The following is a 138,727-nucleotide window of genomic DNA, read 5'->3' on the forward strand; positions in this document are numbered from 1 at the left end:
TCAATTTTGCATATACCTATGTAATTTCATTTGGACAAGGAGGGTCATAGCCCTCTTTTGCCGGCATGTAGCTCCGCCACTGCCCCTCTGGCTACTTTCTCCGGTACCTCGATCAGCCCATTGGAAACAGGACTCGATTCTAATTTAAATATTTGAACGGGAACTTCGACTCGAAATTGAATACAGAAGGATTCAAAACTCCTTTGCATCCGTGCACGTAGGCCTTCTAGTGGGGTGCACGTTGGCCCTGCTAGTGGGGTTGATGGTTTTTACGGGGTTGTTAGGAGTCAAACGTGTGACTGATAGTCAAAGTATTATACAGTTATATTTTTCAAAACCGTATATCTAAATCAAAATCCGACTGTACTGTTGTGTTCCTTGCGACGAAATCTTCAAAAAATGATCACACTTGGATGATCTTCTTTTGGAATATTTTTTTGAACGCGAGACAATTTTATTTGAAGATGGAACAATTTCTCCCGCAATATAAAAGAATATTACACCTCATGTGATAGTTTGACTGCTAGTCACATGTATGACCCCTATTATTTTCGGATTTCATAGGGTGATTTTTATATGGAGTATATTTGGGATCAAAATAGATTGTATTAGATAATAGTTTGGGGTGAGGTGAGTGGTTCGACGTAAATACGTGCTGGAATGAGTGTTTTGTTGGTGGAGTGCCCACATTAATTAAAAGTCAGACCAAAACATTAAAATCTCGCGTTCACAATTGGTTGTAATTTATTAGAGATGACTCGGTATGAATTTACAGATACTTTGTGCAAAATAATATGGCCTATATATAAATATGGGTCTCGCATTGAGAGTCGAAATAAAAACCTCATGTTCATGCTATAAAATTTTACAAAAAAAATATTTAAAATTTGTTGAAAATGACTCAATATGACTAGCAGATACTCTTTGCAAAGCTCTATGGCCATAACTACGTGGGCATGTCAAGAGCGAACCTTGGAATTAAATCTCGCATTCACACTATAATTTTTTTTATTAAAGATGACTAAAAGTTGTAGGAGATAACTCGGTATGGTTGGCAGCTACTCTGTGTAAAGTAGTGTGGCTAGAACTACATGTGGACCCATGTAAAAAGTAGGACTTTAGATATAAAATCTCGCATTCACAATTTAAAAATATATCCAAGTTGATTAAAATTCGTTGGAGATGACTCAGTATGACTCACATCTACTCTTTGCAAAACTGTGTGGCTATAGCTATATGTGCACCTCAGTAGAACCATTAAATTTTTTATATATATAGTTAATGGGTTGGACTATCTATACCCATAGGTTAATCAAATGGTGCAGGACGGGGTGGGTTATCTAGCTGAATTTTTGGGTTGTAATGGTTTGCAATTTAATTTCCATAAGTATTAAGGTGAAGTGGGACAATATGTAAAGGGTGGATTTAGCCCGTTAGCTAGCAAAGACGAGTTTAGTTTTTTTTTAAAAAAAAGCAAGGCCGACGTGCACGCGAATCATTCCGGCGGCACACGGATGGCACATCTCCGGCAGGGTCCCGAAGAAAAAAAAATGATGGGTGGATGCGTCGGGCCGGCATCCTCATCGCGCGCATCATCCACCCTCTGCAAGCCGGAACGCGACATGATGCGCACTCGAGCGAAACACCCCAACACGTACCGCGCGTTACCGATTCTTTAAGCAATGGCTTCACCCGATGCAGGTCCAGTACTCCAGGCTCCATCAATGATCAGGCCGCAGCTTTCTTTTCCCCCCGGTGCTCCGCCTTCGGGGTGTCCCAGATCAGATCATGTCGAGCTCCGGCCGCGCCGCGGACGTGTGCTCCCCCGCTTGCGAATTGTTAACGTCGACGAGGCCCGGCACGTTGGTGGCACTGTCTGCATGGGGTGGTGTCCACGAAAATGCCCGCTGCGGAAAGGGCTCTGGAGCTCTGCATGCGACGAGAAACAACATTTGTGCCCATTCAGATCGGGGGAAAAGGCGCCTTTCTGATTCCGAAACGACTACTCCCTCTGCCCTAAAATATATGTTATTTTAAGGTTTGAAATTTTTCCTCAAATGTATGTCATTCTAGGTTGAGAGTGAACTCAACCATCTTAATTGTGCATCGTTTACGGATTTTTCCCAATAGAAAGATGTGCATGCAACCAAATAGGGGGAGATACATGTGGGGGAGGTGCATGGAAAAAGTCATGCTAGTTTAATTAGCACATTCCTAATGCTTAATAATTAGGAGTATGAGAGTCTTTTCTAAGCAACCATAATCTCTCCTAAAAATTCTAGAATGACATATATTTCAGGACGGAGGGCGTAGGCCACTTGAGTAGGGGCACTAGAGTATTTACATGCCACGTCAAGCGCTAACCACTACTGATCAACCACGATGCAGTAATAAACAACAGGTACTAAGCACCTTTTTGCACCAACTATCATTCACAGTCAGTACAGATCAGTCACAGAGAGGGAGAGAAAACACAACGCAGCATTTGCATGCTCGGCGGGGCTTATCTAATCTACACCGCCCATATTTGCTTGGGATTCACGTGTATTCTTCTTTTTTTTTACTGGGATGTATTGCATTTTTTGGCGAGGTCCACAATATCATACGCATTTGGTCAGAGGGCGTGCTCCGGGGTCTTCTTTTGGAAGATGCTTTTGGATCGCTATCATTTTGGATCTCGAACTAGTCTTGCTTCTATTGACTTTTGCATTAAATTTGCCCCTCCATGCCCGTGGCCTATAATCTCTCCTTCCGGGGAGCGAGCGCATCCGCCTTCGTCAGTGTCGCCGTGCATCGGCTACCATTTTGGATATTGAACCTGTTGTGTTATTGCCAATCCACTACGATTGAATCTCTGAAAGAGGAGATTCAGGAGTTACTATATATCAAAAATCGGCAGCTTGCCAGCACTCGCCACCTAGGCATAGCATTTTCAAGTTTATTATCTTCTTCCTAGGTGCAGCATTCCTAGTTCTTTACATGTAAAATTTTTGAAGTATACAGATACACATTTGAAGTATTAAACGTAGACTAATAACAAAACAAATTACAGATTCTGGTTGTAAACTGTGAGATGAATCTATTAAGCATAATTAATCCGTCATTAGCAAATATTTAGTGTAGCATCACATTATCAAATCATGGCGCAATTAGGCTCAAAAGATTCGTCTCGCAATTTACACGCGAACTGTGCAATTGGTTTTTTATTTTGTCCACGTTTAATACTCCAAACATTCGATGTGACGTTTTTCGGCAAAAAAAGGGCTTAGTAGTTAGGTAGCTGTTAATATGTCTGAGGGGGAGTGTGATGAATTTTTATTGATCGTCGGACTCTAATCAGTTTCCATGAATTCCTGTTCAGCACATTTAACAGAGGAACAATGTTAACTTCCAAATTAAGTTACGGCCTTCTTTCATTTTTTTTTAAATTTGATGCCTATGATGCGTAAGAGCAGCGGCGGCATACTATGGTCTCAGCGGACCAACCAAAAACCCAACCCCTCCTCACCAGCAACGGCGAGAACGCCCAACCAATACCCACCACGGCGCCGCGGCACCACCTTGCCTCCCCTAGCTCCCCTCCAGCCTGTCCGTTTGACCCGTCTCGCTATGTAACCAACCGGCACCTGCCCAAGGCTAGCTAGCCCCACTACGCACTCGCTCGCCTCACCACCAATGCAAAGAAGCCCGTAGCGAGCGAGCGAGCGAGCAATGGATCACTCCATGAAGCCAGCTGCTGCCCTCTCAGCGTTCTCGTCCCGGAGATGGGTCCTCGCCACCTCCCTCTGCTCCCTCGCCTGCCTCTTCCTCCTCTCCGCCGGCCTCCTTCTCCTCGCCGCCGGCTACCGCCCGTTCCTGCCGCACACGGCAGCACCGTGGGACCGCTTATCCAGGATGCGGCAGCAGGCGGCGCCGTCGACTGCCCGTGCCTCGCACGACGCCGCGGTTGCGCCGGCGCCGGCGCCAGACGCGGGCTCACCAGGCGGCCTTGATTTGGGCCAGGAGGACGAGGAGGAGGATGCCGGGCCGCCGCCTGCACCGGCCCCCGCGCCGGCGGAGGAGGAAGGGGAAGGAGGTGGCGACGGCGATTGCGACGTGTTCGACGGGACCTGGGTGCGCGACGACGCGGCGTGGTACCCGCTGTACGAGGCCGCGGAGTGCCCGTTCCTGAGCAACCAGGTGGCGTGCCACCGGAACGGCCGCCCGGACTCCGGCTACGAGCAGTGGAGGTGGCGGCCCCGGGGCTGCGGCGGCCGCACGAGGTCAGTGCCCCGCAAGCTAACGCCGCATTGACCATTCATCTGTGTTGTGCTCCGCGCGCGCCATGGCTACTCTGACACTTGTTTCCCGATCGACGAGCGAAGGCTGGGCGGCGCGGAGGCCCTGGAGCTGTGCCGGGACAAGCGGCTCGTGTTCGTGGGCGACTCGCTGAACCGCAACATGTGGGAGTCGCTCGCCTGCATCCTCTACGCGGCGGTGCCGGACCGGTCCCGGAAGCGCATCGTCGACGACGCCGGCTCCGAGTACAGGATCTTCCGCGCCATGGTAAGAGTGGCGTCACCAGCTAGCTCCTCGTCTTTGGCATCGTGTGCCCACGATGAATTCATGGCGCCCGTTACTGTTGATCAACCTACTCTAGCCGAAGTCAACCGTAGTCGTAGACAACAGTATCAACAAATTAGTTCACAGTAATTACTGCCTTTTATCTGACCTAAGTAAACAATTGACCATTGTAAACAAATTGTTTTTTATGTTTTGCATTTAGATATGTTTTTTTCTTGAAAGAAATGCATTTAGATATGTGTAAGTGATAGTTTCACATTGTTGCTTCGTAACAAACAAAAAAAGTACACGACTAGGGAATATATATGCTAAGATCGCATATTCTTCATTAAAACGGGGCTTCTACAATGACTGTTCACACTGCACTTACATCACTTGCATTCTACAAAAACAGGACTACAATTGCTCCGTAGAGTTCTTCTGGAGTCCGTTCCTCGTGAAGCTCGAAACAAAGATCAACCAGACCAGGGCGCTCAAGCTGGATCAGCTGCCGGCCATGCTGCAGAGGACCCTGGGCGCAAACATTCTCATCTTCAACACCGGCCACTGGTGGACTCACACTGGCAAGCTCAGAGCGTAAGTCCACGCGATCTCTGTTCTCTAACCATGCTCAATCTATTATACTCCCTGCATCTTACCCCATACATCTGGATGCAGGTGGGACCATCTCGAGACACACGGGAAGATGGTTGAGATGGCAGGGGAGGAAGCCTTCAACAGAGCGCTAAGAACCTGGGCTAGGTGGGTCGACCGCAACATAGACCCCAGCAGAACAAGAGTATTCTTCAGGAGCGTCTCTCCTGAACATAAGAGGTACTACAACATTTCCAGCAACAATAGAAGCAGGAACTACTTCAAAAAACAAGTAGCAGGAAGTAAATGAGGTCACTAACTACACTCCTACGGTGCAGTGTAAACTGGTGCTATAACCAGACGTCCCCAATCTCCACTGGAACAGTGGCTCCTTGGTTTCCAAAAAGCCTGGTCACCATTGTGGAAAGGAACATCAAGAACATGAGAACACCGGTCCAATATCTGAATATCACACACCTCTCGGAGCTCCGGATTGATGCACACCCATCGGTTTACACCATCACCCGGGAAGGGAAACCGCTGAGCACAGAGCAGCGGCAACAACCGCTGACATATGCTGATTGCAGCCATTGGTGCCTACCAGGGCTACCAGATACCTGGAATATGCTTTTGCTTGACTCTTTGATGAGACCTCCCTCCAATGTACATTTGCTAGGGTGAAGCGTAATACTATTTTGGGTGGCAGCTTCAACTTGTCTGGTGTGATAGTAAAGCAGAAGAATAGAGGAGAACAAAGAAAATCACAATATACAGACGTTGCCACATAGGTAGCACTTTACATTGAAGATCTGGTCATATAGCCTAAATCCTACCCGGTCCACAAGCAAAAATTCAGCTCATCAATTGTACACATTGGCTAAGCAATTAAACAACTACTAAAGGAGTGCAAATAACAACTGTGGTGACAATACTGACTACAAAAATCAGCACCAGATTTACAGTCTGACATTGCAATACATACTAATTCAGCACCAAAATCTACACCAGTTCAATAGAATGCATGGGCATAACCAGGGCAGCAAACAGCAGTGTACGCCATAAACAACAAAATGGTGATTGCAACTTACATAAGACTACAGCTTTCATGCCAGAAAATGCCATGTCCGCTAGGTAAAAACAGATCATTGACAGTAGCAATTTGAGCATGATAAAACTTGCTGACTAGGAATATGTAAATTTAAAAGCATAAAAAAGTTGTCTGATAACAAGAAAAACATACTCAAGATTACCCTTGATGTGCTACAAAGCTAAACCTAATTTATAGCCTTCCGGTTTCAAGAGATCGCATAAAAGACGGGAGAAAGAGAACATAAACCCATCAATAATCCCTATCTCATAAGGTAAAAAGGCATGTGACTAAGGCCATCCTTTAGAGATAACTATTAGCTGCTAGCTAAGGCCCTGTTTGAATAGTTGGTTAGTAGTCTTATCTATCACCTAGTTAAGAATTGTAGTTAGCTGATCCCCCAAGCTAAAACAGCTAAATAGTTAACTAAGGGCGTAAGGCAAAAGCAAAACATCTTCTGACTATCATGGAGTACTTGGCCACTATCCAAGCTTCAAGAAACAACGATAAATCTATAGCTTTAGGATTTATTTTGGAGAAGGTATGCAGCATTCGGCAACCAGACTATAAATGTAAAAGGAAAAAAGAAGCCCGTATTACAATCATACATACATACAAACAGCCCACAACTCACCAAGCATGTCTCCACTAATAAAAAGGCAAGATTGAACAGATCACAGGCCAATAATAACAAAGGGATCTCATATGATAATACTACAATAAACAAGACACAGTACAGTTGAGTGCAACTTCACTTATCTATGTAAACTGAAAACTGCAAAGCAGTCATAAAGAAGTACATGTGAAGCATTGTCAAGAAACACTAAACTAGCTTGATTTATCCAACATCGAACACTGGTAGTGCAAACTCATTCCAGAATCCAGATCAGAAGTAGCCACTAGCCAGAATATGCAAGACATCCATGTGAATTCAGCACAACCATTGCAAAGCATATGCTCCCAAGAGTTGTCACACACCTGAGTCATACATTCACTAGAATTCAATCAATAATTCAGCTGAGTACAGATATAAATACAAACACAATAAAAATTAAAAAAGAGATACGATGCTTAATACATTAGGCTTCTAAACATACTTAAGAGAACTTTTTATAAGGTGGGATTTATCAAGTATAGCAAAATGTTCTATGCACTATCAAGTCAAAACCAGTTTTGATGACTGCACATGGATATTGCAGAGCTTTTAAGTGCAAATATATCACATCAATAAGGATCGGTGGGAAACTGAAAAACTTAACATAATAAAATCAAGGCAAAAATTAAGATCAACCGAAATCATACTACTGATGAGACAAAGAACATAAAAAAAAGGTCAAGAGAATTCATAAACTATCAAGAAAGAAAGAAATAAAGCATTCTGGATACCAGCACCCACACCCAAAAAAGAAACTGTAACACATTCACCGTGCACAAAGATAGATTTGTCTTATATTACATAGAAAATGATATATAAATACAATGTTAATGTTAGTAAAAAAAAAGATAAGTTCACAAACAGCTTATAAACTCGTTATCCATAACACTGCAGCTATTGATCAAGCAGCCAGCAAACATCTCTAGCATCTAATACACAACATGGTCTTTAGGTATAGGAATCTAGTAATTTAATGGTAGTATGAAATGAGGGAACGGAAGGCATTATTTGAGTCCAATGTCCCAAGCACTACATGCAAGATTAGATAAGAAACAACCTTTACAAAAGGTTTACGCTAATGCCAAAGTACCAAATAGAAGGGAACTTAGGGAGGGTATCAGTGACATGAATACAGAAAAGGCAACACTGCGGACATTAGCATGCACTAATGCAGCCACCAGTTACAAACATGACTCCACGATACGAATTAATAAACGTGAACTTAAGGACCAACTAGATCTGAACATGAGGAACTTAGTTTAAGACTAAAAGAAAACTAAGATTGCCTCAGCCTTGAAGCGCTACAATCAAGTAGTAACCAGCAATTTAAGATCAGGTTAATAGCCCAAGCAGATCCACACTATCAGTCATCGTTATAAGCAGATAAGGAATAACAAAGCTTGACAATCCCAATACAATCACCAAGACAAAAAAAGAATAGAATCAGCATGCAAACGAAAGTAATGGGTACGGAGGAATCAAATGTCACATAAACAACCAGACAAACAACAAGCAAAGTGAGGGATGCCTCAGGCAGTCAGGCCCACCAAAGCATTATGCCCTCCATGCTACAAAGGCAAACCCAAATAACTCACACACCCAAAGGAAAATTTAAAACAGGAAAACACAGGGAAAAAAATATATGTCAGCTAATAGGGAACTTAAGGACTACTATGCTAACATATTCACAGCTAGCATCCATGAAACTCTAGGATCAATGCCCACCAATCATCACTTATTAGTACCTATTGCCTTCAATGTCTTACAAATCATCAGAACTTAATCAGTAATAGAATATGAATTCTCTGTCACTACCAAATTGAATAACAAAAGCAAAAAAGAACAACCATTCAGACAGTGTAACTTGCAAACAAAATAGTCAAATCAAAAGAATCTGACTCATAAATCACCGCCAGATTCAATAAAAGCCAAAAACACCACCATTCAGCCAGTGCAATTTTCAAACACATAGTCAATTCCATCCATGTGAGAAGCTAAAGCAAACAATCTACAAATCAATGCATGCTTCACTACAATTCCAATTCTGAAAAGCGGCATACCACAACAATAAAAAACTATAAAACTAAAAATATGCTATGGGTGTAAAGTATACCTTAGAAATAAGGCGGCACATTGGGATACATAGGAGGAGCCCTGCCACCTGGCCCAGGTGACATCCCACCTTGAGGGTCCTGGCCACGGAAACCCGACCCTGGAAGGGGGTAGTTCCCTCCTTCAAAGGCACCTGCAGGCAGCCCACCTCCACCCTGTTGCATGCGGTACATGGAACCTCCACCCATTCCAAGGCCACCATAAGCCCCCATCCCACCAGCACCAAACTGAGATGATCCACCAAACGAGCCACCACCCATTCCACCAGGCCCAAATGCGCCAGCCCCAGCACCACCCAAACCGGTAGGCACCTGGCCTCCCATTGAGCCTAAACCACCAGCACCCCCTCCACCCATGGAAGATGGCATGTTTCCATAAGGGTTTGGACCCCCAAACCCGCCGCCAACACCACCAAATGCACCGAATGAAGACAGACCACTCCCAGGGCCACCATACTGCGCTCCCATCTGTGGCCCAGGCCCAAGCCCAAGCCCTCCCTGCATTTCCTGTGGACCACCCTGCATCATCTGCTGCTGCTGCTGGTTGGCAGCCCCAGATTGTTGTGATTGCCCCTGCTTCCCCTTCTTCCCCTCTATTGCGAGCTTGCATACAAGCTGGTGGTTATCAATTACCTTAACCGAGTCCACTAACGAGGCCTGCGCACCCTCAGGCGTCTTGTACACAAAGAGGGCAAAGCCACGGAACTTGCCCGTCTGCTTATCAAAACCCAGCGGCCCCTCCTCGATCTCGCCATAAGAAGCGAAGTGCGCAAGGAGGCGCTCGGACGACATGTCGGCAGGGACGTTGCCGACAAAGATTTTTCGAAGGGAGACATCCGCCACAGGAGCACCACCGCTGCCCGCGGCCCCACCGGAAGGCCCTCCGGCCGCGCCGGCGGCAGCAAGCTGCGTGACGGTCATGCGGCCGTCGATCTTCTTGGAGGGCTCCTTGAGCGCGAGGACGGCGGAGTCGGCGTGGCGGAACGTGACGAAGCCGTAGCCCTTGGACCGCCCAGTATTCTTGTCGGTGATGACCACGGCCTCCTCGAGGTCGCCGTAGGCGGAGAATATGGCGCGGAGCGAGTCGGAGGTGGTCTCCCACCCGAGCCCCCGCACGAATAGCTTGCGGAGGGCCGGGTCCCGGTCGGCGGCGGCGCGCACGGCGTCGAGCGCGTGCGCCGAGACGAGGGCGGCCGCGGCCGCGATGTCGGCGAGCTGGTCCCGGGAGAGCGGCTCGAGGAGGCGGAGGACGTCGTCGCGGGTGAGGCCCAGCGCGGCGGCCCCGCCGGCGGGGGAGGCGGTGGCGGCGCCGTTCTCCTCGGCCTTGCGCTTTTTGGAGAAGGGATCCATGGGGGCGAGGGAGCGAGAAGGGGATGGCTGGGCAAAACCCTAGCTAGGGTTTGGAGATGTGGCGGCGGCCGGGTCGGAACGAGAAGGGAGGTGAGGAGAGAGGAAGGATCGGCGAGTTTTTATCGACCTGACGCTGACAGCATCAGATTTCTCGATTAGGGAATCCAACTGGTACTGGGCTACTGGCGCAACGTGTGCTAAAAATAGACTGGGCGTTGTACTGGGCCACGACGGGCTCAGACCAGACAGATAACCAAAAAACCCCGTCATATTGGGCCCAAAATCGCTATGTTGTTAGGAGCTCTACGTTTCCAGAACTTCCTAGATGCGTGAAGGCTTAAAAATCAAAATCTTGCATTTAGACTCATTGATTAGATTGTGGACGACTAGATGCGTTTCGCTCGTTGAGCCATCTATATGACTATATACTACCTCTATTTATATATATAATACAATTACTATTTTTCATTTCTTCTACTATTCATCTTTTCTATAAATACTCATATAAATAAAAAGATCTAATAGATCGATTGCACTTTTGATGATGGATATAGTGATGTTCGTTCTTACTTTATTTAATTAAACATAAATTGTTGGTAAGTTTGAGAAACAAAATCAACAGCGTTATGTACCTTACCTCATATAAGTGGGACCCACTAAGGATCCTTAACTCTACTTCTCTCTTCTTTCATGCAGCCACCACGTCATCACGATAGTTTAAGCCATCACGTTATGTATGTGCAATTTTCATCACTTGCAATGTCGAACAGGCAAAGTCCTCTAACGTTATTTTGATTCTAGAGAGAACGAGGATATATGCATGGCTCTACAGATATTCTAAAGTACTACATGCTGAATGTACTACGTTTTGAATGTAACGGTGTGCCACATATGATATGATGAACAGATTACGAAGATACTCCCTCCGTTCCAAATTATAAGACATTCCACTAATTTTAGAGAGTCAACGTTTTTTATATTTGTCCAAATTTATATAATAAAATAATTATTATTATTATATAAACTAAGTACCATTAGATTCTTTATTAGTTATAATTTCATAGTCATAAATTTTTATATTTCTCTCTATAATTTTGATCAAACTTGAGATTGCTTTGCCTCTCCAATATTTTTGGAATGTCGTATAATTTGAAACGGAGGGAGTATATAGTAAGTGATAAATGTAGAATAAAATATACGAAACAAGAAGTAGAGAGAGTGAGGATATGGCTCGTTCTTTGAACAATGTGTGGACGCCTTTTCTGGTCAACACACAAACGCGCTAGATCGCGCGACGCGAGGAGGGGCTCCTTGCAGCGCCTCCTGCATGAAGCGGTCAGACCGATCAGATGGACCGGTCAGACCAGTCGCTGTGCAGAACGGCGACGATCCAACGAACGCTCACCCGGGAGGGACCCCGTCGGGGGTAAGCGTGTGTAGGGTTGCCCTAGACTCGGCAGGCCAGCTAGGGCGTCCTCAAACGCCATGGAGACGAGAGAAGAACAGCATATCGAGGTTGGAAAAGTAGGGTAACGAGAAAGAAAGGTAAAGACGATAAAAAATAGATGTATTTGATATGTTCGATTGGGTTGTATCCCTTTAATCGACCGTGACCCTTTATATTTATAGGGAGTAATGGTCTTATCCCTTTAGGAGTTGAAATCCTAATTAATTTCGCATAAAAATATAACTCCTAACTCGCACTGGGCTGTCTGGACCGGTCTGACTGCCCTAGCCAACCAGTCTGACCGGTCTGGGTCTGGGTCAAATCTTCCCGAAATCATAACTCTCTCCTCCGAAGTCCAAATCGGGCGTTCCATATATGCATTTTGATCGTCCGCAATGGTGAAGTCAAATTTGCATTTGACAAAGTCACCTTGACCGGTCTATACATACCGGTCAGACCGGTCTGCATAGCCGTGCCAATTTTGATCGTCAACATATGCCTCCCTGTTCTTTGGCAAAGCTTGCGTGCCAAAGAACACTCATATGGACCAAAATTGTCTAAGGACGATGATCAATGATATTCATCAGCCATTTTTTGTGCTAAGGGCGATAAAAAATTACCGGACATATCTTGCTTTACTTCAAGTTGATGATGAAATAATTTGCTTCGGTCTCCAAATTTTCTTCATGATCATTGGCTTTGTTGGCTCGACCTCCACTTGTTGCTCCATTGATTCTTGCTTGCGCAAACATTGCAGCTTTTTTTTGGGTGTGAGATAAGTCTGAGGGACACCACCTCGGCTGTAAGTATTTTGAATTTTCCTTTACGTCCTTCTCACCCTTCTTGCTACCATTAAGATCATTTTCGATCAGATTATTGTTAATCGGTCTTTGGAAGATACAATTTGGATACATAGAAAGATATTGACTATAATATGGTTGTATATACATCCTACTATAATCCAAAGATGTATAATAAGAAGTATACGACCAAAACCATGGAACAACTGGTCCTGAGTATAACATAGCAGGACAGTTACCTTGAGACGAATGATGATCCAATTGCTCGCAAGATCTTGATGATGTCTCATCCTTAGCTTTGCTTGGCCATCCCATCTGTTTCTTCTTCTGAGTAGCTCCTTATTTCTCATATTTGGCCAAGAGTTCCTTAAAACTCGACCTCATCTTGCTTTTGGAGGAACTCTCAGATTCACTGGACGCACTGGTCAGACCGGTCTGAGTACCGGTCAGACCGGTTGGCTTGTCACCAGTGTTTTCTTTTTTGTCTTGCCCCCCAGCCGAACTTGATTGTTGTTCAGCCATATCATTTGAAACATGTTCAATATCAGGGACAATTTATCAATAGACCTAGCCGATGTTTCTTCAACGGTCGGCTTTTCTTTATCTTGTGTCAAATCTGAATTTTTATTCAATCGTCCATCTTTTTTGACACGACAGACTTGCTTGATCACCTTGTGTTTCCTTTTCTGCACAGGCCGATTTTTAGAATTAAAACGACCATTTTTTTTAGGTGATGGTTCACTAATTGCCAGCTCCCTATAAGTAATATAATTTGGGCGTAAATATGTAGGAAGAGATGGCATATATGAATTATAAAACCGCGGTGCACAAGAATAAGGCATATTTAAATAAGCACCCCATGGCATATTCATAGAGGTTCCATATGACGAAAACGGCATTGATGTAGGAAAACTATAACATTGCTGATTCTGATCATGAAATTTCTGTTTTGGAACAAATTTTGGTTGTTTGAAATTTTTTGCCCAACTGTCATGTTTGATATCCTTTTGTTTTAAGGATTTAGACGGAAGCTTCTTATTTGGCTTCGCCTTTTTCTTTTCATGCTTATGACGACTTTTGGATTCAACAGTTTTCCAAACACCAATCTCGGATTTTTTGGGCTTAACCATCTTTGGCTTTGATTTATTTTGCGGAACTCTGGGAGAGGCGGTGAGACTGGTTGGAGAACTGGTCAGACCGGTTGCGGTACAGCTGGTGATGGTACAACCTTTATTTTGTTGCCCCCAAGCGTAAAAATACTAGAATTAGTTTCTGTGTACTTGCTAGGAGAATTTAGTTCGACAATTTCGGCTTGAGACAACCGAATTGTATCTTGACCAGCAACATCAGGCAAATTTTTGCAAGGATTGTTAGCCGGTTTTTCAATAACCGACTTTCGAACAACAGGAGTTTGAATTGAACTATTTTCTTGATCAATCAAATCTTTAATAATACCAGATAAAACATCAGATAAATTACCTGAGGATCGCATATCCATCAATACTTCAATGGTGGATGATATTTGCCACTCGTTTATCACCTTGACTCCTTGCTCTGTTGTATGGCAGCGGGACAAGAATAACTTTTTGACTGTCCCATTGTGTTCTCGCTTATACTCTTCAAGTAGCTTATCACGCATCGCCATATTGCTAGAGTTTGACAAATCAGTCATAATAACCTGATTTTCGTCCCCAGCAGAGTCACCAATTTGTGTTGACGTCTTTTCTGGTCAATACACAAACGCGTTAGATCGCGCGACGCGAGGAGGGGCTCCTTGCAGTGCCTCCTCCGGTCAGACCGGTCGTCGTGCAGAACGGCGACAATCCGACGAACGCTCACCCGGGAGGGACCCCGTCGGGGAAAGCGCGCGTAGGGTTGCCCTAGACTCGGTAGGCCAGCTAGGGCGTCCTCAAATGCCATGAAGACGAGAGAAGAACAGCATGTCGAGGTTGCAAAAGTAGGGTAATGAGGAAGAAAGGTAAAGACGATAAAAAGTAGATGTATTTGATAAGTTCGATTGGGTTGTATCCCCTCAATCGGCCGTGACCTTTTATATTTATAGGGATGGATGGTCTTCTCCCGTTAGTAGTTGAAACCCTAATTAATTTCGTGTAAAAATACAACTCCTAACTCGGACTAGGCTGTCTGGACCGGTCTGACCGCCCTAGCCAACCGGTCTGACAGGTCTGGGTCTAGGTCAAATCTTTCCGAAGTCATAACTCTCTCATCCGAAGTTCAAATCGGGCGTTCCATATATACATTTTGATCGTCTCGACGAGAGCTACGCAATGGTGAAATCAAATTTGTATTTTCACAAAGTCACTTTGACCGGTCTGACCGGTCTATGCATACCGGTCAGACCGGTCTGCACAGCCGTGCCAATTTTGATCGTCAACACAATGTATTCTGGAAAGTATCTATGTAGAATCGTATATGTTGTTGTGCATTTCAGACCTGCCCATCTTGAAAACGGAAAAGGTCACGCTCCAATCCATATAAAGCCATAAAAAACTCATATTTTATTTTTCTAGAGCCGCGTCAAAAAAATTGTCTGCTAATGTGACTAGGCATTCAGTAGCGACGGCATAAAAAAAAAAGCATTCAGTAGCGACGAAAATTATGTTATGTTAAAAATTTACCGGAAATGATAGCATCAGTCGCACCAGTGGTCTAGTGATAGAATGTATCCTGCCACGGTACAGACCTGGGTTCGATTCCCGGCTGGTGCATTTTTTATGTTTCTTTCTCTCAACAATTACTGTAATATATAATACTTATTCCTGATCTCATGCTAGGGTCTTAAATACTTCAAAGATTTAATAAAAGAAAACTTGCTTAGTCAGTCTCATATACTAGGACAGTTCTCAAATCGCCCCGTTGGAGCTGGGGTGAGCCGGCCTGTATGCAAAACATACAATATATCTGCTCCAAGTTAGATGGCCAACTCCAGGATGGAGGGGGTTAGATTTTTTCTTTTTTGAAGCGAAGTGCTCGTAAACAAGTTCTATATCTACAGTAACGAGTACTGTTCGTGCGTATTGTAAAAAGACACTCCAATATGTCTAAGCAGCAACCACACGTCAATTAAAAGGCAAAACATACCATCAAATCATCCTATTCCTAAAGCTGAAGCCACGTAAAACATAGCTCCATATTTTCCATGGAGAGTTAAGGTGGACCTGCTCTAGGAGTCTAGGGTAGAGTTGGTCAAGACGTGAAGTGAAGCTCTTTTCTAGAGGTGGAGACGTGGAGTGCTCTAATCGGCATCGGCAAGAGTAAAAAAAATATGGTAAAGACTTCATAACGGCGAGCCGTATTTTAATTCAACTGAATGGCCCATATAGTCCAAAGGCTATCACGCATAATCTTATCTGTTTCCCTCGTGACTTCCATGCTTGAAGGGCCTCCTATCCACTATCCAGAACTCTCTCTCTCTCTCCATTCTGGCACGTCGCGATGGGCGTGGCGGTGGCGGCCGTGGGCTGGCCACGCTGCGCTACATGCCGGGCCCTGCTGCCGCCGCCACTAGCAGCGTGGTCCGGCCGAGCACCGCCGCAGCCGCGGCCCCCGGTGCCGAGGCGGACTCCAACAGCGACACGAGTGGTGTGGCGGCGGTAATGGGGATCCGCATCGCGCCGCCGGAGGAGCGAGCATGCTTCCACCACCTCACGGGGTGGCTCTGCGACGACAGCGTCACCCTCGACTTCATCTGTATGTAGTGCTTTGTCCCCTCTCCGCTCCCCCGTCCTTCATACCGTGATTCTAGCAGATCTGGTGGCTCGCCGCCGACACCCCGCTACGATGGGTCCTTCTCCTCCTCCCACTCTCTCAGATTGAGGCATGGATGGCGTTAAGGTTTGGGGATCTGGATTTGGGGGTTAGGCATGGAGAGACTCGTCTGCTTCTAGTATCAGGAAATGTGCATATCTCAAATTGATCTCGTCAGGCCATGCATAGTTGGTCAATCCTGGTGCTGTGATTGATCTTGTCATGGATCTGTTTTGAAGCGAATTCAGTGTCTGCACTTGATTAATTCAGTCTGCGTTTGTCAACTCATGCTTCCTCCTAACTTGGAACACAGTACTTGATTTCTCTTGACATGAAAATTAGTAGGTGCATGCTAATAATAGTCCATCAATGAGGTTTGGATTTAAACATGCTCTTGTCTTTGATCTAGACATTTTGGTATTTGTTCCTTTTGCTATTGCTGTTTGTTCATCTTATATGGATACGATAGTAGTAGGGACTGAACGGCATATTAGAAATAGTTTCTTAGCACGAATATGGCCAAGGATGATTGTTGTTTGTCACCATCATATTTGCGATGCTTCCACTTGTGTTCCAGATAAGTATTGTTATTAGTCAGGCAAAGTACTATTATTATTTAGGCAAAGTTTAATATATAGTTAGGCAAATTATTATTATTAGTCATGCAAATTACTATTATTAGAAAGGCACTTTGATCTTGATATTGTTTCTGTTCGACTGGAATCTCCTGCATTTGCTGTAGTTTCTTATCTCCGTTTTCATGCTAATAGGAATAACATGAGCTCATCATCTCTTCTTTGATAGGGTCAGCACAATAGTGGCAGCACTGGTTTTACCGCTGCAAGAGTAGCAACATCTATCATCAGTTTGGTAAAATCATTTGCTAAACCACATAGGAGTAAAACTCAACTTACTAAAATCGTTAGATTTCTAAATGGTTGTGCTAATAAACTACACTACCTTGTTGTTTGATCCTAAAAAATTCCAAATGAGCAAATGTGGTTACAAAACAAGACAAAGAAACTCAGTATTATTTGTTAATATATCATTTCTAGCATTTAAGTTCAAGACAAGCAGTTTAGTAATTATTCAATACTAATTTAGTAATCTAATCTAGACAGTAATATTTGGAACTATTAGGCAATAGCATAATTTATGGATTAAACATTCAGTTTACTGGAATTTATTTGTAGGTTCCTATGCTAAATCAACAGACAGATTGTTCATTTTGTAGTCTAGTATTGTTTTGAATGGAAAATATCATCACTAAAGATATATATAGTAAATATTTGTGAAAACACTAACTCTGCATGAAGTGCAGCTAAACCTGATCATAGAAGTTCTATTAGTGTGTTTTTGATCTTGGTGAAATTGTTTTCGTGCGGGTAACAAGCCTCACGTTCTTCTATGTCTTTTGTCTTAGAGCTATAATGGTGTAACTAGCCCAATTTTCCAAAATAATATAGTTTATTAGGCAATAATGTGGTTCTGATTATACAATTTTATAGTTATAACTAGGTAAAACAATGTAGTTTGGTAGGCAAAATTACGGTTCCCAGCTAGGCAATAATATGGGAAGGAATTAGGAAATTATGGTTCTGAATTATACAAATCAATATACTTCATTAGGCAACAAACTACCTAAAAATTGGAATGGGCATCTGAAATACTTAATTGATATCATTAAAATGCATACTAAATATTAATCTAAATGCTTACGACATGCACAAGGACCTTTTTCTTGCAATGTATATGCTAACTGATTTAGTTTTTTTTCTCATTGTATGGTAGGTCATAAAGGAGATCATCAGTTATGCAAGTATGAAGATAACGTGCATTTGTGATAATATGCTGGTAGATATCTGTTTACTGAGATGCATACACAGCACTATGAGTCATGAATGTTCAATTTTGCTTGTGATGTAGTTTTTGCAGTCATGCATTGCATTTTTTAGGCGACTTATGCTATATCAACTAGTAGTTTGGTAAAACTCAAACCTAGTATTGAGATTGAATATGCATTGGTGCCTTTGACTGTGAGTACCACATAGTAGAGATTAGTCTACGTTATCATTCTATGTAGAATAGATACCTGCCCCTACAACTGAAAAACTTTTTGATTCATTGCTCTCTATTTATGATTCATCAGTTCCCTCTTTACTTCAATTTGTTGTCCATCATGCGTAATCACCGTTCATATCAGCCCCTTGAATACTGAATTTTACCATGGTTTTACCCTGGACGTGCAATGATCTGGTTTGGTCATGTTCTAGGAGTATCATCATCTCTAAGATAGCTGAACTATCAAAGCCAAAGTCACAGGAGAGGTCAATTCTATTTATTGTACTTGCAGAAATTGAAAATACCTTTTTGGTTGCTTTGATTTTGGTGAAGGGAACTCAATTTCTCTAGCATTTTCCTGGCTATAATTTTTTTTAGTTTGTAGTTAAATGGTAGGTTGTATTACTTCCACAACTATAGCTTCGCTCTCTAGCTTTTTATTTATTTATTAAGCAATCTACATATCATGCATGAACAGTTTGTATCCATTTTAGTTGCGTGCTAACTATAATTTGTTCTAGGAGCTAATTAGTACTTTTGATTTTTAGCATAGGTTTGACAATTGCTGGCAGGAGCAATTTCCATTCCTGAAATTATGCCTTTAGGTTTGAGTTATCAATTTTTTTCTGATGATCTGCAATCTTCTACTAATTTTAGTTCCTGCTTGGTGCTTGGTGTTAGAGAGTAGGCTTATACGAACCAATGATGCTGCCAAATATTCAGTTTTGCAATATGGGTTTTCAACATGCCCGTGGCATTTTAGTAGGCAATAATATGTTTCTCAATTAGAAATAAAGGTGGCACCAGTTCTATGTCAACAATTTTGTACTTTTCATCAGGCAAAAATGTGGTTAGAATCAGGCAAAACAATGCAATCCAACAGTCATTACTTTTCATCAGTAAAAAATGTGCTTAGAACTATGCTAAAAATGCAATTTAGTAAGTATTTTTCTTTACTTTTTCATCAGGCAATAGCATAGTTATATCGCAGCAAAACAATGTAACTCAGTAGGCAATTTTTCCATCTTTCTTTTTTTCACTACAGGTTCTCTAATCCATCTTCATTTTGTTACAGTGCAGGTCACCAAATTATTCAGCAGTGAGAGGGGAGACCCAGATTAGGTTATATGGTAGTAGATATTAGGCACTTCAATCCATTAAGAAAGGGAAGGAAATGCCATGTGCAGCTTGTGTGGCAGTACATATTGCCTAGTTCATGCAGTTTTGGCAAAGAGTAATAACCAATCCCATGTATAAGCCTCAGATGTGTACAATCTGAACTTCTTCTACATATCTGTTTATGCAGTTTTTTAAGAATAGCACCGGACTTGCATCTGTCGGTCCTGCTGAAACCAATTTGAGCTGTAGTTGAGGCAACATTGGATCTGCTTAGGAAATCCTGATTAAAATTGTAGATCGGGTTCTCAGATTGTAGAAAAACTAGTGGATTTGTGATACATATGTACCATAATTAACTCTTCAGCACTTCTATCAGTTTATCCGTATCATCGGTGAAAACTGAGTTGTCATCACCTTTTTCTAGCTGGGAAACTTTGTATATTTTAAGGGCAGTAAGCCAGTAAAGCCTGCGTGGTAGGACTCCTTGGATAACAAAGAGTAAAAATGGGATTCATATATTTTTTATGTTGCTTCCTGTGTCGCCACATGCAGAGCTTTTCCATAAAGGGAAAGCTGAGTATGCAGAATTTGCCTATTTCCTTAAGAGGAGCAGCCGTACAATTAGTCTAAAATACGGCCGGCCGTACAATAGCTGCATCCAAAAAATATAGAGGAAAAACATGCGATCGCCACATTCGTTGCGGGTGGAATTTTATTGTCCATTGATCTCATAATTTAATCTGAAGAGAATTAGGAATTGAATCCAATAGCTTAGACACCAAGTCTTTGGGGGGCATTTCTAAGGTAATCACGCCATAGATTCCTAGGGTCTTCCAACTAATACAGCAGTTCATATTTGTTACTCCCTCCGTTCCAAATTATATGACATTTTAAGAAATCTTGGAGAGTCAAAAAAATTTATATTTGACCAAATTTATATAATAGAATAATAATATTTATTTTATAAACTAAGTACCTTTAGATTTTTTATTAGTTATATTTTTATACTACATCAATTTGATATCATAAATTTTTATATTTCTCTCTATAATTTTAGTCAAACTTGAGATTGTTTTGACTTACTAAGATTTTTGGCACGTTTTGTAATTTGGAACGGAGGGGGGAGTTGTTACGAAATCCATCTCGATCCCCCGGCAGCTCGAATCCACTGTGACAAGGACAACCACCGTGGCGGCCATCCTGGAGAGGTTCGTCGACGCTGACCAGTGGGAGGCCGAGGACATCGTCGGCCGGCTGGGCATGGTCGCGCACGCCGCCTTCCTCTAAGTCGGCTTCCAGCCCTACGGCGCCCGGCCACCGCCCGGTCACCACCTCCTGAAGCGAGCGGGCCAGCAGGCGGGCTTGCTGTGCCTCTCCCGCTGCTACACCGCGCCGCAGCTGGCGCACCGCGAGGGCGCCGCCGCCGCCGCGCTGTTGGTGTGCGCGCGGGGGAGCGACGTCGCGCTCCTCATGTTCCTCACGGCGGGCGGCGACGGCGACTGGGGGAGGGGCGCGCCGTACCTGGAGCGCCTGGACGCGGCCACCGTCACGCCGCTCCTCTCCCGCTCCTTGGCCGACGCGGAGCCCCGGGCGTCGCGCGTCTGCTGGGCGCTCGCCGACGGCGCGTGCTGGGGCCTCGTCGCCGAGCTGTGCCGCCGGAACGGCCTGCCGCTGACCGGCTTCATGTCCCTGACCGACGACATCAAGGTGGAGATCTTGAAGAGGCTCGCCAGCGCCGACGACTTGGCGCGGATGGAGCGCCCCTGCAAGGACCTGAGGCGCCTGGTGGCCGAGCGCGACGGCGAGGTGTGGAAGCCCATGTACTACGAGGCCCTGAGAGCGCAGCTAGGCTGGCGCCGGCGCGGCCGCTGGTGGGGGTTTTCGTTCCTTCTCCGCTCCGAGAGCTCGGACTCCGAGTCCGAGGAGGTGCTCAGCTGGAAGGAGAAGTTCATGGAGGCCAGACAGCGTGTCCAGGACAAGTCGTTCTGGCGCCGGATGATCTTCCGCCCCCTTTCTCCATTTCCACCGAGCCACTGCACGGAGTTGTCATCGTGCCTGCTGGACTGGTTGCTGGATCCGCCGGAGCAGGACACGGTTTCAACAAGGGCAAGGGGCAAGATCACCGCCGGCCACCGCCGGAAGGTGCCAAGGACAAGGAACGTCCACAAGAAGAAGTGGGCCGGCGCCGGCGCCGGTGCGATCCACTCGCCATCGTCTCGCTATCAATGGAAGCATCGGTGACACTGGGCTGCTGTTAGTCAATAATCGTACGTTTGCATGTATCCAAATTTCAATCTCGGAGAATACGGACTGACCCTGTCATAATTAATGCTATATAACTGGTTGTGTCACTCTCCATAGTGTGTTGTACAATGGGAACCCCGGGCAGGATGGCAGGATCCAAATGAAAAAAGATTTGCCAATATTTCTGAGGAAATATCTTATTGTTTTGTTGAAACTTAACTTTAAATTTTTCACAGGTTTCAAATATTATTACTTTGTCAACATTATGAAGTGACAATAGCTTAGGTGGTTAGATTTTGTTTTGTGCGATTTATCCATTTAAATTTGACTTCATTGATGTCAATCTCAAGATTGATCAGTCCAGCCTCTCATAAGCGTTCAAAGTATCTGCAACCAATGCCTTTTTATCGAAAGACCAATGCTTTTTTTTAATGAACGGGCACGAGATTGTGCCTATTTCATTGATATAGAAGTAGGATACAACCGGCTAGCCGGGAAAAAAACAAAAGGTTTTAATCTCTTGCAACCGATGCTTAAGCTAGTGCTACAATCTAATTAGAAAAAACTCAAGATTAGGGTGCATATCTACCTTTACACTATCCTATATTGGGATTTGGATAAGCACCTCGTAGAGGTAAGGTATCCTACAACGGGATCGTGGATCACTTCAATCGTGACTAACTTGGCTCGCCTCTAGGCTCTAGCAACAAGGACGATTAGCTCTCGTTTGGTCAGCTGTGCTATCTCCTTTTGATGGAAGAATTCCATTTGATCTCCTTCACTATAAGTTCTATTCGCCTCTTCCAACCGTAAAAACGGGATATATAACACCCTCAACAACTTTTTTTTTTGTTCTAAAAAAAACTATTAAAATTTTTAAAACCGAATGTGCTTCCTCTCTGGGTAATTTTAAACCTGGTCTTGTGTTGCTAATAATCACCGTGTTCGGCAGGCTGGAGCTGGAGTGCCGTGAGAGAAAACACTGTTCGGCAGGCTGGAGCTGGAGCTGGAGGCTGAAACTGGAGGAATGTGAGAAAGAAATACTGTAGGGCTGTTCGGCTGGTGACCAGCCGAACACGGTGAATATGGAGGGGGGTTGGCGAGAATACGTGGAAGCTCATTCAAAATGGATGGGAATTCTCTGTATTTCATCATCTTCGTCGTTCACCTCTGCTCAAACCTCCATTACGACTTACGAATCGTGAAGGGAACCCAAATCGCAAGCAATAGCGGCGTGGGCCCCATCTTTGACTAACCAAACTGCTCGCCGTGGGGTAAGCCGAGTCCGCGTGCCAGGCGCCCACGAGCCCGAACCAGACCCGACCCGACACGACCGGGCCGACCCCGACCCCGACCCTGCGCCGGAATCCTTCCCCGCACCTTCCTTGTCTGTTCTCTCCGTCTCTGGTTCGACGACCGGACTCGCTGCTCCGCCACGCCGCATTCGGATCCGGCGCGGCCGCTCCCGATCCCGCCCGCTCACCTTCACCGCCCGGCACCATCCGCCCCCGCGCTCCAGCTGCGCCGCGACCCGGTCTCGCCCCCCCGGCGCTTCCGCGGCCGGCGCCATGGCGAGCGCCGGCGGCGGCGAGCAGGCGGCGGCGCCGGCGGAGGCCGAGCCGCTGGAGCTCGTGCTGTTCCAGGTCGCCGAGTGCTACGTCTACCTGGTGCGCACCCACGCCCTTCGTATTTCGTGGGCAGTTTAGTGTAGTAGTGTGCTGTGTGCCCATGCCAGCCCATTCTCTGCAAGTTTGGGCGGCGTCGTTCGTCTGAAACATGCTAATTCCACTGTGGATTTATGCGCAGATACCTCCGAGGAAGACGGCTGCCTCCTACAGGTACACTTCTCGAGCTCACCAAAGGATGTGGCTGTGGACTCTTAGCCTTTTAGGAGTTGTAATGTACTAGTTCGTTCTGTCCGGATCAGTAAACTAGACACAATTAGGAGTGCCTGTCCGTGCATGAGCTAGATCGATCTTGGAAGTTTGAATTAGCTAAGGGGTGTCACGTCTCACCGATTCTTGGTTGCTTCTTTGTTCAGAGACCAATTGAGCTGTTCATTTCATGATTGGGCCTGTTCCTTCCCCACTTGTGAGATATTTTTTTTGTTCCATGGGACTAATCGATTACACTGGTGATAAAATCCAGGGCGGACGAGTGGAACGTCAACAAATGGGCATGGGAAGGGGCGCTTAAGGTTGTCAGCAAGGGCGAGGAATGCATCATCAAATTGGAAGATAAGAACACAGGTACAATATTTATTTTAGTGTTTTCGCTCAGATTTTTTTTCACTCGCAGTATTAATTCTGTGGATGTGTTTCAGGGGAGCTGTATGCTAGGGCGTTTCTCAGAGAGGGTGAGCCACATCCGGTGGAACCTGCAATTGATAGCAGCAGGTCTGTATCTGGTGTTACCACAAAATATTGTCGTCCTACATTGAAATATATGCCTTTGTATTTTCTAGTGTCCATAAGAAACACTTGGACTGTATAGCCAGAACCTCAAATGATGCTTGCTGCTTGAATTTTTTCTTGCAGATATTTTGTACTCCGCGTTGAAGAGAATATAGGTGATGACTGTCTCTACCTTGGGTGGGCTCTGTGATGTTCCTTGTGTCTTAATGTTTTACTTATTGTTGAGTTGAGGATCATAGCATTTGGTACTTAACGTTGAATTGATGTGGTCAGTGCAGTCTCACATGGTAATATACTAGAAGCATAACAAATCCTACTGTGAACTGCAGATGGGCGTCAGCGTCATGCTTTTATAGGTTTAGGCTTCCGTGAAAGACCTGAAGCATATGACTTCCAAGCTGCTCTTCATGATCATATGAAGTATCCTTATGTTCGTTTACAACATGATATGCCTGTCATAAAAAATCACAATGATCTTTTTCTGTGCAATTCCTCTATGACTAGGAGTTATGCATGTTGAATCCTATTTGATATGGCCTCTGAACTTTGATTTTGATTAGCCATAATAGATAGTACGTTGTATATTGTTGACTCAGATCTTTCATCATTTAATTGTTATCCTCCACCCATATGCAGTCAGATCATAGTTTAGTTGGCAGTTTTGTTAATGTAAGTTTTATGAAATACTTCTTTATTTTCCACAAGGAATTCAATTCGTTTTATGCAGTTATCATTTGTGATTATGATATTGCTTCCAACATCTTATTTATATAATGCACCAGTTTTCCTGTATGATTTGTTCTTTTCTTACATTATCAAAGATATCTAAACAAAAAGAAGGCCGCTGAAGAGATGGTTCAGCACTATGAGAAGCAATCATCAGTGGATTACAGCCTCAAAGAAGGGGAAACTTTGGTTCTTCAGCTTAAAAATGTAAGTTTTCATCCAAATATTTTACTTGAAAAAAACTGAATCAGAGAGCCTGTTTGATGTCTTCTAAGGTCTGCAATATTAGAATATAGGATTTTTGCTTCGTAGTTGTACCCTAGGTTGCTCAAGCAATTGCATTTGTTGGAAGGATAACAATAAACAGCTGGATCATGGAATCCTTATCAATCTATAAGTGCCTTAAAATGACCTGGTCGATCTAAGCCATGTTGACCTAGACTATTCTCATGTCAGTTTTGCTTATGCATAGTTTCCATCGAGATTTCTCTTATGGCATTTGAGTAGCAAATCCCCTCGCATATCAATGAACATATTAGTCCGAGGCTTTGAGCTACTCTCGAGCCCTACTGTACTGCATTGAAGGGTATCTGTAGTGCTGTGCCAAATTTTGTAGCATGTGCCTGTATCCCCTTTTGTTCGAATTTTATAGCTGTCTTTGTGATATTTCCTCAACCTCTGCACATTTGTGTGGGTAAGGCTTGGGGCTTAAAAACAACCCTTCCCCAGACCCCGCACAGTGCGGGAAGCCTATGGCACTGGGTACGCCCTTTTTTCTTTGTGATATTTCCTGAGTGTCTGGGTTTGCTTTTGTTGTGTGCAGAAAGAAACCGGTACCAAGACAAAATCAGTATTTTTTGAGCAAGGCCTAAACAAGCTCTCAGTGAGTGAAAAGACAAACACCAAGGAGCCCCCTGTCTCCCTCAAACTCCCCCCACCTCCACCTTCACCCGTCTCTCCAACCGATTCTGGAGTTGCCGCATCCCCCTTCAAAGCAGAGTTTCCTCCCCAGGAACCTGCCGCTGAACCCGCCAGCACAACCAGCGCTCTCCCCTCCAAAGCCGAACTTTCTCCTGAGCAACCAGCTGCTGCAGAGAAGGTCGGGCAAGAAACCGTGGATGATGACTTTGGGGACTTTCAGGCTGCCGGGTGATATATCATGTATCTTGTACATACACCATGTTACTGGGACTGTCTTTTTATTTTTATTTTGTCAACTTCCTATCAGCTGTGACTTTTGCCGGCGCTCGTGTTGCTGTATAGAGAGCTACAGTACCATCTCATAAGCTATACAAATACATGGACAAACCTTGTACCTTTCCTTTTTCAGAAGTATGCCAGGAATTTTTTGCCCAAAGCTTGCAGATTTCGTTTCCAAATCCGATGAGATCTCAGGACGCAATTCGGAATCCAAAGCAATTCTGACCTGAGTTCGGTCCGTATTCGGGCTCTATAAAATTCAACTAGCCTGGCCAGCATCGTGAGGGCGGCCTACGCCCATGTCTCCCGCGGGCTCGCCGTGCCTGCTCCTGTCCTGGCCGGACTGATGGCGCTCATGGCATGCAGCCACTGCGGGGCGCCGCCTGTGCCTTGTGTCGCGCCGTGCTCTGCCTCTACCTCTGTCGTCTTTGGAGCTGGCTTTCTGGCTGTCCGCGTTGCTCGCCGTGGCCGTCGGCCCCGTCGCCGGTGTGCTCGTCATGGTCGCTGACGTGGCATGCACGTCTGCCTCCTTTGGGTTCTGCATCGCCAAGTACGTGCGTTGCAGCAAGCGGCAAGCCGCAGGTCGAGCACAAGAACTGAACAAGAGCGTGTAGGATAGAATTGCGAGTAAATCACGAGTTTCCAGAATTATTAGCATTTGACATTTGGCTAGACTTGCAGTCATCATTGTACAAGCGTGATGTTACAAGTGTTTAAGGGTGGCTGCTTGATTGCTTCGCATTGTTGAGTGTGAAGGCATCCCACAGTGTTATTTCGTCAGCTCATGAAAATCATATTGCAGGAGATATAATATTTACAGTCGTTAAAACCATGTATCAGATCTCAACAAAATCGTCTTCATCAGTTTCTACCCACTCGACCTGGGAGCAAGCTGCGGATTTCATCAAGTCCGTAAGGCCGGTGAGGTCTTCCAAATACGTTGGTTCGTTGATCACTTGCATCACAAAATCCATTCCTCTCCTCCGATATTCAGACAATACCTGTCACATACAAGATCGGCAGCATAGCTGTCAGCGAATTTCTGATAGTATTGTTTGCATTGTTAAAACCGGCCAAGGATGATACTCACGCGAGAGCAAACGCATTCGAGCACTTCCAGGACTAAAACAGAAGCTAACTCACGCGAACAAACATACAAGAAGGCGCTGTATTTGCTACAACACACGTCTGTTCTCTTTTCTGCATTCACGGTTCAAGCAACAACCATACCGAGCACTTGGCTCATATAGCCAGCTTACATGCACAAGACAGCATCTAGTGCCTGGGCCTCATGTGGACGCAGTTAACCTCAAGCCACACCTAAGAACATGCCCAACTAACCATGCATGCACAGCTAACTATTCCCTCCACCCTAAATTACTTATCACTTTAGCTTTATCCTAAGTCAAACTTGTCTAACTTTTACCAAAATTATAGAAAAAAAGTACCAACATTTACAAATATCAAATTAGTTTTATTAAATCCATAATGAAATATATATTAATACTGTATTTACTAAGCATTGTGTAAGTCTATATTTTCTTTTATAAGTTAGGTCAAAGTTAGAGATGCTTGACTTAGAACAACGCTAAAGTGACAAGCAATCTGGGATGGAGAACTTGCATCACTAGAATTATTCAATGATGACTTGGCGTTAGGGGTGCAAACAGATACCTACTGATATGAATACAGCTAGTTTTTTTTCCTTGGGTTCGCGTAGGGATAGTGTCAGTTGCGTCAAATAAGATATGAATGGATATTGACATCATATATATCCGACTTGTATCTGGATTCAGATAGTGTCGGATGTTGAATACCTTGACTCGCATACGGACGGATTTGAACCCATCCAAATGGATACGAGCTCAGATTCAAACAGATAATACCCGTACCATTTGCACCCCCTACCTGGCGTACACGACTGCCAACTAGCACAGCTAACAAGCTCGCTTTTACATGAGACAGACATGTACTAACCTATGGCTATTTGTACTTGACAGACATCCACTAACACATGGAAAGACTCTAAATCTCTTATAAATCAACATATAACATGCATGTTGTGCGACAGTAGAAAGTTTACATACCACATTGGAACATGCTGTGCAATTGCTCGAGGAATAGCCCAAGAGGGTTAATAAGTTGTACTGTGAGAGTGATCCACGCATCTGGTGAGGTAATAGACCAAGTGGATGGCCACTGCTTGCACCAGCAATATCTCCTGGAGCATGTATCCTGCAACAGGTAGTGAAAATATTCATCAGATTTCCTTGCTCTTTGTTCATTGGATGCAGTTAGCATCTTCTTTGGACGTTACACGAACTCATAGTATCATTCCAGCTTTCATGTACCCATCAGGATGATGTAACATTCTTGTGAAGAGGTCTGCAGCACATCCAGATGCAATAGAGGCCAGCCCAGGTCGTGTCACTGTACATTGTTGATCCAGTGTTCGATTGGAGACAGACTGCATAAAAAGAAATGTCATGATTGTTGACGTTTTGTTAAAAGCATAACTACTATAAATTCCAAAATATGGAGCATTACATCAACAGGAGCAACAACGTCATTGCAGAAATAACACCCCAGTCTTTGACGTCCAAGGGGATCCATTGTGGACATCTTATCCGTGGCAGCAGTCACATTTGAAGCTTCACAGCTCGTGCCAGGACCAGCCCCATGTCGCATGACAAGGTAACTATCATACCCTAATGCCGCAGTAATAGCAATCTGCAATGCAGAGGGGCATTAGCATATAACAAACCATTCCAAGGTTTACATTATTCAAGGATGCCTACAAGATTTACCTTGTTTTCATTAGTGCAGAGGAGAGTTGGAAGCCACCTACTTTCCCTTGTGTCAGTCAACAAGAAGATAGCATCGTGGGAAGCTACTAATTCCTCAAGGCTCTTGCAATCTTGAAGCACGCCAGCTGCTTCACCAGGAGACAAAGGATGCCCTGGCATAGGTATTTCCATCTGAATGCCTTGTGCATCCTGCAAGGGATCATGGTAAATATTCATAAGACAAGACAATAGCAAAAAAAGGTGGAAGTATTTCCATCTGAATGCTTTGAGGGGAAGGAAGTGAAGACTCACCACCGAAGGACACCTCTCCACTAGATGCTTAACTATTGCAGTTGCTTTTGGGGCACCGCAGTCATCAGAAGTGTAGAGTGATTGTCTTGCCAAATTTGACACAACTACACGACCACTATCAACCACTGTTAGCTTCCGCACACCACAGTCCTGCAATGTTGGTTTCCGCCACAGTGAAACAGAATTTGTTTGAGTTTATATGTTGTAGTTTAACAGAAAGTTAGCATCAGTAACAACACTGAGTCACTGACCATAAGAATGCGAGCAACATCACATCCAAGAGTTCCAGCACCCAAAATTAGACATCGGACATCAGAAATCTTGTCTGAATTTACAGAGATGCTGCCCAGCATCTTAGGACAAGTATCTGCCCTCTTCGAATCAGAAATGCCTGTAAGATCTTTCAGATATGTCGGATAGTTAATAGCTTGCATGACAAAATCCAATCCTCTTCTTCTGTACTCTGACAATACCTGGAATGAGCATGGGTATCATTAGAACCAATAAAATTGGAGAACGGTAATGTCATGTGGTAGAATTTACTTACTGCAATTGAACATGCAGTACAGTTGCCGGAGGAATTGCCTAGTTCCAAAGATAAAACACACTTTGGGAGTGATCCTCGTAGCTGATGTGGTAACAGACCAAGCTGATGTTCTGTTTCCATACCAGCAATATCACCTGGAGCATGTATCCTGCAAAAGTGTATGATTCTTATATGATACTTCACCCGGACTGATTATTTTTTTCAAGCTCCACTACAGCTTAGCTTAATCAATATTCACTGTCTGAAAAGAACTAATATCCACTGAGATCAACACTAAACAATAATAAATTGGACTCAGCAATTATCTTTTAAGGCATCTTACTCATCAGGATGATGTAACATCCTAGCAAAGAGCTCCACTGCTTTGCCAGATGCAACTGAGGTAAGTCCAGGTAGTGTTCCATTAGGAATTGGCTGCAAAAGAATAACATTGAACATGGAACAATATTAAAACCAGTAAAAATGAAATAAAACATAACATGTCCACAAAATACGAGTCTTTATCTGATGTACATTAAAAAGGGAAACAGCATCATTGCAGAAACAACAGCCCAATCTCTGATTGCCAAGAGCGTCTTCTGTAGACATTTTTTCTATCTGAGCAGTCAATTCATCTGTAACCCCACTTATTCCTGGACCAGCACCATGTCGCATGACAAGGTAACTGTCACATCCTAATACTGCAGTAATAGCAATCTGCAGTGGAGGTACAACATATCATCAGTACAGCATACACAACAAAAGGTAGAGATCAAAAGATCAGGAGTACTTTTTAGCTAAACATATGTGATTAATCTATCTGGATTCACACCCCCAGGCATAGGCTAAGTAGAGATTAAGAGTACTTTTTAACTAAAGACGTGTGAGTAAGCTATCTGGATTCACACCCCTGGGCATAGGCTAAGTACTTAGGCATTGCTGTGTGAGAACAACTGCAAAGGCCCTTAGCTAATGGATACTACATTCAAGCTTTACCTTATTTTCGCTTGCACAGAGAAGAGTTGGAAGCCACCTGCTCTCCCATGTGTCAGTTAACAAGAAAACTGCGTCATTGGCAGCCACTAATGTCTGCAGTTGCTTGCAGTCATCAAGCACACTTGCCATTTTGCTGGGAGAATCAGGATGCCCAGGCACCGGTATCTCCATTTGGATGCCTTCAACCTCCTACATGACATTGATCACCATCATTTATCGACAACAGAAGTTCAAAAGCATATGGTTCAAGGATAAAACTGTCCTCACCACTGCAGGACATCTTGCTTTTAGATGTGGAACTATTGCAGTTACTCTTGGAACTCCACAGTCCTTATCTATGTAGAGTGATTGCTTGACAAGGTCAGACGTGGCAACATTACCACTGTCGACCACAGTTAATTTCCGTACACCCCAGGTCTGAGAAAAATGGTTGCCACTATAAATTGAAAGCAGGAGGCAAATGCTTATATTCTATTAAATTTGTTACGATGAATAGGAATCTAGTAGCAGCTCAAAGCACTAACCATAAGCAGGCGAGCAACTTCACATCCAAGAGTTCCAGCACCCAAGACAAGAACTCGAACCCCAGATAACTTGTCTATATTCACAGGAAAGTGGCGCCACCCCATAAGCTTTAAGTGCATCAGTTGTTTTTCTTCATCCTGACTGCATGAAATAAACAGCCAAGGTAATTTTCTATTCACTGTTGACCATTTCCAAAATTCCAAAGCATAATATACAATCAATCTACCTTGCTGGACTCATTGATTGAAGATCTATTTCTTTTGGCTTCATTTCTTTTGTTCCCTTTCCTGGCTTTAATCCTTCCCAACCAATAGCATCAGGTACATGATCAGGATCATCCCACCCTGTCATAACAGCAGGTGTCAGAAACGGACAAAATGTTGGTGAAAGTGTAAGGCTGATTATTTTCCAATTGAAACCACCATATTTATACCACGAGGTGATGGAAATGATGCTTCGCCAATGAGGGATTGTTCTAGATCAGGGTTTCCTCGATATTCACGGTAGCAGAAGAACTGAACCTTCTCAATCTTCCACCGGATAGTCAGGAATGTAATATAATTTCTAATAGCCCAGCCAGGGCAATCTGAGAGACATCCATGATCATAAAATCCAAACAGCAGCTGCAACAGCAAATCAAGGAATTCACACGTAGCACAAAGACACACATGAAGCTGGGCAAATAAGGACATTCTTCCAAAACATTATCAAAACTCAGCTAGTTTAAATGATCAAATGGATGACATGACATACCTTTTGATAGTTCCCCTGGCAAGTTTTCCAGTCCTTAAGTGGTCTTACAGAGGCAGAGGAATCCGAGGATATACCAACCAGAAAGAATGGTACAACTGCCAAGATTTCAATCCATTGCAGAAAATTATTAATCAGATGGAGAAAACTAATAATATGAAGCCAATGCACTTGCTGTTAGGCATGATTCTCAGACCTGTTGTTTCACTAGAAGCACGCCACTCTTGCAATGCTTCGTACAAGCATGCTGCCTGCAGGAACAAATAAACAACTTTCACTACCAATTGGGTGGATCGAACATGGAAACTGGTGTTCTTCAATACTAGGTGCATACGAAAATGACCTCTTCTTTGCTGAGCACTTCTGAGGCGCAGTGCAGACTTAGCAGGGTCATTCTAGAGTTGAAAACCAACGAGGGGAATGCAACATTGTAATAGACCTTCCAATTCTTCAGATCAGCAAATGATGTCACAAGGAACCTAAGTAGCAGAGCAGGATTCTCTTCTACATTACCAGACATAATGTCATGCAAGATCTGCCCCCCCCCCCCATGGAAACAAATTAGGATTACACAAGTTATAAAGGAATCAGTAAACAATTGAAAATTCCACGCCAAGCATGTACCTTCTTTGCTTCCGCTTTCAGAAGAAGTTCCCTATCTAGGTCTTGGAATCCCCTCGTGTTATTAGTGTTTATCAGGGTCCCTGGAACTTGACAACCATTCCTATCACCAGGCGAATTGTTCAATGATCCTGAACGTAGGTTGAAGAAGCTCGCCATCGGGCGAAACTGGCGTGGAGTATAGTAACCTGGTTATCGTTCAGAAGGAACTGTTTAGAATATGCAGAGTCCTCCAAATAAAACGATGAGCAGACTAGGCACACTGACAAAACTCATTTTCATCTCAGAATCACAATTTGCGTGTGAAGACTGAAGAGTGCATCCAGCAGCGCAGAAAGAGCAATCAGCAACCAAACTAACCAAAAGCCTAACTAGTCAGACAATTGATCTTAGAACGACGAGCACTAATTCCTGAACCGGTGAACCCAAACCCCAGCAAGAGCACCAGACGTAACTGTGGAGCTCAGATATCAAATCAGATCAGTAACTCAAAGCAATAATATCTCAAGCAAAACCCGCAATGGACGCGAAGTCGCAAATCCTGGGCGACAATGCGTCCACAAACTACCTACCCCGGCGGCGAACCCCCACAACAACCAAACGAAAATCCCAACCGAAGCGCCCGCACACGAGGATCGTAACCGGTAAGCAACTACGGCGGGTCGGGGCTCTACGGAAGCCCGGGAGGAAACGCATGGGGTCCGCGCTCGTTCCCTGCCCTGAATCGCGAATTCTACGAACAAACAGCAAGGGAGAGAGGATTGGGAGCGGGCGGACCGGTGATTGGGATGGGGGAGTCGTCGGTGCCCAGGACGTCGAGCTTGAGGCGGCGGAGCGCGTCCCAGAACCCCTCATCCGCTAAGCACTGGAGGGCCTGAACCTGCAGTAGCCGCGGGAACCCCGCCGCACCGGCACCCGCCATCGCCGTCTCGTCTTCCCTCTGCCGGCGCCGCGAGCGGCACGGCCGGTTCTGCTGCTGCTTGATGATTTTGGATTTTACTTTGTTTTTGGCGTTTTCTAGTTTGCCCCCCTGGGGAAGAAGGAAGGATCCCTGGCCTGGTGACCTGGATGGCTGGATGGACTCCTCGTTGGACGTTGCTTTGGCGTGCGTACAACTCGAAAGCGTTTCGTGGAGTTGTAGAAGACCGCGAAGAAGTTTATTGCGAGAGAGTTAGGAGTAGAGTATACATACAAGTCTATTCTTTTTTTTTGAACAACCATACAAGTCTGTTCTTAAAAAACACTTATAAAGGTATATACAAAGTATAGTACATGGGATCGGAAAATGTTTTTCAATTGATGAGTTGAGCATTGGTGAGATGATGGGATTGAAATTGCAGGACGACACGACGAATCCATATGATGAAGGTTGATATTAGGAACAATACTAGACAGCAAGAACGACAGGCATACCATTCTCCAACAATATATTATTACGAAAATAGAAACAGGAGGATATTGTAAGGGAACGAGACGGCAATAGAATGCTCACGTGGGACGGATGGTAAATGATCTCAAATTTTAGCCTACATAATTTAGGGTCGGGTCATAAAAAGATCGGACTCTTATCTTATACAATTTTAAGCTAAAAAAATATAAATATTAAGTTGGATTGTGAATAGAACACTTGAGCCATGATCTGTTACCACCCGATGCGCAATCCCTACCTGTTCATGTTGCTAAATAAATTTTCCCATGTGATATCTATATCTATCCCGCGGGTGATAGATTATCTGATTCGAATGCCAAATTTTGAGCACCAGGCTTTCTCGCATCATCCGGGCACCCTGATTGCTAAAGCTTTAAAAGTGAGCGCGTCCAGTACATCTTCTTCGTGCCAATGTGCTTGTCATTGATGTACAATGGCAGCAGAGGGATTCACATTTCTTTCCCACACCATTCGCAGAGTGTGGGGCCGACTGCCATCGCAAATATGGAGTATTTTGTTATCGATATGCAATGAGTCTTATCCACTTATAGAATGTGATGTAATTTTGATAGCGGTGTTTGACAAGTATAGAACTCAATATATGGATCATAAAAAATAAAATACACATGAGTGACTCCTCTCGTGGTGTTTTGCCTACCCAAGTATAGTCGGTCAGCAGCACGATCCAAACACTGTGCAGTTTGCCCACAACAATGCCAATGAGGCCATGACCGTCTGACAGCAGTGAAGTTTAACAATGCCAATGAGGCCATGACCGTCTGACAGCAGTGAAGTTTAGGTACTGTAAAAAAGACCACGCATGTCCAAGCCAAGAACCACCAGTCCGCCACCTACGCGAACTTGGCGAGCTCGTCCGCGAACGCGGCGGCGTGCGGCTCCTCAACGCAGCGGAGCATGAGCCGGATGCCGCGCTTGGGCGCCGGCGGCTTGAGGTAGATCACCGACGCGACGATGTTGACGTGGTCGTTGGCCGTGAACACGTACCCCGGCTCGCCGAAGCCGTAGTCCACCTCGTTGAACCCGACGCGGCTCCAGTCGGACACCGTCACCGTGCCGTAGTCCAGCGGCACGTTGTAGTGGTCCTCCTTGGCGCCGCCCCGCATCCAGTCCGTGAACCGCGCGGCGAGCGCCTCCTTGGCGCCCCGCATCACGCCGACCACCTCCGGCAGCGGCGCCTCGCGGATGGCCCTGCTGGTCCGGGTGATGCCCACGGGGTACACGCAGTTGCCGTAGTAGCCGTCCACCGACGGCAGCACGCCCTGGAGGAGGTGCCGCGTGCTGGCGGCGAAGCCGAGCCGGACCTCGGCGTCGTCGGGGAGCCCCGCCGCCAGCGCGCGGCACTTGAACACCACGGCCGTGACGGCGTCGAAGGTGGAGCAGGCCTGCCCCGTCGCCGCGCCGAACTCGCCCTTGATGCGCGCGATGCTCTCCGGCGAGATGTCGACCACCTGGGTCACGAAGCTGAACGCCGTGAACGACGGCGGCGGGCCGCGCGGCAGCTTGGGCGGGTCCGGGATCGCGTCGCGGTCCCAGGCCGGCGCCACCGACGGCGCCGGCAGCCCCCGCGCCATCTCGCCCGCCGCCTTGAGGAACTGCGCCGCGCCCTGCCCGTCGAACACCAGGTGGCTGAAGCAGATCCCGACCGCGAACCCGCCGCAGGTGAACTTGGTCACCTGAATAGAGCTCAAATTCTCAGCACTAGCAGACGATCTCTCCCCCCGGATCCGGTGATTAAACGTACGCGTCTTCATATTTGTTGGATCGGACAAGGGGATCGGGAGGCTATCGATCTCACCTGAGCCATGATGATGAGATCCTCGAGCTTCTCCTCCGGGGGCGGGCGCGGGAGCAGCTCCTCCTTGGGGATGAGCAGCGGGCGCTCGAGGTAGTTCACGTCGGCGAGTGCGCAGTTCGCGGCGGCCTCCACGAACCAGACGCCCTGGCCGGTGCAGTCCACGACGGGCTCCCCGGGGCTCACGTCCGCGATGCGGCCGGCCACCGGGTAGTACGGCACCAGCGCCCGCGCGAAGCCGTCGCGCATCGCGGCCACGGCGGCGTCCTGGTCCCCGACGTCTCCTGCGGCCCGGGGGAACACCTGGACGAAGTCGACCGAGACGCGCACCGCCGCGGTCTTGTCGATGGAGGACAGCGGGAGGGTGCCGCCCGGCGTCGGCCCCGCCGGCGGGACGAGCTCCGGGGCCGATTTCTCGACGGTGGGGGCGGCGGCGGCGGCAGACATGGCGGCGTTGGTTGGTGGAGCGGAGCGGTGAGTCGGGTCCTTGCCGCGTGCAGCGTGCCTACGGAGCTTCCCACCAGGCACCAGCAATGAGCGGAGTTGTGGAGGTTGTTGCCGGCTGCGGCCTTGGTTCGGCACGACCGCACGAGCTCAACCCAACAAGGCAGCAACGGTTTGATTGGAAGTCGTTGGCTTCTTTTTTCTTCTCCTCTGGCTGTTCTGAATTCTGAATCCAAGTGGGTTGGTGGCGTTGTGAAGGCTTAGTGGAGCTCACATGGTCAGTGGTTGTTTTCCAAATAATTTCTGAACTTTGCAGCTCATAAATGTGACATCCTACTCGACGTCTCGACCTCTTGCTAATGTTGGTTCTGAGGCAGGTTCGACTCAGCTTGATTCTTGCTTCGTCGCACATGTTTGTTTAGTTCACAGATTGGCTAACGAGCCCGCAAGAAGAAGCTTCTTCATGTTAAAATGTCAAATTGATCATCTGGAGGCTGGTTTTGCAGCCAAGAACTGATGTATGTGATATTATTGTGGTCTGCATCCATAGCAAATGGTATGATACATAGCTACTGTTCCTGAACTTATAGCAGGCCAAAAGGTCTGAATCAATTTGTAATTTGCTTCAAATGGAACACTATTATTCTTTCATCAATGTGAATACATGTATAATGTAACTTTCCGACAATAGTACAATTTATAAACACGATCAACCCTGTCTTATTGCAAGCAAGTCTGGAAGCAGCAATGTCACAACAAAATACAACAATTCCCAACTATGGAGTAGGACACACTCACTCTATGCATGCTTCTGCAACTCCTCGCTGAACACAGCGGAGTGCTGCCCCTCCACGCACTGCAGGACCAGCCTGATGCCCTGCTTCGGCTTGGGCGGCTTCAGGTACACAACGGAGGGGACGATGTTCACGTCGTCGTTCAGGGTGAACACGTAACTCGGCTCGCCAAACCCATAGTCCACCTCATTGAACCCGACGTGGCTCCAGTCAGTGACGACAAGCGTGCCATAGTCTAGTGACACGTTGTAGTGGTTCTCCTTGGCACCGCCGCTCAACCAGTCGAGGAACCTCGACGATAGAGCTTCCTTGGCTTCCCTGATTGCAGTCACGATCTCCACGAGTGAAGCTTCCTTCACCTCCTGGCTGGTCTTGGTGAGACCACCAGGGTACACACAGTTGCCATAGTAGCCTTCGACTGAAGGCAGCACATTGCTCAGCAGGTGGCGTGTGCTGGCAGCAAAGCCTAGGCGAACTTCGGCATCAGGTGCAAAGTCGACTGCCAAGGCGCGGCATTTGAAGATTATGGCAGTGACCACATCAAAGGTGGAGCACTTCTGGTTGGTTTCACTTGCAACCTGGTCTTTAACACGTTTGATGCTGTCCAGAGAGATCTCAACCACTGATTTCTCAAAGTTGAATGCGGTGAATGAGGGTGGCGGGCCAAGGGGTGGCTTAGGTGGGTTGGGGATGGCGTCCCGTGCCCAGATAGGCTTGATCGATGGCTCAGGGATGCCCCTAGCCATCTCACCAACTGCTTTCAGAAATTGGGCAGCGCCCTGCCCATCAAATACTAAGTGACTGAAGCAAATGCCCACAGAGAATCCACCGCATGTGAACTTTGTAACCTGAACATAGAGAAAATAAGACGATGGATTGTTTGAGTCACTAATAACATGTAAATTCAGTAACTAGTCATAGCAGAGATCGTGTAACCGATACAAACATGTAGCTTGAAAACCAGGCTCTGAAGAAAAGTAAGTACTTAGTGCTGAAAACGAGGATGATGTTTTAAGACAATGACCTGATTAAACAATGTTTATGTACCAAATTGACATTTACTTTCTACCTTTGTGGCCTCCATTATGTCAAATTTCCATTCTGTTGTCAATTCCATAACTAAAATGTAACTATGCGTCCCTCATATGACTAAAGTGCCGCAAAATCTATATCTTGCTTAAGCATCATAAGCTCCCCTCCACGGGTTATGCTTCCATCTAAATGCACTTTGGGACTACATGATTTGAAAATAAATTTCACAGGGAGACTTGATCAAGGTAAATATTTCTAGATTACAGGATCATCATCCAACTTTTAGATGCTGGAAGAAAGTTCTTCTTCAAATGTAAAGAAAATGACAACTGTTTCATCAGTTTGTCAAGCGGCCTGCTACTAACAATCTGTGATGAAAGCTAAAGATTTGCCTGAACTCATAGCAAGTCAACAAGGTAGGCAGAAAGAATAGTAGAATGCCAATCAATACTAGGCTTGATCCTTGATCCTGAGAACAACCGTCCTGCCTACTTCTGGTGAATCCATCAGCAAGAATTCCCTATCAGGCTACCAGCATTGAACAGAGGCGTGCTGATGTTTTCTTAGGTGATCACGATTGATGACCTTTAGCTTAGATCACTAGGTCAGCTCAAACAATTCATGGCCATGATGCAGTCATTCCCTCACGGTTGAATTGATCCTAACAATAAATCTCACGGCTGGTCTGCCTACCACATTACGCTTAGCACTTTGTACGGATGTAAGCCATTCCTAGATTTCCTAGTCAACGTTAGTCGCCACCTTGCTCCCCGTCAGATCCACCCACCGAACACTAAACCCCCTCAGATCCAGACCGAAAATTGCGCCCTGAATTTCCTAGCCGAAATGACCAGAAGAGACTCGAGCAGCATGCAATGGGGATCGGACGGACCTGCGCGAGCAGCACGGTGTCCTCGACGCGCACCCCGGCCGGCGGGCGCGGGAGCAGCTCCTCCTTGGGGATGCACAGCGGGCGCTCGAGGTTGCGCGCCTCCTCGAGGGAGCAGCTGGCCTCGGCCTCCACGAACCACACCCCTTCCCCGGTGCACTCGATCTCGGGCTCCCCCGGGACGGGCTCCGCGATGCGGCCGGCGACGGGGTAGTACGGCACGAGCGCCTTGGCGAAGCCCTCGCGCATGGTCGCGATCGCGGAGGCCTGGTCCCCGCCCCCAGGCGCCGGGAAGACCTGGATGAAGTCGACGGAGACGCGGACGGCGGCGGTCTTGTCGATGGAGGAGAGCGGGAGGGAGCCGCCCGGGGTGGGCCCCGCCGGCGGCACCAGGGACGGCGGGGACTTGGTGACGGTGGGAGCGGCGCCGGCCATTGCCGTGGCAGGTCGGGTCGAGTCGGGGTGGATCTCCGGAGGGGGTACGCCGGGGAGACGCTCGCGGGAAGAAGGGATTAGTTTGGTTTGGTAGGGGGCGCAGCGGCCGGTGAGGTGTCCAGTTTATTTCTCGCTTGACTTTGAGGTGTCCAGTTGCTGGTTGGGCTCGCTTGCGCCTCTACCCCGAGTTACCGTTAACGTTACCAGAGGTGATTACTGTTTCGGAAGTGATCAAATTCTGATGCCGTTTGCGAAGCGCGAAATGCTCCGGAAATGCTCCCCGCATCCCCTTGCTACGTGCATTACCTGGAGAATTGGAGTATACCATATATCACAACTTCACAGAGCAGCATATGCAGTTTCTTCCTCATTTTGTCTCCTTTTTTTCTGGGGACATCATAGATTAGCAGCATATGCAGCTTTCTTTCACAGAGCAGCATAGCTCGGTAGTTAGGATATAGTGGGAATGTCCACGTTTAGAAAGTGGCCAAGTTCCACATTTCCGGCTGCAAAAATGCAAAAAAACATCCCCCAACCCAATCATGCACCTCAGCAACAAACGAACAAGACAGGCGAAGCATACTATGCCATCTGCGAACTATCTGGTTCGGAAGCGAATACAAGAATAGATTGTGCATAGCATATCATCATCTACAGTTTCAGACTGCCAGGAACACCGCTCAGACCCGAAGCCCAGTATTATAAAACACAATAATTAGGTAAATACAGCGACAATCCATGAAAATCAGATGGCAAACAAGGGTTCCATTTATACTACTGTTCCATAAGGCTACTGTGGAACAGGGATGCCTGCTTATACAGTTATACTCTTGGTAGAGTCACCTCCTTGGCCTTGGCATCCTTGGTCGCCGCCAGGGTAGCCAGGATTGCCACCGCCATGGTCTGGACGTGCGATGAGGCTGTGTGTCAGTCTCAGATACTCCTCATGGTATTTAGGATCATAAGGAACAGCTTCACCATTTATGAAGGGTTCTCCTGAAACAGGAAGTCGAAAGTATCCAAAACCCGTGGAATGGTGAGTCCGTTCACATAAATGTACTTTCACCAATATAAGTGTGGTGACACTCACAGAATCAGTTGTCCAAAAATGAGTGGACATTAAATATGGTCAACCACGATTTCATCACAAGACATAAAAAAGGTCTGAAAATAGCTCCTGAATGCATACATGGATAGTTGATCAAACAAACGGTGTGTAGTGAACTGCTATCCCAATTTATAGGTTCTTACATCGGTATTGGCGTTTTTCGAGATCACGCTAGAAGGAACAGACATGAGATGCAAACCATATTACATCGCCTAATTGTTCCAAAAAAATAGTATATCGCCCAAGATGATTTAATAAAGCACTTCATTATACCCTAATGACTTATCTTTAGATCACAGGCCTATAAAATAGTGGGCAGAAACACAGGCTAGTTCATAGAACAGTTTATTGTTTGACACTACCAAACACCTTGAGAAGACATTTAAATATGATACAAATAAGGGAAAAGTCTACTTCACCCCCCCCCCCCCCCCCCCCGCCCGACTTTTGCTCCTACGTCTACTTCACCCCTTGAACTATGAAACCAGGTGTATTAAGCACCCTAAACTTCTTCAAAGCGACCATTTAACACATTCTAGTGGTTTTGGCACATTGTTTTCCTGACTTGGCAGTCCAATCTGGCTCAAATTGGCATGTTGGAGCTCGGGCCCACATGTCATACAAAAGGGGAGGTGATGCGGACACACTATCGGCCCTGCCCCCCCTGGCGCGCGCATGGCCCGACTGTTCCGGCCCACCGTGGGCATCTCCTCCACGGCCGCCATGCATCCTCACCACCGGCGCATTGTCAGAGCGTCGCCGCTCGCTGTCTCCACAACTCTCATCTACTCCGCCGCTGGTTCAGTCCGCAGAGGCTCCCAGACCCGAAATTCCAACAACAAAAATCCCGTCACCGCCTCCCCCTCGCTACGAAGGAGGCCATGTGACCTCGGCTAGAGCAGAGCACGGCGGAAGATGGTGCTCACCGAGCTTCACATCATCTCGCGGCCACTAACAGACAGTTGGGCTGCCAACGGTGTCCTACCAGCCGGTTAGGGGCGCTGGTTATGGGCGTTGGCCTCCCGCGGACCCGGAGCAGGCCGCAGCAACCAGCAAGGTCACCGAGTGTCTGACCCATCACATTCTACACCACACACAGCTGTAGCAAGTAGAAGTTGGAAGTAGATGACAAATCAGAGAGAGAACCTAGTGAGGTGGGGAGCAATTTACATCTTTGCTGACGGTTATTCATCAGGCGGTAGCTTATCCTCCATCCGCGCTTGAGTAATGAGGAGAGCAAGTCGCTACACCAAGCCGACGCCCTCCACGCACCGCGGTCACGTCAACGCCGTGCTCCACCGAGCCCACGGCTTACGCACCACTCGGAGTCCCTGGACCACACCAACACCGTGTAGCGGAGGGCTCGCAGCTAGAGGGCGCTACTACATGCTCACCAGGAGGTCCACGAGGTGGATGTGATCGAGTGCACCATCTGTGACGGCTGCAGCTTGGAGCTCCTAGGAGCCATGCACGAAATCCAGGACCGCCACAACGCGGCGCATGAGGTGGAGCGCAATCTCCCAGAGCTCCGCACGTCGACCTGCAACATCTCGTGTGCCGCTAGCTCGGCGCACCAGCACTACTGCACAGGCGGTACAACACTGACATCGACGAGCCAGCATCCTATGGCACGAGGCGATGGCCACATAGCTGCTCTAGCCGGTGTTCCAGCAGGTGATGTACGTGCTCCACTTCATCGACATGTCCCCGTACATGCTCCAGCGAGAGATAGGGCACATGAAGTAGCAAGGCCCCCTCTTCTTTGCCGGAGCCGCAGTCAGGGGCAGCACCGCCCAGCGTCCCGGAAGCCGCAGCTCCGTCACGCGTCGTGCCGAGATTCTGCAACGCCGACTCCTGGCTACACCCATGTCGCTGCCTTGGAGCCCCGAGTCCTGACCTTGCACCCTTGGCCCGCTGAACGCTGCCGGGCCACGCCTCTATCGCCGAGAAGAGGCGTATATTTCTGACCCACATGCACTATTGATTGCCAAGTTGGAATGCCACACTGGCAAAACCAGGTCCCCAAAACAGCCCAGGGACAAAGTAACCAGTTTGGTAAAGTTTAATGTGTTGAATAAGTGGTTTTATAGGTTAGGGGGTGAAGTAAGCGACACACGATAGGTTAGGGAGTTATTTAGACTTTTTCCATACAAATAATGAAGATTTAAAGTACTCAATTTTAAAATTCTGCAGCTGCATATTATATGTACAACAAGCAAGAAAGACATAACAGTGTCAACAAGCAACAGAGAATGTGAAAAAGACTACAATTCAAAAATAAAGAGCAGATTTTGTACATGATCAAGAAAATGCAAATAATCCATAGTCTATACTTAGATAAGAAACGTGTTATCAGTACCTCCATATTCCTTATTTTTCACATCCAAGTATAAATCAGGAGCAACATGGAGGACCATGGGCAACTCTGCAAAAGATTAAGAGGCATAATAAGATTCCAAAGACAAACATTTTATGGCATTCAACAATGAATTACTCCCTACTCTATATTAATTAATGAGATCACAAATACCTTTCAGTTTCCAATAAAATTCCTCAGATACAAGGGCCCCAAAGGCGAAGTAATGACGAGTCGACACTGAATATATCTTTTGCCTAGCTTCTTCATCACTGAAACATAGAACTGGCTTTAGATGCAGGCCTTTGCAGAGACAAAGGGTGTGATTGGTAGCCTGGATATCTCTTGACCTGGCTAGCATCTAAACCAGGCCAATGTAAGCCTGTATCTAGGAAGGCAATAGGGTCATGTTTGGTTGGCCGCATAGAGTTAAGCTTGACTTCGCTCGTATGTGATTGGTTCCTTGCATTGAGGCCGGATATGCTTCCGTCAGTGGCACAAGCAAGCATGCGAGAGCCAGGCGCTTGGCCAGCGGGAGCGCAAGCCAGCCTGCATTGCTGGAGATGCTCGCGAATCGCGTTTCCAGCAATGCAGGTTGGAGGGGCCGTTTTGCACTATCGGGGCCAGGCTTAGGGTCTATACACCCTACCAAACATGGCTGGAGCGCATTAGGTAAGCCTGGCTAGGGTCTTATGCATGCTACCAATCACACCCAAAATGGGCACATTCTATGAACTAAAAATTGCAGGCATGAGTTGGTAATGTAATCAGGCCTTTATTTCCTCTATAATACAATAATACACAGCTCTCCTGCGTATTCGAGAAAAAAATTGCACAAATACTAACACTAAAACTCTAATGTCCTAGTCACACAAAAGAACTACAGCAGGACCAAATCAAAGAACAAACCTGAAAAGATCAAAGCAGCAGATCAGTTAGGCCATGCTTTTAATTAGCAGGTCTATTAGCTAACTATTAGTTGAGAGTCGTTTGGATCCTACATCTATAGTTAGTACTCCCTCCATTCCAAATTATAAGTCGTTTTGCCTCTTTCGGTACATCAATTTTGCTAGGAATCTCGATATAATGTATCTCTAGATACATTGCAAATTCTATGTCCCAAAAAAGTTAAAACGACTTATAATTTGGAACCGAGGGAGTAGTACTTAGATTAGGAAAGCCAGTTAATAACTTTTTATCAGCTATGTAGTTCATTTTGAACAGCAGATCAGTTAGGCCCTGCTTTTTATTAGCAGGGCTATTATCAAACATAATAGTTGAGGACCATTTGGATCCTCTAGTACTCTGTTCATTCCAAATCAAACAACGTTTTAGCATTGTCCTTAGTCAAGCTTCTCTGGCTTTGATCATGCTTACAGAAAAAATGCACAAATATCTACAAAATCAAACTAGATTTATTAGATACACCAAGTTAGATTTATTATTAACTACAATATATTTCGATAGTGTATTTATTTGATATAATATGCCACTATATTTTCTATAAATTTGTTCAAAGTTAGACAAATTTGACCAAGGACAAATATAAAACGACTCACTATTGGGAACAGAGGGAGGACGCTAGGTAATAACATTGTATCAGCTGCATAGTTCATTTTATTTTAAGCTATTAGTTGGGCTATTAGCTAAAAGTATTTGAATCCAGATGTGCGAATTTTAGCTGCTAACAATTAGTAATAATGGGTCCCCATACCAAGGGCACAGAGTAACAACTAACATAGTATCATAATTTTATGATCACAAAAAAAAAACATTTTTCTAATAAAAAACTGCATTCAAGGTGAATGCAGTAAGAGATCAAGCAGTAAAACCCGCATACTAGTATCAATAGTACCAAAAGATTCATTCTGATAAGAGATTCAACGAGTCCAAATGCCACTAAATCAAACACTACTCACAGGACTCTTTCTATTCCATATATCTAGAATATAGAAGGTATAATACAATAAAAAAATATAAATAAAAATATAGTATTATTGTACGATAATGGAATCAAATACACAGTATTTACGGACAAGTGTCTTCGTTTATTGGGATACAGTCATGCTAAAACAGAGCACTTTATCCATCCTAGCAGAAACACACCAACAACGACTAAAAAAATCAGCGATATATACTTCCCGACGGGAAAAAAAAAACAGCGATATATACCTCCCGACGACTTGGGCGAGGGTCTTAATATAGCTATCGATGATCACGTCGCGCGGGGCGTCGGGGTTGGAAGCGTCACCAGGCGGCGGCTCCGTGTAGACGAGCCAGTGCTCAAAGTCGCACCCGGGGAGGAGGACCTGCTCCTTGGGCGGGCGCCAGTTCGGGGGCGAGTCCCTCAGCGAGGATGTTGCCGGCTGGGTCGCAAAGCACCGCACCCCCGCGCCGGGAGCGGCGGCGGCGGCCGCCGCCGCCGCCGAGAGGAGGCTCGCGGCCGCAGGGAGCGGACGCAGGAGGGTGGGGACGCTGCGGGATGCGGCGCCGGCCCGGAGTGCACGGGAGAAGAAGAGCGCGCGCGATGCCGACGCCATAAGGGAGACGGCGGAGATGAGCGAGGACGCGGCGGCGGCGAATGAGGCTGGTTAATTGCTTCGGGGCGGAAATATCTGGAGGAGTTAAGGCCGACGTGGGCTTGTTGGGCCGTGAGCGCTCGAATTGCAAATGCTGCTGAAATTTGGCCCATTTACCTACCCACACTGTTTATATATAATATATATATCCGGTAAAAGGGAAAGGTTGGTTTTTTTTTTTGAGTTTAAGGGCATAGCCCCGGTCTATTAACCAGGTCAATAGACCACAGCATTCGGATACAGCGACGACAGATGGTGATGCCATCTGAAAACATTTAATCCTTCACAAACCAAAGACCAAAACTAAAACTGCTTGAAAACCGGGAAATAAAGAGACAAGGGCAGCAACACGCTGAACCCAGGAACCATCAGCGACTGCAGACAGCAAACCCAGCTTTTCAGTCTACTCCTTCCTTCCTTCCTTGAGGCCACCACAACTCCGTTTCTTCTTGCTTTTTCATCAATCAGGTTTCCGCCTCTTGGCAGCGCCTCAGGTACCAGATACTCTCCCAGCTTCTGCCACTGGAGTCTTCTGTTAAGTCCAGCCCAGCCACAACCCTTGCATTGCTTTTTTTTTATCACTAGGTTCGTGTCCGTGCGTTGCTACAGACAAAATAATTTATTGTTAAATACAAATACCTTGCAAATGTATTACATTCAAACCAAGCTTGACAAGTCATGTGGAAATTCAATTAAGTACAATCATATATTTATTTCTATGAATAGATTGGTACCCATTTGCTGCTTCAATCGAGAATGAGCATCAATTTCATACAACAATAAAGACATACTCTTTGATATGAAAAATATTCGTGCACCATTCCAAAGTAAGCAAACAAATAGCTAGATAAGTGATACAATAGAACAAAAGTAAAAATCGGTGCAACTTTATCACTTTTCATCTCGCTCTCTACTTTCACCTCCACGGGAACCACCCCTGAATAGAAAGCCTTCCAAGTGGGAACTGGTGCTCCAGTTGAGCATCTATTGTTTGATAATCCTGATCATAGTTTTCATTTATAAAGAAGAGAAAAAGAACACTAAATGACTTGTGTGCAAAGTCCAAAATTTACATATAAGGACCAATATGGATACACCGATGTAGAGTTGTAGACCATCCTTGAATTTTACTGATAAGCACCAATAAATTTACTGATAAGCGCCAATACATCTATATTGACGTAGACAATCTCTGATAACGATAATAGTGACTTAAGAAGGTTGGTGTCTTATCAACGGATTATCTTAGCGAGAATACATACAACTCAAAAAATAATCCGTGTCACAATATAACTAAACTAAATCACATGATACAATTATTTTATATTCTTTCTGGTTTTATTACGTTTTCAAACAGATGAGTAGATTGAGGGCCTACTTTGCAACCACTCAGCGTCCTAATAAAAGTAGAAACAATAAAACAACTTAGCTGTCAAAAGAGAATAGAAGCATCATTATTCAAATTTTCGTTCTACAGGCAGCCTTCGAAAGCAATTGTTCCATCTTTCTCCAGCGGACACAGAACCGCCCACTGTTGTATAGTCTTGGAGATTTCCACAACAGTCTCTGAAAGGTTGGATCGGTGAGCCAAAACAAAACTTTGGATCTCAAATGTAATGCAACCGTTTTGATAGTTGAGGAACGAATTTAAGCTGTGGACAAAAAGTTCAAGGACAAATATGGCTATTTAGCCTTAAATCTTCTTCACAAAGGGTAGATGATCAAAGCATTGAATTTAGCGTGTAACTTAACTGATACCGGCTGGGGCTGGATCGCTACTACCCAACATTTCCAGAAATAATATTATGACCAGGTAGTACATAGATTATAGTTGTGTGCCGTCAAAAGCAGACTAAATTTTTACTAACTATTCACATTTGACAATAAATCTAATAATATTTATTTGATAACATAAACATTGTTAGTTTTTTATCTATAATTAATCAAATTTGAGATATTAAACCATGATACTACGCTAAAATTGCATGTTTTCTTGAACGGAGGGAGTACGAAACTAAGCGCACACACAACATCTACGCTCGGCAATAAGCTTTGACTTCTTGTAAGGAGCCCTACCAAATGGACATAAAAAATGGTTCCTTGCAAGGAGCAGCCGAAGCCGTTCTTGACTTTTTTGTACAGACAAGCTAGAGCCAAGTCCTCACAAATCTAATACAAATTATTATAAACCTTCAACTGAAGCCGTTTTTGTCCGTTTTCCAATACAGATCCACTAGAGATGCTGTTCTAAATCAGAAGCCAAAGCCGAAGCCCTACTAACAATCAGGTTAACCATCACAAATAGCTGACCATGTCACCTTCACTGCAATAGGACAGAGCTCAAGCTTCATCGATTGTCTATCACACCCATGTTGCTTTGCTTTGAAGGAAATACAATGTTCAGCACAATTGTTATCCACCTTCAACTTCAAAATCATCTCTGTATTCTTGGGTACAGCAACAACAAAACGCCGTAGAGATAACTGGTCAACAGTGCCTTGAAAAAGCTGTATTTCTTCATACGATGAATCAATATTAACAAGGGAACCCAGAGACAAACTCAAACCTCTCTGTGCGTCTGATATGACAACTTCTATTGTGGCCTCCACGGCATACTCGATAAATGCTAAAGACATGTCCACCGTACCACAATTGCCATAAATACGATGTTTGACTGGCTTACTAGGTGTTCGAAGGTAACAGGGCATAGCTCCATCAATCAGATCCATGTCATCTTCCTCCAACCCTCCATTCTTGATCCTTAGATCATATTCTATTAGAATAGGTGGATACATTTCGGTACCTCTCTTCGGGCCCGTCATTTCAATGCTAGAACCCTGTAGAATTATTATTGTTGTTATTTAATAACTTCATACAAATCAAAATACTCAAATTTCAATGAACTAAATATCTCAAGCTAGATACTAATCGTGTGTGACCAGTTGCCAACAAAAAAAACTGCCGAGTATTAACTGTAAGTAAACAAAATAATTGCAATTCTACAAAATGCTACATGAGAAAATCATTATGTTTTGTTAAAACATAATAAGACTTGCTATAAGAAATATGTACAAGTTCAAAGTATGCATTCTGCACACAAAATTCAGATCCTATCACAAGCCATATAAATCTCAGCTTATACAAGACACTTGGAGAAATTGGTGTATTTCCAGACACCAAGCCATTGACATACTCACAAAGGATCCTCAATATTGAGTCACCATTCACACCAAATCAACCATATGTTGGACAGTAGGATCATTTATGAAATTACACTACAAAATCAAATAGTTCAATGATATTTCATAATTAGAAGGGCTAACATATTTGATGTACTTGGATTATTCTGCCCATGCATTTTCATATCAATATGAAGCAAAGAACAGTGTTGCATCAAGTTTATAGCAAATAATGATCCAAACTGTCTTGCTTTATTATGTTTAAAGGTGATATTACTGTATTCACTCAGTTGAACACGTACATGTTCAATCTTGGGTGCAACGAGCATTGGTGAACTTACTGCAGCAGCCAAGTGGTATTGTAACAAATCGTTGTGCAACAGCTGTGAGATCTTATATATAAAAGGGTAAATATTCACGCTATAAAAAGTACGCATCATCGCAAGGGAAGAAGGCCTTGGTGCAGCAGAAAGTGGCCAAGAGTTCAGAACAGTCAGAAGACTTGGGGAAGGTTTAGAGTCGCCTTCAAAGTATTGAGTTAGGGGATATTGTGTCAGTTTGGGATTGTTAGGAGTTTGAGTTACGACGGTTTGGAGTCTTGAATAAGCACATGTACACAGCCTGTATGACTGCTTGTAACCAGGAAAGTGATTAATAGATTGAATCTATCTTCTCCTACCACTTGTTGTTCCTGCCTCCACAGTGCGTCTGCCATCAAACTGCACCGTCAAGGTCCAGGGCCACATCCAACAACACCCATGATTACATTTTGCGCCAACCCCTTCCTCTAACCAGGCCCCATCATCCCACAGCAACTGACTAATTAATCTTATATATGTTAAATGATCAACTAATCTATTATTAAAATACCGAAACCAAGGTACAACTACCACAATATTCCATTCTCTATTCCATGTGCTCAATCCACTATCCCAAGTTATATTATATGATCAGATGGAGATAGTAGTCGTAACAAGCAACAAAAGTATATGTAGGCTAAATCTCGTTTCTTGTATGCGTGTGATAGTTTTGGGAATGCTACTGTAAGAAGAACAGCACACGACTAACTAAAAATGATTGCAGATAAGTATATATAGAAGTGCACCTGCTGCACGACAATGGGATCATCCCTGCTATGGTTGAAAATATAGTTAAGCATCCAATCCCTTCCATCCCGTACTGCAACATATCCATATAACTGCATTGAGCCGTTGCTTACAGGAGCGTGGACCAGCGTCAGCGACATAACTTGCAACATGTCTGTAGGATAATGGAGCTTGCATTCTCCAAGGTAATAAGAACAATTTTCTGTTGGCTCTGAGAACATCATTGGCTCCAACAGAGCTTCACCAAAGATAACAAATGTTATTTCATATACAGTAGATAAAATAGTATATTTATACTATAAAAAGATGAAACTATTATTTTTCTTGCTTTATTTGTGGATGAGTTGTAGAGAATATTGTCTAAAGAATATTGTCAATTAACTGTCTAATGAAAATCTCCAAGCAGGCTGTGGAGGTCATTAACTCCCAAATGATATACTTCTATTGCTTGATTTAGTCTCTGTTTCAGAAAGTAAAGAGCTTTCTGATGAGTGTGATGCTATTGTTTTGGTTCTTCAATGCAAATGGGCTCTATTCTGTCCAATCTCTTTATGATGTGGTCAGTTTTAGAGTTGTGATGCCTTTACATACTGAAATGACGCCGGCGGTGAGGTGAGCGGAGGGGAGAGTGGAGGAGGAGACTGGACTGGGAATTGGAACGCAGTGGATAGTGAGGAACCTCGGTGGTGGGAGCTTCTCCGGTGCCGATGGCTGAATCACTCGCCGCCACTGTCGAAGGGTAAAACCCCACCCCGATAACCGGGAGGTTTATTCCTTCTTTGATAATGATTACAATCTCCTAAGGTGCCCTTTATAGTATAGGTGCACTTCCTAAATTCAACTCCAATCTAATCTCTTAACATATCTAATGTTTCCCTTTTCTATACCTCTGAACCCACCAGCCTAGCCACGGTTGGGACCATGAGGCTGGTGTGGACGACGCCTATAGGTCCGGCTCATGAAAGAGTCCATAACACATTAACACATACTCCTGCCCTTTGGAATATTAATATTCCACCAAGGGCACATGTATTTTTGGTTGCTTACTAACAATAAACTGTTAGCTAGAGATACCTAGGAAGGTGGAGGATGAACTTGGTATCTTCTGTTGTGAAAAAGAAAACATACATCACCTGTTTTTTTAATTGTTGTGTGGCCGTTAATGCTTCTAACATGGTCTCTCATACCATGGGTCTGGATGTTGGAGCCAATTTTGAGTCGATTGGTCAGTTATGGCTTAGTCAAAAATGTCATGGAAGTGTTAAAATCTATATGTATTTCTGCCATTCCATGGAGCTTATAGAAAACTCGGAATGGTTTGGGTTTTCAGGGTTTGGAATGGATGGACATGAGGATGGTGCCAAGCAAAGCACCTAAGATATTGAGAAGATGGAGAATTATGTTCAAGTACCAAAGAGCTAGTAGACCTGGACCGATTGGCTGGAGCGGTGGAATTGAAGGCCTCGGAGCTCGCTCGATTGGATTGGAGGGAAAACGATGCAGGACCAAGTTTAAACTCCCTGGTGGGCATGGATCATGGGTGCACCTTTGGAGAGGGGCTGATAAGAAAGATGCCTCATTCGGAAAGTCTTTTGAGAATAGGGAAAGTGAGGGCTAGACTTGTTTATACATTGATACTGATGTTGTGTTAGTGTGGTGGAATATTCTTTAGGCAGGCATGCCATAGAATACGATGAACCGGATCCAGACCTTATGTGTTTTGTTTCAAGTTGAAATGAAATAGGGGCAACCTATTCTCTAAAAACTCCATGTATGCAGTCTATCTATGCCCTTGTGTGTTGTCTTATACATGTTTTTTCAAAATTTCAGAAAACATATCTAGGCCCAAGTATAGCATACTCTAACTGAAAGAGAAAATTATGCATATATAACTTTAAGAATTTACTAGAAAGTATATCAATTAACAAAATAAACTGCCAAATGCCCTAGGAAAAAAAGGAGAAGCATAGTACAAGCTGATATTTCCTGTCATTTGGATCAAATTTGGGGTCCAAGCCCGAGGTGAAAGATCCCCAACCTCAGATTTGGAATTTTGGACTCAATCTAACTTAGCAAAATGTTGGTGATTATGGAGAAATCACAAACTAGATTTGAGCCGAGCCATTCAGATTAATCATTCAAGAATATGGATAAAGAGAGAAAAAAATAAGGCAGATTTTTCCCTTGGACCACTTACTTTCATTACGGTTAGTAAAATCAACCTCTCCTTCCCATTCTTTCTTAACAAGCCAATTTCTGTATATGGCACCATCACGGTGGCTGCTTTTTGGATAGGTTGGATCCACGCACCACATATTCTCAACCTCCTTAGTTATCTTCTTCATTCTTTTTATATCCATGCATTTGGTCTCAATCTTTTCTGTATCCATGAATTTGGTCTCGATCTTTTCCATATCCATGCATTTGGTCTCAGCTTTTTCCATATCCCTACATTTGGTCTCCGTCTTTTCTGTATCCATGCATTTGGTAGTCGTGTAGGCCAAGGGGATGAGCCTGTTGCTGCAGGGTCTGCAAAAAAAACATAAAGATCAATCTTAGCATTGGACTCAAATAAAATGTATGCTATCGCGAACTGATCATAGATCATTTGGTTAGGTCCCTTGTGGTGGAACCTGCCCACCCGGGTTGAAGTCCTCGACTTAGCACGGGTGCTCGCATTTTCCTAGATTTATTTCAGGATTTTCCGACATTATACTTTAAGTGGTAAGCAACGTTCCCGTCGACAACGAGGCACTAGTGGTGACTTCAGGAATCTCTAGATCTGTCGGCCTAGTCCTTCGGAGGTGCTCATGGAGGTAGGGTTTGCGTACGTATGTTCATAGGGATGAGTGTGCGTGCGTGTGTGTACGTGACCCAGGGGTGAGCCCAGGCCTAGGGCCATGGCCCTAGTCGCGGCCCAAATGTTTTAGGAGCAGGACTTAGTTTTGGCCCAACAATGAATAGCCACGAAGCATGTCACTCACGCCGCCGTCTCTTCTTCCCTCCTGCTAGTATCACGTGTCGCCGCTCCTGCCTATAGGTCGCATCTCACCTGCTCGTCGGCGCCGTTGCGGAGGCACCCAGCCGTCCAGCCCGCTCGGCCTCGCGGCCCCGCCGGCCGCAACCGCCGCCTTCACAGGCAAGACCGAGCCTCGCACCTCGTCGCCAAGCAGTTCAGCCCCACGTCGCCATGCAGAGCAGCCAACAGAACTAAGGATTGTGATCGTATTTCTTCTCTTTATTACTTAAAAAGTAATCTCTGCTTGTCAACCTAGTTATTGTGATGCATTGCTTATCAAGATCCAAAGAATTCCTTTGGAAATTATAACCGTGAGAAACTAATCTAAGATTCTGAAATTTATGATGTTGATTTCTCCCAATATGGTCATATGATTTTTTTGGCTATCCCTGTTCTTATTAATTGTCATGTACATCATTCCCAAAAAAAATTTTATGTACATCGTGTCCAAACTTGAAGTTGTTACTGAGGACATAGAAGTGGAAGATGTGAATGCACAAAATCATCACTAGCACTAGTATTTATATTTAATTTCTAATGTTTCATGTACTATATTGACTGTACCGTCATATATATTTTATGTATTAATTATGTATATAGTCATATAGACTATGGTGTGGCTACTGGCGTTTCGCCACCATAATTTGGCCTAGTCTTAGCAAAATCCTGGGTCCACCACTGGCGTGACCAGTAAGCATAGTAAAAGAACATCGCAAATATAGACAGAGTATAAAAATGTTGAAGAGATTTATATTCCCTCCTGCAAAAGTTAACATAAAAACTTCTTGCAGGTCCCAATTAAGTTACCTAGGGGCCAAGTGGTTACCAATAAGGACTCTCTCTGGAAAAGTATGCTCATATTTCTGAATAAGATTTTTTTCATATAAAAAAAGTTCCTCCGAATACAGATTCAAAAGTTCATCACACTCCAGATTGAAATTTCAGCACAAGGTGAATGTTCGGAAGGAGAATAATAGACCTGTAAAGAAGATTCATTCGTGGAGCATCTCGTCGCACAAACCCGGTAGGCCACCTGCGAGGCGGCGCGGAGTTGACTCTGCAGCAGAGTCCACGAATCGATCCTGTTCGTCGTAAGAGATTTTGCATCTCAATCACCTAGCAGTGTTGTTTTCACGGAATTGGCCGGGGACTGGCCGGCGGCGGCTATACCCTGTGCGAGGGAGTCTGGCAAGAAGGGAAGCTGGATTGACTGGGGAATTGGATGGGACTGACCGGCGGCGGCTATACGTGCGGTGCGAGGGGAAGAAGGGTTAGCCTGTCTCCAACAGACACAAGGCAAAAATGAGACCTATTTGATGTTTGGGTGGCGTACAGGGAAAGCCCAGGTAACGCAAAACTACCCGGTCTCCAACAGCGGATAGCGACCCAAAATGGCATCGCCCTCGGCCCATCCCAGCAACCGGAAGGGAGGGAGGAGCCGCGCCCTGGGCCCACCGCTACCGGCGCCCAAGGTTTGCGTCTCTCGTCCCGAACGACGCAGTTTTGCCTTGCCTTTGGTCCAGTACCCAAAATGCGTCACCTGTTTAGGTCAGCTGTTGGGGAGTGTTTTTGGCAGGCAAATACACTGTGAATGACTCAAATTTAGGTATAGGTCATGTGTTGGAGATAGTCTTAGACTGACTTCAACAAGGCAATGTAAAATCGGACATGCATCCCTTGGTTTGCATCCTGCACAGTAGTTGGGTTGCCTACGCATTTTTCGTCATCTCCAACAGCCGAGGCAAATAGGATTTTGCCACCACCGACAACAGAAGGCCGCCGGCGGTCTTCTTCCTCTGCTCTGCGCCCGCGCCGACTGCCGCCGCTTCAGCTGCCCACGTCGAGAGAGGAGGGTGCGCCATGGACGCCCAGGCTCGCCGTCCTCCACCGCCGCGGCCTCCAACGAGATGACGGTGGCCAAGCGCCGTCGCAGGAGGAGGGGAGGGAGGCCCGCCGCGCACATCCGCAGCACCTGGAGCGCGGTGCCACGGTCCGAGCACGGGACGGCGGCGACGAGGGCCCACGCGATGAGGTGGAGCACGCAGCCCACGGAGTAGACCGGCGCAGCGAGGCCCGCCTCGTGTGCGCGCGCGGCGCGGCGAGGCCGGCCCCGACGGCCTGCAGCTGCCGCGCGGCGGACCAAGTGCGGGACACGCTCCACAAGAGGGAGCGGAAGTGGGAGGAGGAGGCCGAGGCCGTGGCCGTGGCGCTGGCGACCGCGGAGCGGGACGGGGAGGCGTGCCGCGCGCGCGGGGCCGAAGGAGCGGTTGCGGTGGGAGGCCCGGAAGGACGCGACGCCGCCGCTGCCGGACGCTGCGGTGTCGTCGAGGAGGAGCCCGGAGAGGTCGGAGAGCGCCTTGCGCGCGCGGCGGAGCTAACCCTCGTGGATCTCCGCGGGCCCCGCAGCACGGAGGCGGCGATGTCAGCGAGGCGCTCCCAGCGGCGCACGGCGTTGCAGACGTCGAGCGCCTTGACGGCGCGAGGGTGCCCGGATCGACGCGCCGCCGCCGCAGCCTCCTCTGCGCCTCCCGCCCCGGCGGCGAGGTGGAGGCCGGGTACGCCGCGCCGCTCCGGCCGCTCCCCGCCCGGCGTCCGGCCCCCTGCGGCGTCATATGCCTTGGAGGAGAGAGGCGATGCAATTTTGCGTCGCCTCTCTCCTCTAACGCAAACTGCCTCGTGTGATGCCTCGCGTTGTTGGATGCGATCCCTCATGTGAACAGTACACTTTGGAGAGGCATAATTGCATTTGCATGTGAACAGTACACTTTGGAGAGGCATAATTGCATTTGCCGTCTCTGTTGGGGTCAGCCTTAGCAGGGGTTGATATGCGGTCGAACCCGAGTCGGCCGCCGACCACCTTTAACGCGATGGCAGCCCACGGAGCGCAAGATGGCCCAGCGGAGGCCCACGGTACCGCGGACTATTGCCAAAGTTTGGCTGATTTTGTAGTTTGCCTGATTTTCTCCCTAAACTACAAAATCAGGCAAACTACCTTCATCAACTTTTTAAACCATACACAACTTTTCAAACCATACATTTTACCTCCTAAAGTGGTTTTGAAGTCAGTTTTGTCCTTTTTTTATTTACCAGCAAATATGCATGTGTGGCACACATGTGTTTAACAAAAAACTATTTCGAATGCAATGAGAATTATTGGATTCTCGATACGTGGATTCATATAAATGAGCCACACCAGCGCGTAGAGTGGTTGCTGACGTCTACATCTTCGATTTCTGGTAGCGCGGTCATGGAGTCACCATTCGGCTAAGTCCACCATAGACCATACTAATAGGATATCAATATCATTTAACTCAAATATGTGCGCCGTGTTGATCTTAGGGGAATTAGATTGGACTCCAGCGGCTAAATAAGCCTGATTCACGATGTCGCTGATCAAATACTATCAAAGTACTGATCGATCTGTCGTAAAAAAAAAGTACTGATCGATCATATTATATACAGTAGGAACAAACGAAAAGAAACATAAGTTATATCACTTCGTGGTGACGGAATGTTAACCTTTTTATTTTGCGATCACCTGTTTGCGATTGAGATGACTGATGAGAAATAAAAACCGTTGGAGATTGCATGTACGTGTTGACGATTCACCCAGAGGTTGCTTGCGGCTGCAGCAGAATCATCATCTCGCTACGCGACCGCGTCCTGGGAAGATCTCGTGGAAATTAATAATAAAAATATAGTACGTACTCCTGTGTTAGCACATCTATCGAATATTGGTTATCGACCTCGTTATTCGTTAACATACTCCACGAAACCATGATTTCTGTCAAATCTGTCACGGCCCACGGGCCGACTGGCCGCGCGGGTCACTGTAGCTCGAGCTACTGTAGTATCACGGGGCTCAGCTCCTTTAGTCTCAGACCGGAAATGGGAAGGGAGTTGAACCAGTTTAAATAGCCGGTCCTTGGGAAGCTAGTAACTCCGGTTCGAACTTTTTGCGCGAAGCGAGGACGAAAGCGCAAGAGAGTTATTTAGCAGGTGTGTTTTACTCAACGTGTAGAGTAGATCTTAGTCGTTATCCCGGACTGGGTCGTTACAGGGGTATCAGAGCCATACTCTCGCGGTTTCACGCCACGTACGGGCAGAAGTGCGTACATGAGCACGTTGTGTGCGCGTGGGAACACAGATGCCATCAGCATGTGGACGGACACACATGGGCTGCTGGCAGTGAACCCACGGACGTGGCAAATGAGATCGTTAACACTAGATGTATGGGACGTGGCCCAAGAGAGGGAATCCTGCTCTTTTGTCCTATATGGGTAAGCTAGTTCGACGAGGACGTCGAAACCTAACGGGGGGAGATTGTCACGGGCCACGGGTCGACTGGGCATCGCGGGTACTGTAGCACGAGCTACTGTAGCATCGCGGGGCTCAGCTCTTTTAGTCCCGGACTGGAAACAGAAATGGAGTTGAACCAGTTTAAATAGCTGGTCCCTGAGAAGCTAGTAACTTCTGTTCGAACCTTTTGTGCGAAGCGAGGATGAAAGCGCAAGAGAGTTATTTAGCAGGTGTGTTTTACTCAACGTATAGAGTAGATCTTAGCTGTTATCCGGACCGGATCGTTATAAAATCCACATTATTTTAGAGCATAGTACTTGCATATATGTCAACCTCAACCCTGCCATGCATCGTGTCTTCTTGCACAAAAGAGCACCACAGGTCCACAGCTGCCCAAGATCATGTCCGGTTTTCACGCGCAAGCATGGCCTAGCTTAACAAAAAACTGCATTGACTTTTTTTAAACCACTTTCAGGAGTTTATTTTCCCTTGAGTTCCATTGCAGAGCATGCTGCATTGCTGAAATATATATATATGAAAAAGGAGAACACACCAGTAAAACGCAATTGCTTGTGTGCTATATATGGCGTTGTTTTATGCAATTTGGTCAAATCTGAAAAATTTTAACTCTTCAAGATTCTTGGAATGACTTATAATTTGGAACGTAAAGAGTATATCTCATAGCTATAACAGAACAAGGGATCCCACAGAGCAATGTATTACGCAGTAGCATTCCAATCTCTAACTACGATTCTTGCAACAAAAGCTAACATTCCGTTGAGCCACGTCATTTAATTTTTGCTCAGGCGTCGGATGAAAAACCGACGTCCTCGAGCCCTTCAACGTAGCACATACGTATCTGCCGGTTCCAATTCCTTCGGCAACTCTCGCGTTTTACCGCGCTCCTTCCTCTTCCGAGCCACCGTCACAATCGAATCTCAAAAGCAATCTCCTATCAAACGGCGTCATCCTTTTCTCTCTCCCTCCGCTACCTGCTTCTTCGCATCGCGCCGCCGCCCTCGGCCCTCCTCCTTCGCACGCGCGAGCTACGTCGCGAGCGGACACTGGCAAGGACGAGCGCGAGCTCCTCCACGCCCGAGCTCCGTCGTTGGCAGTCGCCGCCTCGGACACGAGATCCGCAGCGCGCAAGCCACTGCCGGCCGCCGCACGCGAGATCAGCCACGAGCGGGCGCATGCTCCATGCCGGCCTACAGCGCCCTCCCTCCGGCCACCCACCGTTTCGGCCGCTCGTCCGCCCCCGCTTCCTCCAGCACGAAGCCATCGTCGTCTCCGATCCTCCTCCCCACGAGCTAGCCTGCTAAACAGCTCACCCCGACCGCCTGTTGCGTGGTGCCTCAGCCAAATGGATGACGCCCAGCCGCCCACAAACCGCTCGAGGAAATGCCTAAAAGGCAGGTATTGGCTGGACAACGTTTTCAAGAGTTAGCTGAGTAGCACTTGAGGAGCTAATTTAGCAACTGATGTACCCAGACAACCAGATAAATCTGACGTCATTTTCCTGCTATCATATACTTACTGCAATTCCATCAATTAAACTGTTAATCCGTATCTTCAAATATTTTGAGTTTTGCTGTTCATGTATCATGAATTCATAACTACACAACGGTGGCAAAATGTGCAGACTGCATACCCATAGTATCTGTATCTTATATTATACCCATGAATCAAATTTGATTCTTCAGTTTCTTTGTAACTCAGATGTTTCTTGGATTTGCATGCATAAAGTCTTAATTGCATAACAATGTGTGCACAAACCCATAATATACTCTTCCAGATATGTCGATTTCCATTGCTTCAATTTGAATACTACTTATTCTAACAAAATATTACCATGTATTTTCAGGAACTGATCTCAAATAAGTATGAAATACCAGCTAAACAAAATTCTACTCCCTTCCGTGTGTGTCGTTTGTTTGTCCGTGCCAAAACGTCGCAAGACTTTGGATTCTTCTCCCTTCCGTGTTCCTTTCCTTCCGCCCGGGCGCTCGCTCGCCGGTGGACCACGGCGGCGCCAGCCAGCCACAAAGGCTACAGGTGGGCAAAGCCTGATCTGACCTGACCGAGTTGGAGGCAAGGTTTTTTTTTACCGACCAGAACCGGTCCGGAAACCGCGGTTACCAGTTAAACCGGTCCGGACCGGTTCCGGTACCGGCCGGTTTCAAACCGGCCCAATTCAAAATTTAAATTTAAATTAAAAAATCCCAAAAAAATCCTAAAAATACTTTAAGTTGCGACGAATCTAATGGTATCAAAATTTTTCAAATATTCGTTCATTTAGTATACTTTGCGGGTATTTGAATTTAAACTAAAAAAAATTGAATTTGACCGGTTACCACTAAAACCGACTGGTTACCACTCAAACCGAACCGGTTTATCGGCCTAACTGGTCGGCTAACCCGTGGAAACCGGTTGAATTGCCGTTTTTTGTTTGAAATTTGAATTTGGCCGGTTTTTTTCCGATAACCGGTCCGGTTTACCGGAACCGGAGGGCGGCGGTTTCTTCAGACCGGTCGGTAAAAAAACCCTGGTTGGAGGCAACGGCAGCGGCAGCAGAAGCAGGCCTGGGCCGAATCATTAATCGTTCGGTCGGGGCGGCACCACGATCATGCTACTAGCACGCACGTTCCCCGAAAAAAGAATCTTACATGCATAAAGTACTAAATGAGGTCTATTTTTTAAAAAAATAGGAATGAGTGTATTTTTCGCGACAAATCTAATGACGATAATTAATCAATGATTGGCTACAGTGATGCTACAGTAAGGGCAATCCCAATGCAGACTCCACTCGTAGAGTATTAAGCCTCAAAGACTCCATCACAAGAAACTATGCTTCCCAATATAAAGTGTGTAATAGTAGTTTTTATACATAAAATTATTTATTATTTTTCTTCCATCACAAGATCCATGGACTCCACGCCCCCTCCACAATGCAAGTCTCTATGATTTTTTGGGCATTGAAGGGCGTGTAGACTTGAGGTCTTATCTAGAAACCAAGTCTTGTTTTTTTCTTTTTCTCTTCAATAATTAGGATACCACATCAGCAAAAAAAACTATGAATAGAGGACTATAAATATACTTAGACTCTATGGCAGAGTCTGAGTTGGGACTGTCCTAATCATCCTCTAATCACGCGGTCAACGATCTTATTAGATTCCTATCGTGAAATAACACATGATTGTAAAATTAGTTTGTAAATTATCTTCATTTAATATTAATAATTAATAGTCAAAATTATCTGGTACAACTAGTACTAGGGGCCGCTGGTCTGCCGCGGTGTGCCCTTGCCGACCCACGCTCGGGGGCCATGTGACCGTGTCGGCCCCGCCCCTCCGGCCTGTACGCCACGCCTCGGCTCGCCGGCGAGGCCGCGTAGCCGCATTATTTTTTGCAACTGTGTCTGAGTATGTTTTTTATTAAAAGGAGACATGTAGCCGCATCATCGCTCCATGGACCAACATTCTATCCGCCCCTGCGCTCTGACCTCCCGCCCGAACTGGAAACGGGCGCGCGCCGTCCGCGTCGGCATGGCCACACTTTCTCGTGCCGCTTCCCGTCTCGCGCCGTTTCCGTGCGTTCGGCGGCGTGGCGTGGGCGAGTGGGACGAAACGCCTCCGCTTTTCTGGCGGACATGGCATTATAGCCAACCAAGGCAAAGGAGAGTATAGGGAACTAGGAATAGTAGAACAAGACTACAAGAACAAACACTAGTCGTCTTCAAGAAGAAGGAAAAAGAGTCGAAAAAAGATTAGTAGGACAAGGCTGCTGAAGAGCTTGGCAAGTCAGTGGCATGTAGCGGGCTTTTTTGTCACGGCGTGTTGGACGGACAACAATCTGAAAGAAAATCTGAATGCACATCCCGCTTCCCTTCCAAGACGGCGACGATGATGGAATAGGATGGTTTTGTTACGCGGTGACTAGGCCGGCAGAACCCATAAGTGAAACTAGGGCCCGGCCCATGGCCGCCGTGGCCTTCTGATGAACATCGAACGGTCCATCCAGTTTGCAAGGGCGTCGCCGGCACCCGGCCCAAGCAATTACTCTTCTCGTCGATTTTTTTTAAGGGCGGCCCAAACAAGACTCAGTAGGTACGGACGCAGATTTTCTATATAGAACAGCCGTCGTGGTTTCAGCTAGCATGGTCACGCAGATTGGCCAGCAGGCGCGTGAACACACAACCAACCATTGAGGAGCCAAGGGCATTTTCCTTTTGAAGGGCATATGTTAACTGGCAACACATCTGATGGAAACTACAATTTTCATGAAAATTCGTTCAAATCACGACAAAAAGTCATATAAATTCACCAAAAAAATCACACATGTATTGTAAAATATCTTGTCCAAACTCGACTTCGTTTGTGAGATATAAAATAACAAATTTCAAGCCAGAAAGTTGTCCAGATGTCTTGTCCAAATTCGACTTCGTTTGTGAGTTATCTCACAAACGAAGTCGAATTTGGACAAAATATTTTACAAGATTGTGTATCATCATATCATCTACATGTGTGATTTTTTGGTGAATTTAGATGACACTTTTTGTTGTGATTTGTACGAATTTTCACAAAGATTGTGGTTTCCACCAGATATGTTCCCATGTTAGCTAGCCCACAGGAGAGACAGAGAAGCGTAGAAAAACGAAGATTCACGTACCAACATCTCTTTATTCTTTTTCTAGTTATTATATTTTGGTTTCTCTTTTGTATAAATTTTCTATTGGTCTTAATCAGCTATTGCTAGCCGAATCCCTAGCATTTAGAAGCTTATGGATTTATTTACACCTGCTGTTATGAAACCATGATGCACAGATGATGTAGGCGTATAGTCACCTCTCTCATGTACTCCTATATATATATACTCCCTCCCTTCCAAATTATAAATCATTCCAAGAATCTTGGAGAAGTTTGACTAAAATTATAAAAAGAGATATAAAGATTTATGACATCAAATAGATGCACTATAAAAATATAACTAACAAAGAATCTAATGATACTTAATTTGTATCGTAAATATTATTATCTTGTCATATAAATTTGGTCAAACTTGAAAAACTTTGACTCTCCAAGATTTTTGGAATGACTTATAATTTGGAACGGATAGAGTATATATATAGTAGCTCTATTGAGTACCTGGGTATGGAATAAGCAATTCCATACCCGACCCAACACGCGCACTTGATCCGGCTCGTTCCCGATCGGCGCTTCCGATTTTCTGCATCCGGTCCGGTTCACCCCGGTCGGCATCGACATCCCCCACCACCTCCATGGCTCCACCCCCATCCCCACGCACAACCGCCCAGCTCCCGTCCCATGCCGTCGCTCTCCTCCCGGCGCCGCTCGCCTCCTCCGACGGCGTTCCTGTCAGGCTCAAGCCATTCAGAGTATCAGTCAGACTTGTAGAATACAGAGCAAGCACAAGTCGGCACCTTTCCAAACACTTCTTCGACGTCGACTTCGACCGGTCATCCAGCATCCGACGGCGTGAGGCGTTCTCTCATTAAGTGGTGTGCTTAGACTCTGTTAATCTGGAATTGTAATAATTAAACTCGCTGTTAATGTAATGACCGAGTCCAGATAAGACTCCGGTCAGTAACGCGTGGAGGAGCATCTTGGGCAAGAAGCCAAACATAACCTAGACTAGTTAGCTGTAGGCGTCGTCTCCATGGCGGCGATAGGCGAAGCTACCCTGGATTGTATCCAGGGTTAAAAAAACCGGCCGGAACCGGTCCGGTAACCGCGGTTACCGGTCTAACCGGCCCGGACCGGTTCCGGTTCCGGCCGGTTTCAAACCGGCCCAAATTCAAATTTTAAATTTGAATTTCAAAACATGGAAAAATCCCAAAAAATTCTTAAAAATACTTCAAGTTGCGACGAATCTAATGGTGTCAAATTTTTTCAAATATTCGTTCATTTAGTATACTTTGCGAGCATTTGAAGTTAAACAAAAAAACATGCATACAAAAGTATACAAATACAATGTAAAAGTAGTACAAAAGAGAGTTGGAGGGTTCATTTAGGCTAAAACATATTATACAAACATTCATTTAGTATACTTTGCGGGCATTTGAATTTAAACTAAAAAAGAAAAAAAATTTGAATTTAACCTAAACCGACCGGTAACCGGTCAAACCGGCCGGTTAGATGTTCGAAACCGGTATAACTGTGGGTTTTGAATTCAAATTTGAGTTTGACCGGTTTTAACCGGTAACCGGTCCAACCGGTCCGGTAAACCGGAACCGGTGGCCGGCGGTTCGGTCCCGGCGGTCGGTAAAAAAATCCCTGCTTGTATCTGAATCCCGGTTAATCTAGTCTTGGTTTGCCCCATCCGTGCTGTTCTTCGCTTGAATCGTTCGTTTTTGCTTACCCTAGTTTACCTGACCCTCACAGTTCCGCGAGGCCCGACGCCACTCCCCTCCTCCTACGGCGCTCCATCATCCCGATCCTCCTCTGACTCGCCGAACAGATCCTTCTCGGTGGGCGCAGCCTCCCATCCCTCCCGTTCACCTTGAATTTCTCCAGATTCATAAGCTGTTATCTCCTCGCGTGCCCCCGTCAACAGCCGTGAAGACTGATATTCATCCCCCGTCGAGTTCCTCTTGATGTAAAAGTTGCCCATCCATCTACCTCCAGCCCCAATCCCCAAGGTGCTCAGATCGATCCACGGATGCTCTGCGAGCCTATTTTCCATTCTAATATTCCTCTTGCCTGCAGATCAAAGATTCTTCTAGAAAAGGATTGGCTGGGATTATCATTCACTCATCACCGCCCTCCAACAAATCTCTCAATTCTTGGTTGGGATTTTGTTTTCGAATATTTGCTATTTTACTCCCTGATGTGGTGACATGGTGTCCGTGTTACTGCTGGGTTGACTGGATCGACCCTGGTGCCTATGCCAATTACCAATCGACGAGCTGTGGCAACGAGCCTACTTGCAGCAACATATCATGAGCCCCCCCAATATTTGCTGGCTTCAACCTGAATAGGCCCTGTAGAGCACCTTCTGTCCAGGTGCTGAACGCCAGCAGCCCAGGACCATCTTGCGAAACATCAGGTGCTGGTTCATTTTCGTTTTTGTGATCAGTTTATACTTTTGCTCCAGATAATTTTATTTTCGCTCGTGCATTAGATGGGTGCTGTTTCATTTTTGTTTCCATCTGTGATCAGTTTATACTTTTGCTCCAGGTAATTTTATTTTCGCTTGTGCATTAGATGGGTACTGCAAACTGCAGTCTTCTTGATATTTTTTTTAATTACTTGTTCAAGTTATGCAGCGAAGTCTAGATTAGAGCGAAGTCTAGATGAGGGTTCTTGTTGGTGCTATCATTGGGCATCAATGTCCATCTGCTGGTGTGGGTTCTTGTTGGTGCTATCATTGGGCATCAATGTCCATCTGCTGGTGTGCGTGGGGGAGGTGACCGGGAGCAAATTTCTACTGCTTCTTGCTGCCTCTTGTACAGGACATAGATGCTCACGGTGCTCCTTGAGAAACTCAGCCGTAAGCATGAGAGGAGACTAGTAAAGCCAATTTCACCTAAAATGCGGAAAATGACATTTACTTCTACTGTGGGCAAGTCATCATTTCCAGAATGGATTCAGTCGTGTGTTGGCGGTAGATGGGTTTTACTAAATCAAATTGCGTAGCCGGCCACCTTACCTAAACCAATCATCATATCGGTCCCTAGGCCCCATTGCTGGAAAGGCTCAGCTTCAAAACTGTACGTGGAGCTTACGCCTCGGAGTTGAGTTAGCTCCCATCTCTTGGGATTGGTCACTTTATATGGTTTGTTGATCGATTTACACTTTCAGTTGTTTTATGTTACACAAAGCTTTTGTAATTGGCTTTATTTTCCCTATGCGTTAGCTAGTGAATCTCCTATATTCTCTGAATCATCTATATGATCTGAATGAATTTGCTATTATTTTTAGGAGTTTAACTGCTTTGGTCCTTCAAATAACTGGTTTAGCAAGCTGGCGGCGCTTACTTTGAATTCAACCTCAGTCAGTACCTCAACCATCACTCTAATTAGGTTACGTCAAAATGTCGTTTTTATTTCCTTTTTTTTGTGAAATCTAAGGATCTCTTGCATCGCATACTGAAGAGTTTCAGAGACACTACCAGTCCAGGATATAATTGTTTTATGCCATGCTCTCTTGTATTTGAAGGGTTCCAGCATATGACTAAACAGTGTCCATAACTATGTAATGGGAATTTGGATGTACGCACTGCAAACATAAATAAGAAATTAGCTTATGTTCTACAATTTGCACACAGAATTACTGCTGATCAAATCAGCTGATAAGAAATAAAAATTAAGTTGTCGTATACTACTGATCAAATTGGTTGACAATGAACCTGAAACCAGTTGTAGGCAATGCACACTGCATTACTACTGATGAAATCTGCTGACAATAAACCTGAAACCTGTAAGCAATTCATTACTACTGAATACTGATTAAATCTGAAATCTAGGCTTATGTCAACGTAGATATATGTATCAGTTCATTGCTTTGCCCAAAAAATGTTGTCCAATTAATTATTGGAAGTACTGCAGGAAAGAATCAATAATAGCCTGAATAAATTGAGCTATCCAATTGTAAGTAATGGGTTGGATTTGAAATAATAGCTGCTAATTAATTCAAAGCACACATTATGAGGGGAAATGGAACCTTCTTGACCTATTGATTTTGGAGATGACTGAAAACTACAAATATCTAGTCAAAGGGCAAACAAGACAGAAAAGATACTACTAGAAGTGATATTCCAGCTCACTTGCAGTAGTACGGATATCCCATGAGGCACTAGGTCACTGAAGTATTTTCATATGTTAGAGGTCAGCAGACAAAGCTGGCAGCATCACACTTGTCATCAGGTTAATAATATTTTTTATTGAACACTTATCAGGTTAATAATAAAAATATCTCACAAATTAATCACCAGCACTCGCTTAACTTTGCGCACATGAATGGACTCTCCTGTAAACTAATGGATGGATGCTCTATGACAGTCGAATATGTCAAATGGTGTTGAGGCCTATACTCATGGTGCTTACCTACTTGTGTCCTACACTTCCTATGACCTATGAGGCTAATTTCGTGCATTGTTACAGAGGGCCGCTGGTGTCGGGAATTTTTTTGAATTTATATTTCAGATTCTATAAGTGCATATTGGAAATTTTCAGTACTGCCACACCGTCATTGTTTCTTCCCTGACCAGGTCCATGCCAATTGCCAAGTGTTAGACACCACATGGCTTGCCTACTTTTGCATCTAAATCCTGCACCTATATGAACTTGGCACTTGGGTTGATGGATGCTATTGCCATCTGAGTTTTTGTTGTTTTTTAATGTTGTTTGTTCTCCTTTTCTTTTCATTGCAGAGGTCCTACTGCATTTCAGCTGGAGTATCTGATAGGGGTTGATTATCATAGAATGCATGCCAGCTAAGTGAAAACAACAAACTCGACTGATCAGTATTTGTTCTGCAGGTAAGGGTGTAAACGAAGTGACTAATTAAGTATTGGGAACAAGAAGAAGTATGCAGTGTCACACACTTCAGCTAATAGTGGCACTGCCGGTTCACTGTATGTTCTCGGATGTGATTTTGCTTTGTTGCATTGAGTCAACATAAAGTGCTTATTAATGTTGCAGGGGAGGGATTCTGTCCAACCTCAAAGTAGCGAGATAACTCGAGGGCATCCTTGGTCTAATGGTTTATGAAAGAAGAATTACAAGTTTGGGTGTTTAGCACAGTATAGACTTTGCTAGTACCTGCTGGTTCTTTCTACCACTCAATAATTACTGTGCGATGATTTGATTGTTGTACAATCATAATGTTCTAGGTGGAGTTTGGTTATGAATCTAAGGTTCAATTAGGTCAAGTATTGTATTGTATTGCAAACAAATGTCCTATTGTCAAGAGCTAACTTTGGAAAAATTTGCTTTTTGCAAATAAACATGTGGCATTTTGTGCAATTTAAACTAGCGGAAGAAGTTGGTGAAAAGGAAGGTTCATATTAATATTGTCCCTCATATATCTTAACTTGTCCCCTCTATGAGAATCCAGGAGAACTTGAAAACGTAACCATATGTCATGGCTAATACTCATCTTGGCCATTGAGAAAACCAATTTTGAACTTGCGTTTCACGTCCTCCGCCAAAACCACGTCTGCACAGCTGTGACAGTGCTACCTCCCTCCACGAGAGAAAAAAGACCAGCGAACCGAAAAAAAGCTGCGGTGCTACCTACCTCCCACGTGAGAAAAAACCTGCAAAAACGGAATAAAAAATAGTGAACCGGAAATAAAAGAAGGGGCTCTTCCCGCGCGCCTGAAAAAAACCGGCAGGGGGGTGAGAGCATGAAGTGCGAGGGGCAGGTGCGGGGCCGGACGGGGCGAGCTAGGTGCGGTCGGGTACAGAATAAGCTATTTTATACCCAAGGTATGGAATAGCAGTGTCATATATATATATACTCAGTTTGTATTATGACTATAGTATCTCGTATATAATTAAAAAAATGTATGTACAAATGCGCCAAGTCAAACACTCATGGTCATGCTGCTGTGCTGTGTGGTTCAGTACCCCTGATTTGAATTATAGATGGCTAAATGGGCCAGGCACGGCACGGGCATGTCACAGGGCCGTGCCGACCTCTCTCATGGGCTTGGTGGTCATTTTTTGACGGGCCAACCCAAAAAGCAAGGGATACATGGCAGCGGCGATAAGGCTAGCCGCCTGACGAGCCCATCATGTACCAAGCAGCGATCCACGAGATCAGGATGCACTTGCTCGGCGTGTTCGTAAGCCAGAATTGCCAGAATAAACTACCCATTTAGCCTCTATAGCTCCCCCTCAAAACAAAAAAAAAGGCCTCCATAGCTGTAAACATGTGATTGTGTGATCACGCAGCTGTAAACAACTCCGGCCTTGGAGTGGGTTTACTATTATTACTAGTAGAATATACGTGCGGCATGCACGTGTTTAAAAAATAATGTTGCGAAAAAACAATCACACTAAATTTTACTTGCAACCCATCCAAATATTTTAGAATTTTGCAGATGTGTTTAATGAACAAACGTGAACCTTCATACGTATGACGGGTCATCCTACAAAAAATTGTTGTCAGCATAATCATTAGAAACTACACCCTGACTTGTCTAATTTGTCTTGTGATGCATCCATGCCATTGTCTATTCTCCAACCTACGGGCAATAGAAAGCCTAACTTTGCAACCCCAATATCAACTGGCACTGCATTTACAATAAATTTTTAAACCTAAAAAACAAACTTTATATTTCAATGAACAAACTTTTTTGCAGAATAAGATAGTTATTAATGTTAAAAAAATATAATTACAGATAGGAGTCCTCACGCACTCTGGAAAATAGAAGAAAGAAAAAGGCAAACTCTAACTCGTGCTCTAGCTGTCGCCTTTCCTCAAGGGCGCACTAAGGATATGTGCCAACATTGGTCCAGACAAACACCCTCCCATAATGCAGTAGCATCAGCCTCCTTTGGGTCCCTACAGTGAAATAGAATCCTCACCAAGCTATTAGTTTGTTGCCCCTCATGGTCCCTAATGATGATCCCCACAACCGGCTACATTAATTTTGAAAGTATCTGTAGCTTGTGGAATCTATCTCTGAACATGGCTTTTCTGCTTTATCACAGTTGGAACTTCAGACCTAATCAGATTGCACTGCTTTTCTGCTTAATCACAGTTGGCGGATCTCGGATTTCATATAATGATTCTATACAACATGTTAGAAAGACAATAGAACCATCTACTGAAATTTTTGCACCCGGCGGTGCAAGATATTATTTTAAAAATCCAAATTCTCCATATAAGCATGAGGAAATTAGCAGTTACCTCAGCCTGATACTGATTAGTAAGAACCATCAATCACTCATCACCAGTATGAGCCACATCCTCCTACTTGGTAATAACCAGTGTTCCTCGTAGCATAACAAAGAGTTGTGGCATGCAACCAGCTAATGCAGGCATGAAAACAATCCTCGACTGGATAACCGCATAACTCACACAAGCTGTGCTGGTAAATGTTACAAAAACATTTGTTGGTAAACTATTGTTTGACTTGAGTGACCCATCATCCATTCGATTATTATCCTACAAATAAATATGATCTTGTAACTTGTAGGTAGAGTAATATACTATATCTATCGTAAAGAATCGTTCTATATAATCAATTTTTAAGTTAAAACATATTCAGATAAGTTCATGTAAGCTAGTTTTTCCATGTAGTTTATTCATACCATGGTCCCAGATTTATCTGAAAAGCTAGTGCTACGAAATTTGAATCGGGCTATAATCAATTAGATCAAATTAGTTTCATGCACTTCTTTCAGACAAATAACTATATCGTGTACACACAAGGGCCAAAACCAATTATCCCCTGGCACAGGTTCAGGCAATACAATCTTGAAGGTGACAGATCGATTCTTAGCCACAATATGAATGTCTACAGTATGTGGTGGATGCATAACTTTCTGGACTTACATTCTCGTTCTGTTTATACTGCTGACTTAATTGTCATTCATGAGCAATTGCATTAAGCATCATAACAGTAGTGTAAATTAATGTTGCCCTGAAAATATTATCACCCTACAGGAGTAAGTATACAATGTATGCAGCTATTGAAAACGGGAACATAAAGCATTATTAGCTTCAGTAATTTATGAGAACAGTGGCTGAAACATCCCAATAAGAAGAAGAATGACAACCTTTGATAGCACTCAACATTATGCCTGATATAAGAACGGCATGTGAAACAACCAAATTCACATGATGTTTCAATAAAAGACATTTCACATTGGATGAGGCAATAAATTCAGATCGGATGGAGAAAGTAATTGCATCTTCTAATAGAAGTTTTTAAATATTTCATTGTCATCAAGTCCATGTTTGCAACTCCAAACATCATGTGATGTGAACTAACCAGAAAGGATGACCTATGTATCATTAGGCCAGCGGGATATAAGACATCAATACATATCCAGGAACAGAAAAGTCAGTCAATATATAGATAGTGTCAACAGATATGGCACAATTGTCAAATTCATGAAGCAACAATGGTCCTACAATAGTAAGTAACCATAACTCACCTATGCTTCAGAAATACCATTGTTCCAGAAAAGCCATAACGTGCAGGATCCATCAACCGGTAGTTTTCCCACTCCTTGATGAGCTTAGTCTGCACCCATAATGCAAACACCAAGTTAGGATAGAAACGAACCAAAATCAGAATGGGCCACATAAATTGTTTGGAAACTTAAATAACCAAAATCAAGTCTGGAAACTTATAGTTTGTTTTTATGCAATTAGCCACCATTTATGAAATACAAATTCCATCTACATCCCAATTCTATCAAGAGCTTCATCTCCCCAGAACGTTGTTGGCTGCTTCGCCTTTGCTCTCTCTCTCTCTCCTCTCTTGCTCTCTAAACGCAACGGAGATGGCTTTAAATAATAAGTCACTTGCAAAACTGAAGCTATAAAAATAAATCAAGCTGAAATTTTTTATAGGAAACAACGCACAAAATCCTAAACCTAGGTCAAATCTCATCACAAACAAGGCTATGTCACATGGTTCTTTTAGATCATAAATCGTAGAGGCAGTGCAGGATCAAGAACCTGCAAAGAAATGTTATTTCTCCACTATCAGATCCAATAAGCACGTGTCGCTAATCAGATATTTGAAACAGATAAATAGCTTCAGGAGATTTTCATCCAAGACAATGTTAGAATTGGATTCATGAGCGTATGAGAAAAAGACCGACAGGATGAATAGAGAAGCTCAGACCTGCATAATGCAGCATATCTTCGCATCTCTAGTTCAGGTTGAACCCTTTTCTTGCTCTGTCAGCTAACCTGCACAGACTACATAAATGAACAACGATGCTTGGCCTGCCGGGACTCCAACTTCGCTGGGGCATTTACCCAAATACAGAGAGTGCACCCGCATCACCCCGTTCGTTAATCTGCAAACAACAAAAAACTACATACACAACATGTAGGATTCGTGACTCATGAGATGAGATTACAAGCCAGTGATGGATGAGCAACAAGAGCACAGCTAGCAGCTTACGGTATTTGGACGACCTGCAGCTACGGTGAGGATGCCGACGTTTGCACAGGCGCACGGCCGCGGACGAGCTGCATGGTGCACGGATCGCGGGCGAGCTCGTTGTTGATCTTGGCGATGGCGTCGCCCTCGATGTCATGGAGGCTCCTGGCGGCGGCCCTCCACCCTGTCGACTGCAGGAGGAAGCTATCGCCGACGGCGATGCCGAGGTGGTCGGGGAGCTTGAGGTAGCTCTGGCGCAGGTACCTCGCCTCGCCGTGCACCCAGCAGAGCACCTTCTTGTACTCGTGCCGGTGCCGGTGCGTGAACTCGAGCCCCAGCGCCGGACGCGCCGGAGATGCAGACCACGCCGTCCAGCAAGGGCCACTCCCGACAGAGGCGACGCTCGGATGCATCGGCCTCTTCCCGGCGGCCTTGTCGTGGGCACGAGCGCCGCAGCGCAGCATGGACTCGAGGTCGAGCAGCTCCTTCTCCCGGCCGCCGATTCCAGTGGAACGGGATCTCCAGGTCCGCCTCGGCGCACCACGCTCTGACGGCCGGGACCATGGCCCGCCGCTCCAGCTGCGCGCTGAGGATCTCGAGCACGTCGAGGACGCGGTCACCGAGGTCGCCGACGCGCACTTCCACCGTCGGTTCTACGCGGGCAAAGGCCCTCCACGGCCTCCCTCCACTTCTCTCCGGCCCGTCGTAGGCTATCCAAAGATGCCCCCGTACTTCTCCCACAGGTCGCCGCGCCCCGCCATGAATCGGCGACGAGATCGCCCCTAGTGACGCTGACGAAGACCGGCACGAGCGCGCCGTGGTCCAGGAAGGCCCGGATCTCCTCGACGGCGTAGGGGTTGCAGAGCGTCACTGGCGTGACGATGACCAACAAGACCACGGCGGCCGCGTGCGCCGGCGCGTCCCCGCACCGGCACCAGTCGGCCGCGACGCAGGGTACGCCCAGCAGCTCCAGCTCGGCGCGGAGCCACGCCGCCATCCTCCGCGAGTCGCCGCCGTGCCCGGTCACGTGGAGCCCCAGCGGAGGTGCGGCGGCATCGGAGCACATCGGAGAGACGATGGCGTCGAAGGCGCTGGCGAGGTGGCGGTGCCGCGACGGAGCGGCGGCGTCGCGGGGTGCCGTGGCGTCGGAGGTGCGGCAGCATCGGAGCACGTCGGAGGTGCAGCGGCGTCGGAGGCCCCGGCGGCGTGGCGGGGCGGCGGTGCCGGGACGGAGCGGCGGCGTCGCGGGGTGCCGTGGCGTCGGAGGTGCGGCGGCATCGGAGCACGTCGGAGGTGCGGCGGCGTCGGAGGCCCCGGCGGCGTGGCGGGGCGGCGGTGCCGCGAGCCCGCGACGAGGAGTCGGCGTCGCAGGGTGTGGCGGCGTCGGAGGCAGGTGTGCGGCGGGGGAGTAGTATATATATAGAGATAGATTAGCCAAGGGCCCAAGATCAGTATGTGTCACTCATGGCTCGATGATTAAGTTCTAGGACTAAGTCCTGTTTAGTTCCCACCCCGTAAACGCTAAAAAACTGTAAACGCAAAAAAGTATAAAAGAATCTTGCTAATTTGAAGTACTAAATGAAGTCTATTTACAAAACTTTTTGCATGGTTGGGCTGTAAATCGCGAGACGAATCTAATGAGCCTACTTAATTCATAATTTGCAACAGTGATGCTACAGTAACAATCCGCTAATTATTGATTAATCATAGATTAATTAGCATCATTAGATTCGTCTCGCGATTTACAACCCATATGTGCAAAAAGTTTTGTAAATAGACTTCATTTAGTACTTCAAATTGGCAAGATTCCCACGCAAAATTTTTTTACGTTTACATGTAAAACGAACTAAACACACCCTAATACTAATATCGTGTGATTACTAACCGGTCAAAGTTTCTGGGTACACAATTTTGATTTAGTCAAATGAGCTTACGTACCGTCTCTCTGTGTATTTAGCTTATGGATCACTTCATAATGAGGATGTTTTTCTTTGGTCCTATATCTAGTTACTTAATGCAAAAGGACTGGATTAACGGACGATCAACATGTCAACATACACGATCATCGGGGGCGGACGATCAACGTCCTCCTGGACACGGTGGATCCAAGGAGAAGCAGTCAAGGACATCGCCCCCGCGCTACTGCCATTCATTAGCCGCACGAATGGGCAGAACGCGACAGTGGCTGTGCCGGGGTGCGTCAGATCACTGGAGGGATCACAGTACCGGCCACACAAGAATACCGGAGGCTTTGGAACCGGGTTTCGCAGGTGCACCTCAGCGCCGGTACGTTGCAGATCGAGACATCTGGAGATGATAGCCACATGGGACATACACCTCCAAATCGGCGTACCGTTCGCTGCTCATGGCTTCGCACCCGATCCGGGGATGCAACCGAGTGAAGATTTTCCCCATACGGGGTCGTCACCGGACAGCGGACAGAAGGCAGCGGCACGGTCTTGACGCTAAGGGCATGTACAACGGCTCTCTTCCACCCGTCTCTTCGTTGTAGTTTTTGCAGAAAGACCCCGTGTTGGCTTGGAGACGGGGCTCGCGTCGTCTCGTGAGACGACGGGTGCGGCCCGTGCTCCAAGGCGCAGAGGCTTCTCCAGCACCGTTGTATGCCTCGTCTCTCCATCTTGCCGGTACGTCAGCGGATCTCGTGCGCTCGCTGTTTTAGTTCTCCCTATTTCCTCGGCGGCGGATCCGACATCTACGAAGAGCAAAGGCGCCTTGCCGGCGGCTGCTCCGCTGCTACGGCGGCGGCGGCCCCTGCCTACCCCTTCGGCCGCTGGAGGCTGGGTCCCCGACGTTCGTCGTTGCGCCGTCCGCCGGCCACCACACGAGATTTTCCACCTGTGAGTATTGTCGATCTCCCAGGATTCAAGCGGATCCCGTGCGCACGGAGCGGGAGGGATTATCGCGCCAAATTCCTTCCAGTTCGAGCTCAGCCTTGCGATATCCAGTCTCCATGCAAGAAGGAATCGAAGAGGGTGGGGAAGAAGATGAACAGGGGAGGTCGGACGAGAAAGGCAGGCGCGAGGCAACCGGGCTCCTGCAACTTCGGCAGCCAAGCTCATTCGTATAGCTATTTTTAGCAAAATGTTGTTCCTGTTTTCTGTGTAGCTGTCATTCAGTGATGAAGAATTAGATGATGCTCTTGTATAGCTGCTCTTGGCAACAGGTTATTCAGTGATGAATTATCTGGAAAATTATGTTTCTTGCTTTCTTGTTTGTCACACAGTGGTAGACAAAAATTGTTCACAAGTTGATCTTAGCTACATGCAAAACATTAAATAGCTTTAGAAACAGACCCTGTCTCTCGGTTGTATAGTCTGTCTTTATGTCTGTCTCTACGGTAGATTCGAGACGCTTAGAGACAAGCCCCCGTCTCTCCACTGTACATGCCCTAATGACAACTGCTACTTCTGCGACCAAGATCCCGAGACAATCGACCACATCATCGCCGCTTGTTACTTCTCAAGGCAAATCTGGTGGACAATTTTGGCGGTGTTGGATGTCGACGCGGCCCAAGTGGGTGCAAGCTCGATCATCAATTGGTGGGAGCAATGGCGCCGGAGATAGCACGGAGACAAGAGGAAAGGTGCGGATGACCCTCTTTGCATTGGTGGCTTGGGAAATATGGAAAGAGCGCAATGCAAGATGCTCCGTAGTGATACAACCACCTGCATGCGACTCCTGTACACCATCAAGCACACCGCCGACCAGTGGGTTGAAGCCGGTGCGCGCAATTTATGTTGTTTATTACGCGAGTATAATCCGCTTAGGAAATTTTGTAAGGGAGCGGAGCTTAATTAATATCCACCCTCTCAAAATGGGCGCGAAAACGTGGTTGTAAAAAACTCCTCTTCTTACAAAGATGTGCAAGTCTTTTGCGTATTCTAGAAAAAAAAAGAGTGCACTAAGTATGCTTTTCACTGAAAACTTCGTAAGGCTATTATGTTTTTTCCCTAAAATCTTTTCATTAGACTAGCTAATCCCAGTGCATAGCAAAAGCAACTTATAATTTCGTTGGAACAGAATATGAAGATTTGTCAGCAGGGGCAATGGTTAGAACTTTGGAGATAGCGAAAAATCTAGGGCATTTCATTTTTTTTAAAAAAAATCAAGAGCGCAAATTATGAAACACATGGAGGCCATCATCGCACAATTTTTGTCAGGAAATGTATTGTTTTCCCCTTTGTTTTGGAAAGTAAGACCTTTTTTTTTCATTATCACTCGAAGCTCCAAGGGCCAAAGATAATTAATTTTGACATGCCAGTTGTCAGCGACGCACTCGCCACAATTGTCGGAAGGGCCAAGTGTTTGGCGCGTCCATTGTTCCTGCGTGCACCCATTTCAGCCTTACCTTGTTGTGTTTAGTTCCTCCAAACTTTCCAAATTTTTCATCACATTAAAATATTAAATATAGCAAATGACGCATGCATAGAACACTAAATGTGGATAGATAAAATAATTTATTGCACAGTTTGGATGTACGTTGCGAGATGAATCTTTTGAGCCTAGTTAGCCCATGGTAGGACAATATTTACCATATAAAAAAATGCTACAATACTTTTCAGCTTTACTTTTCGCAAACTTTTCGCATCTAAACACAGCCCTTGACAAATTTGACGTCTACTGCACGCTGTTGTTTGGCAGAAATCTCCGAGCACATGCAGCTGCAAAAGTTCAAGCAATTCTGGATAAACTTTAGTCATTAGATGCAATAATTTCAGCGTAGAAGTCCTGTGCACTCGTGCTGATTCGTCAACATGTGTGGAAATTCAACGTTCCCGCGGCAAACAGTCTCATATTTTCTACTCTGTAATATGACTTCATTTTTGGAAGAAGTGGATATATCAACTACTTTAAGTAAAGTACTTTTTTCTGAACTTATTATAGCGTAATCGGTTTTTAACCTTGAATTATTAAACCGAGTAACACCTTTAACTTCAAATCAGACAAAATTAGTCCTGTGGCTTTGCCTTTTTATTTTCTAATAATAATAAAAATATGTTTTGATCTCTAGAAATTCATAATTAATTTATTTTATATCATAAAAATGAAACAAATCCAGAATTTCTCTAAAAATGTTGGTGTTACATTTAGAGTTATTAAGATCTCATTTGTTTTAAATAGATAATGAGTGCAAGTACGAGCAGTAAAGCAATTGGAATTAATAGAAATAAACTAACTCTAAATGCCTATATATAGATCATAAATAAGTAAAGATTTTTTTTAAATAGTAAAATAGTAGTAGTTCATATTTTTTATGGTTTAAAATAAACTAATCATGAACTTTTTAGATAGTAAATCAAATTAATACCTAAACCACTTTTAAAATTAGCATGAGAACCGATTGTGTCCGGTTTAATAACTGGAGGGTATTAGTTACCTAGTTTCGTAGTTTAAGGGGTTTTTATAGAATACTTTACCCTGTATTTTTTAGTTTTATTCTAAATCAAACTTTTCTAACATTAACTAAATTATATATACACTAACAACAACACATCAAATTAGTTTCATTGAATCCATCACAACATATCTCTTGATACATTTATTAGGAATTATAGATGTTAGTATGATTCTCTACAAACTGAGTCGAATATAGAGAAGATTGACTTAGAACATTTTGGAATGAATGGGCCAGGTTATGCAGAAATCCAATTTCATCTACTAACTACAAACTGCAAGATCTTTTCATAAGCAGTTGTTCGAATGAATGATTCATAAATTGTCGAAAGACCAAGCAGTAATAGACGTGTTATCTCAATCGACAAAATCCACATCAAGTTTGGCAGTGTAAATTGGATCCAGTATTACTATTCCGACAAGGCCATACGTATATGTCAGGGACGCTGCCATCTCTGTGGGCCCATGCCAGGCTGTCATGGGGAGCTTCACATACAAAAGGGAACCAGGAGGCCAAGGACGAATCATCGAATATTCAGAACAAACATATCTCCTCTGTAGTTCCTCTTCCTCCGAGGGCCGAGTACAACTAGTACTCTGGTTCCTCCAAACTTTCCATCACATCGAAATCATATCGAAACATTAAATATAACAAATAATCTATGCATGGAGTACTAAATATAGTTAAATAAAAAAACTAATTGCATAGTTTTGATGTACGTTGCGAGACAAATCTTTTGAGCCTAGTTAGCCTATGGTAGGACAATATTTACAAAAAAAAAAGTGCTACAGTGCCTTTTGCAAATCCTTTTCGCAACTCAACACAGCCAGCCTGTGTTTCCCTTCCTGCTCTGGTTCCTCCTCTCTGTACCCAGATTCCCTACTGCTGCTGCCCATCTTCTCCCCCGGATGTACTACCTCTGATCTACTGCCTCAATCTCGTGCTTGCTCCTTGCCCAGACTCCTTCCTCAGATTGTATCAACTAGTTATTAGTAACCAATGGTGTTGGGCAATCAGGTTGCTAGTACTCCTATTTTTAGCAGTTGCAGACGAACGTATATATGCCAGCAAGACAAAGCTACGACGATTCAATCAAGCTGCCTTGCCAAACTCGTGGAAGCTTAGAAACTCGGCGAGAAAATTTCAGCACGCAAATGTTGAATTCTTCCAGTTCATCCACACTGCCACAGCTATATATACCTCGTCCGTTCCCTTCACTATGCATCACTGCAGCATATAAACTAGCTAGACAGTTGGATCTGGGGATCGATCGATCGGAGCAGCAGACAGAGAAACAATGGCGGCTACCGTCCTCCACCTCCTCCCGCTCGTCGTCGTCCTCCTCGCGGCGGCCGCCGACGCGGCCCCCTTCACCGTGACCAACAACTGCCCGTACAGCGTGTGGGCGGCGGCGGTGCCGGGCGGCGGGCAGCAGCTGGACAACGTGTAGACGTGGACCATAACGTGCCGGCGGGCAAGACGGGCAGGCGCCCAACACGCTGGCCGAGTTCGGGCTGAACCAGTACCAAGGCCAGGATGATTCATCGACGTCTCCCTGCCTCCCTGGTGGCCTGGTGGCCGGATTCAACGTGCCCATCGACTTTTTGCCGGCCAGCGACGGCGCCGGGTGCCCCAAGGGCGGGCCGCGGTGCGACGCCGACGTCACGGCGCAGTGCCCCGCCGCGCTGCAGCCTGCAGGTCCCCGGCGGCTGCGACGACCCGTGCACCGTGTTCAAGAATCAAGACCGACGAGTACTGCTGCTCCGGCTCGGCGGCCTGCGAGCCCACGGACTATCCAGGTTCTTCAAGGGGCTCTGCCCGGGGACGCCTACAGCTACCCCAAGGATGACGCCACCAGCATAGGAAAAAGTCCATATTTCAACCTCGTACTGTCTTGAGCGTCCGAGTTTCAACCCCATATTACGAAACCGGGTATCCTCCACCCCTGAACTTTGAATACCGGACAAAAAACCCCCCTGGGCCAAAACCGGGTGGTTTCTGTCCTAGTCAGCCGCACACATCATCCGCAATGGAGATATGTCTTGCTGAAGAGAGATCAAAGCTAGATAAATCTCTTGCAGAGCTGGACATGCAGAGCTGTAGTTTTTTTAGTTGCTATTGTTGTAGGATGTTGTAGGATTGATGTTTAGCAACTGAGAAGTTGTTTAGTCGAAGCTAATGGAAATTCCAAACCACTATCCTTTTGTTGTAATGTAAGCGAACCCTAATGTGCAATGGATGGCATTTTCTTCTGGACATGATAATTGCTTTTGTGCATCAAAAGGCCAAAGCAACTCTTAACAAACAGGTAGTGCATAGCAAACAAGTTGTTGGGACAAATTAGTTCTCACACACAACCACACAACATGTTGTTGGACACAACCACACAAACAAGCATGTTCTTGGACACAACGACACAACATGTTCTTGGACACAACCACACGACAGTACATGGTCTTAGGCCCTATTACACTTTTTTGTTTGAACCTGCAGCAGAACCGCTAGGAGGAAGCATAAGGTACTCTTGAAACTTGGCAGGTGTTTTTTCTTCCTTTTCATTGGTTCTGTGGCTTCCACCTTTGCATGTGCCTTTCCTGAAGAGACCTGAACTGTGACACTTGAGCTTGCCTGTGATAGGGGAACTTGGGCATGAAGCTTAATTGTAGCAGTTCCTCCTCTTTGAGTTTCCACTGTAGCCATGGCTGAGGTCTTTGTCACATTCGACTTCTTGCTTTTAGAGCTCTGAAACGCAAATGTTAATGTTACTGTCATTTAATATAATTGAATTCTTAATCGAAATTGCATGTGTTATTAGAATAGAAAAATCAATGAAATTACCTGAGAACTATCTGTTGGTACACTAGTATCTGATTGCCTCTGTCTTTTGCTACTAACAATTTGACCACTGGCTGCACTGTTCTGTGCACTTGAGACCACTATCATTGCATTTGGTGCTGCTGCAGAAGCAGTTGTGGCAGGAGTAGGTGCTGGAGTAGATCCTGGATTAGAAGAAGCTGTCTTTTTTGTTGCAAGTGGTCCTATTGTGGCCAACATCTTTACATATCTTGCAACTAATAGCAGTTCCAACCCTACACATCCTAGTTGGCTTAGGTTTTTCAGTTGATTCCCTCCTCCTTTCCTTCTTCGGCCGTCCAGGCATCCTCACATATGGGGGGCTTCAGGCTTTTCTCTTTCTGACACAGGCCAACTATGCATGCCCTCAACTGGAATGAGGTAGTGGTTATATGTTTTCTTGAACTCAGCAACTCTGAAACATGGTGCTATGTACTCATCTAATGTATGTGTCTTGAAATAAATGCAACTGATTGTATGACTCCATGTCATCACTACTATTGGCATAGGGGGGTTATATGACCTTCATCTTCGATCACTGTGTAGTCACCATTTTGGTTCCGAGGGCCTTCCACAAACACATCATCTAACTGTGCAGGCTGCCCTGATTTCATCTTCTTCTTGAACTCCTTAAACTTCTTCAATATTTCAGTGGCCTCCTCATCTTCGCCCGAGCTCTCATCATCACCAGCCACATAATCACTGTCAGAGCTACTGTTTTCAACCTCTTTTGCACACTTCCTACTAGCCTCTGTTGCACAATCCTTTGGGTCCTTTGGTTTGATGACTACTTGCATTGCACTTGAGCCCAGGTCAACATCAATATATTCGTGGCCATAGGTTTCTTCTCGCCCCAATTGACAGAAACCCTCATCACAGCCTCCCACAGAGCCTTCATCCATCTCTGCCTCAAAGTCACTCTCGTAGGCAATTGAATCTTGTGTACTTGAGGCATCTACATAAAAATCAGCAACACAACCATCATTTGTGGCATTGCTCACATCCATACATGCAATGTCATCCACCAGAGCTCGAAGTCCATAGCTCAATTCCTTTCCAGGCATTAACCAGTGCATCATCATGCCATCAGTTACATCACAGTGATCCTTTAGATGTCCAAAAAATTCTGGCAGTGAAGCCTTGTCTCTATCAGTGTGCGGCTGACTAGGACAGAAACCACCCGGTTTTGGCCCAGGGGGGTTTTTTGTCCGGTATTCAGAGTTCAGGGGTGGAGGATACCCGATTTCGTAATATGGGGTTGAAACTCGGACGCTTAAGACAGTTCGAGGTTGAAATATGGACTTTTTCCACCAGCATATACACTTGTCCCGGGTAGAGGCGGACCCACAGGGTAAGCAGGGTGGTCCACCGCATACCCTGGGTCCAGGCGTCGTTGGGTCCAAGCAGCGGCGGAACCAGAAATTTTTTGAAGGGGGGGCCAAGAGGCTAAGCCAACATATGGCCATGGCGGCGGCTGGCGGCGTTACTGCGACGTATGTACGTCTGCAGTTCGGCTGAGGCGTCCGTTAGTTTGTTATACCATTGCAAAAACGATTCAGAGTCTATGTGCCATGTCTGCGGCTAGGGGCGAAGCTACCTCTAAAATTATCATGGTGCAACTGTTAAAGACCATAAAAAAAATTAACAATACATGGTAAATGCAAGTCTAGCTAGTGCTAAATTTTTCATTACCCTGGTGCATCGGTACCAGGCAAACTGTACGTAGCATTAACCCTGGCTGCGGCTCCTCCTAAAATAGCTCTGGTACAGTTTTTTGATGAAGTAGAAACTGAAGTTGTGTTAAAAAATTGTTTCGTAAAACGGCTTCAGTCGCCTATGATCATGGTAGCCGCGGGAAGCCACAATTTTTTGCTCGCAGGCAAAACCGTTTTATGGCTTTATTCACGGCTCCCATGATAAAATCATTTTGAAAATGATACTTTGACAGAGCTTTCATCAAAAGTCGGTGAGGAAGCTACGCAAAACAGACTACTTTTTGTTTGTAGTTATTGCCTCTTAGACTATGTACTTGACTTTAATTGAAAATACAACGTGAGCTACTAGATATTGAATTTGCTGTAGAATCACTTATCTAATTATTTGTTGTGAGCTACTAGATATTGAATTTGTTGTAGAATCACTTATCTAATTATTTGTTATATACTGAAAAAAGAGGGAGGTTCAATTTTTTTTTCAGCCTTAGGGGGGGCCGTGGCCCCTGCTAGCCCCCCTGGTTCCGCCGTTGGGTCCAAGGCTTCTGTGTTTGATCTGTAGTGAAGTTGGTATTAAATTTTTATGTTTTCCTGTTTTATTTGAAATTTCATCCAATTTTTATGTTTTCCTTTTTTATTTGAAATTTCATTCACTTGTTACTCAGCGTTGACTGTTGAGAAAATCTTCCAAAATGTTTTTTCCTTTGATTTGAAATTTCATTCATAGATCCATACAGTGTGGTCTATTAATTTTTATGTTTTCCCTTAGAATCACGGTAGACGCTGCTAATTTGTGATGTAGTTGAAATGTCGTATAGGATGACAATTTTCGGGCCTATTCAATAGAGTGGAAGCCAATCGTTTGGTGTGCTGCAGTTCGGGATGACGGTGTTGCAGTTTGGTTTCTTAATTACAAATTAGTGGATGATAATGTGGATCACTGTAGTGGGTCTTGGTGACGTGGTTTCATAAAATTATAGAGAAATAGGCTAGTGAGTCTTATCTTTATAGGAGTTTAAGATATAGGTAAAAGCCTCCTTGATCCTTGGCGACGCTCAAGGTACAAATACTTAGGGTCTGTTTGGCAGAGCTCCGGCTCCTCCAAAAACGGCTCCGGCTCCGGCTCCTTTGGTGGAGCGGCTTTTTCTGGTGGAGCTGGAGCCGTTTTGGAAATGGTTTGGCAAAATAACTTCACCTATTAGATTGAGGTTGTGAAATGTCTAAATTGCAATTTCCTATATTTTTCTTTTACCTTTTCTTTCTTTTTTTTCTTTCTTTTCCCATTTTTCCTCTTCTTTTTCTCTCCCTCCCCCCTCCTCTCCTCCTTATTATCCAATCGGCCACCTCCCTTGCGTGTCGCGTCGCTTCGCCTCCTCCGCCTCGCCTCGGCTCCCGGCGTCCTCCCGCGCCGCCGCCTCCCGGCCTCCACTCCCGAGCTCCGCCCGCGCCTCGGCTCCCGGCCTCCGCCCGCACCGCCGGCACCAGGCATCCACCCGCACCGCCGCCTCCTCCTCCTGGGCCCTGGCGAGGGCAAGTCGGTCCAACAAACCAAAGGAGCTCCGCGGAGCCGCGTGGAGCCACGAAATCGTGGCTCCATCTCCGCCATCCCGCTCCGGAAATTTCGGGGCTCCATCGCCGGAGCCACGGGGTTCCACCCGTTTGGCAGGGCTCCGCGTGGAGCCGGAGCTGGAGCTCTTTTTGGAGCCCTGCCAAACATGACCTTACACTTGAACTACTAAATTGCTACAATTTTGATAGAATAAATGCCGTGCGTCTCGGTATAAGCATCTGGGTTCACGTCGGCACGCAATGAAGAAAAAGCAAGATGCAAAGATAGAACCGTAGTCATGCAAAATCTCGCGTCGTGCCAAAAAACAAACGCACACACACAGAGCCAACAACAGATCGAGCCATGCCCTCCTGCATCAAGATCTGCCTTGAGCCGTGCCGCTAGCTCTACCCACTACAGGTGTGAAACATTGGTTGTGCGGAAGGTACCCAGAGCCTTAATACATGTAGACAGGCAAAAATCCACCTTGATTAACCGTTCTTTGATACTTCCTCTATCTCAAATTGTAAGTCATTCTAAGAATCTTGGAGAGTCGAAATATTTCAAGTTTGTCAAAATTTATATGACAAGATAATAATAATTAGGATACCAACTAAGTATTAATGGATTGTTCGTTAATTATATTTTCATAGTGTATCTATTTGATATCATAAGTCTTTATAATTTTTTTCTATAATTTTTGTCAAACTTAAGATGCTTTGACTCTCCAAGATATGCTGAGGGAGTATGCTGAATGCTACGCAAAACAACCTTAATTACCAATATGGAGGGAGTATATGTAACCTCAATATTTTTTCCAAACATTCGACAAGTTTGGTCTAAAGGGAAAAAAAACAAATACTCCCAGTACTTGATGTGTTATGTTAACCTTGACAGATGGTACAAAATTTAATGCAGCTAAAACTATGATACCGAATAAGTGTTCTTGCATTTTTCATTAATTATATTTTCATACTATATCTATTTGATGTCATAATTATTTGTGATTCTCTCTATAATTTTGATCAAACTTGAAAAGCTTTGACTCTTAAAAAATGGAAATAACTTATAATTTGAAATGATGGGAGTATATACTTTTTCATTCCTTTAACTATATATCAGGCTCACTTGTAAAAAAACCAAATATACTCATCTCTGATCGGATCGGATATATATATATATATATATATATATATATATATATATATATATATATGAGCATTGCACGGAGATGGCAATGGAACTATGGAAGTGCATGCGTACTATATATTAGAAAAATATTAATATTTAAGGTCTCTAATTAATATTATTAGATAAATATTTAAATTAATTTTTATAACAAACTTATTTATAGATGCAAATATTACTAATAGTTTTTACAATTCAAAACAAATTAAGAAACTTTTAATCGTCATATAGGTACCATAATGACGTTTAAGAGGAATCCAAATTTTATAAGAACGATATGTGAACTTCACGTACTCGTGCGAAGCGAGCGTGAGACGAGAATGCACACTGCCGTGCACTGCCTCGCCGCCTGCGCACGATACTTTTCCCCACTGGCCATCCACACCACCAACCGCGGACGCGGAGAGCGTTGCACGGAGATGGCAATGGAACTATGGAAGTGCATGCGTACTATACGGCAGCCTGCCCCGCGCGCTACGCCCAGAGCAGCGGCAAAAGGAGTCTTCGCGCGTCCGCGGTCGCCCTTGGCGCGACGCGCGGCTGCATGCGGTGCAGCCGACCACCTGCTCTCCGGTGTCAGGTCAGGCCTCCCTGCAGCGTGCTGCGCCGCCTGCCCAGCCCAGCCCCGCCGGGGCCATGTGGCCTTGCTGCCTCGCGACCATGCGTGTTGCTGTTGTCTCTCCCTAGTGGAGATCGAGACAAGAATGTTGTGTTGAACTGTTGATTCGAAAAAGTTGGCCTGCACCTTGTATGACCAGGACTAACGTTCAAATGAAGATCCAAATCCTTTGGTTCAAAACGGATATATACTACACGGGAAGGACGTACACAAACAACAGTACTTAACCAAGAAACTATAATTTATCTCTACTATACTATACTATTTTATTCTGCAAGTAATCACATGATTTTATGCTGGGTGTTGACGTGGAGTGTGACACACATACATGGCAAGTCTCAATAGCAGATCTGAAACAAAGCTGAAACACCCCAAAAAAAACCTTGAGAACTATTGGTTTGGCACATTTTAAACTTGAGAGCAAGTGAGGAACAAAAGTATTCTAAAAAAAAAGTGAGGAACAAAAGTTGACATCATATATGGAAAACCGGAGGGGCTATCTGCTATTTACACCTCAACACGCCATGCCACTATGCCAGTAGGTTCTCAAGGGCAACACCCTGGATCCAAAGCATCCATCCGATTTGTATTTAATTAACAAAGACGCTGGGCCCCACTAAAAGAATTAACAAAGACCTAAACACTCAGTGGCTTCTGTTGCATTAATATTCCTTGACCATCAAGTTGATCGCTAATCATGATTAGCTCTCGTACGGACACACAGAGAGCGCGGTGAAGCTACCGCTCATGGCTCTCTAGGGTTCCTCGCCCTCTCCGCCTATATATAGCGGCCCTCCCTCCCCCTCACCTGCTCATCCACTCCGCTCTCCTCTTCTCTGCTTTCTTCCCCTAGTTTCTATCCCTACACTTCCAAGGGGAGGGAAACCACCAACCCAGAGCCTCTCTGCTTCGAGCATCATGGCTTACTGCGGCGGCGGCGGCGGCCGCCGAGGAGCCGGGGGATCCGGACGTGGCCGTGGTGGCGGCGGAGGCCGCTCCTTCATCTGCCCGTCACCGCCTCCTCCACGCCACACCGCGCCGCAGACCGCCTCCACGCCGGCGGCCCCGGCCGCTTCCTCCTCCGCGCCGTCGCCCGCGGCGCTGGCGAAGGAGGTGGAGAAGGAGCTCTTCGTCTCCGAGACCGCGCCGCAGACAGCCTCCACGCCGGCGGCCCCGGCCGCCTCCTCTTCCGCGCCCTCGCCCGCGGCGCTGGCGAAGGAGGTGGAGAAGGAGCTCTTCGTCTCCGAGACCGCGCTGGCACCGGGGCTCGCGCACCCAGAACGCCCGGGCCTCGCCACCGTGGGGAAGCTGATGATCCGCTCGAACCACTTCCTCGTCAACCTCGCGGACAACAACTTGTTCCACTATGTGAGCTACCCTTCCTCCTTCCCATCTCCCCCATCATGTACTAGTATCTTCTCGGTTCCATGCATATGCATGGTAGATCTGGTAGTGCTTGTGTGCGTATGACGTGATAGCATGCAGCGTGTGATGGTCTTCTCACGTTTTGGTTCTTGCATTTCATTTCTGTTCTTGATCCGGATCCGTCAGATCTAGTGTTTCTACTTCTTGTTCTTGTGGTTTCTCGTTTGTATTTGACCATCTTTGGAGCTTTGGCCCGTACTAGCTAGCACATGAACATCTTGAACTTGCGATCCAGTGCTATGCTGTGCACGTCCATGTACGCTAGCTTCTGTTCGAGGCCTGCGCCAAAGCCTGCGACGACCCTGCGTTTTCTCTTTGTTCCCGGTTTTTGTCCATGGTGCTTTTGCCTCGGTGACATGGGACTGCTATGCATTAATGCATCTTGCAAACTCTCTACAGTCCATGAGAGGTTGAGGTTTTTCTGGGATCAGCACCCACACCAATGGCAGGCTTTCTCTGCAACCTTCTTCTGCTCTACATATTTTTGGACGGTTGTTTCTTGCATCGAGGAAAGTGTGTGGACTGCAGATGCCCTGTACCGTGAAAGGCTCTTGCGCTGGCAAGCCTGAACACGAAAACGGAAAAATCGTTGGGCTGATGCGTTGGAAATCGCATCGATCTGCTGCATCTACATGCCGAGTTGCATCTTGTACTAGTACCTTATCGGATCCATGCATGTTTGTGAAGATCTGGTGTCTTGTGTGTGCCGAAATTTGGTGTCTCTGGGACTTGTTATAGTTCTTGTTTTTTTTGTTGTTGATCTGTCAAATCTCGTGTTTTTGCTGCTTGTTCTTGTTCCATCTGCTTGCTTTTTTTTGTTCTTAAACCGTCAGAACCAGTGTTTCTTAGGCTTGTTTTGTGCTTTCCATTTGTATTTGACACATCTGTGGAAAGTTGGCCCCAATTAACTAGCACATGAACACAATAATACTCTTGCAGTGCTATGCTATATATGCACGTACGTTCATGTGGGCCTTTTAGCTGTTTGTGTCTCTCTGCGCCAAATCTCGTGGGCCTTTTTAGCTATTTGCCTGGGTGATCGGTCCATGGGTGCTATTTGCCTGGTGATGGGACTACTAGTCATCTGGCCACCTCCTTTTTGGATGGCCTTGTTTCTAAGCAGTGGACTGAAGCGACGACCGTGTGGTCGGAGAATGGCAGCAGCAGTTTAAAATTTGGTTCGCTTTCGAAAATTTCTTATGATTTTGATCATCGAAGGTCTCCGGCCGGCCAGATTAGCTGGTTCTGGCCTTCTTCCTTAACTCTGCAGTTTTTTTTTGTTTTGAAAAACCTTATATACTGGCTATTTTGATCGATGGGTTTGTTTGCCTTTTTGCTTTTGCAATATCAGGCGAAAAAAGCTCCGATGATCTGGAAGCAGATGGAAGTAGAGACGGTGGAGGCGAGTCCTGCGCTCGCGGCTCATCTCCAGACCTCGCCGGTACGTACGTGTCGGGCCATCAGTCCGGCGTAGACACTTTTGCCAGTTCCATTATCACCTTTTGCTTTCTGTGATCTGGGTGAGATAAGATCTGTTCGCCTTTCCACTGATATACACTTCTGCAGTCAGTTACACTAGTACTCCTACTTACTCCGTATATGGGAGTCACCTTGTGCGCCGCTTTATTAGTCGCTTTTTGGGTGATTCGAAATTTCGACATGATATTTTTGGATGTATATAGTTGATACTGAGATGTAATAGTTGATAATAATGCATCTTTTTTTTTGTTTACTTGGGGGTCGTTTTGTGCAACTGAATGATTGATCACTAGACATTCTACATGTACACGTGCCACTAGTAGCTGGATTAGTGTTCGTGTTCATTTTTTCACGAAGAGGTGGTTTTGGTTTGTTTTGAATCAAATGCTACTCACGTAATTAGCATAATTACATATATATTTTTTTCCGAATGAAGTCCCAGATAGTTGTCAAATTGGTCACTGTGTGTAGTTGCCATTATCATTTAAACATTTCGACTTGACTTTGTCAATTGGCTATATATCTAAGTTCTATTTTAGTGCCACATTTAGAGTTAACTTGCAATTTGGAATGCAGGGAGTACTAAAAAGTATACTACATTTGGCAGGTTGTCCTATAAGAGCAGAAAAAATATGTTCCCTTTGCATGTAAATGTCTCTTTTCATTTCTTGGTCTAGTGGTACATGCTGTTGACAGCTGTCTGTCTTTCACAAGGCTAGGTTCTCTCATGCACGCGCACTGCATGCTCACTCTCCGAAAAGCTTAACTATTCCAATAATCATACACGTCTCGGTCTGACCCGTTGTTTCTATGACCATTTCACGTCACAAGAAGACACAGGTGTACTACTACAAGAAGACCAGCAGTAGCCATATCAGGAATGGTAAGGATGATGCCAACAACGACTCCAGGATCCAACCCAGGTCGCCCTTGAGCAGACAGAGCCTGACCTTCGACGCCACCCCAACATACCACGCTGGTGAGCACGGCCGGGCATAAATGATGCAACACAGCAACACTACTATTCTCCACGCACATCCACCTGACACAAAGTGTGAATTGGTCTGATTTCCATCAGGAGCCTTCTACGAGATCGACCACGACAAATTGCCCCCAAAATCGCCAATAATCCATCATAAATCCGTACGGGTGGTAAAGGTGAGGTGTTTATTTATGGGATTTAATTGCTGCTCGCAATTTCTTAATCGGTTATGATCAAGTTTTGTTTCACCTGATGTCTGTGCCTAGGTGAGCGAGTGCGCGGACCTGGACATGATGCACTCCCGCGATGCCAGCTTCGGCGCACCGGTGATGCGGCAGGTGCTGCGGGAGGAAGCCCGCAAGCACATGGCTGGGCGGGTGCCGGACGGCAGCGTTCACAGGTTCCGTCGCCGGCACAACGCGGATGGTGCCATGGAGTACTGGCTTGAGCCGGCCGAGCTTGCTGAGGTACGGCGACAGGCCTGTGTGTCTGATCCATACTGGGTGCCACCGCCAGGATGGAAGCCAGGTGATAATATGTCCCTCGTGGCCGGCGACCTTCAAGTCAAGAGACCGGTTGAGGAGCTCACCGAGGAGGTCAATGCGGTAAAAAGGTATCCATTTTTCTACTCCTTTTGTCTGTCTGCACTCTGTAGTATGTAGTTTTGTTGCAAATCAAGCCACCAGTGCTACAACCCTGTTAAGTTATTACATAGACGAAGGATTTCTTCTGAGTTTTATGTTAAGTAATTCTTGTGGTGGTGCGTGAAGGCAAACAGAGCAGCTAATGTGCAAGGACAATGGGGACTTCGATGCAGAAAGAGCCTACGATTCATTGAAGGTATGCAAAAGATCAGCTCCTATTCCAGTGCAGGAGAATATTTTTCTTTTCCAATAATCATACACGTCTCGGTCTCACCCGTTGTTTCTGTGACCATTGCACATCACAAGAAGCCACAGGCGAGCAAGTACTACTTCAAGATGACCTGTAATAGCCATAGCAGAAATGGCAAGGATGATGCAAACCACGACTCCAGGATCCAACCCAGGTCGCCCCTGAGCAAACAGAGCCTCACCTTTGACGCCGCTTCCTACCACGCTGGTGAGCACAGCCAGGCATATACGATGCAACGCAGCAACAATAATATTCTTCATGCACACATTCCTGACACTTGTGAATTGGTCTGATTTCCATCAGGAGCCTTCTACGAGATCGGCCACGACAAATTGCCCACCAAATCCCCAATCTATGTTAAACCCATACGGGTGGTAAAGGTGAGGTGTTTTCTTTCTGGGATTCAATTGCTGCTCTCTCAATTTATTAATCAGTTTGTCTAGCATATGTTTGATCAACTTTTGTTTCACCTAATGTCTGTGCCTAGGTGAGCGAGTGCGCGGACCTGGACATAATGCGCTCCCGCGATGCCAGCTTCGGCGCACCGGTGATGGGGCAGGTGCTGCGGGAGGGAGCCCGCAAGCACATCGGCGACACCGGCCTCATTGACCAACTGCTGAAGCACATGACTGGCTGGGCGCCGGAAGGCAGCGTTCACCAGATCGGTCGCCAGCACAATGCGGATGGTGCCATGGAGTACTGGCTTGAGCCGGCCGAACTTGCTGAGGTACGGCGACAGGCCTGTGTGTCTGATCCATACTGGGTGCCACCGCCGGGATGGAAGCCAGGTGATAATGTGTCCCTCGTGGCCAGCGACCTTCAAGTCAAGAGGCAGGTTAAGGAGTTCACGGAGGAGCTCAATGGCCTGAAAAGGTATCTCCTTTTCTACTCCTTTTGTCTGTCTGCACCCTGTAGTATGTTGTATATGTAGTTTTGCTGCAAATCAAGCAACCGGTGCTACAACCCTGTTAAGTTCTAACATAGACGAAGGATTTGTTCTGAGTTTTATTCTTGTGGTGTGCGAAGGCAAATGGAGCAATTAATGTGCAAGGAAGATGTCGACTTCGATGGGATGAAGGTATGAAAAAGATCAGCAGATCAGCTGGTTTACCCAGTTACAAAGCTACTAAGTCTTTGCTAAGTTTGTTTGCTGCATTTAAAGAAACAATCTTGCCTTTTATTTTCAGGAATTGTGTGAAAATGTGGTTTTGATGAATCGTGAGCTAAAGGAGATTTCATCCTTCAAGGTACATTCATGCAGCTAGCTATGACTTTGACAATATCTTTGTTCATTTGTAACATATATTCCTTTGCATATTTTGCATGCACGCCGTGTAATTCCTATTACAGTTAGTGAACCACTGTCTAATATAATTTCAGGAGCATATAGCTAACAAGAATGATAAGTTAGAGCAGCAGATTACATATCTCTCCAACTCGTTCCTTTCTTTCAAGGTAGCTCTTTGCATGTCAATGCACTGTTTTTGTTGATTTTGCTCAGCCTGTGCAAAAATGTACGTTTGCCATCATCTATGAGTTGAAGTAAACAGAATTGGGTGGTGCAGGATCAGCTAGTACTGGCTCTGAAGATGGAAACAGCACGTCAGCTAGACCTGGCTCCTAGTGAAGCTAGCGCTGTTCCCCGCAAAGCACTGTACGTTGGTTCGGGTGACCAGATGATGCCCCGCCGGACAGACCGCACAGTCAGGCCGGTAAGGAAGAGCGGCGTGGGCAGGCGGATGTTTTCCACATTCCATGCTGATACATCAGATTTGGATCCCCTGTTTAATGTTATTGGTCCTGTACAGGTAAGACACTAATTCTTTCTTTCCCAAACGGCATTTTGTGCTAATAAATCAAGTTCTTCTATAAATTAATATTTAATACTGTTTTTGTTTTACGCAGAATGTTATACATTGGCCCTTAAATGGTTCTCTTCCAGTAATTAATGGAAATTATGATCAGTGTATCGGGCATTTAAGGCTTTATTGTTGTGTCCATGGGGAAGCCTTTGATGTCAGTTCTCTATTGGGCCCAAAGAAAGTCATATACAGTACTGCCAAAGCTGGTAGTCTTTTCATAAGAGTCACATTGGAGGACGAAGATGGCAGTCACGAGTTCAGTCTGGTAGTGGACAGCAGAGAAGGGTGGAATTATGATTGGATTAACAAGTATGGGGTATTTGAGTACAACAATTCATCTTCAAACCCATATGTCATTGATGGAGCAGTTACACATGTTGATTTTGAATCGAGCTACAGTAAAGAAGGATTATGTCCTCACGGGCATGGATTTACCCTTCTTGGTCCGCCAGCTATTCAGGTTGCGTGCAAGATTTTGTCGGCCTACAAAGGGATCCTACCAGCACCTCCTCAGGTCCCATTTGCATGTTCCATATTTGTCACTTATCTTCTAGAAGCAATGAAATTGCCTGATGTTCATCGTTTCACCAGCCTTTCTCTACTATCTCCCACCGTGTGCACCTTGGATGATTTAGATACTAGACTTTCCATGATTATGAGGAGGTGGTCTCGGCTTAGTGTTCCACAAATCCATTTTCTTATTCGACAGATGTATTCTCAATCAGCAGTGAAGTTAGATGAAGCACAAAATCTAGAAGCACTTATGGATGCCGTGGCTATTATACCCTTCAATAGTATTCCTAAACTGGGTGGCAATGTAAGAACTTGGAGTTGCTATGCAAAAGATGATAGCTGTGGTAGACCCCATCCTCTCAGCCTCGACTTTCTCAAGCAATGGCCCTACAATGAAGAATTCATTCGCCTGCTTCCAGAAACAAGGAAGGTGAACATGGCTGTAGTAGGTCCTTTGGCTTCGAGGATAAATCTGAAAAAAATGGGCATTAACAACTTGGTCAAGATCGTAAAGCCAGTTGCTAGTCTTCGTCCAAGAAGTCAGTTGAGTTCCACACCTAATGCGTTGGCACTACTTGCTTGGTTGAAGAAAGCCATGCGGAAGGCGTAGACATGAAATGTCTCGCAGGAGGAGCTAATTATTGTACTAGTAGTTTAATAGAACTACTTGTATACTAGCTTTAGCAGTAATTGTATGTTTTAGCAGTACCAGTTCTAAGTGTATACTAGCAGTAGTAGTAATTGTATATTAGCTTTAGCTAGCTTGAAGTGTTGAATGCAAAAAAAATGTTTGCTGCCTTTTATAATGTTGTCACATCATTTTTGTTCTTTGTTGTCACATCCCTGAGGCTGTCCGCAGTGGGAGCGCTGTCCGACGTGCTACGCCATTTTCAGTTGGCTTTTGGAGCGGTCTTGTTTAGTTGGTGAAATATTATTGGTTTTGGTGCTGTACCATATTTCATTATTACTTGATAAAAAATATCTAATTATGAACCAATTAGATTTAAAAAATTCATTTCGTGTTAATTAGTTAGACTATATAATTTATTATTTTTTCATCGGCATTTAATGCTCCATACATATGTCCAAACATTTGATGTAACTGTTACGGTGGAATTTTTTTTTATCTAAACAGGGCCTAAAAATTGCCGATCGTCCGCCGTCGTCGGGGAGACGAGGCTCTGCTCCACCTTGGCCGCCGCGGACGCCGAAGCAGGAGTCCCGCCCCCATGGCGAGGCGGAGGCGCAGACGCGGGCATGGCGAGGCGGAGGCGACCCAGTGAGCCCTCTCCGCAGCGGGACGGAGGAGCGGGCGGAGCGCGGCCGCTCCTCGCCGGCGCCCCTGCCTCGCGCCCTGCTCCCCGGCTCTGCTCGCGGCGTGGGTGGGCGCGGAGGCCGCGGCGCTGGCTGCCGCCGCCTCCATGAGCGCGGTGGCCATTTCGGTCTCCTCGGCGAGGCCCGCACCGCGGCGGGACAAAGGCGCGGGCGGCGCAGCAGGCGAGCAGGCATGTCCGTGGCAGAGGAGGAAGGGCGCGACCGGCGTGCGGGAGGAGCAGGGGCGCCCACCGCGCGCTCGCGGCTCGCGGCTCGCCGGCTGCTCCCGCGTGCAGGGGATAGGGACCCGCCGCTTGGCGAGCTCGCGGGGCCCCTGCACCTCCGCGTCAGCTCCGGCCCGCGGGGCCACCGGCGAGCAACGGCGGCGAGTCAGGGAGGAGGAGGGAGTCATGCCGCGGCGGCAAGCCATGGAGGAGGAGGCCGCCGCGCGGACCTCTGCCGCTACGCCGGTGGGCCTGCGCCGCCTCGCGCAGATCCGCAGGATGCCGGTCGAGCTCTGATTCGAGGTCGCCGCAACCTCTTCTCCACCGCGCGGGCTCCGATTTGAGGTCGCCGTCGCCGATTCGGAGGGCCGCTGCCGAGCCGTGCCACCGGGGAGCGCACGCCTCCGCCTCACCTCGCCCGCGGCGCGGCTGCAGGGGAGGGGCCTCGGTCCGCCGCGGCCCGCCTCGCCTCTGCGTGCCCGCCATGCCGCTGCTACCGCGGCTCTAGTGCAGGGGAGCCGCCTCGCCCCCGCGCGCTCGCCACGCAGCTCGCCGCGGCCGTGGGGGCGGCCGGAGCTCGAGGAGGCCCGCCATGGAGGCCGGCGGAGCTCGAGGAGCCGAGGAGGCCTCCAGCCCACCGCTGCGGCCCCGCCGCGACCGCGGCCTCCGTCCCGCTCGCCGCCGGTGAGGGAGGAGGACAGGAAAGGGGCGCGTCGGCCGGAGAGAGAGAGAGTGGCGTCCACGTGGAGATGGGGTAAGAATAAAAAAAGAGATTTGCTCGACGTCAACCGGTTGAGAACTTGTGTTCCTGTCAATGGACGTTGCTGTTGGTTGGATGCGAGGTCCACGGGGGAAATTGCCTCACGCGTGAATATGCTACCAGGCCCACTAGAGGCTTCTTTGGGCCATGTTATAAAAATAGCCCATTTTCCAAAGAAAACAAATAAAACAGCCCGTGAATATAAAAGTGGCTCATATTTCGTTTATCCTTTTTTCTAACCGGACCCTGGACCACCATCAATCATGTCAAACTGCTAATGGTACAAATAGCGGTGCCGTATTGATTTTTGTTAACGGGCGCGCAACAGGGGAAAAGCGGACCCGTTAAGATATGTATATTAATCATTTGCCCGCAAACGTTGGATGCAGATCGTACGGGCGGAACAAGTGTTTGACAGATAATAAAATATCAAACGTTTGACGCGGAGACACATCCAAACAAAAAATATGACAAGTGGGCCTTATTACTGGTAGTTGGTATAGAGTAAGAGATATAAAGAATGACAGGTGCAGAGAAACTGAGTATAAAGTAGTGAATTTCAATAACCAAACAAAAATATTATATTTTAGAGATGAAAATAAAATATGATGAGTGCAGATAGCCTGACTCCTCATCATCTCTAGCCCTTGACTATAGATGTTCATGCAGTCCGGAGCCCAACAACCTGCCCATGAGCCCGGTTTTTTGGCCCGGCCCAAGCCCGGCCCGACCCGACCTGTACCGTGCCCAGGGTTCACCAAACCGGTGGGAACCGGTCCGGTTTGACCGGTTACCAGTCAAACCGGCCCGGCCCGGTTTGACCGGTTACCAGTCAAACCGGCCCGGCCCGGTTCCGGTTTGCGCCGGTACTAAACCGGCCCAAATTCAAAATTTAAATTTAAATTTTTTAAAAAATGAAAAATTCCCAAAAAAATTCCTAAAAATACTTTAAGGTGCGACGAATCTAATGGTGTCAAATTTTCTCAAAAGTTCGTTCATTTAGTATAGTTTGCGGGGATTTGAAGTTAAACAAAAAAAATATGCATACAAAAGTGTACAAATACAATGTAAAAGTAGTAAAAAAAGAGTTGGAGGGTTCATTTAGGCTAAAATATGTTATACAAATATTTATTTAGTATACTTTGCGGGCATTTGAATTTAAACAAAAAAAGAAAAAAATTTGAATTTGACAGGTTACCAGTCAAACCGGCCGGTATACCGGTAGGAACCGGTTGAACTGCGAAATTTGAATTCCACCGGTACCGATCGGTTTCCGGCCAAACCGGACCGGTATACCGGTACCGGACCCGGCCAGTTTGGCCGGTCTGATCGGGAATAAAAACCCAGACCGTGCCCGGGCTAGCCCGACCCGCAAGCATGGGCCGTGCTTGGGCCGCCCCCTCAGCACGCTGGGCGGCACGGCCCGGCACGCCTGATACAGGCCGGCCCGGTAAGGGCCTGTTATTTTCCAGCCCCATATAAAATGAGAAAGCAAACTGCTAACCCTAGTCACTCCTCACCGTCTCATCCCCACCCGGCCACCCCCCACCTCCCCCGGGCGCCGCCGCCTGCCAGTCTCTCGCCCTCCCCAACGCCCACCTCCCTCTCACCCTCCCCGCGCCGCCCCCATCCTTCTGCGGCGGTGACCGGCTGGCGGCTGCTCCTTCCTCTCCTGACTCCTGCACCGCCGCGACGCTCCGGGCTCCCCTCCTCTCTGTGCCGGCGCGCCGCTCCCCCTCCTCTTCTCCACGCCGCTCGCCCGCTCCGCTCCCACTCCACTCGACCGAGCTGGCGAGCTCCTCTATAGATCCGTTCGTGGCGAGCGCCGGCGTGGTGGTGTCGGCCGGCGGGGCCGGCGGGCGTGACTGCCAGGCTCGGGGTGGGGGGGTCGACTGCGCCCCCCTCCTGTGGCCACCAAGCTCGGCGTGGCTCGGCGCCTCGGCGGGCATGGATGGGCGGCGGCGGCGTTGGCCGGCGAGCGTGGCCGGCGGTGGCGTGGCTGGCAGCGCGACGGCGTCGGCAATTTCGATTTGGGAGTGTGGGCGGCGGACGGCCCGAGCACAGTGAAGGCACCGTGCTTTTTGGGCCGGCACGGCCCGAAACAGGCCCGTGGGCTCGTGCTTGGGCCGAGAGCGTGGCACGGCGGGCAGCACGGCCCGGCCCGTTAGCCTATTCATGCCGGGCCTAGCCCGATCCATTCGTGCCCAGGCCAGCCCGGGCTCGGGCCGGGCTGTGCCGGGCGGCCCGAATGACCATCTATACCCTTGACCATGGAGTGGTTGAGCCCGAACACGGTGTTGGGACCGACCATGGGCGACGTCGGCATGTGCGGAATGCAGATGCGTGTCCGCAATCGAGCTGTACGCTGTCCTGCTTGAGCGACAGCGTGTGCAGCTGACAGCATCGTCGGGGCGACGGATCTGAGCAGGTCCGTGTAGTCCGGCACGGTCTTGGTAGTGGTCGAAGAGCTTCTGCGGGTACTGCTTGAGCGCGAGCACTCGAAGATTGGCATATAATCTACACCCCAAAATCTAGTAACTCTTGTCCACGTTAGCCATGCTACGTCCCTACTTCGACAAATGCATGTTTTTTTTTTCGGAAAGCATGAGCTGGGTCCCATCTGAAATTTGCTGCAGATATATTAGAAGGTAGAAGAAAAATAAAAAGTGTTAGACACTCGAAATTGTCAAGGTGATTTTTAGCACACGTTGGAAATGTAACCTTAGCCGAACCTCTGTTATTGTTTGTTTCCATCAATTTTTTTCTAGTCCCTGTCACATCAATTTTTTTTTACCATTTAGAAGTATTAAATAAAATTTGTTTATAAATTTTTTTGACATATGGGTGCTAATTTGCGAGACGAATCTAATGAGCCTAATTAATCCATGATTTACTTAGTAACTATCCACTAATTATAGATTAATATACCTCATTAGATTCGTCTTGCAGTTTAGCTCCAGGGTTCTGTAGTTAGTTTTGTAATTAGACTTCATTTAATACTAATAAATATCAAGATTTTTTTTATGTGACATAGTCTAAAATTTAGCCTCTGAAATCAAACAACCTCTTAGTCAAACCTCTACCCTTTAACCTTGGTCAGACCTCTGTTCTTGGAACGTTTGGCTAGACCTCTGTGTTTGGACTTCTGCTCGTGGACCTCCGCTGTAACGACCCGACCCGAGATAACGGCTAAGATCTATTCTACACGTTGAGTAGACCACACCTGCTAATTAACTCTCTTGCGCTTTCGTCCTCGCTTCGCGCAAAAGGATCGATCCGGAGTTACTAACTTGGTCTGCCTCTCGTTCCGTTTCCGGTATGGGACTAAACTGGGAAGTACTGTGCCGCTGCCTCTCGTTCCATTTCCGGTATGGGACTAAACTGGGAAGTACTGTGCCGCTGTTTCAGTAACCGCGGCGCTACAGTAGCTTTTGCTACAGTGCTGCCCATTCGGTCCGACCCAAACGGCCCACGGGCTGTGACAATCACCCCCCGTTGAGGACTCGACGTCCTCGTCGAGACATCGAACCAGTTTACCCATACGGGACAAAGGAGCAGGATCACCTCTCTTGGACCACGTCACATACGTATAGTGCTAACGATCCCATGTGCCACGTCCGTGGTGTTCATTGGCAGCAGCCCATGTGTGTCCGTCCACATGCTGTTGGCATCTGTGTTTCCACGCGCCGACGTGCTCATAAGCTCTGATACCCCTGTAACGACCCGACCCGAGATAACGGCTAAGATTTACTCTACACGTTGAGTAGACGCTTTCGTCCTCGCTTCGCGCAAAAGGATCGATCCGGAGTTACTAGCTTCTCGCGACCGGCTATTTAACTTGGTCTGCCTCTCGTTCCGTTTCCGGTATGGGACTAAACTGGGAAGTACTGTGCCGCTGCTACAGTAACTGCGATGCTACATTAGTTTTTGCTACAGTGTCGCACATTCAGTCCCGCCCAAACGGCCCACGGGCTGTGACATCCGCCAAAACCATGGTAATGTTACACGGCAAATAGTTGCGGATGAGCGGGATATAAGGTTGGTGAGGAAGGCAACAAATGACTAGGAGGGTGTTTTGGAATAGGGACTTAAAAAAAGTCCCAGGGACTTTTTAGTATTTAGAAGTATTAAATAAATGTTAATTATAAAACTAACTATAGAATCCTGGGGCTAAAATGCGAGACGAATCTAATGAGATATCTTAATCCATGATTAGCGAATGGTTACTGTAGCATCACTGTAGCAAATTATGAATTAATTAGGCTCATTAGATTCGTCTCGCGAAAAAGCACTCAGCTGTCAAAAAACATTTATAAATAGATTTTATTTAATACTGTAAAATAGTAAGATTACTTTTGATGTGATATGGACTTCTGAAAAAAGTTTGGAACCAAACAGAGCCTAGGTTTAAGAGTCGACAATGCATTGTGATACGGTGACCAAGTTTTTTTTTTTAACAGAACGGTGACCAAGTATTGACATGACATTTTGTTCACAAAAGAGAGAAAAGATTTAGGTCTATGTTAAATTTCAGATTAGATGACATCGTTTCATGTGACAGTTTTACTTTTACCCATGGCTTCGTTTCTCTGTTTGTTCATGATATGCTTAACAAAAGTAGCCCAAGTGGAGACGCATTTCTCGCTTAACAAAAGTAGCGGCGGAGATGCATTAAGTCTTGTTCTGACCTGGTAAGGCCACATTTTCTTATTGAAGGTGACATGAGTTTTTTTTTCCCGCAAGTTACATAAGTCCAGCACGCCTAATGTGGAACCACGATGTGGATGTTTTTTTTAGATTTCATTTTAGATCAAATAATAATTGATCCGGTCTCTGCATTCGGTGAGTGCAGCCAAATGGTTAAAATTTTATAGTTCAAAGTTTAGTTGGCTAAAATTTAAGAATAAACTGTAGACAACTTTAACTCATTTATGTGGTCTAATAAATTAATGTTTTAACGAGTTTAGTTAAACTTTAAACAACAGTGACACTTTTGACTACCTATATAGTCTTAGAGCAGCTCCAGTGTTGTTTAAAAGCGAATTCTTGGGCTTCTTCAATCGAACCATGCACACTTGAGGGCTCTAACCCGCTGTTGTTAGAAAAAAACGAACTCTGCATAAGCGCTGAACCGAGACCATAAAAGAATAAATCTCATATATGCATGAGACGGAGAGAGAGAGGGAAACAAAACATTCAGATCGTCCACGTGGCCATGAGATAGATAGAAAATTATTTTTTTATATATCTGTTGGGTCCCACAAGGTTAAGTAGGTTGCTAATCCGCCAAAGGTGCGGCTCCGGCTAGAACCGTAGCACATATACTTCTTCCGTCTTAAATAGTCATTTTGCCTTTTTAGCTTACTGTTCTTATTATACATCTGCATAAATATTATGTCTAGGTGTATAGCAAAATTTTTGTATCTAAAAAAGCTAAAGCGAGTAATAATTTTATTCCACTCTATCTTTGTTTGGTGCTTTCAAAGACAAGTAAGCAGCGCTGATCACTAAAAGGCCGAAAAGCGCACCTAATCTGACCTGCTCCATCTTCTGCATGTGCACTGTGGGAAAATGGTTTGATTGATCTTGTACTTAATTTGGTTCCTTTGTATTTGAGTTACTGACGTGTGGGGCTGGATCTACTTGTTCTACATGTTCTTTTTGATGGGTACTTGTTCTACATGTTAGTGACCGGGACCAAAGTTGGAGAAAACTCGGGCCAAATTTAGGGAAGACTCGTCGGCACTGGTCACTGGATAGTAGTGACTCTCTGGCCGGGCACTCTGGCACGGCTTTTTGACCTCCTTGACGCATGCACCCATCGCACTCTGCTGATCAAAGCCTCGGAGGCACTCACGGGACGGGATCGGACGTCGTGATCGGAGGAAGGGTATGCAGGCAGACGGCCAATCAAATTAGATGGGCGGATGATGTCGCGATCATGCCAAAGAAGGATCTTGGCCAATGGCCAACCGGATTAACCCCGGCGGCTGCGCTTTACCACTTCCCGTCCCAATTAGTAGCACCACCCCGCATCGTTCGCTCCCTCACCACCACCGTACCCCGAGCCGGCAAAAGAGAGGAGAGAGATTGGCGCCGCCGCAGCGCGCCGGGGCAGAGGCAGGCAGCCGCGAGAAGACAACCTGCCAATCAGCTAGCTCGACACCGGCGTATGCATCGCTCGCTCCTCCATCAATCCATCGCAGTCCCCATCGGGGATCGGGCTTGGCCATCACTTGCGAGAGCCTCTCCGTCGCGTACGGTCCACTCTGGCCGATCCCCTGCCGCGCGCACTGCACGCCGGCCGCGCATGCATGGTGGTGCTGGTGGTCACCGAACCGACCTGGCCACGCCTTCGCAGGCGCAGCGGCTAGTGGCGGACACGGCCGGAGCGGGCACCGCCGCAAAGCCAAAGCGCTCCGCTTCCCTTTATCCCCTTTTCTCCCCCTATCCAGATCGCCGCCGGCGCACGAAATATCTCCGTCCCGACGCGAGGTCGCCGATCCGGTACGGTACGGTGGGGGTGGAGCGGAGCGGACCGCGACGGCCGCGTCGCGTCCGCGCGCGCGCTTGCGACCGAGCACGCCGCGGCACGGCGAGCCGACGGGCGCTACGGCGGCCTACGCGATCGGGGGGGGGGGGGGGGGGGGGGGGGGGTGATCACTGCCTGCCGCTGGGCGAAGGGGGGCTTTGGGCCCCTCCGGTCCATCTGCCGACTTGGGTTGACGGGTTTCCTTTGCGTCGAAAGCGACCGGCACTCGCGGTGATTGTGCCGCTTCCGGAGGCACGCGCGGGACGGTGCCTGTGCGGATCCAAGCAAGCTTTCCCGTCGGATGGCCATGGATGAAACCTACTGGTAGTGTCTGAGGCTCGGCAGCCAGGAGCAGGCTCGTGGGATACGATACGATCATGCTAGACATGATTCATGGGCCATGCATGACATTAGCTTGAAAACAGTTTGACCAATTTTTTTTCTTTTTCTCGTTGCTCTCCATACTCTAAATGGGCAGGTTTACTTCACCAAAGAGGTAAATCCACTTTGGCTGATATATGTACTGATTGAGCATCTCCAACAGGTTAGCTAAAATTTCTAGCTAAATGGAGAGCTAAAAGACTAGTTAAAAAAATTAAAGCTTCTCAAAAGGATAGGAGATCCAACTCCTTCTCCAAATTAACTCTCCAAATCACCTCCCTCTCGTTCATCTCTCTCGTTGAGCTCCTGCCCTACTCTGCCGCGAGCACTCCACCCCGCGTGAGCGCCGCCCGCCGCGCGCCTCCCGAGCTCCACCTGCCGCGAGCTCCGCCGCCGCGTGCCGCTCGAGCTCCGCTGTAACGCCCCGATATTTTGCCCCCGTGCGGGAACTCGATATTTTGCTCCTGTGCTTGGTTACCGTGACCAATTTGGCCACGGCACCGCCAGAGCGCTGTGCGCGCCGCGCGTCTCATGCTGCCGCTCACCACTGCACCTCTCTCCCTCTCCATCGCCTCTCTCGCGCGCAGGTGCCGCCGTGGCCGTGCCGGCCGAGTGTGACATCCCGGAAAAATTTACTAGTTAAATCACGCGCTAAGTTATTTTCAAAATTTATTTTTCATCGTTGAGCTCATTTAATTCTAAAAACTAAACCCCTCCCTAAATTTTCCGCTGTCCTGACATCCAATTCCCATCGTCGTTCCATTTTTCCGCCGACCATACCCCTTCCTTTTTCTTCCCTCGTCGCCGACCCGTCCCGCGCCGCTCAGCGGTTTGTCGCCACGAGCGACCGCCCGCCACGATCGCCGCCGGCGCGCGCTCGCCCCTTTTTCCCTTTTCCCTATTTTTCTTCTCTTTTTCTCCATTTCTTTTCTCTTTTTCCTTTTCTTTTTCCCTTTTCTCTTTTCCCTTTTTCCATTTTCTTTTTCTTTTCTTTTTCTCTCCCCTCTCTCTTTCCTTCTCCCTCCTCTGCTCCGCTCCCGCGCACGCGCCCCGAACGCCGCTCGCCCCCCTGCTCCGCCCGGCCATGCTCCCCGCCCGGTGCACGCACGCCGCCCCGACCACGCTCGCCTCCTGTGCGCGCGCACCACCCCGGCCTGCCCGTGCGCACGCACACGCATGCACGGCGCTCGGCACGTCGCGCCGCGACGTCGCTCGGCCGCGCACCGCCCGACCCCGCCTGCTCAGCCGCGCGGCCGCACCGCTGCTGCCGCGCGAGCCGCGGCAGCGCGCGCACGAGCTCGCCGCACACCCCACCTCGCTGAGCCGCCGCGCGTGCCGCTCGCCGGCCACCCCGGTCCCGCTCACCCTGCTCCAGACCCGCCCATGCACTGCTCCACGTGCGCTCCCCGCGCCGCCGTCACTTAGCAACAACACCCCCTGCTCACCGAGCTCCACGCCACCGCTGCCATCTCCACATGCTCGCCTCCCTCTTGCCCGCCGTGCCGCTGCCCGAAACGTCGTGTCGACGCCGCGAATCACGCGCCACGCCGCTCCGCGACGCCGAGGCGCCATTAATGGCCGCCGAGCCCGGCCACCGGCGTCCTCCCCTCGCCACCGCCATTCCACGCCTATAAATAGGCACTCCGCGCACCCCCGCCCCTCCACGAACCCGCTCAGCCCCCACGCGCCCCTCCTCGGCCTTGCAGCACCGCTGCCGCAGCCACCTCCGCTCGCCGCCGCCTGCTCTCGTCGCCCCACCTCTCTACTCCGCCCCAGCTCGAGATAGGTAGAGCAATCGGACCCCCACCTCCTCCTCTCTCTTTTCCCTCTCCCCCTGGCCGCCGCCTTCGCCCTGGGCGCCCGAATCGGGCCGCCGCTGACGCGCCACCGCCCCTCCCCTGTTTCCCAGCGAGGGGAAAAGGGAGAAGACAGGGCATATTAGCCCATAGCACCCTCCCCTTTCTGCTATTTGTTAAAGAGCCCCTCCACCCTATTGGATTTTTCCAAAAGAAACCCTTTCAACAATTCTAATTCAAAATAAACCCTCCCCTCATAAAAACTTAATGCTAAATAGACCCCTGACCTTTCCAGAATGACCCAGATGTTTCCAAAAATTATAAACCGGCCCCTGTCTTCTCGAGATTAATTACAAATAGGTCCCTAACTCATTGTTTAACCCCTAAACCTCCATATAACCTATCATTTCATGCGCCAAATAATCTCAGATCGATCTGAAACTTTACCACACCTCTCATGTCATAGTTTTGGCCAGGACATGAGGAAACCACTCAACAATATTACTCCGAACTCCATATCTTAATTATTTCCGATTTAAGTTCAACAATAAAACTTTTATTTCTTTTTCTTGATTGTGTGTTTGTTTGTATGTGTCGTAGACCACGGTGTGAACGAAGGAGAACCCGTTGACGAGCAGTACTGCGAGCCAGCGAACGAGGACCGGTTCCGCAACCCCGAGCTCGAAGGACAGTGCTTCGACCAGGACCTCCCCGAAGGCTTTGAAGACGGCAAGTTCAATCCCATCCTTTGATGCATGCTTTTGTCCTAGTTTTTATAAACACAACCTATTGGCCTGTTTTACAAAATTGCATATGTTTTGCCTGCTGAAAATACGGTTGGATAGCCACCCCTTGATTTGTTATAACCATTCGTTGACCACCTAGATTAATGTCTGAATGTGTTTTGTTTGGACGTTCATCGCTGCTAGAACGCTTAGGTTCTTATCCACAATACAACTTGTTTTTATAAAGAAAAGGTGTGTGTGTGTGTGCGGGAAGGGATAAAAGTGGAATTTTCGAAAGATGAGTCTAGACGGGATGGATGGCATTTTTGTGTGATTTGCCGCTTGGTGTGCTCGTGCCTGTGTGGCAGGGCAAGGAATGGAGATATCCATCTTGTCACCACTAAGGACCGAGTTGGTGTGTCATCTCACCTAACTCCACTATCGTGCAAAACACTCGACCGTTGTATGGGCAACGGCTTAGCATAAACCCCACTAGTTAGTCTGATAGCCATCAGGAGAGCTGAGAGCAACGGGTGATCAAGGAGAAGGGATTAGCTCTGTGTGACTTATGCCCCGGTTAAAACCTCTGTGTGATAGGTCAATGGCCCCTTGGTGCATCCCGTGATGGCTAGTCAGGTCTAGCTAAGGTGGGTAATGGCTTTGTTGGGATCTCCACCGACACTAAGGTGATCGAGTTGCGGTACCCCGCTTGTGGGTAAAGTTGCACACCTCTGCAGAGTTAAGAATCTATTCGAATAGTCGTGCCCACGGTACTGGACGAGTTACGGTGTGGTCACATAACTAGTGTTTATTTTGGGATGGGATGGCGTGAGTTGTTTTGGAAATGTGTCCGGCAGTTGTGCCGTGTGCTACGGCGGATGAGGAGTCCGGTAGCAGCTTAAAACTTAGATCCTGTGTGGATCAACCCCTCGTGTTACTCGGTACAAGAAAACTGGTTTTGAAAAATGCTTTCTTTCAAATGAACCCCTTCATAAAATATTGATTTCTGCAAATCAAACCCTAGCCTTATCCTTGATTTACCCTGTGCATTATATTCTGTTTTTACCCCCTCCGTGGGTGTGGTTGGACTTGCTGAGTACATTTGTACTCACCCTATTCTTTATTTTTACAGAAGAAGATCCAGACTTTGTACCTGACGACGTTGAGTAGGGGTACCGTCCTGCTCCCAGCCTTGCCTGTGGATTAGGGTAACCCGCAGGAGTTACCGCATGGCGCAAGACTCTGATGACCTTCTTTTTATATTTAATATCGTTGTGTGTGTGGATTGTAATCCTCGCGATAGTGGCGCTTCTCTGCTCACTACCGTGTAGAGTTGTACGGTAATGAACCATCTGATGTAATAAATGTGTCATCAGCCTCCTGGGACTGATGTTTGTAATACATTTAAGTCTTCTCTTGTGAGGGGACGTTTCAGGTGGTATCAGAGCCATAGGTTGGCCGTAGGATGTGACCCTAGGAACGAGAACCCTTTTCCAAGCCTTTCCCATTAGGTCCAACTCTGTTTAACCTCACAGACCGTTTTTATGCAAAACGGATTCACCTAATCTTTGTTTTTCATATGGCTGAGGAAGGATGGACCCAGGGCAATTGCCAAGCTGCACCTGGCTTCCCCAGCCTGTTGATCAACGCCCTGAAAAGCCATGGCGTTACGAAACGTCCAAGGTACTATAGCAGAGAGTACGAGCATCATGGTACCCTCCGCTGCAGGGTGATCCTGGTCATCGCCAGTAGTGATCGCTACCCCGACATCCAGCCTTGGCGAGTGACCGCTACGGGGTTTAGGCACCAAGACACCTATCCCTTGGCCATCAGAAAGCCGCTCTGTTACCTGTGCCGGATTTTCGAAGAACACCTAGCCCCCATGCCAATGAGGTTCTTTCCGCCGGCCATCAGAACCCCAGTTTGGGAAGCACGCATGAGAAGTCTGGAACGACGCCGCCATGAAGAGGACCCTCTGTACCAAGTGGCTACTTACCTAGCCGCCTTGGATCAGCTCTTTGACGAGCAGGCCAACTTTCTAAGGGAGCAGACCCATAGAGCCGAGCAAGCAGAGCTCGCGGTGAGACTGCAACAGGTACGAGCAGCCCAAGCCGAGGCAAGAGCCGCAGCCGCGGTCAGCAGTGAAGCAGTTGCTCAGGAGAGCTCAGGCAAGCCCGAGACTGGCGTATGCAAGAATGGACCAGAAGTGGAACCCCAGTCCCGGTAATTGGGGAAGACCAAGTTCTACTCGGGACACTGTCATAGGTTGAGGACCACTCGTGATAACCCCACAAGCCCCACCCGAGAACCCTGAAAGGTCTACTGCCGCAGATGAAGGAGGAACTGCTACGCAACCCTTAGCAAATGGAAACCTAGAGGACGGCGAGCAAGGACTACTCGCACACTCCGCCCCATAAGAAGGCTCGCCCCGCGAGTAGGATGTTCGACGACGACATAGTGTTGTACCCTTCCAAGCCCTTGGCTTAAGTTGTACCCTTAAGTATGAACCTGTACCCGGACTTGTAGTACGCGTTCTAGTCTTACCCCGTGTTGTACCCTCCCTTGCAATAATAAAGTTGTGTGTGCTTGTTGTTTGTCATGTTTGTGTGTTTGTTAGTTGTGTGCTTATCGGCAGAAGGTAGATTCTGCCTTTTCAAAAATACGAATTAAACAACTTAAACATCACTTAATCCCAATCTCACAAAAACTCTACCTAATTTACAGATGGCTTCCCGAAGCGTTACGAGGGCCTCCCGCATTCGGAACCCCGCAGTCGCTGGTACGGGAGTGTAGCCTAATGGACAGAACCCTCCTCAGGATGAACAAGAAGTGAGCCAGAACCGAGAAGAAAATCAAGAAGTGCCACTGCCACCACCACCACCACCACCCCTCGGGGACCTGGCACAAATAATCCACAATCAGACCCTCATCCTAGAAACACTGGCCAATGCCCTTGTCAACAAGCAGCCACGAGGACAAACCATGAATGACAAGCTGACAGCTTTTTTGAGGACCAAGCCGCCCACCTTTGCCGGATCCAGCAACCCCTTGGATGCAGACGATTGGCTGCATGTGATTCAGGGGAAGCTCGAGCCGTTCGAGTGTCAGGACCGAGACGAAGTCCTGCTGGCAGCACACCAACACATCGGGACTGCCTTAGCCTAGTGGGAGAATTACTGTGCCGCCGCCGAAGATGCCTCCACCATCACCTGGAAGGAATTTGTGAAGGAATTCCGCCGATATCATATCCCCTCGGCCACCATGAAGCGCAAGGCGGATGAGTTCCGCGCTCTGCAGCAGGGAAGCATGTCGGTGGAAGAGTACACCCATCAGATCATGGAGTTGGCCCGATATGCCCCAGAAGAGGTGAATGACGATGAGAAGAAGCAGGATATGTTCAAGAAAGGATTAAACCCAGAACTCCGGACCTTGCTTACTCCACAGATCTAACCGGATTTCAACACCCTGATGAACAAGGCTATTCTTACGGAGAGGGCCAAAATTGATGAAAGGAAAGATAACAAGCGCAAGTTTCTGGAAAGCAAGTCCCGCTAGCAGGATCGCTTCCAGAAACCAAGAAGCTTCAACTATACTGCACCAAGGTATCAGGCTCCAATGCAGTATAGGACTCAATCTCAAGTGACAGGCCCACAAGCCTCTAACACGCAGTTCCGGAGCCAGAACACCATGAAGGCCCCGCAGAGCAATGCAAGCCAGGTCACCACCAACAACAGCAATGCTAGGGTCTGTTTCAACTGCCGAGAGACAGGGCATTTCATTACCAACTGCCCATATGCCAAGAACAAGCTTGCTACATCAGCCTTCTCTAATACAGTGAATGGACCAAGGCCAGTGCTGTCAGGTGCCAACCGAGTGCCCATCCGAACAACAACAACAACACCAACAACAACAGTCAGCAGATGAGGCAGCCCCAGCAGTCATGTGGACGAGCCCTCGTCAACCATATCAACGCACACGAGGCTCAAGGAGCTCAGGGCGTAGTGCTCGATGAGTACCTAGTCAGCTCAGCTCTTGCAACAGTGTTTTTGATTCTGGAGCATCACACTCATTCATATCCTCGAGTTTTGTGGAAAAACACAACATACCTACAGTACTACTAAAAACACCCCTAATAACCCGGACGCCTGGAGGTGACATCAAGTGTCAACTAGGTTGTCTACGGGTAAGGATCAATTTAAGTGGGGTAGAATTTTTAGCAGACTTAGTAGTACTAAAGTCCAAGGGAATAGACGTGACCCTTGGAATGGACTGGTTAAGCCGCCACAATGGCCTCATAGGTTGTACGGACAAGGTGGTACACCTGACAAACCCGGAAGGAGTACGAGTAACCTGCCATACCCGGGTAAGAGGATCGGACCCGATGGTGTTTAGCAAGGAAGACAAGTCCTTAGAAGAAGTCCCAGTGGTAAGTGAGTACCCAGATGTTTTCCCGAAAGAACTCCCTGGGATGCCACCAGATAGGGATATAGAGTTTGTCATCGACCTTGTCCCTGGAACCGCCCCTATAGCTAAGAGACCCTATAGGATGGCAGCCTCCGAATTAGCAGAACTAAAGAAGCAGTTAGAAGAATTGCAACGAATTGGCTTCATCAGACTAAGCTCGTCGCCTTGGGGAGCCCCAGTCCTGTTTGTCAAGAAGAAAGACGGGAGTATGAGGTTGTGTGTAGATTATCGGGCGCTGAACGAAGTAACCATCAAGAATAAATATCCCCTCCCCAGGATCGATGACCTCTTTGATCAGTTAAAAGGGGTCAAGTACTTCTCCAAGATCGATATGAGGTCAGGATATTTTCAGCTCAAGATCAGAGAGAGCGACATCCCAAAGACAGCTTTTGTCACCCGATACGGGCAATTTGAGTTCACTGTGATGTCCTTTGGACTCACAAATGCCCCTGCCTATTTCATGAACCTCATGAACAAGATATTTATGAATGAGTTAGATAAGTTTGTCGTAGTCTTCATCGACGATATACTTATTTACTCGAAGAGTGTCCAGGAGCACAAGCAACACCTGAGAATAGTTCTGGAAAAATTAAGAGTACACAGGCTATATGCTAAATTCAGCAAATGTGAATTCTGGCTGGAGAAAGTAGCTTTCCTTGGTCATATTATGACCGCGGAAGGAGTAGCAGTGGACCCTGAGAAGGTCGAAGCAGTCTCCAACTGGCAGCAACCGACCAACGTCAGTGAGATCAGAAGTTTTCTCGGATTAGCTGGGTATTATCGGAGGTTCATTGAAGGATTTTCCAAGATAGCCCGGCCCATGACAGAGCTGCTCAAGAAGGAAAAGAAATTTACCTGGACAGAGTCATGTGAGAGGAGTTTTCAAGAATTGAAGAATAGGTTGACGACCACCCCCGTGCTGACCCTACCGAACATTCATCGGGATTTTGTCATCTATTGTGATGCATCCCGACAAGGATTGGGTTGTGTACTGATGCAAGACGGGAAAGTTGTTGCATATGCTTCCCGCAAGCTTAGGCCTCATGAGCAGAATTATCCAACCCATGATCTGGAACTTGCAGCTGTAGTGCACGCCCTTAAAATTTGGAGATATTATTTGATCGGAAGTAAGTGTGAGATTTATACTGACCATAAGAGCCTAAAGTATATCTTCACCCAGCCGGATTTGAACTTAAGGCAAAGAAGATGGCTAGAATTGGTTAAGGACTATAATTTGGAAATCCATTACCACCCTGGAAAAGCAAACGTGGTAGCTGATGCCCTAAGCTGGAAATCCTATGGACCAAAGGAGGATCATCTGCGAGAGGAAATGGCACGATTGAATGTGCACATTGTTCCTCGAGGTTCCAGCCAAGTGCTGAACGTCCAATCCACACTAGAGGATAGAATCAGAAAGGCACAAAGTTCGGACAAGGGACTGATGGAAATCCGGAGGCAGACTGGCGAAAATAAGGCACCAGATTTTAGGGTGGATAATAGGGGAACCTTATGGTATAAAGATAGAATTTGTGTGCCCCAGAAAGGTGACTTCAGGCAAATAATCGTGGATGAAGCTCACAACTCGGCATATTCCATTCACCCAGGATCCATCAAGATGTATATGGACTTAAGACAAAAATATTGGTGGAATGGAATGAAGGCGGATATCGCACGGTTTGTCGCCCGTTGTGACACTTGTCAAAGGATCAAGGCCGAACATCAGAAGCAAGCAGGGCTGTTGCAACCCCTACCCATCCCGGTTTGGAAGTGGGACGAGATAGGAATGGATTTTGTAGTGGGTTTGCCCAAGACCCAGAAAGAACACGACTCCATATGGGTAATAGTGGACCGACTTACTAAATCAGCCCATTTCATACCCGTACGAACCAACTACGGCGGAGAAAAACTAGCCAAGCTCTATGTGGAAAACATAGTAAAGTTACATGGTGTACCTAGCAGAATTGTTTCAGATAGAGGGACCCAGTTCACCTCTAGGTTTTGGAAAAGTCTGCATAAAGCCATGGGCACCAAGTTGGATTTCAAATCCGCTTATCACCCGCAGACAGATGGCCAGACAGAAAGAGTGAATCAGATCATGGAGGATATGTTGAGGGCATGTGTTCTTACCTATGCCAAGGATTGGGAGAAGAGTTTGCCCTATGCAGAATTTTCCTACAACAACGGCTATCAAGCAAGCTTGGGCATGTCACCGTTCGAAACTCTCTACGGGAGAAAATACAGAACTCCCCTAATGTGGTCAGAAGTTGGAGAATGTGCCCTAGTCGGGCCCGCACTCATAAAGGAAGTCGAGGAAAGAGTAGCAGAAATCCGCGAGAAGTTGAAAGCCGCCCAGTCTCGACAAAAGAGCTACGAGGACAAGAAAAGACGGGAAATAAGTTTCAAACCAGGAGATTTCGTTTATCTCAAGGTTTCACCCATTCGAGGAACCCGAAGATTTCAGGTGCAAGGAAAGTTGGCCCCTCGGTACATTGGACCGTACCGAGTTTTGAAGAAAGTCGGAGCAATAGCGTACCGTCTGGAGCTACCGGAAGAAATGTCGGATATACACCCGGTATTTCATGTCTCAATTAAGAAGGTGTTTAAAGGTACCCGAGATAGAACTCGTGCCAATAGAAGCAATAGATCTGCAGCCAGACTTGAGATATCAGGCGATACCGGTCAAGATTCTGGACACTGTCACAAGAAGGACAAGAAATTCTGAAGTACGGATTTGCAGAGTTCAGTGGAGCAGACACGGAGTTGAGGAAGCTATGTGGGAACGTGAAGACGCTCTGAAGAAGGAGTTCCCCATCTGTTTAGGAGCCAGCCGAATCTCGAGGACGAGATTCATTTTAAGTGGGGTAGGTTTGTGACATTCCGGAAAAATTTACTAGTTAAATCACGCGCTAAGTTATTTTCAAGATTTATTTTTCATCGTTGACCTCATTTAATTCTAAAACCTAAACCCCTCCCTGAATTTTCCGCTGTCCCGACATCCAATTCCCATCGTCGTTCCATTTTTCCGCTGACCGTACCCCTTCCTTTTTCTTCCCTCGTCGCCGTCCCGTCCCGCGCCGCTCGGCGGTTTGTCGCCACGCGCGACCGCCCGCCGCGATCGCCGCCGGCGCGCGATCGCCCCTTTTTCCCTTTTTCCCCCTTTCCCAATTTTTCTTCTCTTTTTCTCCATTTATTTTTCCCTTTTTTCTTTTCTTTTTCCCTTTTTCTCTTTTCCCTTTTTCCATTTTCTTTTTCTTTTCTTTTTCTCTCCCCTCAATCCTTCCTTCTCCCTCCTCTGCTCCGCTCCCCCGCGCGCGCGCCCCGAACGCCGCTCGCCCCCTGCTCCGCCCGGCCATGCTCCCCGCCCTGTGCACACACGCTGCCCCGACCACGCTCGCCTCCTGTGCGCGCGCACCGCCCAGGCCTGCCCGTACGCACGCACACGCGCGCTCGGCGCTCGGCACGCCATGCTGCGACGTCGCTCGACTGCACACCGCCCGACCCCTCCTGCTCAGCCGCGCGCCTCGCCTCCTGGACGCGCGCCTCGTCCTGGCCGACCCACGCACGGCCGCACCGCTGCTGCCGCCCGCTGCCCACACCGCGCGAGCCGCGGCAGCGCGCGCACGAGCTCGCCGTACTCGGCACGCCGCTCCACGCGCGCCGCGACACGCCGCACACCCCGCCTCGCTGAGCCGCCGCGCCGCTCGCCGCCTCAACGCGCGGGTGCGCCCGGGCACGCGTGCCGCTCGCCGCCCGCCCCGGTCCCGCTCACCTGCTCCGGATCCGCCCATGCACTGCTCCACGAGCGCTCCCCACGCCGTCGTCGCTTTGCAACAGCACCCCCTGCTCACCGAGCTCCACGCCACCGCTGCCACCTCCACGTGCCGCTGCCCGAAACGTCGCGTCGACAGCGCGAATCACGCGCCACGCCGCTCCGCGACGCCGGGGCGCCATTAATGGCCGCCGTGCCCGGCCACCGACGTCCTCCCCTCGCCACCGCCATTCCACGCCTATAAATAGGCACTCCGTGCACCCCCGCCCCTCCACGAACCCGCTCAGCCCCCACGCGCCCCCTCCTCGGCCTTGTAGCACTGCCGCCGCAGCCACCTCCGCTCGCCGCTGCCTGCTCTCGTCGCCCCACCTCTCTGCTCCGCCCCAGCCTGAGATAGGTAGAGCAATCGGACCCCCACCTCCTCCTCTCTCTTTTCCCTCTCCCCCTGGCCGCCGCCTTCGCCCTGGGCGCCCGAATCGGGCCACCGCCGACGCACCACCGCCCCTCCCCTGTTTCCCAGCAAGGGGAAAAGGGAGAAGACAGGGCACATTAGCCCATAGCCCCCTCCTCTTTTTGCTATTTGTTAAAGAGCCCCTCCACCCTATTGGATTTTTCCAAAAGAAACCCTTTCAACAATTCTAATTCAAAATAAACCCTCCCCTCATAAAAACTTAATGCTAAATAGACCCCAGACCTTTCCAGAATGACCCAGATGTTTCCAAAAATTATAAACAGGCCCCTGCCTTCTCGAGATTAATTACAAATAGGTCCCTAACTCTTTGTTTAACCCCTAAACCTCCATATAACCTATCATTTCATGCGCCAAATAATCTCAGATCGATCTGAAACTTTACCACGCATCTCATGTCATAGTGTTGGATAGGACATTAGGAAATCACTCAACAATATTACTCCGAACTCCATATCTTAATTATTTCCGATTTAAGCTCAACAATAAAACTTTTATTTCTTTTTATTGATTGTGTGTTTGTTTGTATGCGTCGTAGACCACGATGTGAACGAAGGAGAACCCGTTGACGAGCAGTACTGCGAGCCAGCAAACGAGGACCGGTTCCGCGACCCCGAGCCCGAAGGACAATGCTTCGACCAGGACCTCCCCGAAGGCTTTGAAGACGGCAAGTTCAATCCCATCCTTTGATGCATGCTTTTGTCCTAGTTTTTATAAATACAACCTATTGGCCTATTTTATAAAATTGCATATGTTTTGCCTGCTGAAAACACGGTTGGATAGCCACCCCTTGATTTGTTATAACCATTCGTTGATCACCTAGATTAATGTCTGAATGTGTTTTGTTTGGACGTTAATTGCTGCTAGAACGCTTAGGATCTTATCCACAATACAACTTGTTTTTATAAAGAAAAGGTGTGTGTGTGCGGGAAGGGATAAAAGTGGAATTTTCGAAAGATGAGTCTAGACGGGATGGATGGCATTTTTGTGTGATTTGCCGCTTGGTGTGCTCGTGCCTGTGTGGCAGGGCAAGGAAGGGAGATATCCATCTTGTCACCACTAAGGACCGAGTTGGTGTGTCATCTCACCTAACTCCACTATCGTGCAAAACACTCGACCGTTGTATGGGCAACGACTTAGCATAAACCCCACTAGTTAGTCTGATAGCCATCAGGAGAGCTGAGAGCAACGGGTGATCAAGGAGAAGGGATTAGCTCTGTGTGACTTATGCCCCGGTTAAAACCTCTGTGTGATAGGTCAATGGCCCCTTGGTGCATCCCGTGATGGCTAGTCAGGTCTAGCTAAGGTGGGTAATGGCTTTGTTTGGATCTCCACCGACACTAAGGTGATCGAGTTGCGGTACCCCGCTTGTGGGTAAAGTTGCACACCTCTGCAGAGTTAAGAATCTATTCGAATAGCCGTGCCCACGGTACTGGGCGAGCTACGGTGTGGTCACATAACTAGTGTTTATTTTGGGATGGGATGGCGTGAGTTGTTTTGGAAATGTGTCCGGCAGTTGTGCCGTGTGCTACGGCGGATGAGGAGTCCGGTAGTAGCTTAAAACTTGGATCCTGTGTGGATCAACCCCTCGTGTTACTCGGTACAAGAAAACTAGTTTTGAAAAATGCTTTCTTTCAAATGAACCCCTTCATAAAATATTGCTTTCCGCAAATCAAACCCTAGCCTTATCCTTGATTTACCCTGTGCATTATATTCTGTTTTTACCCCCTCCGTGGGTGTGGTTGGACTTGCTGAGTACGTTTGTACTCACCCTATTCTTTATTTTTACAGAAGAAGATCCAGACTTTGTACCTGACGACGTTGAGTAGGGGTACCATCCTGCTCCCAGCCTTGCCTGTGCATTAGGGTAACCCGCAGGAGTTACCGCATGGCGCAAGACTATGATGACCTTCTTTTTATATTTAATATCGTTGTGTGTGTGTGGATTGTAATCCTCGCGATAATGGTGCTTCTCTACTCACTACCGCGTAGAGTTGTACGGTAATGAACCATCTGATGTAATAAATGTGTCATCAGCCTCCTAGGACTGATGTTTGTAACACATTTAAGTCTTCTCTTGTGAGTCGACGCTTCACCGAGCCTGCCTGCATCGCCCGCCTGCGCTGCTGCCGCGACGCAGAGCTCGCCAGTCGCACCGCGCGTGCGCCGTGCCTGGCCCGTGCCGCGCCGCACGTGCCCCCAGCTCCGCCTGGCCCTACTGGCCGCTGCGCCGGCTCGCCCCACCGCCGGTTTTCCTCGCCGCCGGCGAGAACGCCGCCGCCATGGCCGCCTCCACCATGGCCACCGCGGACAGCTCATCTCTGGCCATCTCTCGCCGCGCCGAGCACCTCCCAAGGTAGCCCGTGGCTCCCTCTTGCTTCTCTCCCACCTAATCCTCGCCGCCGGCGAGCTCGCTCGCCGGATTTCGGTCTAGAACCGCCCCCGGCCATGCTAGGGGCCTCACACAAGAATAGGAGTAACTCCAGGGGTTTCTTTGCAAAGTCTATGACTCATTTGAATAGTTCTTAATAGTGCTGCGTAATTCTAGAAAAACTCAGGGGCCTTGCTGTAAAGTAGTCTTTTCTTTTATGCATAAATTAGCTGTTAACTTCTAAAATTCGTATAAAATCATAGAAAAATCAGAAAATACAAACTAAAATTTGTTGGATTCCTTTTTCTAAGATCTATAACTTTCCTTACAGGTTGATCTTTAGTTTCTAAACATTTTTTGCTCTAGTTTAAATATTAGTTTAAGTGGTGGTAAACTTTGAAAATGCATAGTAAATCATGGAAAAATCATAAAATAGAAAATAAAGATGTTTTGAAATCCTTGTGATTAGATATATGCAATGAACCTATAATATGACATGTATTGGTAGATAAATATTGTCCTAGAATTTTATCCATGCTTGTTAGGGATAAAATCATATATGTAGTTATGTTGCTCCTTTTCCTATGAAATTTTTATGGTAGGTTATTCATGTTATGTATGGTATGTGGTAAAAAATTTAGAATTATTTATGCATGTATGACTGAGTTATTGATTTAAGTTGGATAGTGCTTAATAAATTATTATGAATAATAGAAAGGTGTAAAAATAGAAAATGTGCTAAACTTGTTTAATGTCTAGTAAATTATAGTTTGAGCTATAAGTGACGAAACTTATTTTGTTATGCCCTCACGACTAGATATATGCTTTGGGTAGATAATATGATATGCTTTAGTTTAATGTTTTGTTGGAAATCAATAATTGCTTGTTAATGCTTTATGTGGATAATTTGTAATAATTCCTTAAATGAAGTTGTAACAATTCAAATGCTTTAGCAATTTCATGGTAAACTAGTGATAATGTTTGTAGTTTAAGGTAAGAATTTCATATCCTGAGTTACTAATTTACCTCATAATAGGTTTGTTTAATATTAAGAACATGGATATTAGGTTTGGAAGAAAATAAACATTTGTTTTGTACAAATGATGTCATGACTGGTGGTTAGTCATCGGAGCTAGCTTTCATGAGCTGTCTAACAAAAATTTCAAACACTTTAATTACCTCTGACCTGTTGGTTGTATGAAGTGCTCGTGTGTTAAGCTAGTGTAGGGTTGATGCAACTATTGATAAGCATCTCTCTGTATGCTGCATGTGTCTGCTCTCTAGTTGTGCAAACTTCATTATAAATACTGTACTGAATGGTAAATTCAGTTATTAAATTCTTTTTCATGTATAAATCATGTTAAATCTGATATATCAGAATGTGGTTTGTCTTTATTTACCTTGCTTATGCTTGCTCGCTTGTTACATCAAGGTCTAGTTTAATCCTTCTTGCTTTATCGTATTGTTTGGCTTTTCTAAATAAGTTTAGTAATGCTTTCTAGAAGGAAATACTTCAGGGTAAAATAAATTAAATGAACTCTAGTATTTCAGCACCAACCCAATTGCCTTTTTGAGTTTGTTTGTTGTGTTTACTCGATAAATGATTGACCAGTCATATCTTTCTTTTAATCGTATCGCATTACATGGCATTATGCTCGTGTCCATGCAATCGTGACATTGTGCCAGCCTCGCTTGTCCTTTTTGCTGTATCATCTACTACACTGCCATGCATTCAGACATCCGCATTGGTGCATCTCATTTAGGTACGTTAGATGTACAATGCATGGATGTAAAGCACATGATTTTGGAGCCGAGCCAGAAGACGGTGAATGGTGGACACATCTAGAAGATGGATGAATGTATCCCGATGTACATGACTGAAGGAAGGTACTTGCCAAGCGAGTATCATCTAACTAACACTGACTCAGTGTTAATCCCAGGCAAGCCCCGGAGCAAAACCTATTATTTTAACTTATGGAATATTATATATATTTACTTGATTATGCATTAAGTTTCTAGGCGTTGAATGAAACACTAGTTGCATGATCCCTAGGTTCCATTGGTCGAAATACTAGTATGTGTAGGTCGGTAGCCTTGCCATGCTAAAAATAGGAATCGGTAGAAGTCGAGTAATTTCCTGTTACTCGTGAGATATAGGATGTCTCTATGATTTGATTATATGGAATATTGGAGTATGGATGAAAGGAAAGGAATTGGAGACCGGGCGGGAACTGTCTAGCCCCGTCTGTGTCGGTTAAGGACCGTCCGTTGTCTGGCCCTGTTGATCGAGTTTGAATTGTATTAACCGCATACTGGGAGTAGGAGGTAGTCGAAACCGATGAGCCTAGTTCTGCCTTGTTTCGAAATTACAGAACTTCTACCCACACCTTAGGGCAGTCGAGTGGCCGCGGAGAATTGGGATGCATATGTTTACTTTAGGTGGTCTCTCGTAGGGCTCGGTTGACTATATGCAGGTGGGGCGGTTCTGTAGTTCGAGGCGGGGAGGGGAATGGTTGGTTCGTATTGTCCGACGGGGCAAATACGTGCCGTGTTGGTTAGGTCCACCTTGCAAGGCTAAATCGGATCGATTCGCTGTCAGTCGCTCTCGGATATGAGCACCATGATCGCAGCACCGCATCGTAGTAATGAGATGGAATATTAATGTATATGTTGAAGGAAATGTTGAGATTACTAATTGATCTTCTATTATGTTTGTTTTAGAAAGGGTTCTGTAAATGCCTAGAGGATATTAATTTATATAGAATGTGAGCTAAAATATTGAAAGTAAGGATCCACCCTTAGACTCTTTTCTGCAAATAATCCACAGCCAGAAAGTCTTGCATGTCTACATAATGGGCTAAGTATATCCTTAGTCGGGTAAGTCTTGCTGAGTATTAGTATACTCAGGGTTTGTTGTTTACCCTGTTTCAGGTATAGGAGTTAACCCGGATTCACATCGGTGGGCTCGATGTGACGTCCTCACGTCTCCGTGGTTATCGTTTTATTTCAATTTATTTCAGTTGGTTTCTAATGAAAATCTTCCTTAGGTTAGACTCTCTACCGCTGTTGTTATCTATTATAAGAACTTTAATTTGTAAAAGTCATTTTGTAAATTCCTTAATATTGTTTACTATTTTGTAAAATTGTATCATGCTGGTACCGTCTGCGCTCGCCGTCGCGCAAGATTTCTGGTGTGTTTCGATCGGCCTGTGGGTTGGAAACAGTCTGTCAGGTTACACTTAATTAACCTAATGCGCCTCCCTCCCTCTCGTCTCCCTCCCGTCCCCTTCCTCTCGCCAAGATCCCGCTAGTGCTGCGGCCCGTGTCGAGCTCCTGCCGCCGGTCCGGGGCCGAGCTCTCGCCATCTGTCCGAGCTCCGCCGCTGGTGGGCACGAGCACTCCGCCGCGGGCGACATCCGCCAGCCACACGCGGGCTCCGCCCGCCGCGCGAGGGCTCCTCGAGCGAGTGAGGCTCCGCCGTCGGGCAAGCTCAGCCCGCTGCGCGAGCGCTCCTCGAGTGCGTGAGGCTCCGCCGCTGGACGAGCTCTGCCCGCCGCGCAAGTGCTCCGCTGCGCGTGAGCAGCGCCGCCGCGGGCACGAGCTCCGCCGCCGGGCGGGGTGAAGCGGGTCGGCTGATGGAGGTGGGGCCGGCGCCAGCGGGAAGTACGAGGGCGGATGCCGAGTGTGCACCGATAGGTAAAGATGCCGAACAAGGAGGCCAGAATACCGAATGTGAATACCGAGCGGAGCATATAGAGTGATTGTTGCATATTTTATCCTAGTTTTGCTAATTTTAGCTACCCAACTCATTTTAGAGAATCTTTTGGAGATGCTCTACTTTGTCAAAAACACAGATACACAATCGGCTAGTGGCGTTTCCTCGCGGGCATCTACAGAGCATGTCTGTTACTCTGTTTTTTTTCTTTTTCTTTTTTTTTTCAAGAATGACAACCGTGGATAGAAGATCATACGCTGATACGCACATATGGCATCTCTTTTCGACAATTGAGTATGCTTTCTGGTAGCAGAGGAAGTGCCCCTGTTGAAAATTGAACAGCAAGGGAGTTTTCCCAGCTGAACGAACTGAGGGCATCAATGTAGTGTCAAATCAAATGCTGGCAAAAATAAAATGTGAGTTTTTCCGGCTCAACTATCCCAATTCACCACATCCGGATACAGAATTCAGAAACGGTTTGTCATATGATGGGCTAGCGGCTCCACCTTCTTTTTCTATTGCTTCGAGATTATTCAAAGCGAACGCTTGCGATTTCTCATCGCTGCAGAGGTCTTGACCATAGTCATCTCTTGCTCAACTAAATGGTCCTGTGACTCAATAAATAAAATGAAGATTCTTTGTATTAAAAAAAAGGACCGGTCAAGCTGAAGTTTTATTTTGTGGGGGCAAATTAAGCTTTGTTTTCTCGCCTAAACCGGTGCAAATTAGGCAAGTTTCCGAGCTGCTGCCCGTACTTTTATCGCTTTTGTCTCACCTCAGATGATTGGCAACTTGATCATGCCTTTCTCAACTACCTCTTTCCGACAAGGGCAGAGGACCACCAAAGAGCAAATCCAGCAAGAATGCGACACATCTCCCTAGAACTGGCAAAGGAGCAGAAACCCCCTGATCATCAATCTTTTTATTCTCCATTAGCATCAGCGTCCATCAACCCCACTGTTGATACAACAGGAACATCACCATCCACTGACCGCTACAGCTCGATCGATCCCAAACATATACATATATTCGTATCCACCCTAATCGAAATCATCAGGACTTGAATGTCTCGTGAGAAAAATCACAGCAAAAAAAAAAGAAGAGAGAAAGAAAATAGAAGAAGGTGATGAGATGAAACTTAAACGAGCGATCAATATTTGCAGTTGCTGGCGTGCCAACGGGGCCAGGCCCAATGGCATCGCTTCCCGCCTTTCCCCGTCGTCCTGATCACCTCCTCATGCGGTGGCACCTGAACCAGAGGAAGACGAAGCAGAGCACCCTGTATCCGATCACGAACCCCAGCATGACGCCCAGGTTGCTCCACCGCATGCCCTCCCGCATCCCCTGCTGCCGCAGCAGCCCCGCGCCGTCGAGCACGCAGAGGCCCCCCGCGCCACCGGCCGAGGCGAGGCACTCCCTGGCGCCGCGCGCGCCGCCGTACTCGTTCACCACCAGCGCCTCGAACGGGTACTTGAACAGGCTGGCGTAGTGCATGAACACCCAGTAGCGCGGGATGTTGCTGCTCGCCACGAAGTAGCCGGAGAAGAGGAAGAAGCAGCCGATGAGCCCCGCCACGACGGAGTTGCCGACGATGTAGTTGGGCGCCAGCGCGCTGAGGCACGCCACGAAGGAGTTGGCGCTGAGCATGGCGAGCCAGACGACGAGCGCGAAGTAGGCGAAGGCGGCGGGCTCGCGCGCCAGGCCCACGAGCCAGTACACGGGCGCCGCGTACAGGGCCGCGGCGGCGAGGAGGAACGGGAGGAAGACGGCGGCGTTGGAGGCGACGTAGGAGGACACGCGGTAAGCGCCGCGGGAGGTCTCGCGCTCCAGGATGCGGCGCTCGTGGAGGAACACGGGCAGGGCCTCGGTGGTGGAGGAGAGCAGGTAGGTCAGGTTGAAGGCGAAGAACCCCAGCCGGGACTGCAGGTCGGTGGTGCCCAGGAAGATGCTGCCGAGGAACGCGCCGGCCAGCACCGACTGCACCATCCGCGCCGTGAACAGCTGCGGCGACCGCAGCACCGTCTTCATGAACCGCCCGGCCAGGATGCGCACCTCGGCTGCCGGCGAGTTGGCGTACCCGGCGCGCCGCGCGGACGCGGGCACCCGGCCCACCGGCGCGACGTCGACGTCGTGGCCTGCCGGCGCGGTGGTCGCGGCGGCCACGGCGACGTCGGGCTTGAGGGAGTCGATGGCCTCCATGGCGTACTCGAGGACGTTGATGTGGGCGGGGATGGCGTGGCCGGCGGCGGCGAGGCGCGCCTGGAGGAAGTCGAGGGACCCGTGGTGGCGGACGGCGCCGTCGGCCAGGAGCACGACGCGGTCGATGAGCTCGAGGATGCGGAACCCGGGCTGGTGGATGGTGAGCACGACGGTCTTGCCGTGCGCGGCGGCCATGTCCCTGAGCATCTTGACAATGTGGAGCGCGGAGCCGGAGTCGAGCCCCGACGTGGGCTCGTCCAGCAGCAGCACGGCCGGGTCGTGCACGAGGTCCACCCCGATGGACACCCGCCTCCGCTCGCCGCCGGAGACGTCGGCGACCCTGGACCCGGCGACGTGCCGCAGGCCGAGCTCCGCCATCAGCTCCCGCGCCCGCTCCGCGCCGCCGCCGACCCCGGCCGCTCGCAGGCGCAGGCGCGCGCTGTAGACGAGCGACTCCTCGACGGTGAGCGCCGGGAACAGCGCGTCGTCCTGCGGCACGTACCCGGACGCCCGGCGGAAGCGCGCGGCGTCCATGGGGATGCCGTTCACCAGCACCTCCCCGGCCGCGACCCGCGCCGGGTCCGCGGATCCGGCCAGCACCGACAGCAGCGTGGTCTTGCCCGCGCCGCTCGGCCCCACGATCGCCACCAGCTCCCCCGGCGGCGCCTCGCACGTGACGCCCCGCAGAAGCAGCCGCTCCTCCGCCTTTCCCTTGGCGCCTCCCCACGGCCAGGCCCCGCGCGGCGGGAGCACGTACGACAGCGCCCTGGTCTCGATGCGGTACCGCGGCCTCCGGCGCCCGCCGCCATTGCCGCCCTTGGACATCACCGTCGCGGCCTCCATCGGAGACGCCACGGGGGTGGAGGGGTATAAGGCAGCTGGCGGCGGCCCTGGACTCGGGGAGAGGAGAAGAGACGAGGCTGGCGAGACGGGGAGGGCGCGGAGCCGAGGGGAGTTGGGGAGGGTTGAGCTACCCGCACCAACCTCGCCGATGCTTATGTACTCGGGCCTCGGGGTGTCTGTGCTGTGCTGGGACTCTGTGTCTGCGCGCGCGCGCGCGCACGCTCTTAACACTGGGCGGGGCGTGCGGGGCGGGGCGACGCTGTCGGCCGGGCCACGGCCACCGCACGGGAGTTGTTTAGGAGGGGGTTTGCCGGTGTGAGGCCTCGAACGAACGACCATGCTTGCGAGATTGGTGCACCGGGACTGTTCAACTCGCGCGCATTTTTTTCTCGTTCTTCATCCATCTGCTAGTATGTGTGTGGTTTTTGCGAAGAGAATATGGGTGCTCGCGTGGCTCACGAAACCGGCTGGACTACGGATCCTTTTTGCTCGACCGATGTCGTGGGGGAAAGTTAGTTGGGGTTGACACACTTGTTTATCGTCTACTGTTGCCAATCAGCATATAACTATGTGTATACTAACCAGGAAGAGAACAATCGAACTCGTGGCGTCATCGTCTCCAGGGTTTGTTTGGTTGTACATGTATTTATTCCGAGCCGGGAATGATAGAAACAATTATAACAAGAGACCATGATTTATTTCGGATCGAAAACTAATTCATGAATCTAGAGGTGAGAAATTAATCTCGGTCTCTTGTTGTACTTATTATGAGTTTATTATATTGCATGTAGTTTCCGACCCGAAATAAATTCCGATCACTTATTATATCTTTTATTATTTCCATCATTCTCAGCTTGTAATGAATCCATGTACGACCGAACAAAACTCTTACCTTGCTCGATCGGTCTGATACTAATAAATCCCGAAAAGAAAAAGAGATCGTCGAAACCAGATTCTAATCCTCTCTCAGCACGAACCAAAGATTTTACTCCTACCCAGCATCAACGGTGACGATCAGATCAGCACGCGGTCCGTGTTTCGGAGTACGTTCGAACTACGCAAGCCCGAAATCTGCATCTGCACGGTCGAAAAACTTGCCTTGCCTACCACCCGGGTCTGGCTGACCACGGTCGTCCAACCCGAGCCGCGCGCGGCCACCCGGCGCGCCGCGCCCGGACCCCGGCGGATCCACGGGTCACCTAACGCAGGCCCGGGTGCTTCTATTCCTCGTAGCTCGGGCGGTTGGTGCGCCCCCGCGTTCCTGGCTCGTGGCTTGCGAGGACGGCGAAGCAACCATCATCGCAGTCGTCGCAGCCTGGTGCTGCTGCTGCTGCTCGGTGTGGGTGGTAATTAGGGGTGGTAATGGACTATGATTCTAATAATTTTTTCAAATATTTAATTCAAAATTGTATAAAAATAGAATTCGGCCTTTTTAGTACTGACCTTTAGATTTTCTAGTTCAAATTCTTGGGACTTTTACCACCCCTAACTGGTAACCGCAGCAAAAGCAGGCAGCACATGCTAGGGACTAGGGAGGGGGGCAGGTGGAGGGGAAGCGTGCGAGGCCAGCACAGGTGAAGCGCGGTGCGCGCGAAGGCGTTTTTCGGATGACCTGCACCATTGACCGGGCGCCGCCTCGTCACCGCGCGCACTGTGTTGGTTGGGGTTTGGCCTCGCTACCCGCGGCAGCAGGATGCAGCCAGCCGTACTGGCCAAAATAAGGACACAGGCAGAGATTCATGTACGCTTTCTGGTTCCCCTACCGCTTACCTTGCACATTGCCTCAGTATCTTGTGGAACAACAGATTTGTGAGTTGCAACCGCTTGACGCCGTGTCTTGACCTATCCAAATGTGGAGAATGCTTGAGCTAAGTGCAATTCAGTTTTTTTTTTTATAAATGAACTGGCAAGAGAGCTGCCCACGAGAGGAGTGAGCCAGCCAGCCATTGCTTGCAGAATGGCCCTTCCTGTTTTGAACCACCGCATCAAACGAATCAGCTAGTAGCATCATTGCTCGTCCTTTGGTTCAGTATCATGCCAAGAGGCATCTTCACCTTGAAGTACGTCGTCCTTGGTTCTGGATCGGGCGACCGGCGTGTACAGGTCGGTCTCCATCTGATCCGCGGAAGGGCGCTGCACCCCGCAGCCATATGCAGCATCATCAATTCATCATGTGTGTGAGGTCAGAGCAGTCTGCATTTCGTTCAAAAAGGATAACAGAGACCTGAGGAGATGAGCAGTACGTCGCTCAATCGAGTAGCCCGCTGGCCACTCCAGCCCGCGCAACAAGTACATGCACGGCCCCTGCAGAGATCGAATTGGCTTATCCGGTCTGCTGCTTGTTTGTTTCCTAAAACACTCACCTGGTCCAGGCGTCAAGCACCGCACCGACCTCCCCGCGGACGGCAGCTATCCTCACCAGTTCCTGACCGACGTACGAGTAGTGCAGCATGAAGAATCTCTTCTCACACTCCAGTGAGAGAGATCAGAGATCGACCGAATGTTCATCAGTTCATCATCACAGCAGACGCCGAGACGCATTTGCGTTTCTTTTAATTTGATGTATCTCACCTGCAGGTACGGTACCCATCATCAGATCCCTGCGTCCTGCCACAAGCCCACAAGGTGTTAACAACCAACTGTCAGCAGTTGCAGAAGCTCGCATCGCGTGCAGTCCAGACATAACTGCCCTTCGTTATTATCTCAACAACTAAAAAGAAAAACTAAAAAGAAAAACACAGCTGCCCTTTTCAGCTTTGAACAAGCTTCTATAGTTGCTAGTGGTGGTTCATTATTCAGCTGGAGTAGAGATAGGCTAGCTTCTCAGAGGCGCGTGTCACGAGACCCTAACATTTGGTGCTGCTACTCGTGCAAGACCGGTCGGGGAACAGCGGTGCAGTGCACGGCGCCGCAAGCAACAGCCGCGCCTTGTTAAAAGTTAAAACCCATGGTGGACTGGTGGTTCGCCGCCGACTGCGTGCTCCGCGCAGGCGCCAGCTACTGCGCCCGATAATTTTCGCCGGCGCCGCAACCTGCAAGGCAAGAGGGCCTCTGCCTCGCTCTGCTGCCGTCGTCGCCGGCCGTGCGCGCCATGAAAAATCAGCGGCAGGTGCTTGTGTGCTGCCGCGCATGCTCAGACTTGCAGGCAACCTCTCGCGCAGGGGCGGGCGCAGCTAGCTGGAGCTGGCCCGGGCACCGGATCTCGGCGGCGGAGGGGGGGGGGGGGGGGGGGGGGGTATAATGCGAGCGGGTGACTGCCGTGCACTGGGCCGGGTTCCATCCACCAAGGAATCTCATTTCGTCCAAGAAAAGAAACTGCTCGGTTTCTTGGGCCGGTTGCGGGGAGGATGCCAAGGGTTTTATTCTATCGAACTTTTTATCGCCTGCGGTTGCATTCACAGTTGTCCGGAGCAAGTAACGCGAGACCACCGATCTCAGGTCGTCCTGGAACCCGGTCTGGATGATCCAGATGATATGTTAGTATTGTTAAGATGGGTGCGCGGGTAATTAAGACAGCTCAACATGTTGGTTTACCTGCTTAAGCATGATTGGATTTGGACCGTATGCAGCTCACTGATCAAGCTCTTGACCTTCGCAATTAGTCCAACAATTTGGGGGCATTTTTCAATTAAACAGGGCCTTTTTAAGCCTGGTTTAAGATCTCACCGTAGCACTCACGTTTATAGCTTACGTACGAAGAATTGACCAATTTTACGAGAAGTAGGGCTACATCGCGCGCCCTTGTGCCATGTTTTGGTGTTGTTTCTGTCATTCTCACGTCTCTCTCACCCCTTCGCGAGGGGCTAACTTAGCTAAATAATTCAGTGCACACGCAATCATTTGTTAATTATGTAATTAAAGCAATATTAGCAAATTGTTTTAAAAATACTAGTCATGCCTCTCATCGCCTTCTCTTTTTCTCTTTACAGATCTATCTACTTGACCGTCTCTTTATTCATTTTAATTGAGGTCTGTTGAAGTTGGAAAATGGGAGCGATCAACTGTTTGCAAATCTAGAGTAGATTTTGGCGATAAAGATATATATAAAGTCTAGATCACGATCTCCATAAACAATAACTACTCTAAGCTACAGAGATGCCTCTGATCTTGTAAGAATTTTAGCTCAACATATTCCATGGATTTTCATGCTACATTTTCACCGTTGTCAAATCGAGACTAGGCGACTAGCAATCGCCTCTCAAGTCTCATCCCGATAATGAAAATTTGGCATAAGGGTCAGATTAACGCCATTATTTTAGAATCAAAATGGAGGACATATAAGATCTTTATATATATATATATATATATATATATATATATATATATATATATATATATATATATATATATATATGTTGAGCATAAGCTCTTTTCTTTTTTTGGTAAGGATCATATGAGCTCCTTAGTTGCAGTTTAGCATTTCACATCTCTTATGTGAGGGCCCATCCTTGATCCTTCGCTGCAGGAGTTCTGCACTTGAGAGTTAAAAGTCATGCTGTAATTAATCAATTAATCACTTAAATTAACCCTTTAACTAATCACTCATTGACCAAGCTCCCGACCGGACTAAGGACACCGTCACCGCACCTACCCCGATATCATCCATACGGCACTAAGATGGTTGGGCCGTCCATCCGGCCCAACCAGGCCGAGACAACGACCCAGATCGAACCAACGATCCCCATCCCCTCCCCTTCGCGACGAAGCATACTCCTCGCGGTCTCACATGGCACGACTCGCTTCCCCTAAAAAAAAAGATTAAAAACATTCGCAGAAAAAAGAGGCAAAAACTCCCGTAAATTACCAAACACGCGCGGCCACCGACCGATCAGGCGACCCCCCCTCCTCCCCGAGGAAATCCACCACCGCGGCCGGGGCCTCCAGATCTCGCCGGAGGCAGCGGCAGCGGCGGCGGCGGGGGGCGATGGCGCTCAACATGAAGACCCTGACGCAGGCGCTGGCCAAGGCGTCGGCGGTGATCGAGAAGACGGTGTCGACGACGGTGCAGGAGGTGACGGGCCCGCGCCCGCTGCAGGACTACGAGCTGCTGGACCAGGCCGGGTCCGGTGGCCCCGGGCTCGCGTGGCGGATCTACACGGCGCGGCCGCGGGACGGCGCCCCCTCGGCGCCCTACCCGGTCGTCTCCGTCTGGGTGCTCGACAAGCGCGCGCTCGCCGAGGCGCGGGCGCGGGCGGGGCTGTCCAAGGCCGCCGAGGACGCCTTCCTCGACCTAGTCCGCGCCGACGCGGCGCGGCTCGTGCGCCTGCGCCACCCGGGCGTGCTCCACGTCCTGCAGGCGCTCGACGAGACCAAGGCCGCCATGGCCATGGCCACCGAGCCCGTCTTCGCCTCCGTATCTAACGCGCTCGGGTGCCTGGACAATGTCGGCAAGGTTCCCAAGGAGCTCAAGGGAATGGTACGATTTTGACCTATCGTGTTTCTATTCGATTTTGCTTGTCTGTATATGTACGATCTAGCATCGATCTTAGGCAATTAATTTGCTGATATGAAGGCTACATACTGAAGTGTAGTAGTTTGCTCATGGTTTCTTAGTAAACCGTTACTGCTGCACTTGATACTGCCTAGGAGTTAAGGTGATTAGTGTTGGTATGTGATTGTAAAACCAGTGATTGCAACTAATTTGAGCTGTTCATCCCATTATTGATTAGCTAATATTGTAGGATTTAGCGTGAATTAAGGAAATAACATTTATGATCCCAATGAAGCATTTAGCAGTGTCGCGTCCAGAAAATCCGCCAAATGGGTGTAATGTAAAATTTTGCAACAAACCTCCTTGAAAAATAGCATACTTGTTGGGTCAGTATATCAAGTTTTACAATGCTTTCGAGGAATTACATAGTTTTGTTACTTCCTAACTTATAGTTCACTGATCTGTAAAAATCTTCTGAGTTTATTCGGTATAGGACTTTAGTGAATAATAAGAATCTTTTCAAACGTTAGGTTGACTGTGAGATTCTTGCGGTTTCAACTGTAAAACTTGTATCTTACTATCTGGTATCTCGCGGGATTGGAACTTGTCAGGTTATACAAGTGGCTATTGGCTATTGGTACTTCTGGATTTTTGTATACCTTGTATTTCAGTGTAGAATGTTTCACTAGTGATGGGCTCATGGCAATTGTTTGGATGTCCAAAGCGCAATCATGGACTGCTGTTTGCTAATTTCTTCTTGTGTTTCAGGAAATGGGGCTACTTGAGATTAAACATGGACTGCTGCAGGTTGCAGAGACGTTAGATTTTCTTCACAACAATGCCCATCTTGCCCACCGAGCTATATCGCCCGAGGTCATCACCATCCTTCAGCTTGTAGTTTTCTGCTTGTTCCTTTTCTGTTTTGATAATTGATTTTCTCTGTTGCATGCCCATTGCAATCCTGTAGTTTTGGTGCTCTCTTGTCATTTTAATGTAGTTATTCTGCTTTACTGCCAAGTCCCCCTTGATTTTTCTAAGGGCATTCTGTGATTTAGGCTTGCTGCATAATATGATGCGATTTTTTTTTTACTTGCACTTAGTTGCTGAAAAAACTCAAACACTTTGTTCCATCAAATTGCAAATTATTTTGTTCACATTGTTCTCCTTTGTACGGAACCAATTAATGTATGTTTCTTTTGGATCTGATGGCGTAATACCACATGGAATCCAATATACTCGCTCCGCTTTTAAATGTATGACATTTAGGACAAGCTAGTTAGTTCGAACTAATTGGCTTGCCCTACATATATTTCAAAATGGAGGGATGGATTGAGATAGTATCTAATTAGTTTGATATTACGTGCTTGTTTTTCATTATGGCAACTTTAACTCTTTAAGTTGTATGCGAGTGCACTGTAATAACCTTGATTCTTTTACAGACAGTTTTTATAACTTCTAGCGGATCTTGGAAGCTTGGTGGGTTTGGTTTTGCTCTTTCGATTGACCAAGCTACAGGAGGTTTGACTTCATCACCGCAATTCCATTATTCGGTTAGTAAGTAATCTACATTCAGCTTGTCATTTTGGTGACTTTCAATTCAATATTTATTTCACCATATTTCATTTGTACCAAATAATCTGTATCCTCCCTTTAGAGCTTTAAGCCTGCAACAGAAAATATTTCACTAAAGATCAGCTTGTCATTTTGGTGACTTTCAATTCACTATTTATTTTGCCATATTTCATTTGTACTAAATAATCTGTATCCTCCCTTTAGAGCTTTAAGCCTGCAACAGAAATATTCCACTAAAGATTATAATGATTTCTCTTGACTAATTAACTTCTAAATTGCTCCATAGTTCTGCGCAATACATATTTTCAGGCATGGAGTTTCTTCCAGACATAAGATGATCTTTTCTGTATTACTTTTCAAACATATAATATATATTTGAAAAGTAATACAGAAAAGATCATCTTATGTCTGGAAGAAACTCCATGCCTGAAAACATATATTACTAGTGTTATATGCAGCCTACCCCAACTCGCTTGGGACAAAAGGCTATGTTGTTGTTGTTTTTTTTTTGTATATACGGTGATTGTGTGTAGCTTGTTACTACTGGGCTTTGTAACGACATATATGATGTGGATCAGAACCTGTGTTAATATTTATTAAAATACTCCTCACTTGAAGTGTTTTTTTCATTTAATTATATCCATTGCTCACTATTTTATTTCTGGCACTCTCCGATTAGTGACTTATCGAACCTGTTTTTCTGAACCTGCTTGTTTTAGCATGATGATGTTCTGAGCTGTTACCAATTTATCTTCTTGGTTTCTTTCTAGGACTATGACGTTGAGGATACAGCTTTACCTCTTCAACCATCGTTGAATTACACTGCACCGGAATTGGTCCGAAGTGGAGATTCTAAAGTTGGCTCTGCTTGTGACATGTTTAGCTTTGGATGTCTGGCTTACCACCTGATTGCTCGAAGACCACTTCTGGACTGCCATAGCAATGTTAAAATGGTATGTATTAAAATCCGGATGAATAACATTATGCCAATATAAATTTTATTCTTTTAGCATCAATGGTGTAAACAGCTGGAGTTACACTTCCCTTCGATTTTGCATGTTACAATCTGTTCAGGTTGCATCTGCATTCTGCACGACTTATGCTGATGTCTCCTCCTATTCTTGCAGTACATGAATGCCTTGATGTATTTAACAAGCGAAGCCTTTTCTAATATCCCTTCTGATTTGGTGTCGGATTTGCAAAGGATGCTATCAATGGATGCGGTATCACGCCCTAGTGCTATGGCCTTTACAGGTGGTGTGTCGCCTTCCTTTTCATCATTCATGGGCATACTGATGGAGTTTTCTTCATAGTTTCATGAAATGCTCTTGAATACTACCTTTTTTGTATAGGCTCTTCTTTCTTCCGGAATGATACGAGGCTGCGCGCTCTTCGTTTCCTCGACCATTTGCTTGTATGTATTTGTTATTCCTTTGGTTTATTTTCCTAGAATAGTGCAAAGGCTAAGTTTCATTGTGAGAATACGGAATACCAGTCTTCTTTGCTGGAGAATCCTTTGACTAGATTTATTTAGTTATACCTGCCAAGATAGCAGCAAGAGTACTGCCTGCTAGACTGCTATTTGTTGAATGAGACGACCTAACAATTTGGTGCCTCGAGATGGTTCTTATTTTTAAGACAACGTTCCTTTCAGGAGAGAGACAATATGCAGAAGACAGAGTTTTTGAAGGCATTATCAGATATGTGGAAGGATTTTGATTCCCGTGTTCTTCGATATAAAGTATGTTCCCTACTTCAATTCATTCTCTCTATCTTCTTCCAACCAATACTACGTACTCAATGTGTACTATGATTTAAATGTGAGCATTATTCGCATATATAATGTTATTCTTCACAGAATCTAGTGGAACCTGCACTTATTCAAATAAATTGGACAACTTATCCTGTTCTATTTTGTGTCCCTGTACAATGTTCAAGTTTCCTTCCTTTGGAGCTTAAAGTTTCTGTTATGCTTAATCAAGAACAAATGTTTGGAGCTTGCAGTGCTGGTTACTTCCTTTATGGCAATAATGAAAAAGAATCCACAAACCTCAATTACTTCTTAACTTCATTCATTACAAAACTAATCACTTCTTTAGTTGACCATTGCCCAATTTGAATATCGTACATCTGTTTTTTCTTTTGCCTTCGAAACTTTTTGTCCAGAAAAGAAAAACGACCTTGCTAATAGTTGATCCTTTTGTTATTTCAAATCTGACTTGCACTTTACAACAGGTCCTTCCCCCACTTTGTGCTGAGCTACGCAACATGGTTATGCAGCCAATGATTTTGCCCATGGTTCTGACAATAGCAGAATCTCAGGTAATTTCTGCTATTTCTCATTTATAACCTTTGTTAATACGTGAATATAATCTTTTTCTTCAAAGAATAGTATGAACTCCCATCTTAGTAGCTGCTTATCTTTCTATTATTTGTCATGTAAATATGCATGTCACTGTAGTAGAGTTCTAACTACACGTGAAAATATCATTCTTGCTGCAATATCAACAGAACTCTCTGCAACTGAATTATTTTAGGTGCACTTTACCATCATCTCCTTTGTTTATAGGGTTTCAGAAAGCAAAATGCATTTCATTATATGTTATGTGGTGATCTTTTCTTAGATGCACATGCATCTGAACATTCTGAAAAACCATTAATTTCTTTTCTTTTACAGGACAAAGGTGATTTTGAGCTTTCAACACTGCCTGCACTTGTTCCAGTGTTTACTTCAGCATCAGGCGAAACACTTCTGTTGCTTGTGAAGCATGCAGATCTCATTATTAACAAGGTAAGCAGGGTTAATTTATGAAATATCTAGTGATTCTATTATTCCGTTGGGCTATCTATATGACTGAACAGAATTGTGATCTAAATCCACAAAAAGATATTAACTAACATGTAGTTTAGTCATTGGATTTTTTTTATTGTGTTCTGTGACCAGATTATTTTTGTCTTGTGCAGGCCACCCAGGAACATTTGATATCACATATTCTTCCAATGCTGGTCCGGGCTTTTGATGACAATGATCCCCGGCTACAAGAAGAAGTTCTGCGTCGAACAGTGCCACTGTCTCGTCAACTTGACATCAAGGTTACCCTCAAATAATTTGCTAAAACAAAGATTAATAATTCAATTTTGTTTTTCTTTCCATCATGAGCAGAAGGTGGTTTCTCACTTGCTGCATGGATTACAGCGTATTAGCATGCATGTTATGCATTCATTTAATGTTTACTTTTTCTTGCAGCTAGTAAAACAGGCTGTCCTTCCACGTGTACATGGATTAGCTCTAAAGACTACAGTTGCTGCGGTATGTGTATATAATTTAGTCTACTAAATTTGGCAGTGTACTTATTATCTTCAATCATGTGAGCATGCATTAGAATATGGGAATAACACTATTATAAATTGGAAAAACTGCAGCCTCGTTTATGTTCGAACAGTCTCACACAAGAAAAGAGAAGTATAGAAACCCTGAACATTGAATACATGGTTTTCAGATGTAATTTTGAGCTTCTTACCTTATTGATGGCCAGTGCCCTAACTTTAGTAATGCGGCATAATAGGTGTTGTAATAAATTAGTTGTTCTTGACATTTTGGTTTTCTGAAGTAATATTAGCAACATATAGTATTCCTATATATGCTAATGTTCAGTTGACCGTAGTTGTAATTCATTTTTGCTTATCAAGATTGACATTTTAGAGTTCTATCATTGTGTTGCTCTGTTTTTCTTATCTACCCATCGTTTTGTAAATCTTTGCTGCTTTCTTAGATAATCATGCCTCATCACTTTCAGGAAATACTACATTATTCTGTACTTTGTACTGTCGCATATTCTTTTTATTTTGCATATGTTCTTATCTGCTCCTGCAAATATAGGTGCGTGTAAATGCCTTACGCTGTTTAGGAGATCTTGTGCCATTCTTGGACAAAGAAGGTATACTGGGAATCTTGGAGACTGTTCGGCGTTGCACAGCTGTTGACCATTCTGCGCCGACTCTAATGTGCACACTTGGTGTTGCAAATGCAATCTATAAACAAGTTAGTTCTTTGACACACAATTTTTACTGTAGCTTATTTGTAGGCATTTTTCCAAGCCAATTTTACCTTTCAGTAATAATCAATTTAACTTCTTTGTCATTTATCCAGAGTGGTGTTGAGTTTGCTGCCGAATATGTGATTCCTCTTATCTTCCCATTGCTCACAGCACATCAACTGAATGTACAACAATTTGCCAAGTACATGCTATTTGTAAAGGATATCACAAGGTATTATTTAATTATATCCTACATCACTTCCTCCCATATGCATGTAGACTAAAACACTACTTTTACAGCAAGATTGAAGAGAAGCGGGGTGTGACTGTCACAGATAATGGGCGCGCAGAGGTAAAAGCATCACCTTCATTGGCAAATGGGATTCACTCTGACCCTATGTCAGGAGGGGTGGGTCAACCTGCACAAATACCAGCTGCAAAGAGCACCCCTGCATGGGATGAAGACTGGGGTCCTAGTAAGAAAACCAGTGCTCCATCTCTCTCTTTTGATTCTGGTGCGCAAACAAAGCAATCATCGGCGGACCCTTTTGACTTCAGTACTCAAACAAAGAAACCCACAGCACTCCCTTTTGATTTCAGCACTCAAACAAAGCAGCCATCATTAGTTTCGCAGGTTACAGCAGCTACAATCCCACCTGCACAACCACTTCCATCACTGCAATCTCTTGCACCCAGTTCAGGAACTCAAACTTCTGGCTCATGTGTTCCTGTTGACATTGAGTGGCCTCCTCGTAGCAGCTCATCATCTGACTTAAATGCACCCTTGTCTGTTAACAAGGAGAATGATTCCGGAAGGCTGTCTAGCGATGGGCTTGATGATATTGATCCTTTTGCCGATTGGCCACCAAAACCTAGCAGTGCCACCAGCATTTCAGCAAATGGGCATCGGCCAAGCACAAATCAAAATGTTTCTGGATTTAGCTCAGGAAACATAGGGTTTAGTGGCAGTGGAAATTCTCTAGGGCAGATGAAAAGCAACCAGATGAGCTGGTCCAACACGTCAAATCTAATGAGCATGAACTCAACTGGCAGCTATTTGAACCAGGGCAACACAGCTCTAGGGTTCGGAAATCCAATTGGAGGACTGAGCACAGGTCTCTCAAATTCAAGTAGTTCCAGTGCAGGCCAGAGTATGATGCAGCCAAAATCTGATTTTGGATCACTGTCCATGACAACCAATAATGCCGCTCATGGCCCACCCAGGCTTGCCCCTCCTCCATCCGCTGCTGTTGGAAGAGGCCGTGGTAGAAATCAAGGACAGTCAGCACTCTCACGAGCATCACGGCCCCCTCATTCCAACTCTTCATCAGGACAACAACCTATCCTTGATTTACTTTAGTAAGAGAAGGTCGCCTTTGTTCTTCCTTTCCCAAATGTCAATGTGTACATCTTCAAACCTTTTGGATGCTGAGCATGATACAGTTCTTGGTCATGTATGTGGTGAAAGTGTATTCTCTTGTCAGTTCGAAGCTGGGTTTATGGTTCGAAGAAAGCTGCTTCGGGATCTTGCAGAGGTTACATTTTCTCTAGCTTCGGGTTTTTATTTCAGCATGGAGGCCATCTCCATATTGGCGAGACAAGAAATGTTGTTGTGTATATCTCTGTCCAAAACTCGGCTGTAGCTTGTAGAGTTGGTGAATATAGTCAGACATGTTTATCTGGGATATGAAGTTTTGAATGCTTATAGTGTACCACCATGTTTAATGGGCCTTAGGCTATTCCCAGCAGTGCTCCTATCTGGATGCGGATGCGGAAGAAAGGCACACAGATACAAAAGATGCTCATGCAGCAGATTGCGCATGCGGCTGCGGAAAAAACGAGTCCGCTCTCAACGCCACGCATATCTACGGTTTCTCTCTCCTCATCGTATCCTTGCAGACTGTTTTTGGTATTCGCACCAGCAACCGCATGCTGCTGGAACTGCTCTCGTTTTTAGGCAGCGCTGGTGGTGGGCCATACTAAGTTTTTGCGTATCCGCATCGGAGGACTGCTGGGAATAGCCTTATAGATGGACCCTGCTCATGTGTACTCCACACTGCCCAGCTTGATATAATTCTTTTGTTCTGTAAAGGGGTCCATGTTGTGTAGTGCTCAAACTAAGGCTGTCTGCAATTCTGGTCCGATATTGTTTGGGTTAACTGTCGTCGATAAAACCACATTTGTTCTTGTACCTCACAACTGTGTAAAGTCGATCTTAATGTTTGTCCCTTTCTCCTTACCATTCCTAGCTGATTAACCAAAATTGGCCCCTGTTGCCTTTTTTTTTAGTCTGATATCTTTGGTATTGCAGACAAAAAGCTATCCCTGGTTGGATTCTTGTGCCCCATTCTGTGATGGTGACCTTGTACAGAACTGGATCCAGCTACACGGTCTTGTGAGTTTTGACCCATCCATGCACCACCGATCGAGCATTTCGAATTTGCTGCAGGGGCCGCAGACCTGTGTACCATTACCGCGCAGAGCGCATGCATGCACGATGAATGCATTTCTCGTCGGATGGCAGGAATGTTTCAGTTCGAATGGGCACCATGCCAGGGGATCAAGATCAATGGCTCAGGGAAAATTGAATGCATGGCGAGCTGGCCTTCACTCGTCGGAGGTCAGAAGCCTGCAGGGACACTGGTACAGTCTCCCTCTCTCATCGATCATGGCCGCCATGGGATGGCCATGTTCATTCTTGGAGCTATCTAGCTATATCCTCGCTCCGCTACTCATGATGTCTCATGTCTCCTGCAAAGTCTTCGCCTGGCAGGGGCCCGGCAAGTGGATGCATTGCTTGATGCGGCCATTGATTGATCATATCGGGAGACCAGCGCGGCGCGCGTGCACGCAGCAGCCATGGTTCCGGATCAGGGAAACTAGTTTGGTAGGCGCGTTATGTGCGCTCATATAGGAAATTGCTAACTCGAAGTGATATTTTTTTTTACTGTTCTCGAAAGAAGATCATACGATGTTTTAAATTATATAAAAAATATATTACTGTGAAATACGAAATTAATTTTGTTATATATAAATGTATATTTTTTATTTTACAATAGACTTGTAGTGTGTAACGATAAGTATTATTGTTTTTTATGGACATCATGGACTTATGAGATCGTATAGTACAGATAAGATGCTATGATATATTTTTTTAAGTTTGGTTTAGTACAATCAGTCAGTTGGATGGTAAATATTTTTAACGATCTAAAATTGTCAGTTGATGTAAAAGTAACACATAGGCTACCCCTTTATATGTTGGATCGTTCATATAAATAAATGTTGTTAGAACTTTAGTCTCAAGTGTATATTAGATAACTGATGCTATAAATATTAGGAAGTCTCAAGTGTATATTAGATAACTGGTGTTTTAAATATTAGAAAGTAAATATTGGGAAGTTTTTTCTTAAAAAAAACAGAAGACAGACTTATACCGGAAAGGGTAAAAAAAAACCTCACGAACAGTACTGAACAGTGTCGTGAGGCCCACTTGTGAACAGTCTAAACAGTGCATGCGGGGGGCCCACTCGTGAACAGTACACAGGCCCACTGGGAACATTACATATGAGACCCACTGTGAATAGTGCTGTGTGGGGCCCACGTGGGACCAGAACTCACCGCGTTGCGCCGATTTTTGGGCCCTTAGTATATGTACTCAATGCATGTGGGGCCCACTCGTGAACAGTACATAGGCCCACTGTGAACATTACATATGGGACCCACTGTGAATAGTGCTGTGTGGGCCCCACGTGGGGCCAGAACTCACGCGTTGCGCCGATTCTTAGCCCCTTAGTATATGTACTCAATGCCGCGCTGCCGCAAAGGCGACGTAGTACGGAGGAATGGACGTAGTGGGCCGTTGGATAAATGGTGGCGCCACGCGATCGCATTCACGGTGGCACACAAGGCATCTAGAGAGAATGTGTACATGTATCTGGAAACATGGCCTGGACACGTGTATCTAGCGATCGAGCATTCACGGCGACGGTCGGGCAGGGCACATGAACGCAAGTCGCCGCCGTCGTCTCGCACAGTGTATACGTGAGCGCGCGCGGAGGCCGGGCGTGCACTGTGCACTCGATCGTCAAATTCGACGGCACGCGCGCTGTGCAGGCCCGTCGTCGCCTACTAGCTAGAGCAGCATGCGCAGCACAAGGGAACCAAACGTACGTATGTACTAGTACTATACGTTATTGAGTCTTGATCCGACTGGCTTATTGGGAGATCCCCCTCGATATCCCATCGTGGATCACGGCATGCGGCATCGGCAGGCCGCAGCTATACGGCGCCGCCCCATGCCCCCATGCATCACCAGTCACCACCATCTCTGGATCGGCCGTTTGGCATCGTCTCTCTTGTATTTCCTTTTCTTTTTCGACATATAGTAGTTGTGTTTCTTTTTTTTATCGCAGTAGTTGTATTTTCTTGGTGTCTGATGATGAGATTGGTGCGCGGTTGCGTGTGGCAGTAGTAATTGTGGTTACCGGCAGGAGCGGTGGTGAATTAAGTTCCCTAACTGGACCACACGCGCGCGCCATGAACGGATAACTTTGACGTTACGTGGTGCCGGAACTTTACTTCTCGTGCTCGAGAGATCGAGAGAGAGAGAGAGAGAGAGTTTTTAGGAAAAATATAGACATTCCACTCACGCGAATTGTAGGCAGGCAGGGTATATATATACGTGCGCTGACCGATCCGTACGCGTATCCTTGCGTCCATACGCAGCAAGGCCGCCGGCATATCATGATATCAAGTCATGGAAAACGTAACCATGTACTGTACACACATTACCCGCTTGCCGGAGGGTCCTTTCTTCCTCTTTTGACGTACGTACAAGCGTGCAACGGTACGAGATACAGTACACAACTCAAGCGCCATCATGGTCCAGGTCATGCCGCGCCCTACCATCGCCACAGAGAGAGGCTGAAATTTCATCTCGGAGAGAGAAGGCATATAAGAAAATGGATAGGTCCAGGTCCAGCAGGGCTAGGGGCTAGAACCCCCCCCCCCCCCCCCCCCAGGGAATCCAATGCAAGCAAAGCAAAGCAAAGGGCCCCCATATCCAAATCCAAATCCAAACAGCCGATGACCATCGCATCGGAGCACCAGCAGTTGCGGAGGCTGCGTGGACAAGGCAAAAGCTCACGTCACCATGCAGCGCCCGCACGTGCAGCGGCGTGCCACTCACGTGCCGACCCGCCGAGCCGGCGGGGACCCCGCCCACTGCGGCGATGCGCGCCCCGCGACCCCGGGCGCACGAGCCCCGGCGCCGGTGGCGTAGGTTGTGACGTCACGGCGCGCTCGAGCAACCTCGCCCCGCGTGCTCCGCCCATCATGCACATACTTGGCCTTTGATTAATGGCGCGGGCAGCCTCGCGCGCCTGCTCCTCTGGCTGCATATGCTGTGCTGGAGCGTCTCATCTTTACTTTGCGGCCGCTTTCGTCTGAGATGCTTGATGGCACTTTCAAGGGTGTAAAATTTGTCATCGAGTACTAAAAAGAAGGACGCCATCTTTTTGTATTTTTTTTTTGAAAGACAAAAGGACGTCATCCATATATATCTTCATATGAAGTTGAAGGCTGTACTAAAATTTGAAGTTGTAATGGTTGTGCTCATGAGGGTTCCCATGCGTTTGCGAACATCCCCTCCCAAGCTTTGTAACAACTTTGGTGGATCGCGATTTTGTGCTGATCTCAGGTCTACTTAATAAAGCGAGCGGTGTGACGGTCAAAAGGAAGTGGTCACGACATGCCACTAGCTAGCTATTCAAGCATTGTGGCATGATCTTGCTTGCAGCCTCCAGTAATGGAGGTGAAGAAGAATTAATCCATGGGGCCAGTGGTTTCTCCTTCTACGTAATGCTGCACCCATCCCTAGAGAGAGAGAGGGGGGGACTAGGTAGAGAGAGAAAGGGTGAGGGTTTACATTATACTATGTTTCTTCTCCTCGCATTCCATTGCATGTTCCTAGGCCAACTAACCTGGGATTCCCTGGTGCGCAGTTAAATAAAATAACTAAAAGAAAGAAAGCGAGAAACTCCAATCGCAAAGTAGACATCCATGAAGCAGCAAGTTGCTTCTTTTTATTACCTTTGCAGGAAGAGGAAGGTATTCTTCGCCTGGAACTGTGCTCCATGCAGGTGCAGGCGTAAGCAAGCAGCCAACTTGTTTTCAGGAAAAAAATATATTATAGTGTAGTAGAAGTAGTATATAGTAGGACATATAATAGCCAATAGCCCAATACAATTGGTGAAGGGCATAAAGGGAATGAACAGCAAAATGTATTATAAATACGGCCATTTCCATGCCCCACAAGGTGGGCTTCAATCTTGGGGCCCATGCACTGAGGCGATGTGGGCCTCGTTTGGGCTTTGCTCCCCCCTCTCTGCCAATGTTTTTTGTTGGCAGTCAACCATGACACCT

General features: G+C 46.9%; 12 protein-coding genes, 3 long non-coding RNA genes and 1 pseudogene across 22 annotated transcripts; 8 read left to right on the forward strand and 8 right to left on the reverse strand.

Moving 5' to 3' along the window:
• The first annotated feature begins 3,461 nt into the window (after positions 1-3,461).
• LOC120707398 (protein trichome birefringence-like 28) lies at positions 3,462-9,345 on the forward strand. The gene is made up of 5 exons (XM_039992288.1): positions 3,462-4,262; positions 4,365-4,545; positions 4,958-5,139; positions 5,221-5,376; positions 5,475-9,345. The coding sequence occupies exons 1-5, from the start codon at positions 3,712-3,714 to the stop codon at positions 5,815-5,817; spliced, it is 1,413 nt and encodes a 470-aa protein (XP_039848222.1). The 5' UTR covers positions 3,462-3,711; the 3' UTR covers positions 5,818-9,345.
• On the reverse strand, positions 6,768-10,489 carry LOC120707399 (UBP1-associated protein 2C-like). 2 transcript variants are annotated; one of them, XM_039992291.1, is made up of 2 exons: positions 8,992-10,489; positions 6,768-7,217 (listed from the first exon to the last, which is right to left on the reverse strand). In XM_039992291.1, exon 1 carries the CDS (start codon positions 10,337-10,339, stop codon positions 8,993-8,995), a length of 1,347 nt encoding a protein of 448 aa, XP_039848225.1. In that variant the 5' UTR covers positions 10,340-10,489; the 3' UTR covers positions 6,768-7,217; position 8,992. The 2 variants fall into 2 exon arrangements, with proteins under 2 accessions (XP_039848225.1, XP_039848223.1); XM_039992289.1 differs by having other exon boundaries at positions 6,770-7,201; positions 8,992-10,480.
• A 5,470-nt stretch (positions 10,490-15,959) lies between these two features.
• Positions 15,960-20,027, forward strand: LOC120707400 (GDSL esterase/lipase At1g09390-like). Of its 3 annotated transcripts, none has more exons than XM_039992292.1 (2): positions 15,960-16,297; positions 18,146-20,027. In XM_039992292.1, the coding sequence occupies exons 1-2, from the start codon at positions 16,087-16,089 to the stop codon at positions 18,196-18,198; spliced, it is 264 nt and encodes an 87-aa protein (XP_039848226.1). In that variant the 5' UTR covers positions 15,960-16,086; the 3' UTR covers positions 18,199-20,027. The 3 variants fall into 3 exon arrangements, with proteins under 3 accessions (XP_039848226.1, XP_039848227.1, XP_039848228.1); XM_039992293.1 differs by having other exon boundaries at positions 15,961-16,297; positions 19,491-20,027; XM_039992294.1 differs by having other exon boundaries at positions 15,964-16,297; positions 19,496-20,027.
• Positions 20,028-23,117: 3,090 nt separating this feature from the next.
• On the forward strand, positions 23,118-26,275 carry LOC120707402 (uncharacterized protein At1g03900-like). Its single transcript, XM_039992297.1, has 8 exons — positions 23,118-23,445; positions 23,585-23,616; positions 23,927-24,027; positions 24,102-24,174; positions 24,316-24,347; positions 24,522-24,612; positions 25,014-25,125; positions 25,742-26,275. Exons 1-8 carry the CDS (start codon positions 23,347-23,349, stop codon positions 26,069-26,071), a joined length of 870 nt encoding a protein of 289 aa, XP_039848231.1. The 5' UTR covers positions 23,118-23,346; the 3' UTR covers positions 26,072-26,275.
• Positions 26,276-26,731: 456 nt separating this feature from the next.
• LOC120707401 (ubiquitin-like modifier-activating enzyme atg7) lies at positions 26,732-33,699 on the reverse strand. 3 transcript variants are annotated; one of them, XM_039992295.1, is made up of 20 exons: positions 33,412-33,667; positions 32,638-32,822; positions 32,357-32,548; positions 32,210-32,264; positions 32,017-32,114; positions 31,697-31,886; positions 31,490-31,607; positions 31,263-31,404; positions 31,006-31,155; positions 30,739-30,927; positions 30,277-30,459; positions 30,086-30,177; positions 29,764-29,911; positions 29,468-29,689; positions 29,217-29,366; positions 28,926-29,114; positions 28,666-28,848; positions 28,470-28,585; positions 28,206-28,353; positions 26,732-27,119 (listed from the first exon to the last, which is right to left on the reverse strand). In XM_039992295.1, exons 1-20 carry the CDS (start codon positions 33,554-33,556, stop codon positions 26,955-26,957), a joined length of 3,060 nt encoding a protein of 1,019 aa, XP_039848229.1. In that variant the 5' UTR covers positions 33,557-33,667; the 3' UTR covers positions 26,732-26,954. The 3 variants fall into 3 exon arrangements, 2 of the variants coding, with proteins under 2 accessions (XP_039848229.1, XP_039848230.1); XR_005688984.1 differs by having other exon boundaries at positions 26,740-27,119; positions 28,436-28,585; positions 33,412-33,669; XM_039992296.1 differs by having other exon boundaries at positions 26,740-27,119; positions 32,017-32,111; positions 33,412-33,699.
• A 909-nt stretch (positions 33,700-34,608) lies between these two features.
• Positions 34,609-36,789, reverse strand: LOC120707403 (acyl transferase 5-like). Its single transcript, XM_039992299.1, has 2 exons — positions 35,880-36,789; positions 34,609-35,757 (listed from the first exon to the last, which is right to left on the reverse strand). Exons 1-2 carry the CDS (start codon positions 36,321-36,323, stop codon positions 34,915-34,917), a joined length of 1,287 nt encoding a protein of 428 aa, XP_039848233.1. The 5' UTR covers positions 36,324-36,789; the 3' UTR covers positions 34,609-34,914.
• A 135-nt stretch (positions 36,790-36,924) lies between these two features.
• LOC120707405 (acyl transferase 5-like) lies at positions 36,925-39,612 on the reverse strand. The gene is made up of 2 exons (XM_039992300.1): positions 39,039-39,612; positions 36,925-37,962 (listed from the first exon to the last, which is right to left on the reverse strand). Exons 1-2 carry the CDS (start codon positions 39,468-39,470, stop codon positions 37,120-37,122), a joined length of 1,275 nt encoding a protein of 424 aa, XP_039848234.1. The 5' UTR covers positions 39,471-39,612; the 3' UTR covers positions 36,925-37,119.
• A 425-nt stretch (positions 39,613-40,037) lies between these two features.
• On the reverse strand, positions 40,038-45,525 carry LOC120707406 (multiple organellar RNA editing factor 8, chloroplastic/mitochondrial-like). The gene is made up of 4 exons (XM_039992301.1): positions 45,107-45,525; positions 43,109-43,206; positions 42,938-43,003; positions 40,038-40,466 (listed from the first exon to the last, which is right to left on the reverse strand). The coding sequence occupies exons 1-4, from the start codon at positions 45,472-45,474 to the stop codon at positions 40,285-40,287; spliced, it is 714 nt and encodes a 237-aa protein (XP_039848235.1). The 5' UTR covers positions 45,475-45,525; the 3' UTR covers positions 40,038-40,284.
• Positions 45,526-47,574: 2,049 nt separating this feature from the next.
• LOC120707407 lies at positions 47,575-54,135 on the reverse strand. The gene is made up of 4 exons (XM_039992302.1): positions 53,797-54,135; positions 51,996-52,327; positions 49,798-50,036; positions 47,575-48,350 (listed from the first exon to the last, which is right to left on the reverse strand). The coding sequence occupies exons 1-4, from the start codon at positions 53,922-53,924 to the stop codon at positions 47,802-47,804; spliced, it is 1,248 nt and encodes a 415-aa protein (XP_039848236.1). The 5' UTR covers positions 53,925-54,135; the 3' UTR covers positions 47,575-47,801.
• A 9,276-nt stretch (positions 54,136-63,411) lies between these two features.
• On the forward strand, positions 63,412-67,130 carry LOC120707408. 2 transcript variants are annotated; one of them, XR_005688986.1, is made up of 4 exons: positions 63,412-63,429; positions 63,518-63,774; positions 63,842-64,181; positions 65,057-67,130. It is a non-coding gene; the product is annotated as an uncharacterized LOC120707408 (long non-coding RNA). The 2 variants fall into 2 exon arrangements; XR_005688985.1 differs by lacking the exon at positions 63,412-63,429 and having other exon boundaries at positions 63,450-63,774.
• Positions 67,131-68,391: 1,261 nt separating this feature from the next.
• Positions 68,392-72,635, reverse strand: LOC120707409. Of its 2 annotated transcripts, none has more exons than XR_005688988.1 (3): positions 71,232-72,635; positions 70,947-71,141; positions 68,392-70,777 (listed from the first exon to the last, which is right to left on the reverse strand). It is a non-coding gene; the product is annotated as an uncharacterized LOC120707409 (long non-coding RNA). The 2 variants fall into 2 exon arrangements; XR_005688987.1 differs by having other exon boundaries at positions 68,418-70,337; positions 71,232-72,629.
• A 1,049-nt stretch (positions 72,636-73,684) lies between these two features.
• Positions 73,685-74,480, forward strand: LOC120710670. The gene is made up of 2 exons (XR_005689978.1): positions 73,685-73,855; positions 74,091-74,480. It is a non-coding gene; the product is annotated as an uncharacterized LOC120710670 (long non-coding RNA).
• Positions 74,481-77,923: 3,443 nt separating this feature from the next.
• On the forward strand, positions 77,924-78,754 carry LOC120710671 (annotated as a pseudogene).
• Positions 78,755-89,829: 11,075 nt separating this feature from the next.
• Positions 89,830-90,622, forward strand: LOC120710672 (protein AMEIOTIC 1-like). The gene is made up of 3 exons (XM_039996281.1): positions 89,830-90,200; positions 90,354-90,405; positions 90,515-90,622. Exons 1-3 carry the CDS (start codon positions 89,842-89,844, stop codon positions 90,590-90,592), a joined length of 489 nt encoding a protein of 162 aa, XP_039852215.1. The 5' UTR covers positions 89,830-89,841; the 3' UTR covers positions 90,593-90,622.
• Positions 90,623-119,101: 28,479 nt separating this feature from the next.
• LOC120707410 (ABC transporter G family member 10-like) lies at positions 119,102-121,445 on the reverse strand. Its single transcript, XM_039992304.1, has one exon. It carries the CDS (start codon positions 121,262-121,264, stop codon positions 119,450-119,452), a length of 1,815 nt encoding a protein of 604 aa, XP_039848238.1. The 5' UTR covers positions 121,265-121,445; the 3' UTR covers positions 119,102-119,449.
• A 4,594-nt stretch (positions 121,446-126,039) lies between these two features.
• On the forward strand, positions 126,040-134,038 carry LOC120707411 (SCY1-like protein 2). Its single transcript, XM_039992305.1, has 14 exons — positions 126,040-126,680; positions 127,464-127,568; positions 128,135-128,245; positions 129,038-129,220; positions 129,395-129,521; positions 129,620-129,681; positions 129,922-130,008; positions 130,503-130,589; positions 130,945-131,058; positions 131,232-131,360; positions 131,515-131,577; positions 132,148-132,309; positions 132,418-132,536; positions 132,605-134,038. The coding sequence occupies exons 1-14, from the start codon at positions 126,189-126,191 to the stop codon at positions 133,662-133,664; spliced, it is 2,901 nt and encodes a 966-aa protein (XP_039848239.1). The 5' UTR covers positions 126,040-126,188; the 3' UTR covers positions 133,665-134,038.
• The last annotated feature ends 4,689 nt before the right edge of the window (positions 134,039-138,727 follow it).

Source organism: Panicum virgatum, chromosome 5K, assembly GCF_016808335.1.
Source record: "Panicum virgatum strain AP13 chromosome 5K, P.virgatum_v5, whole genome shotgun sequence".
In the NCBI taxonomy this organism is placed as follows: Eukaryota; Viridiplantae; Streptophyta; class Magnoliopsida; order Poales; family Poaceae; genus Panicum; species Panicum virgatum.

What these genes read in the sequence shown, in the direction of transcription:
- LOC120707398 (XM_039992288.1), top strand. Translation starts at nt 3,712, where the DNA reads ATGGATCACTCCATGAAGCCAGCTGCTGCCCTCTCAGCGTTCTCGTCC. An exon ending in GGCTGCGGCGGCCGCACGAG is followed by an intron (nt 4,263 to 4,364) that starts GTCAGTGCCCCG and finishes CGACGAGCGAAG; the next exon opens with GCTGGGCGGCGCGGAGGCCC. An exon ending in GTCTCTCCTGAACATAAGAG is followed by an intron (nt 5,377 to 5,474) that starts GTACTACAACAT and finishes CCTACGGTGCAG; the next exon opens with TGTAAACTGGTGCTATAACC.
- LOC120707399 (XM_039992291.1), bottom strand. Translation starts at nt 10,339, where the DNA reads ATGGATCCCTTCTCCAAAAAGCGCAAGGCCGAGGAGAACGGCGCCGCC.
- LOC120707400 (XM_039992292.1), top strand. Translation starts at nt 16,087, where the DNA reads ATGCCGGGCCCTGCTGCCGCCGCCACTAGCAGCGTGGTCCGGCCGAGC. An exon ending in CGTCACCCTCGACTTCATCT is followed by an intron (nt 16,298 to 18,145) that starts GTATGTAGTGCT and finishes ATTGTATGGTAG; the next exon opens with GTCATAAAGGAGATCATCAG.
- LOC120707402 (XM_039992297.1), top strand. Translation starts at nt 23,347, where the DNA reads ATGGCGAGCGCCGGCGGCGGCGAGCAGGCGGCGGCGCCGGCGGAGGCC. An exon ending in CCGAGTGCTACGTCTACCTG is followed by an intron (nt 23,446 to 23,584) that starts GTGCGCACCCAC and finishes ATTTATGCGCAG; the next exon opens with ATACCTCCGAGGAAGACGGC. An exon ending in AAGACGGCTGCCTCCTACAG is followed by an intron (nt 23,617 to 23,926) that starts GTACACTTCTCG and finishes GATAAAATCCAG; the next exon opens with GGCGGACGAGTGGAACGTCA.
- LOC120707401 (XM_039992295.1), bottom strand. Translation starts at nt 33,556, where the DNA reads ATGGCGGGTGCCGGTGCGGCGGGGTTCCCGCGGCTACTGCAGGTTCAG. An exon ending in CAATCAATGAGTCCAGCAAG is followed by an intron (nt 31,405 to 31,489) that starts GTAGATTGATTG and finishes TATTTCATGCAG; the next exon opens with TCAGGATGAAGAAAAACAAC. An exon ending in GTACTGCATGTTCAATTGCA is followed by an intron (nt 29,690 to 29,763) that starts GTAAGTAAATTC and finishes TGCTCATTCCAG; the next exon opens with GTATTGTCAGAGTACAGAAG.
- LOC120707403 (XM_039992299.1), bottom strand. Translation starts at nt 36,323, where the DNA reads ATGTCTGCCGCCGCCGCCGCCCCCACCGTCGAGAAATCGGCCCCGGAG. An exon ending in ATCTCATCATCATGGCTCAG is followed by an intron (nt 35,758 to 35,879) that starts GTGAGATCGATA and finishes AGCTCTATTCAG; the next exon opens with GTGACCAAGTTCACCTGCGG.
- LOC120707405 (XM_039992300.1), bottom strand. Translation starts at nt 39,470, where the DNA reads ATGGCCGGCGCCGCTCCCACCGTCACCAAGTCCCCGCCGTCCCTGGTG. An exon ending in ACACCGTGCTGCTCGCGCAG is followed by an intron (nt 37,963 to 39,038) that starts GTCCGTCCGATC and finishes CTCTATGTTCAG; the next exon opens with GTTACAAAGTTCACATGCGG.
- LOC120707406 (XM_039992301.1), bottom strand. Translation starts at nt 45,474, where the DNA reads ATGGCGTCGGCATCGCGCGCGCTCTTCTTCTCCCGTGCACTCCGGGCC. An exon ending in ATTTTATTGGAAACTGAAAG is followed by an intron (nt 43,004 to 43,108) that starts GTATTTGTGATC and finishes AATCTTTTGCAG; the next exon opens with AGTTGCCCATGGTCCTCCAT. An exon ending in GAAAAATAAGGAATATGGAG is followed by an intron (nt 40,467 to 42,937) that starts GTACTGATAACA and finishes TTCCTGTTTCAG; the next exon opens with GAGAACCCTTCATAAATGGT.
- LOC120707407 (XM_039992302.1), bottom strand. Translation starts at nt 53,924, where the DNA reads ATGCAAAATCTCTTACGACGAACAGGATCGATTCGTGGACTCTGCTGC. An exon ending in CGAATGAATCTTCTTTACAG is followed by an intron (nt 52,328 to 53,796) that starts GTCTATTATTCT and finishes TTTTTTTTGCAG; the next exon opens with ACCCTGCAGCAACAGGCTCA. An exon ending in ATCCCATTGTCGTGCAGCAG is followed by an intron (nt 48,351 to 49,797) that starts GTGCACTTCTAT and finishes ATAATTCTACAG; the next exon opens with GGTTCTAGCATTGAAATGAC.
- LOC120710672 (XM_039996281.1), top strand. Translation starts at nt 89,842, where the DNA reads ATGCGCTCCCGCGATGCCAGCTTCGGCGCACCGGTGATGGGGCAGGTG. An exon ending in GAGCTCAATGGCCTGAAAAG is followed by an intron (nt 90,201 to 90,353) that starts GTATCTCCTTTT and finishes TGGTGTGCGAAG; the next exon opens with GCAAATGGAGCAATTAATGT. An exon ending in TCGACTTCGATGGGATGAAG is followed by an intron (nt 90,406 to 90,514) that starts GTATGAAAAAGA and finishes TTTTATTTTCAG; the next exon opens with GAATTGTGTGAAAATGTGGT.
- LOC120707410 (XM_039992304.1), bottom strand. Translation starts at nt 121,264, where the DNA reads ATGGAGGCCGCGACGGTGATGTCCAAGGGCGGCAATGGCGGCGGGCGC.
- LOC120707411 (XM_039992305.1), top strand. Translation starts at nt 126,189, where the DNA reads ATGGCGCTCAACATGAAGACCCTGACGCAGGCGCTGGCCAAGGCGTCG. An exon ending in GCCATAGCAATGTTAAAATG is followed by an intron (nt 129,221 to 129,394) that starts GTATGTATTAAA and finishes CTATTCTTGCAG; the next exon opens with TACATGAATGCCTTGATGTA. An exon ending in GTTTCCTCGACCATTTGCTT is followed by an intron (nt 129,682 to 129,921) that starts GTATGTATTTGT and finishes CGTTCCTTTCAG; the next exon opens with GAGAGAGACAATATGCAGAA.